The sequence below is a fragment of the Poromitra crassiceps genome, assembly GCF_964638095.1.
Source record: "Poromitra crassiceps genome assembly, chromosome: 8".
Taxonomy (NCBI): Eukaryota; Metazoa; Chordata; class Actinopteri; order Beryciformes; family Melamphaidae; genus Poromitra; species Poromitra crassiceps.
In genome coordinates, this window is record NC_139629.1 from 5,767,088 (window position 1) to 5,911,266 (window position 144,179).

The window sequence follows — 144,179 nt, forward strand, 5'->3', positions numbered from 1 at the left end:
TTGCTAGGAGCATCCCTCGCTGCCTCGCCCGCTGCACTGGCAGTGCTCATTTTTACCGTGTCACGTTGGTTTGCCCTCGAGGTCTCACGCGCTTCGTGGGCTCGCAGACGCAGCTCGGCCGCTGCACGGCCTCACCAGCATGCACCGCCGCGCCATCGGCCACCCAATTATATTAGTATGATTATTTATTTATTTTTATCAGGTTTATTTTTATCAGGTTTATCAGATTTCTCTCCAATTTTCTCCACAAGTATACTTGGCCAATTCCCCCTGCTGTTCTGGTCATTGCTCCTCCCCTCCACATGCTTCCTCCGACACATGTGAGGTCGCCAGCTTCTTCCGTTTACCTGACAGCGAGGAGTTTGACTGGCAGGACGTAGTGCGTGGAAGGATCACGCTATTCCCCCCAGTTGGGACTGACACCTTAATGTTATTTTCCTCTACACTGTAGAATACTGTAGTCTCTACAGTATTCGCACCTCTTTCTGTTGACCATCTATTATGATGAGAATTAATACTTTCCCCAGCAGATGTTCAGCCTGGTAGGAGTGAACTAAGGCCAATCCATCTCCACCCCTTTTATTTGTTTAGGCTAAATGGAAATAAGTGTGATGGTGGAATCAACACATAATTTTTTTCTTTCAAACTGACCACTGAACAGTTTGTTCCTAGTGGTAACGTCTTCATGGAGGAGAGGCCAGGAAAGCAACCTCCAGAAACCAGTTTGAATAGCCTACTCCAGTTATGAGCGAGGCAGTCTTATGGTTTTGTTTGATGAAAAAATAAACACCGAGTGTGTATTCATCGTTATTATTGGGATTAAGGACACATTTCCGACACTTTTCATAATTTCCACATTCTGCAGGAGCCCAGTGCCACTTGAGCCACACCCAGAGCATCATCTGGATGCTGAAGAAAATGGCCTCCTGTTCTCCTTGTTTTTTGGAAATGCTAAGTTTGCTGTTGAAAAATAGCTGAGAGCCCGCCGGAGTCTCATCTTTCCTACAGTACGTCGCATACCTGCTGCCAGGGTTTCATATGAAAGCTGGCAGTCATTAATGCAGGAAACAAGAATCAGGCCAGCTTTAAAAAGCATGACAGGCAACCATCTGTACTTTCATCTGCCCCAAATGAGCTCACCTAGGTGGTATGCATCAAAGAACCCCTCTGCTCTGCCACAGACGTCAGCTCTGCTGTGCGTTGTCATCAGCTGTTAAAAGCATGTGAGCGTGACATTAACAGCGGCCGACAATATAATTATTAGCCCCTTGTCACACTGGAACTGCAAAATGTTTTGATTGTGAAAGGTCTGGGCTAGCTTAGCGGCTACTCACATGGGAATATATGTAAGACATGTTTCCTAAATGACGAAGGGACATTTGGCGTCAGTGGATTTTTTCTTTCCGCTTTTTTGCTTTGACCTCTTTAACTTGGCAAATTAGATTAAAACACCACAAATTTGCGACAGAAGAAAGAAATGACCGTTAAATGTTACCGCAAAAGAGGACATTTGCTCATTCTTGGACCAGCCTGAGAGCAATTTCATCACGTTCCACTAGTGGGCTCAGTCTTTAGGATCAGGGTGCCATTCTTCTTCATATACCATTTTCATTGTTTAACGTTTTGGGCCAACCTAGCTGCTCATCAGAAATTCATGTTGTGTCAGAACATAAAACAGCTTGTAACTCAATGGGATATATGACAGCATTTCCAGGCAGTGGTTGCCTAGCAGCACCATAACAGTACAACGCATTGGAGGAAATGTTGGTGGTGTGAGTAATGACCTGCACACAGACAACACAACATGGATGCTAAAAACCCTGTTATAAATACTTGCAGCTGGAGCTTTTTGGAGGGACCTTTGCATTAGAGGTTTGTAAGAAATTTGATCTAATTGCACAGACTTTTCAGAGGGGAGTTTTCTCTCTGAAAGAGGTTGTGCTTGCCCAATACAACGAGCAAATTGACTCCTGGTAGAGCACAGCTTTCCAACTTTGATTCAAACGGATGTGATTCATTTCACAGCGTAGTGACCAGTGGGAGAAGGTCTTCACAGTGTAGTGACCAGTGGGAGAAGGTCTGCTGTAGCTCACTGACACAGTGTAGTGACCAGTGGGAGAAGGTCTTCACAGTGTAGTGACCAGTGGGAGAAGGTCTTCACAGCGTAGTGACCAGTGGGAGAAGGTCTTCACAGCGTAGTGACCAGTGGGAGAAGGTCTTCACAGCGTAGTGACCAGTGGGAGAAGGTCTTCACAGCGTAGTGACCAGTGGCAGAAGGTCTTCACAGTGTAGTGACCAGTGGGAGAAGGTCTGCTGTAGCTCACTGACACAGTGTAGTGACCAGTGGGAGAAGGTCTTCACAGCGTGGTGACCAGTGGGAGAAGGTCTGCTGTAGCTCACTGACACAGTGTAGTGACCAGTGGCAGAAGGTCTTCACAGTGTAGTGACCAGTGGGAGAAGGTCTGCTGTAGCTCACTGACACAGTGTAGTGACCAGTGGCAGAAGGTCTTCACAGCGTAGTGACCAGTGGCAGAAGGTCTTCACAGTGTAGTGACCAGTGGGAGAAGGTCTGCTGTAGCTCACTGACACAGCGTAGTGACCAGTGGGAGAAGGTCTTCACAGCGTAGTGACCAGTGGGAGAAGGTCTTCACAGCATAGTGACCAGTGGAAGAAGGTCTTCACAGTGTAGTGACCAGTGGGAGAAGGTCTTCACAATGTAGTGACCAGTGGCAGAAGGTCTTCACAGTGTAGTGACCAGTGGGAGAAGGTCTTCACAGTGTAGTGACCAGTGGGAGAAGGTCTTCACAGCGTAGTGACCAGTGGGAGAAGGTCTGCTGTAGCTCACTGACACAGTGTAGTGACCAGTGGGAGAAGGTCTTCACAGCGTAGTGACCAGTGGGAGAAGGTCTTCACAGTGTAGTGACCAGTGGGAGAAGGTCTTCACAGTGTAGTGACCAGTGGGAGAAGGTCTTCACAGCGTAGTGACCAGTGGGAGAAGGTCTTCACAGTGTAGTGACCAGTGGGAGAAGGTCTTCACAGCGTAGTGACCAGTGGGAGAAGGTCTTCACAGCGTAGTGACCAGTGGGAGAAGGTCTTCACAGCGTAGTGACCAGTGGGAGAAGGTCTTCACAGCGTAGTGACCAGTGGGAGAAGGTCTTCACAGCATAAGCCGTTTTCACACATGCGTACAAGAACATTGCCTGTAAATCAATAACGGCTATTTCCCAGAATTTCCCTTCACACCTGAGGGATCACATGTGTAAAAATAGCTGTGAAAGAAGCTGTATTTTGGGGGGCGGGGGGGGGGGCAGAACTCCAAGGGTGAAATAAGTTTGCTTGTCACACAATAAATCACACTCGTTTGACTTAAGAGGGCATGTATGTTGTATCCTTCACATTCGCTAACCAGTCTTTGAACTGAAATCTTTGAAGAAGTTGGGATCCCTGTCGGAGAGAAATAGCCTGGTTCGATGTTTATCCGTTCACCTGCGTCACGTTGAAGCACTTTTTACAGACTGGCTTTGTTTGATGTGTCCAGGGGCTTGCCTTCGCTGTCTGCAACGTAAGCAAAATACTTCCACATTTCGCTTCGTGCATCTGCTTTCTCGACAAGCGTTGGCCGGCTTGCAAGACTCTCAGAACAAGCCGCTGCCATTTTCGCTGTGTATGTCCCTGTCGGGCTGCTGAGGAGGACTGAAGGACTGGCCAGACAGTGAGCAGAGAGGGGAGGGGGGGAAATCGGCACGCCCAAACATGAAGCAGGCATACCACTCTTATCACAAGGTTAGAAGTGGTCAAATGTCCGCGATGACGGGGGCGCGCTTATACCGGAAAACAACTTTCACACATGAAGGCATTACACCGCTTTCTGGTCTTTCTGGTCTTTTCTGGTTTCCCGGTATAAAGCGCATGTGTGAAAACGGCTATAGTGACCAGTGGGAGAAGGTCTGCTGTAGCTCACTGACAGAAACATGCAGAGATGCAGCAATCCTCCTCCTCTCTGGCCTGTACTTTGACATCTTTACAGCTCAGCAGTAGTGTTGTGTCCTTGCCTGACATTAACTGTACCTTGTAGTGAACTCAAGTGTATGAATTATGGGAGTCTCTCATGAACCTTTACGACTTACAAGCTTAGGGAGGATTCGTGAGATTTTCTTTCTAAACAACTAAACAGAGCCTCTTTGGTTTGCAATAAAACTGAACTCCTAAGTGCTATTGTTATTATAGGCTACATTTGTAATGCAGCTCAAAAGCAAAATTTTATTGCATCGTTGTGGAACAAATAGTTTCCATAACCATTTTCACACTAGTATAAGTAGCACTGTAAAATATTGAAACTTGGATGAAAAAGTGAGCCATTTGTCTAAGCCTTGCTTGAAAATGAGTTGCAAAACACTTGCAAACAAACGTGACAGTGAAAACGAAGCTATTCTGAAAGGAGTTATGCAGCGTGATATGCTGAGGCTGTTAATTATGTTTATGGCAAAAGAATGTTTTTGCTTTTCTCTAGCAGCCGTATCACATTTGCAATTACTGCCAAGCCAAAGCACGGTCTCACACATTCCTTAGTGCGATGCACTATCTGCAAGTGTAGAGTGTGTTTCCTTTGGAGAGATTGCAATCCAAGATGGCCGTCCGATAAATAGATATATCGTATTCATCAGCTCTCCAGACAGTGGGATGTAACACAACATAGAATGCCATCGTTAATTGATATCTACAGGAGGAATTCTTCCTTGACGGTTAAGCAACACCAAAGAAGCGGAAAGGTGATGGAACTCAGTTATGCTACTCCAAGCAACGGTTTCTCCTTAAAAGAAAGATGAAGGATAAAAAGAAAGGAAAAAATACAATTAATATCCAGATATCCAAAATGCCAGATTACCCAACAAGGGCCCTTCAGAGATAGAGGGAGGAATGGCAAAAGGTATACAGGGAAGGGAAGGAGAAACCCCCGCTCCAGGTTTGTGACATCATCCTCCCCACTGCTCACGTCCAGACCAAACAGGGCCATGAGTCTGCTTCTCCTTTCTTCTCTCCCTCCTCTTTTTCTTTTTCCCTCTCTCCTTTAGACAAAGTGGGAGGAGGAAAGGAAAGGTGGCAGAGCTCCAGGACTTTGGAAGTCTGTCCCATCCCAGTCTTGAACTCAGAAGCACTGCTCCTCTGGTGCTAGACCGGCCGGGTGACTTGTCTCTTTCTGTCTCGGGCCGTTTCTCCCCTTCACTCAGGACCTGTTTCTCTGCACAACTCTTATCAGTTAGCCCATCACTGCCTTGCTCATCACTGCCTTCCTTTGGGAGGAGCTGCACCAGCCAGCCAGCCAGCCAGCCAGCCAGCCAGCCAGCCAGGGGACTTACCCAGCAGGATCATGACCAAAGGGCCAACGTGTATTCATTTAGCATAAGCCTTTCTTAAAAAAAAATCTCTCAAACAATACAGTGGAATACAGCTACTTAAGCTCAGGGTAAGTGGCAAAGCAGCTTTATTGCTCTCAGAAGTGGTGACTGTTGGACAGAGAGGTTGCTGCTCTGCTTTTTATAGATGTGCATGATGGCCGTTTTGTTTTGATTTCTCACTTTCGACTCCCTTCAAGATTGACCTTGAATGCACCCTTGTGTATGAGAGTGCATGACCACAGAATAGTATTTCTAGTCTCGGCATGTGGACATTTGACGGCTGCTGTAATCATAGGGCTGCAGAGACTTTTGGAGTTATGGCTCATAAATATCAGACTGCATGCCTTTAACTTATCGGTGAAACCTATACTCTGCTGGTGGAGAGAGTGAGAGGAGGGGAAGGGCTAGAGGTGAGCCACAGTTTGGAGTGAAGGAGGAGACCTCCATGAGTGCATTTTACATGCACACCAATAAACTGATGACTGAGTAATCAGTTTATGGCAATAATCTGATTTCTGCGTTTACATGCACTTTAATAATCCGACAATAGGAAAAACCCGGGTTTACATGATTCAGTCAATTAGTCGGATTTCTCTCCAGAAGGCGGCGGTAATTCAACTTCTCACATGCAACTTGTACATGCGCAGTGCATGCGCAGATGTATAAACCCACAAGAAACCTGATACGCTGTATACATGCTCTCAAAAGACGGGTTATTGGCCAAAAACCTAGGTATGTTTATCGGTTTATTCATAACCCGATAACGGCCATAAACGGATAAAGCTTATCGGTTTATGCTGTTTACATGACCATTTGAATAATCAGGTAACTCCAGAAATCCGCTAATAAACTGTTGATTGTCTGCATGTAAACGCACTCCATTATGTTATGGGGAGTAATGTAAGCGAATGGAGAGGGGTGTGTGTGCGGGCGTGCGCGTGCATGCGTGTATGTATGCGTGTGTGCGTGTGTGTGTGCGTGCATGCGTGCGTGTGTGCGCACGTGCGCGTGTCTGTGCGCGCGTGCGCGCGCGTGCTCTGTGTTTCTCTTCACTGGGTCTTAAAATTTTGCTCTTTTCTCTTTTGAGATGTTTGGTCTGTGCAACTTTGCTTTTACTGCCTGTATCAGATAATCATCTTGAGATAAATATTTCCTCAGAACCGCTGAGATAACAGATCAAAGGGCTGTGAACCTGCAAGGAGTTTCTCTCTACAAAGTGAGACAGTCATCATAATAAATAAATAAAAATCAGTCTACTTGACTTTGCAATCTACTTGCACAGTTGCTTTATAATAAAACACCACATTATATTAACTGGTTAACTGGTTTAACTCTCATATTAAAGCCCACTGACAATCAAAAAATAGTATAAAGCGTCCTCAGATCATCTTTCAATAGTTTTTGCACAGAGTATACTACTGTATATCATTCCAATTGCTATGGAACATCTAAAATAGATATTACAACGCCAGCCAGCCGATCCGAAATAGTGAATCTATTGTTAATGGCACAGTAGCATCCACATTTCAAAATCCCAAATCTCCACACACACGCAAGTGAGGCAGAGCTCTGAAGAACAGCGGTTGAATGGGCAGCGGTAGCTCAAACCACACCCTCTGAAGCCAATGCGAGAGTGGAAAGTGTGAAGAAAGTGTTTTCCACACTACTGGCCAGATGGACCAGGAGAACCAGAAGGAGTTTGGTCTCTTGGACTAGAGAGAGAGAGAGAGAGAGAGAGATAGTGTGTGTGTGTGTGTGTGTGTGCGTGTGCGTGTGCGTGTGCGTGTGCGTGCGCGTGCGCGTGCGCGTGCGCGTGTGTGTGTGTGGATGGACCAGGTGTGTGTCATTAATCTTCACCCTCTCTCCTACAAGGAAACAGAGGAATTCAGCTCTGCCTTCATTGCAGCGTTTTATTGTGTGCAGAAAATGGAGCTATTTTTACTCTTCCAAGTCTCTATAAAATGAAAATCCACTGGAAATGGTCATAAATTATTGTTCGGCGCTACTACTCCTACATAGTTTTTATAGGTGCATGTAATCATTGCTATGACGCGGAGAGGAAGAAATTGTTCATTGTTCAAAAGCAAGCAGACACCCCAGATCTGTTTCGGTGTGTTTTGAGTATTTTTCACAGAATTTATCGCCAGCAATACAATAACACAGCTCCCCTTGGAAACTCGTATGTACTGTAGACCGTTATTGGCAGAGCAGCGCTAGGAGAATTCTTAGCAAAGCTTTCTTTTATATATAAATATATAAATCAGTGTGAGTATGTTTTATAGCTCCTCCGCTCTCTCCAGCATTCTCCCTTTTTTCCATGATGCAGCGCAGATGTCTGGGAGGTTGGAACCATTTGCAGAAAGGCTGGTGTCTCAGAGAACTCTGAGAGAACTCCAACTCTCTCTCTCCTTAAAGAAAGAACCATCTAGAATTGGAAATGGGTCAAACAAATGGGGAATGATCTTTTAAGCCCTTGTGGTTGATTAGCTCAAAAGCCTCCGCCTGGCAGTACATCTCTCATGTCATCTTTCAGGAATATATCCTTTTTAGAAGTTGAAATGAAAGGAAGAGCAGCCCATTGCCTCAGATTGGTCAAAAGGTACCGGTATATTATGGGTAAAATCCTTCTTTGACCAGAAATAGCTTACACTACAAACTGATCTCACTCAGCTGTTCACAATGAGTATTCCGTTCCTCGCTAGTTTGCCATGTAAGTGTTTCTTTCATATCTTAACCAAAAGTGTCAAGTTTAATATTCAAATTCAGCCGGCCTGAAGCCTTACATTGACCGTGATGCCTGCACAGCACACACATCTGCTAGGTGTCAGACAGCCTAACGTAGAGCAGCTGGTGTGGGACCCCGCCTCCCTGTCCTCTTAACTTGATCATTGATCCGCCTCCCATCTGCGCCCCACATGTCCTGTCCTGCCCATCGGAGGGGTCAGCTCTGCTCACAGCCTTGTGAGTGATTACATGCGGGGAGGCTAACCTTTAAAAACCGCTAACTTAAAACATTGTGTGTGTGTGTGTGTGTGGGGGGGGGGGGGGGGTAACACTAGCATATCTTGCTCTCAAAATCACATACTGTGAGTGATATTTACCCACATCTTATGCCAGCGAGTGGCAGTGTGGAGCTGGTGTTTTACACCAGACATTATATGTCTCTTTCCATGTGACCTCACACCTTTGCACATCTCGTAACTCCCTCTTTGTAAACAATCTCTAAAAGACAAACTGTGTAGTAGAAGAAGAAAACGGGCCTTTAGAATGGATCTGTTTGTAAGTAGGGCTGTGACTCACTGAGGTGACATGAACCAGGTTGTGGAGTGTTTAGGCAACTGTAATGTGAAAATATGACCTATTAAGCGCATGGCTTATGTTGAGCACACAGTTAGCGTGTTAGATAGCCTACATGTGTGTGTGTGTGTGTGTGTGTGTGTGTGGGGATGCAAGGTTGGGTTGCGGTGGGGGGGAAGGTGCGGGTCGTGTATGTTGTTATCGGAGTATTGGACACATTCCAGTTACATGATGTCAACTGGGCAGCGACACAGTTTTCCTCTATTACAGGCAAGTCTCCTCCACAAGTGGAGGTCTGCTCAGTATCTGTGGGCGCTGTACACAGTGCACATGTACTGCTTACCATGGAGAGACGGAGTGTGTGACCTGTGTGCTGATGACAGCTTGATATGTGGAGTTGTACTGTACGCAGCGTGGGTTCTGTCGTTTTTCTCTCTTTTTTTTAAACCCACAGTTAACGTGTGTCGAGTTGAGTGCAATTAATAATAAGTTAGTGTGTGTCGTCGAGTACGATTAATATAGTCTAATCACTGGTTAGAGAGACATGGGACTGATGGAATCTCATGACAAAGTGTGAGCTTGCGTGTGAATGTGCATGCGTGTGTGTGTGTGTGTGTGTGTGTGTGTGCGTGTGTGTGTGCGTTCATGTGTGTGTGTGTGTGTGTGTGTGTTTGTGTGTGTGTGTGTGTGTGTGCGGTGCGGTGCGTGCGTGCGTTCGTGCGTGTGTGTGTGTGGTGCGTGCGTGCGTTCGTGTGTGTGTGTGTGTGTGTGTGTGTGTGCGGTGCGTGCGTGCGTTCGTGTGTGTGTGTGTGTGTTTGTGTGTGTGTGTGTGGTCTTGGCTTTAAATGATGAATGTGTGAGGTCCAGTTGTAAACGGTGCTTTACAGCGTTCACGGGCACATGTCAGTTTTTCGTTCTGTAGATGCAAACTGGCTCCAGTGTAAATCACCAGCCCCGCCCCGGCCCGGCCCGGCCAGAACAGAACAGAACAGAACAGAACATGCTTTCTGCACTGTTAACGCTGAGGCTTCGCAAAGCTCATAAAGGTTCTCTTTGAAGCCTATCATTTTTTGGGAGGTGACAGGATCACCCATAATGTATATAGCAGATAATGTATACAGCAGTGATGACTCAACATATCATCGGCACACACAAGTGGAGCTAAGCGGAAAAAACACCCTCATCTTCTGGTCGTCTTTTATTTGATTAGACTAGCACTAGTTTGACTTCTGCTTGACTACTGATGTAAACGCGGTCTTATAATAAATAACTTGGTAATGTACATAGCAGTCTCAGAACATGACTGGTAACATGGCTAAACAGTTAGCTGCACCCTGCAAGTACCCGGATGGCCCATGTGTATGAAAAATGATTGATGGCGGCGGTGGCGGTGTTTTGTTTGTTGTTGACACGTTGGAGTTCCCCTGGAAGTCTGGAGGCACACTGTGGAGGAGCTTTGGGAATTGAAACCGAACATGAAATACTCTCAGACACTGCAAAGGTTTTAAGGAGACGTTTATAGTGATTCTGTGTTGAGTAATGTGCCTCACATATTTGTCCAGGTACATGAAGCATAAATAAGTCTCTTTTGCCATTCATGATCGACTTGAGCACTTGACTTGTGCCAATGCCACAAATGAATAGTGTTATTTCCTGTCATGTCTGAAATCTCATGAGACATTACTGTGCATTACAATGCCATCCCTCTTCCAGTTCCATCCCTCTTCCAGTATGTTCTACATGACACAAATGTTGGGTTAGTGAATGAATCTGGATACAACATGTTTCATTTCTACTCTAAATGCATCATGCTGCCATTGTCTTGGCTGCTTCTGTGTCAGATGGAGAGCAGGACTCCAGTGAGCTACTATGTTTTCCTCTGTGGTGGTGAAGGGAAGCCATAAGTGCTGACATGTTGGCTCCTCCTGACAAACTGTGTAGAGAAGTGGCTTCATGTTGTCTCCTCCTGACAAACTGTGTAGAGAAGTGGCTTCATGTTGGCTCCGCCTGACAGAGAAGTGGCTTCATGTTGTCTCCTCCTGACAGAGAAGTGGCTTCATGTTGGCTCCGCCTGACAGAGAAGTGGCTTCATGTTGTCTCCTCCTGACAAACTGTGTAGAGAAGTGGCTTCATGTTGGCTCCGCCTGACAGAGAAGTGGCTTCATGTTGTCTCCGCCTGACAGAGAAGTGGCTTCATGTTGTCTCCTCCTGACAGAGAAGTGGCTTCATGTTGGCTCCGCCTGACAGAGAAGTGGCTTCATGTTGTCTCCTCCTGACAAACTGTGTAGAGAAGTGGCTTCATGTTGGCTCCGCCTGACAGAGAAGTGGCTTCATGTTGTCTCCTCCTGACAAACTGTGTAGAGAAGTGGCTTCATGTTGGCTCCGCCTGACAGAGAAGTGGCTTCATGTTGTCTCCTCCTGACAAACTGTGTAGAGAAGTGGCTTCATGTTGGCTCCGCCTGACAGAGAAGTGGCTTCATGTTGTCTCCTCCTGACAAACTGTGTAGAGAAGTGGCTTCATGTTGGCTCCGCCTGACAGAGAAGTGGCTTCATGTTGTCTCCTCCTGACAAACTGTGTAGAGAAGTGGCTTCATGTTGTCTCCTCCTGACAAACTGTGTAGAGAAGTGGCTTCATGTTGTCTCCTCCTGACAAACTGCAGAGAAGTGGCTTCATGTTGGCTCCGCCTGACAGAGAAGTGGCTTCATGTTGGCTCCGCCTGACAGAGAAGTGGCTTCATGTTGTCTCCTCCTGACAGAGAAGTGGCTTCATGTTGGCTCCGCCTGACAGAGAAGTGGCTTCATGTTGTCTCCTCCTGACAAACTGTGTAGAGAAGTGGCTTCATGATGTCTCCTCCTGACAAACTGTGCAGAGAAGTGGCTTCATGTTGTCTCCTCCTGACAAACTGTGTAGAGAAGTGGCTTCATGTTGTCTCCTCCTGACAAACTGTGTAGAGAAGTGGCTTCATGTTGTCTCCTCCTGACAAACTGTGTAGAGAAGTGGCTTCATGTTGTCTCCTCCTGACAAACTGTGTAGAGAAGTGGCTTCATGTTGTCTCCTCCTGACAAACTGTGTAGAGAAGTGGCTTCATGTTGTCTCCTCCTGACAAACTGTGTAGAGAAGTGGCTTCATGTTGTCTCCTCCTGACAAACTGTGTAGAGAAGTGGCTTCATGTTGTCTCCTCCTGACAAACTGCAGAGAAGTGGCTTCATGTTGTCTCCTCCTGACAAACTGTGTAGAGAAGTGGCTTCATGTTGTCTCCTCCTGACAAACTGTGTAGAGAAGTGGCTTCATGTTGTCTCCTCCTGACAAACTGTGTAGAGAAGTGGCTTCATGTTGTCTCCTCCTGACAAACTGTGCAGAGAAGTGGCTTCATGTTGTCTCCTCCTGACAAACTGTGTAGAGAAGTGGCTTCATGTTGTCTCCTCCTGACAAACTGTGTAGAGAAGTGGCTTCATGTTGTCTCCTCCTGACAAAGTGTGTAGAGAAGTGGCTTCATGTTGTCTCCTCCTGACAAACTGTGTAGAGAAGTGGCTTCATGTTGTCTCCTCCTGACAAACTGTGTAGAGAAGTGGCTTCATGTTGTCTCCTCCTGACAAACTGTGTAGAGAAGTGGCTTCATGTTGTCTCCTCCTGACAAACTGTGTAGAGAAGTGGCTTCATGTTGTCTCCTCCTGACAAACTGTGTAGAGAAGTGGCTTCATGTTGTCTCCTCCTGACAAACTGTGTAGAGAAGTGGCTTCATGTTGTCTCAGCCTGACAAAGTGTGTAGAGAAGTGGCTTCATGTTGTCTCCTCCTGACAAACTGTGTAGAGAAGTGGCTTCATGTTGTCTCCTCCTGACAAACTGTGCAGAGAAGTGGCTTCATGATGTCTCCTCCTGACAAACTGTGTAGAGAAGTGGCTTCATGTTGTCTCCTCCTGACAAACTGTGCAGAGAAGTGGCTTCATGATGTCTCCTCCTGACAAACTGTGTAGAGAAGTGGCTTCATGTTGTCTCCTCCTGACAAACTGTGTAGAGAAGTGGCTTCATGATGTCTCCTCCTGACAAACTGTGTAGAGAAGTGGCTTCATGTTGTCTCCTCCTGACAAACTGTGTAGAGAAGTGGCTTCATGTTGTCTCCTCCTGACAAACTGTGTAGAGAAGTGGCTTCATGTTGTCTCCTCCTGACAAAGTGTGTAGAGAAGTGGCTTCATGTTGTCTCCTCCTGACAAACTGTGTAGAGAAGTGGCTTCATGTTGTCTCCTCCTGACAAACTGTGTAGAGAAGTGGCTTCATGTTGTCTCCTCCTGACAAACTGTGCAGAGAAGTGGCTTCATGTTGTCTCCTCCTGACAAAGTGTGTAGAGAAGTGGCTTCATGTTGTCTCCTCCTGACAAACTGTGTAGAGAAGTGGCTTCATGTTGTCTCCTCCTGACAAACTGTGCAGAGAAGTGGCTTCATGTTGTCTCCTCCTGACAAACTGTGTAGAGAAGTGGCTTCATGTTGTCTCCTCCTGACAAACTGTGTAGAGAAGTGGCTTCATGTTGTCTCCTCCTGACAAACTGTGTAGAGAAGTGGCTTCATGTTGTCTCCTCGTGACAAACTGTGTAGAGAAGTGGCTTCATGTTGTCTCCTCCTGACAAACTGTGCAGAGAAGTGGCTTCATGTTGTCTCCTCCTGACAAACTGTGTAGAGAAGTGGCTTCATGTTGTCTCCTCCTGACAAACTGCAGAGAAGTGGCTTCATGTTGTCTCCTCCTGACAAACTGTGTAGAGAAGTGGCTTCATGTTGTCTCCTCCTGACAAACTGTGTAGAGAAGTGTCTTCATGTTGTCTCCTCCTGACAAACTGTGTAGAGAAGTGGCTTCATGTTGTCTCCTCCTGACAAACTGTGTAGAGAAGTGGCTTCATGTTGTCTCCTCCTGACAAACTGTGTAGAGAAGTGGCTTCATGTTGTCTCCTCCTGACAAACTGTGTAGAGAAGTGGCTTCATGTTGTCTCCTCCTGACAAACTGTGTAGAGAAGTGGCTTCATGTTGTCTCCTCCTGACAAACTGTGCAGAGAAGTGGCTTCATGTTGTCTCCTCCTGACAAACTGTGTAGAGAAGTGGCTTCATGTTGTCTCCTCCTGACAAACTGTGTAGAGAAGTGGCTTCATGTTGTCTCCTCCTGACAAACTGTGTAGAGAAGTGGCTTCATGTTGTCTCCTCCTGACAAACTGTGTAGAGAAGTGGCTTCATGTTGTCTCCTCCTGACAAACTGTGTAGAGAAGTGGCTTCATGTTGTCTCCTCCTGACAAACTGTGCAGAGAAGTGGCTTCATGTTGTCTCCTCCTGACAAACTGTGTAGAGAAGTGGCTTCATGTTGTCTCCTCCTGACAAACTGTGTAGAGAAGTGGCTTCATGTTGTCTCCTCCTGACAAACTGTGTAGAGAAGTGGCTTCATGTTGTCTCCTCCTGACAAACTGTGTAGAGAAGTGGCTTCATGTTGTCTCAGCCTGACAAACTGTGTAGAGAAGTGGCTTCATGTTGTCTCTGCCTGACAAACTGTGTAGAGAAGTGGCTTCATGTTGTCTCCTCCTGACAAACTGTGTAGAGAAGTGGCTTCATGTTGTCTCCTCCTGACAAACTGTGTAGAGAAGTAGCTTCATGTTGTCTCCTCCTGACAAACTGTGTAGAGAAGTGGCTTCATGTTGTCTCCTCCTGACAAACTGCAGAGAAGTGGCTTCATGTTGTCTCCTCCTGACAAACTGTGTAGAGAAGTGGCTTCATGTTGTCTCAGCCTGACAAACTGTGTAGAGAAGTGGCTTCATGTTGTCTCCTCCTGACAAACTGTGTAGAGAAGTGGCTTCATGTTGTCTCCTCCTGACAAACTGTGTAGAGAAGTGGCTTCATGTTGTCTCAGCCTGACAAACTGTGTAGAGAAGTGGCTTCATGTTGTCTCTGCCTGACAAACTGTGTAGAGAAGTGGCTTCATGTTGTCTCCTCCTGACAAACTGTGTAGAGAAGTGGCTTCATGTTGTCTCCTCCTGACAAACTGTGTAGAGAAGTGGCTTCATGTTGTCTCCTCCTGACAAACTGCAGAGAAGTGGCTTCATGTTGTCTCCTCCTGACAAACTGTGTAGAGAAGTGGCTTCATGTTGTCTCCTCCTGACAAACTGTGTAGAGAAGTGGCTTCATGTTGGCTCCTCCTGACAAACTGTGTAGAGAAGTGGCTTCATGTTGTCTCCTCCTGACAAAGTGTGTAGAGAAGTGGCTTCATGTTGTCTCCTCCTGACAAACTGTGTAGAGAAGTGGCTTCATGTTGTCTCCTCCTGACAAAGTGTGTAGAGAAGTGGCTTCATGTTGTCTCCTCCTGACAAACTGTGTAGAGAGGTGGCTTCATGTTGTCTCCTCCTGACAAACTGTGCAGAGAAGTGGCTTCATGTTGTCTCCTCCTGACAAACTGTGTAGAGAAGTGGCTTCATGTTGTCTCCTCCTGACAAACTGTGTAGAGAAGTGGCTTCATGTTGTCTCCTCCTGACAAACTGTGCAGAGAAGTGGCTTCATGTTGTCTCCTCCTGACAAACTGTGCAGAGAAGTGGCTTCATGTTGTCTCCTCCTGACAAACTGTGTAGAGAAGTGGCTTCATGTTGGCTCCTCCTGACAAACTGTGTAGAGAAGTGGCTTCATGTTGGCTCCTCCTGACAAACTGTGTAGAGAAGTGGCTTCATGTTGTCTCCTCCTGACAAACTGTGTAGAGAAGTGGCTTCATGTTGTCTCCTCCTGACAAACTGTGTAGAGAAGTGGCTTCATGTTGTCTCCTCCTGACAAACTGTGTAGAGAAGTGGCTTCATGTTGTCTCCTCCTGACAAACTGTGTAGAGAAGTGGCTTCATGTTGTCTCCTCCTGACAAACTGTGTAGAGAAGTGGCTTCATGTTGTCTCCTCCTGACAAACTGTGTAGAGAAGTGGCTTCATGTTGTCTCCTCCTGACAAACTGTGCAGAGAAGTGGCTTCATGTTGTCTCCTCCTGACAAACTGTGTAGAGAAGTGGCTTCATGTTGGCTCCTCCTGACAAACTGTGTAGAGAAGTGGCTTCATGTTGTCTCCTCCTGACAAAGTGTGTAGAGAAGTGGCTTCATGTTGTCTCCTCCTGACAAACTGTGTAGAGAAGTGGCTTCATGATGTCTCCTCCTGACAAACTGTGTAGAGAAGTGGCTTCATGTTGTCTCCTCCTGACAAACTGTGTAGAGAAGTGGCTTCATGTTGTCTCCTCCTGACAAACTGTGTAGAGAAGTGGCTTCATGTTGTCTCCTCCTGACAAACTGTGTAGAGAAGTGGCTTCATGTTGTCTCCTCCTGACAAACTGTGTAGAGAAGTGGCTTCATGTTGTCTCCTCCTGACAAACTGTGTAGAGAAGTGGCTTCATGTTGTCTCCTCCTGACAAACTGTGTAGAGAAGTGGCTTCATGTTGTCTCCTCCTGACAAACTGTGTAGAGAAGTGGCTTCATGTTGTCTCCTCCTGACAAACTGTGTAGAGAAGTGGCTTCATGTTGTCTCAGCCTGACAAACTGTGTAGAGAAGTGGCTTCATGTTGTCTCCTCCTGACAAACTGTGTAGAGAAGTGGCTTCATGTTGTCTCCTCCTGACAAACTGTGTAGAGAAGTGGCTTCATGTTGTCTCCTCCTGACAAACTGTGTAGAGAAGTGGCTTCATGTTGTCTCCTCCTGACAAACTGTGTAGAGAAGTGGCTTCATGTTGTCTCCTCCTGACAAACTGTGTAGAGAAGTGGCTTCATGTTGTCTCCTCCTGACAAACTGTGTAGAGAAGTGGCTTCATGTTGTCTCCTCCTGACAAACTGTGTAGAGAAGTGGCTTCATGTTGTCTCCTCCTGACAAACTGTGTAGAGAAGTGGCTTCATGTTGTCTCCTCCTGACAAACTGTGCAGAGAGGTGGCTTCATGTTGTCTCCTCCTGACAAACTGTGTAGAGAAGTGGCTTCATGTTGTCTCCTCCTGACAAACTGTGTAGAGAAGTGGCTTCATGATGTCTCCTCCTGACAAACTGTGTAGAGAAGTGGCTTCATGTTGTCTCCTCCTGACAAACTGTGTAGAGAAGTGGCTTCATGTTGTCTCCTCCTGACAAACTGTGTAGAGAAGTGGCTTCATGTTGTCTCCTCCTGACAAACTGTGTAGAGAAGTGGCTTCATGTTGTCTCCTCCTGACAAACTGTGTAGAGAAGTGGCTTCATGTTGTCTCCTCCTGACAAACTGTGTAGAGAAGTGGCTTCATGTTGTCTCCTCCTGACAAACTGTGTAGAGAAGTGGCTTCATGTTGTCTCCTCCTGACAAACTGTGTAGAGAAGTGGCTTCATGTTGTCTCCTCCTGACAAACTGTGTAGAGAAGTGGCTTCATGTTGTCTCCTCCTGACAAACTGTGTAGAGAAGTGGCTTCATGTTGTCTCAGCCTGACAAACTGTGTAGAGAAGTGGCTTCATGTTGTCTCCTCCTGACAAACTGTGTAGAGAAGTGGCTTCATGTTGTCTCCTCCTGACAAACTGTGTAGAGAAGTGGCTTCATGTTGTCTCCTCCTGACAAACTGTGTAGAGAAGTGGCTTCATGTTGTCTCCTCCTGACAAACTGTGTAGAGAAGTGGCTTCATGTTGTCTCCTCCTGACAAACTGTGTAGAGAAGTGGCTTCATGTTGTCTCCTCCTGACAAACTGTGTAGAGAAGTGGCTTCATGTTGTCTCCTCCTGACAAACTGTGTAGAGAAGTGGCTTCATGTTGTCTCCTCCTGACAAACTGTGTAGAGAAGTGGCTTCATGTTGTCTCCTCCTGACAAACTGTGTAGAGAAGTGGCTTCATGTTGTCTCCTCCTGACAAACTGTGTAGAGAAGTGGCTTCATGTTGTCTCCTCCTGACAAACTGTGCAGAGAAGTGGCTTCATGTTGTCTCCTCCTGACAAACTGTGTAGAGAAGTGGCTTCATGTTGTCTCCTCCTGACAAACTGTGTAGAGAAGTGGCTTCATGTTGTCTCCTCCTGACAAACTGTGTAGAGAAGTGGCTTCATGTTGTCTCCTCCTGACAAACTGTGTAGAGAGGTGGCTTCATGTTGTCTCCTCCTGACAAACTGTGTAGAGAAGTGGCTTCATGTTGTCTCCTCCTGACAAACTGTGTAGAGAAGTGGCTTCATGTTGTCTCCTCCTGACAAAGTGTGTAGAGAAGTGGCTTCATGTTGTCTCCTCCTGACAAACTGTGTAGAGAGGTGGCTTCATGTTGTCTCCTCCTGACAAACTGTGCAGAGAAGTGGCTTCATGTTGTCTCCTCCTGACAAACTGTGTAGAGAAGTGGCTTCATGTTGTCTCCTCCTGACAAACTGTGTAGAGAAGTGGCTTCATGTTGGCTCCTCCTGACAAACTGTGTAGAGAGGTGGCTTCATGTTGTCTCCTCCTGACAAACTGTGTAGAGAAGTGGCTTCATGTTGTCTCCTCCTGACAAACTGTGCAGAGAAGTGGCTTCATGTTGTCTCCTCCTGACAAACTGTGTAGAGAAGTGGCTTCATGTTGTCTCCTCCTGACAAACTGTGCAGAGAAGTGGCTTCATGTTGTCTCCTCCTGACAAACTGTGTAGAGAAGTGGCTTCATGTTGTCTCCTCCTGACAAACTGTGTAGAGAAGTGGCTTCATGTTGTCTCCTCCTGACAAACTGTGTAGAGAAGTGGCTTCATGTTGTCTCCTCCTGACAAACTGTGTAGAGAAGTGGCTTCATGTTGTCTCCTCCTGACAAACTGTGTAGAGAAGTGGCTTCATGTTGTCTCCTCCTGACAAACTGTGTAGAGAAGTGGCTTCATGTTGTCTCCTCCTGACAAACTGTGTAGAGAAGTGGCTTCATGTTGGCTCCTCCTGACAAACTGTGCAGAGAAGTGGCTTCATGTTGTCTCCTCCTGACAAACTGTGTAGAGAAGTGGCTTCATGTTGTCTCCTCCTGACAAACTGTGTAGAGAAGTGGCTTCATGTTGTCTCCTCCTGACAAACTGTGTAGAGAAGTGGCTTCATGTTGTCTCCTCCTGACAAACTGTGTAGAGAAGTGGCTTCATGTTGTCTCCTCCTGACAAACTGTGCAGAGAAGTGGCTTCATGTTGTCTCCTCCTGACAAACTGTGTAGAGAAGTAGCTTCATGTTGTCTCCTCCTGACAAACTGTGTAGAGAAGTGGCTTCATGTTGTCTCCTCCTGACAAACTGTGTAGAGAAGTGGCTTCATGATGTCTCCTCCTGACAAACTGTGCAGAGAAGTGGCTTCATGTTGTCTCCTCCTGACAAACTGTGCAGAGAAGTGGCTTCATGTTGTCTCCTCCTGACAAAGTGTGTAGAGAAGTGGCTTCATGTTGTCTCCTCCTGACAAAGTGTGTAGAGAAGTGGCTTCATGTTGTCTCCTCCTGACAAACTGTGTAGAGAAGTGGCTTCATGATGTCTCCTCCTGACAAACTGTGCAGAGAAGTGGCTTCATGTTGTCTCCTCCTGACAAAGTGTGTAGAGAAGTGGCTTCATGTTGTCTCCTCCTGACAAAGTGTGTAGAGAAGTGGCTTCATGTTGTCTCCTCCTGACAAACTGTGTAGAGAAGTGGCTTCATGATGTCTCCTCCTGACAAACTGTGCAGAGAAGTGGCTTCATGTTGTCTCCTCCTGACAAAGTGTGTAGAGAAGTGGCTTCATGTTGTCTCCTCCTGACAAAGTGTGTAGAGAAGTGGCTTCATGTTGTCTCCTCCTGACAAACTGTGTAGAGAAGTGGCTTCATGATGTCTCCTCCTGACAAACTGTGCAGAGAAGTGGCTTCATGTTGTCTCCTCCTGACAAACTGTGTAGAGAAGTGGCTTCATGTTGTCTCCTCCTGACAAACTGTGTAGAGAAGTGGCTTCATGTTGTCTCCTCCTGACAAACTGTGTAGAGAAGTGGCTTCATGTTGTCTCCTCCTGACAAACTGTGTAGAGAAGTGGCTTCATGTTGTCTCCTCCTGACAAAGTGTGTAGAGAAGTGGCTTCATGTTGTCTCCTCCTGACAAACTGTGTAGAGAAGTGGCTTCATGTTGTCTCCTCCTGACAAACTGTGCAGAGAGGTGGCTTCATGTTGTCTCCTCCTGACAAACTGTGTAGAGAAGTGGCTTCATGTTGTCTCCTCCTGACAAACTGTGTAGAGAAGTGGCTTCATGTTGTCTCCTCCTGACAAACTGTGTAGAGAAGTGGCTTCATGTTGTCTCCTCCTGACAAACTGTGTAGAGAAGTGGCTTCATGTTGTCTCCTCCTGACAAACTGTGCAGAGAAGTGGCTTCATGTTGTCTCCTCCTGACAAACTGTGCAGAGAAGTGGCTTCATGTTGTCTCCTCCTGACAAACTGTGTAGAGAAGTGGCTTCATGTTGTCTCAGCCTGACAAACTGTGTAGAGAAGTGGCTTCATGTTGTCTCCTCCTGACAAACTGTGTAGAGAAGTGGCTTCATGTTGTCTCCTCCTGACAAACTGTGTAGAGAAGTGGCTTCATGTTGTCTCCTCCTGACAAACTGTGCAGAGAAGTGGCTTCATGTTGTCTCCTCCTGACAAACTGTGTAGAGAAGTGGCTTCATGTTGTCTCCTCCTGACAAACTGTGTAGAGAAGTGGCTTCATGTTGTCTCCTCCTGACAAACTGTGTAGAGAAGTGGCTTCATGTTGTCTCCTCCTGACAAACTGTGTAGAGAAGTGGCTTCATGTTGTCTCCTCCTGACAAACTGTGTAGAGAAGTGGCTTCATGTTGTCTCCTCCTGACAAACTGTGTAGAGAAGTGGCTTCATGTTGTCTCTGCCTGACAAACTGTGTAGAGAAGTGGCTTCATGATGTCTCCTCCTGACAAACTGTGTAGAGAAGTGGCTTCATGTTGTCTCCTCCTGACAAACTGTGTAGAGAAGTGGCTTCATGTTGTCTCCTCCTGACAAACTGTGTAGAGAAGTGGCTTCATGTTGTCTCCTCCTGACAAACTGTGCAGAGAAGTGGCTTCATGTTGGCTCCTCCTGACAAACTGTGTAGAGAAGTGGCTTCATGTTGGCTCCTCCTGACAAACTGTGCAGAGAAGTGGCTTCATGTTGGCTCCTCCTGACAAACTGTGTAGAGAAGTGGCTTCATGTTGTCTCCTCCTGACAAACTGTGTAGAGAAGTGGCTTCATGTTGTCTCCTCCTGACAAACTGTGTAGAGAAGTGGCTTCATGTTGGCTCCTCCTGACAAACTGTGCAGAGAAGTGGCTTCATGTTGGCTCCTCCTGACAAACTGTGTAGAGAAGTGGCTTCATGTTGTCTCCTCCTGACAAACTGTGTAGAGAAGTGGCTTCATGTTGGCTCCTCCTGACAAACTGTGTAGAGAAGTGGCTTCATGTTGGCTCCTCCTGACAAACTGTGTAGAGAAGTGGCTTCATGTTGGCTCTGCCTGACAAACTGTGTAGAGAAGTGGCTTCATGTTGGCTCTGCCTGACAAACTGTGTAGAGAAGTGGCTTCATGTTGTCTCCTCCTGACAAACTGTGTAGAGAAGTGGCTTCATGTTGGCTCCTCCTGACAAACTGTGTAGAGAAGTGGCTTCATGTTGGCTCCTCCTGACAAACTGTGCAGAGAAGTGGCTTCATGTTGGCTCCGCCTGACAGAGAAGTGGCTTCTGAGTGACCCTAAATGACATGTGCACATGAGCAGGGAACACAAACAGCCATGCAGTATCAGAGGGAAACTCACTGTTGCTTTTCTCCTTTTTCCCTCGAAATAGAGGAACTCCCAGTGATTAAGGCCCTGCTATATCCAGATACTGGCAGCATGGAGACAGGCTTTTCTGACATATGAACCTGTCTTTACCTGGCGGAAATGTATTTCCAAATGGATTCTGCAAGCACTTGTAAAAACTGAATAGGCTATATTGAGAGCTTTAATTTGCAATCATTATCTTTTGGAAGCTCTATTTAGACTGTTATAGAACAGTGGTTCTCAAACCTTTTCAGGTCAAGGACCCCTAAACTGACACAAATTAGACCATGGACCCCCATTTGATAAGATTTTGTCCCACGGTCGCCCATCTGATACTATTTTTGCTTTGAGATGACCAAAAAAGTCATACATTTCTGTCATTTGTGTTACCTATGGATGGAATCTCACTACTGTATAATAAAAAGCACGGCGCTAGAAATGAGCGAGCAAAGTGCGCGATATTTCTAATTATAGTGAAAACTAGAGGGCACTCGGTAGTTTCATGGTGTTAACGTGAATCTGTTTGGAAGTGATTGGCCACACCCATTTCCAGGCCCCCTTTTGGCTAGTGGGTGTGGAAGGTTAATCAGTTCTATATTCTAAGTTAGTTGGCACATGACCTGCTTTTCTACCAAGTTTTGTGCAAATCGGTTCATAACTTTTTGAGATATCCTGCAGACAAACAGACAAACGGGGGCGCAAGCACCTCCAGGCCAACTCTGTTGACGGAGGTAATAAACTATTTCCCTTTTTGCTGGGGACCCCCCTGGAACCCCCTTCAAGGACCCCTGGGGGTCATCGGCCTTCTCATGTCTGGACGTCAGTAGCCTGCCCTGCACTGATCTTTAACCGGACAGGCGGACACCCAACATTCCTAAAGGTTTGTTGTCTGTGCTTGACAGTAACATGACTGATGGACCTGTCTAAAAAGTGAGGACAAATGTATGGTTGCAGATGTTTCCACCACGTTAAGACGTTCTGAGATGCATTCTCATCTGCAAAGTGCTGTCTGGATAAACAGTGGGCTAAGCAGAGTATACACAAGCTGACTCCAGCCAGCTCAACGCTCGCACTGTTGCATTTAATACGACAGGCATGTGTTTATATACTTCATTATTGCCTTGTATTGTGGATGGCTTTGGTTCAACATCGCTGATCCACACTTTTCCTGCCCTTGTGAAAGGGGCCCTTTCACCCCTGGGCCAACTTTAATTTCATTTCAACGGGATTGAAGTGCACATTTGGTCAGATCTGAGACAACCTGTAGACACCAAATTTTTCCCACAACTACTAAGAGCCAATACTATTGGTATTATGAAGCCATTGGCGTGTGTATTTGGTCAAAAATCTAGAAGCTGACATGGTACAAAATAATGAATGCCCTTTTCTGTTAAGTCTACCACAAATGCAACATGTGCCCATGTGTAAGATATGTGTAGGTCCCTTGCTGTCATGTGATTTGGTCTGAGTTTTACCTCATGTATTCTGTGTCAGAATTTCCTTCTGTGTAACTTTCTGTGTAAACGGCTGCGGTGATATGCAAAATCAACCGTTGCAAAAACCGCTTGAATACTGAACACTCTTACGCCAAAATCAATTGAGTTATATTTATATGACTAAGCATGATGTCACTGGTGCACAGTGTGAGGCTCAAATCCAACCCCATTAAAAGTAACCCCTAGGGCAAAACTAAGAAGGTTTTTAAAGAAGAAAATACAGGAAAAACATAGGGGGCACAAATCTGTCAAAAAGGACACAGTCTGTCGGTGCTTGAACACCGTTTCCACACTGTAACCTTCCACTCAAATGATTTTGTAGAGTATCTAGACTCATAAGAGAATGTTTGCTCATGTGAATAGAGAGACATTGGCACCTTCAAATAAATCTCATGAGCCTTATTTGTATTCCATCAAGTAATGGATAAGCTTAATGTGCTATAAAAGTCTGGACATCATTTGCTATTATGCAGTGTCGTATGTCTGTTTTCCACTAGAGGACATTCATCAGTAAGTGTATCTAGTTATTACTCTGTATCGTGCTCCAATAGTCACAGTACACTCATCCATCTTCACAATTAAATTATTTTATTATATTATTTTCTGGCGTTGAGGAAATGTAAAATTAATATTCTAGTGTAACTTTCCCCTTTTACTTCCTATCAAAATAGACATAAATCCCTAATTATCCACATATTAACACTTTTCTTACAGCACACATCAGAGCTGCCCTTTGGCGCCTCGCCAGTGTGCCTGCCTGTGTGAGGTCACTGCAGCTGTTAGAAAGGCTCCTCTGGGACTCGAGCATAAAGCGTTGGCTACTTTCACTCGCCATCATTATCTTAATGGTGAAAAGCTCCCTGGTCAGGGGCCACGTGTGGTCAGGGGCCACGTGTGGCAGCCCAGGCAACTTCACTTTCCACGGCCCCGCTTTTTTTCTCTTTTCTCTTTTTGCTGGGTGACAGCGTGTATTCCACACATGGGCAAAATGCAGCCCCAGAGCCGGACCCGGCAACCTGGACCATCTCAATCCGGCCCTCAACATCCTCAAAAGAAAAAACAACCACCCCCAAAAACTAAATAAAAGGCAGAATTATGTTCATCTCATCTGCTACAGCCATTGGATTTGTATCACAGTAGATATTATATTATATCAGGGGATTAACAGGAGAAATGACCAATCACAGCGGGAGAGGGGGTTAAAAATATGGAGACTCCCGCAAAAATCAGGACTGTTGGCAGGTATGATGTCCAATGTGTGGCCCTTCACTTACTTGATGTAAGTCAGTATGGCCCTCTGGAAAAATACGATGCCCACCCCTGGGAGATGATTTTCACATATAAGCGAATCATTCGCTTATATGTTAAAATCATTTACACCAGTGGTTCTCAACTGGTGGGTCGGGACCCAAAAGTGGGTCGTGGGGCCGTTTTGAGTGGGTCGCGGATGTGTGCATGGAAGAAAAAGTTCTTCTACTCCTTGAGGATGGCGGCGTTCACGGCCGACATTGCTGTCTTTCAGAGGCTGTAGCTCATCTTTAAAGCTGATATATCCTCTGAAACTAGAAGGCCTAAGGCATCCATTGGTATCACACATGTCATGCTACTGTAGCTGCGAGCATCACAAGTTTAAACTTGTTTCAAAAGCTTGTGGACCTAAAAAAATAAAATAAAAAAGGGAAGAAAAACGACATTTGGGTCACGACTTAAAGGAACACTCCGCCCATTTTTAACCAGCTTTGTATCATTAGAACATCAGTAGTATATCAGAAAACTGTTTGTGACATCACTGGTCCGCACTTACTCAAATTAATAACTCATTAACTCAAATCAACTCTCAATAACTGTCAAACTATTCATCATTCATCTAGTTTGACAGTTATTGAGAGTTGATTTGAGTTAATGAGTTATTCATTCAAGTTAAAGTGTGGACCAGTGATGTCACTGGTCCACACTTTAACACTCAATAACTGTCAAATTAAATGACAGACTTCAAAACAGTTTACAGTTTTCTGATATACTACTGATGTTCTAATGATACAAAGCTGGTTGAAAATGGGCACAGTGTTCCTTTAATGACTAAGAAAAATGTGGGTCGTGAGGCTAGACCAGTTGAGAACCACTGATTTACACCAATTACAAATCATAATTGATTTGAGTCTTAGATGGGATGATTACTAGCTGTGTTTGTAAACAGCACTTGCTTGCAGAGATCCCATGAATTCTAAAACTAATAGCAGCATTATCCAAGGTGATATTTTCCCCAAAAAGGGCTTGAAATGTAATAATTTGAAATACGTTTGTTTGTGATCAAATTTGATTTAGCCCTTCTCTCTCTTTCTCCGCTCAAAATGATATTACACCCACACAAACGCACACTCGAACACTAGTCAGTGGTGAGCCATGCGTGACCTTTCTATCATTTCCTTGGACATTAGTTAACATCACAATAGGGGAAAAACTGACTCAAAAGAAATCCCCCTGCTGTGAAACTGGACTTTCCAGTCCGGCACCCCTCTTAAATACACATTATTCTCCAAATTGGAAAATCTGTTCCTTGCCAAGCAGAGTAAATTACGAATGTGGATTGGCTGGTTGTTTTAACAGGTGGTTCTGATCATTGCCACTCCATGCCTCATGTCTGCTACCAATATCCCCCACACACGCTGCTGCTCCTACACTTACACAGATAGGTACTCATGCATGCTGCCCTCCTTCTTTTTTTAGCCTTTATTTAACCAGAGTAATCGCATTGAGATTTCCATCTCTTCTTCAAGTGGGCCCTGCTCACACACACGCTCTCTAACCTCTAGGCCAGTGGTTCCCAACCAGGGGTACGTGTACCCCTAGGGGTACTTGAGCAGCTTGGAAAGATTGGGGATCACAATTTATTTCCAAAATGATGGTTGGGGGGGAGGGTCGTGACGACTGAAACAATCGGGGAAGAGATGGACTGGATTGTGTTTATATGTGCTACGAGTGATTGAGTTGACAGATCACAGGTGTGCGTCAGTGAAGTGATAGGTTGGAGCGCAGGTGAAATAGCTTAGGGCGGCGCTGGCAATTACATGGTGTGGTCTTGTGTTCCTGAACTTCAGTTACCACACTAACTCCATTTCACTAACACAGACCACACCATGTTTAAACAAAAAGATAATTTATTGTAAGTGAGTGTTTGGATGCGTGAACGTAAGGTCAAGGTGCGGCAGCATCTCTTCGGGAGGATGGTGCGGCAGTGGCTGGAACCCGGGGGGTTGAGACTCAGGGTGGGGGTATCGTCTTTGGGTGAAGCTTGGTTCTTGAGCGAAGCTCGGCTTCACGGATGGAGTCCCGGCTCCATCAGCCCCCAAAAGAGTACTTCAACATAAGAGTGCATGGGCTCTTCGGATGTCGTCGAGGTTGTCGCGGATGTAGCTGTGGTAGGCTTGGGAAGACCAGCGGCCTAGCATTTGGACGGTGTGGTCCGGGAGACCTTGACTGGAGGCGGTTGTCGCCGCACCGATTCGGAACGAATGGCCGGAATACAGATCCGGAGAAATTCCTGATCTGAGGAGGACTTGGCGGAAGTGGTGGTGGAACCAGAAACGTGTCGCCACTTTGCCCGATTCCGTGATGAAGAGAGGATCTCGGGGAGAGGCGTGTCGCGCCAGTCTCCCGTTGACGTAGTTAAGAATGGGTTCGTAGGGGCTTAGGAATGAATTTAGCCGGAAAAGGAAGATGGGGTGAGACAGTCCGGATTGGTCTGTTTTGCTTCGTTTGAGGTTGAAGCGGAGGGTGTCTGATGTGTGGATGGAGATGTCTGAGAGACTGGCGTGTTGTGAGGGGTCGTAGGTGGAAGAATTAGTCGTGAACTCTGAGCAACGTAGGAAACCAAAGAAAGCCAGGAGGAACATGGATTCCAGGGTAGAGTTGATGATGGGAGTAGAATACCCAGTGCGGAGGGTTTGGATGCACCGGGTGAGGAGGTCGGTTGTAAGGGGAAGGCGTTGCGGCGGAAGCCGAGGTTCGTCCTTGCGAAGGCCTTTAATGAGCATGGTCACGTGGGGGTGTGAAATAGAGGGAGCCGGAGCGCCGGTGATCAGTTTGACGAAGAAGTTGATGCCGCAGAGATAGACTCGGATGGTGGATGTTCTGATCCTGAGGACTGAGTGGGCGTGAGTGATGTAGCTTGTGATGGAGATAACGTCGACCGAAGGGAATGGGAGGTGGTGTGTTGTGTGGAATGCTTTGAATGAGCACCACCCGGAGTAGTAAGATGACAGGGTTTTTGGCGCCAGGCTGTTCAGAATGGCTTGCTGTGTGGTTGCGACCAGGTGTAGGAGATGAGGGTTCAGGGGAAGATGGTGGCTGAAAACGGTGGGACCGGAGTGGGATGCTGGTTGGAGTCTGGTGCCAAAGTTCTGAATTTCTGAAAGGAGAAACGTGAGAGGGAGTCAGCTATGGAATTCTGGTATCCGGGAATGTGGGCGGCTCGGACAATCAACTGATGTTTTGCTGAAACCAGGGTGAGCCTGCGGACAAACTTCATGATGTGGAGTGAATGCGAACGACCTTTATTAATGATGTCGACTGTGGTCTGGTTGTCTGTGTGGAGGAGTATGACTTTAGTGGCCCACTCGTGCCCCCAAAGAATGGCTGCCACGATAATTGGGTACAGCTCAAAGAGTGCGGAAGATGGGTCCAGTAGCGAAATCTCCGGCGGCCAAGCGGAGGCGAACCACCGGCCGCCGTAGTACCCGCCGAAGCCGATGGAGGGGGCAGCGTCTGTGAAAAGTTGAATGTCTTCGGGGTGTGTGATGGAATCCTCGTAAAAGAAGGAAATCCCGTTCCATGAGGAAAGGAAGTCACGCCACAGTGTCAGCTCGGTCCTGCATTCGTCGTCCAGAGTGGTGTAACCGTGCAGGGAGGGAATGGCGGCGGCCAGGGACAACAAGTGGGAAATGAAGGATCGGCCCTGGGGGGTGATGCGGATGGCGTAATTTAGGTGCCCGAGCAGTGAAAGGAGCTGGCGCTTGGTGCACCGGCGGGCAAGGAGATGGTTAGAGATATAAAGTGAAATGCGATGGAGCTTCTCAGTCGGGAGGGAGGCCTGGAAGGTGACAGAATCCAGGGTGATGCCGAGAAACTCGAGGGACGTGCTGGGCCCCTCGGTCTTCTCCGGGGACAGGGGAACCCCGAGCTCTAGGAAGGCGGACTTGAGGGTGGAGAGGTCGTGTGCCGGGGGTGCCGAAGGTGGGGTTACTGTCAGGAAATCGTCCAGGAGATGGACGACGAATGGAAGTTTGTGTTTGTTCATGAGGATCCAGCAGAGGGCCTCGGAGAGGGAGTCGAAGATTTTCGGGCTGCTCTTACACCCGAATGTAAGGCGGACGGCAAAGTAATAGGAGCCCTTCCATAGCACGCCGAAGAACCTCCAGAAGTCCGGACGTATGGGCAGGACTTTGAAGGCACTTGTAATGTCGGCCTTTGCCAACCAGGCCCCACGGCCGGCAAGGCGAATGAGGTTGGTGGCGTGGGTGATGGTGGCGTACGTCATGGAAAAGTCCGGGCTGGGGATGAGACTATTTATGCTGGGTGTAGTTGAATTGTGGGGGGAGGAGAGATCAATGATGAGGCGCTTCTTGCCTGAGTATTTCCTCGTGGCGATTCCGATAGGGCTGATACGGTAGTTACGGAAGGGGGGGGCGGGGAAAGGGCCCATCATGAAACCGTCGGAGACCTCCTTGGCCAGGAGCCTATCCACGGTGTCCGGCTCGGTGAGGGCGGACCGAAGGTTGGGGCATGTGAAAGGTGAGTCGGGGCAGACCATGGTGCCAGGGTGGAAACCGTATGTAAAACCGTTGATTAAATACTGTACGAAGTCGGGGTCGGGGTGGTTTCGTAAGGCTTGACCCAGGGCGCCGATGTTAACTGGCGTCCCTAGGTAGCGGTCTAGTCAGGGCTCGGTGGGGTTATGGGGGCAGGTGGGCCTGGCGTGGGCACCGCCGCAGAAGGAGCAAGTGTGGATGAAACGGCACCCGGATAGGTTGCAACCCTTATAATTGAAATTATTGCATATCATGCGCCGACCTTGGGTGAATATAGCCCGCCCCTGCGAGTCATACTGGTTAGCTGAAGCCGGACCAGCACCCTGAAGTGGAGCAGCGACTGGCCTGGGAGTGATGGAAGACGGTGGGGCGTTGCCGAGGCGCGAGAACACGTTATGGCCGGGAGCAATTGAGGCCGTGGGGTAAGGCGATGGTTTGGGGGCGACACAGATGGTGGCTGGATGTGAAGGTGCTCTACACGAGGTGCAGTTGAGAGAGGCACGTGCCGCGAACACGCGGCAGTATATTTCTGCATCCAGGGTGCCCCAGTACGTGCCCTGGTTGAATTGCTGTATACGGCCTGCGGCCTGGGAAGCGAACAGCATGTGGTATTGATAAAAAGCCGTACCACCGAAACGCAGGGCCAGGTCCAAGATGATGGTCAGGTATGCGTCAAGTTCTGCCCTGCGCTCGGGGTAGGCTGTACAAAGCACGTCTCTGTACAATGAGAAAGCGTAAGCGTACTCAGGCACCGTGAGTTCCCTGGAGCGGGCGGGCCTGGGTGACCTGAGCTGCGCTACGCCGTAAGGTGTAATAAGCTCCCTTGGTTGGGAGTTGTCGGTGGATGGTAGGAGCAGAGAGGCTAAATCTACGTATGTACCTGACAGTATTTGCTGCCTGAGTGTAGGTTGGATGGGAGAAGGCGTCAGCTGAGGCTGGACGGAGGGAGTAGCGGTAGCCAGGGTGTATGCCGGGACGGACGGGGACGGGACGGAGCAACCACGTCGAAAACGTTGGGGTGATGGGGAAGGGTTGGGGGGGGCGAGGAGGGGTCCGAAAGGGTTCAGAGCAGGAGGAAAGGGAACGGCGCCGAGGACCGCGGAGGCCGTGGCGGGAGGTGGGGGAGGGGGAGGGGGAAAAGCCGCGGGGGCAGAAAGAAGAGGATGGGAGGGGGAGGGCGAACGGGTGGGGACATGTGCGTCAGAACCGAGTGCGGCCTGTGGAAACAAAGTTGTTAGTACAGAAGGAATATTAACATTGGGGTGATGGGGAAGGGGGGGGAGAGGGGACGGGGGTTGGGGGAGGGAGGGGGAGGGGGCCGAATGGGTTTAGAACAGATGAGAAAGCAGATGGGGGGTAAAGGGCTGCGGTGGCAGGCGGGGCTATCGGGGCCCCGGTGCCAAGGGCTGAAGGAAGGGGAGGGGGGGACGTGTGGACGCGTGTGCATGGGGGACTAGTGCGCCCTGTGCAGGTGGTGTGCACAGGGAGGACAGGAAAAAATAGAGGAGGGACGCTGCGTCGGCAACGGGAGGGGGTGGGGGCATTACTACCTGGCCCGCTACGGGGGCAGCAGCAGCCTGGACCGTGGCTGTGGGTTGGGCTGTGGGAGCCGCCAAGACGCTTGGCTGTGGCGCCGATGTGGAAGTTGAATGGAGGTGGAACAGCGTAGATTTGTTGTCCGCTCTGTTGAATCGTATGCCTCTGTCCCGGAGTGCCTGCTGCAGGTGGACGACGGTCCAGTCAGAGATGGTGGGAGCGGGAGGTTGATGCGCGGGGCGGCGGCCGGCGGTGTGCCGGGGTGACGGGTCGGCGGACGCGCGGCGGTGAGCGGGCGCACGGGGGCCCGTGCTGTGCCTGGCGTGGCGGTCCTCTCTCGCCGGGCTTCGGCGTCTGCGAGGGGAAGGCGGCGGTCTGGGGTGACGCTGAGTGGAGCGCCTGTCTGCTGGAGGGAGGCGCGATAGTGTTCGGCCCCGTGGATCCAGCGGTGGTGGAGGAGACGGGCTGGAGCTGGTTGTTGCGCTGTATGGCACGCAAACGTTGGAGCGCGGCCGGTTCTGTGCTGGCAAGAAGCCCACTGCCGACGAGGCAGCGGACCGGGGAGACTCGGGCACCGTGCCTGGGGTGCTAAACAGCTCCTCGTCCGATGCGAGGATCTGGAACTCGCTGTCTGACATTTCTTCTGTATTTCTTTTCTTTTTCTCTGTCTTTTCTGGTGACTACTAATCTATTTTTAAACTGCTAATATTTTTTCTCGTTTTTCTTTGATTCTCTTTTCTCTGTTTGGTTGTCTGTCGTGACGACTGAAACAAACGGGGAAGAGATGGACTGGATTGTGTTTATATGTGCTACGAGTGATTGAGTTGACAGATCACAGGTGTGCGTCAGTGAAGTGATAGGTTGGAGCGCAGGTGAAATAGCTTAGGGCGGCGCTGGCAATTACATGGTGTGGTCTTGTGTTCCTGAACTTCAGTTACCACACTAACTCCATTCATTCAAATTATTTTCATGTAATAATCAGTCGTGTTAGACACTAAAAGTTTTAATATGAGTTTAATAGAACAAATTTAGAGAATCATCAACACGCCTGGCCTGAGTAAGGGGGTACTATTGGCATGGCGAAACAGCTCAAGGGGTACATAAGCCAGAAAAGGTTGGGAAACACTGCTCTAGGCCACTACTGCATGCACAAGCCCTAAAAGGTTAGGAAGGCTTGTGACCGGAAAGCCGCTGGTTCGAATCCCTGGACAGTCTGGAAAAATCTGTCCAGGGAAAGTGAATGAGTCATTCTCGCCCCTCCTTCAACAGCTACTGACAACCTGACCCTGCTCGAGGCACTTAACCTGCATCTGCTTCAGTGGAGCTGATGAGTGGCCAAAACCATACAAGTGTGTGATTTGATGAAGTCGCTCCTTTGTGTGAAAGCGTGTAATGGTATGAAATTCACCCATTGATACCTGATGCAGCATTTCGGTCTTAAAGGGATACACACACAAATGAGGGATATACACGCAAATGCGAAGCAGAGAGGTGCTAAGAAGACATTCCCTGGGAAAATAAATAAAGTCAGAAGAAACAAACCAAAGAAAGACATGGCAGCCAGTGGTTGTGACAGATATTGCTAAATGCTCTCGCTGTTGTTTTGAAGCCTGAACTGGAGGTAGCCTGTGTGTGCTTGCCAGTGCTTGGTGTTAATATGATGAACAGAGAAAGGCATACGCTCATGGCTCATCCCAGTGTTAAACAGCTGCACAGGCTTGGCTAGCATGCAGTGACATTTGCTGTAGCAGGATATTGCATAATTCTTGCAAACACTGCAATAGAAGCTAGCAGGAGGCATGTTTTTACTCTACTGTGAGATTAAATATAACTCTAAACACACTCTTGGCCCACAGAGCCGGTTTACACAATGCTATGTGTGTGGTAGACAAAGAAGTTACAACAAAGACATTTCAAAAGAAAGAAAAACAGAATAGATTCCACATTGTTGGACCTTTTTCTTGTTTTACGCCTTTGTTGGTTAAGTTTTATCGTAATGGCTCATAACAGTGGGCCACTTTTCTTTTCTTTTATATGCGATTGTGTGCACCTTCAGTATACTAATGTCCCTCTAAGTCAGTGGTTCTCAACCTTTTTACACCAAGTACCACCTGAGAAATGAGTTGGCTCTCCAAGTACCACCATATGACCGACGTTAAAATAGTTCCAGTTTTCAGCCAATTTTGCAACATGCCTGCTTTCTTGTCATCAATAGCTTCTTGCTTGTAACATTAGCAGCTAATTGTGTACGCGCATTCGCGCAACAGGTAGTAGTGTCCGTCAGAAACGTCAGAAACAAACGTTTACTTTGCTCCTAAATCTAAAAACAACCAAATAAATGTAGATGTTATTTTAAACCCCATTTAAATTCTCAAGCTTATTTTCATTCATAGCAGTATTTTTGATAGTATTACTGTACAACATGTTTTAAAGTTGGTTTTATTTCACATAAGAAACATTGAGATTCCAGGGATCCCTCTAAAGCTGCGTTCACACCGACCTATTAAAGTTTGTTGTTGGCGTCGAGTTTACATACAAAGTCAATGCAAACGAGCGATTGAGCGTATATTCGCCTGGGAGAATAATCGCTGGGCGTCCGAGCGGCAGAGACAGAGCGACAGGGAGAAAATACGCTCGTCGCTCAAGATGAAATATTCCAACTCGAGCGAAAATACGCTGGCATCAGTCGCTCGCTGTTCAATGCTGATTGGCTGCCGTGTGAGAGCGAGTCAAGGATCACACTGGCTTGGAACAAACCGCTGGTTTATTGTGTGGCAACAAACCACATTGACAGGCTGACAGCTGACATGAAGTGAAGTCTGTACTACCGGTATGCAGCTCGCATTAGGAGCACGCTGATAGGCTTAGCTTGTAAACAATGATGGTGGCTCGTAGTGGACAAACAGCATGACATTGCGTAACGTTATATCCCCCACATGTCCGTCATTTCGTGTGCCTGTTGATGAGCGATTTAAACAGAGCGACAGAGCGATTCCAAAGGGTTGACTTGAGCGACAGAGCGAAAAATAAATATCTCGGTGTGAACGCCCCTTAAGTACCACCAGCAGGGGGGCGCAAGTACCACAGGTGGTACGAGTACCATAGGTTGAGAATGACTGCTCTAAGTGATTACCTGTACATGCAACTTTTATTTCACCTGCAGGAAATATTGATTCAACCCTATTCATGAAAGTCATCCAGACACAGTGAAACAATATTTTGTGTTCTGGGTTCACAGGTGTCCTTGTTGGCGGTAGAAGATGAAGAGGCATCGGCTGTTACCGCTGTGCGCTCTTCTGGGCGTCCTGTTTGCAGGAATGCTCCATAAACTTGATGCTCAGGAGGGTAAGTTACTCTCAGCTGCACACAGCAGTGTGAGCTGCACACCAGCAGTGTGAGCTGCACAAAGCAGTGTGAGCTGCACACACACAGCAGTGTGAGCTGCACACCAGCAGTGTGAGCTGCACACACACAGCAGTGTGAGCTGCACACACACAGCAGTGTGAGCTGCACACCTGCACACAGCAGTGTGAGCTGCACACAGCAGTGTGAGCTGCACACACACAGCAGTGTGAGCTGCACACAGCAGTGTGAGCTGCACACACACAGCAGTGTGAGCTGCACACAGCAGTGTGAGCTGCACACACACAGCAGTGTGAGCTGCACACACACCAGCAGTGTGAGCTGCACACACACAGCAGTGTGAGCTGCACACACACAGCAGTGTGAGCTGCACAGTTTGCAGCAATGCTCACTGGGATTAGCTGGCAGTTAAGATCTGTTGATCTCATTGCTACCATAAAGTCTATACGTACTTATGATATTTTTACCATCAAAACATGATCAATGGAAATGTAATGAATTTCTACCTTTGATGAGCATTGTTGCTAAACTGGCATTTTTTTTTATTCATGATTCAACATATTTTAATGATGGTTTCAAGGTGTGTGTCTCTGTATCTGACTTCAAAGAGTTTAGTTCATCAAAGATGAACTAGAGGTGTCAGGAGGCCTACGAGTACCAAGTCCAGTGGGATGGTTTGAATCTTTGGCTTTATTTTTGACAAACAAAGCAGACTGATAATGTCAGACATAATTACCCCCAGATTATAGTTGGATTTTGCATCATTGTTAGCATTTGGCACCAAAACAATGCTATGGCTTTATTCATCCCACTGGGTTTCACATCTGTTCTCAAAACACCAAGCTTTCTCTTTTGAAGATTGTGCACATGGGCTGGCCGCTGATGTGTAGCTTCTAGTCGATTTGTCCAAGATCATTGGAGCGACGAACTTTGAGAAAATCAGACAATTTATTTCCAGCATGTTTAAAGAACTGCACCGTGGCAGAGGGGACAGGTTTACGTTTTCCCTTGTGCGGTACACTAGCAAACCCTACACCGAGTTCCACCTCAACGCCTACCCGACAACACAGGGAGTCCTGAGACACATCGAGACTATGAGATACCTTCGGGGGCCCTGGACCACTTGTTTTGTTAGCACACGACCAGAGCTTCTGGCAGTCGGTGGCCCAATCGGTGGCCCAGGTAGTGGACGGGTGCTCCCAGGATGACGTGGCTAAGCCAGCTCAGGTGCTGCCACTGGCTGGCGTGGCTAAGCCAGCTCAGGTGCTGCCACTGGCTGGCGTGGCTAAGCCAGCTCAGGTGCTGCCACTGGCTGGCGTGGCTAAGCCAGCTCAGGTGCTGCCACTGGCTGGCGTGGACGTGTTTGCGGTGGGCGTTAAGAACGCAGTGGAGCTCAGGAAGATGGCTAGCCAGCCCCACCACGCTCATGTGTTCAATGTATCCTCTTTCCTGGCCTTGCGGAACATAATCCGAGGTTTAGCGGTGGAGATTTGCACCGCAGCGACCCAGGCAGGGGCTGCCCCTGTAGTAGTGAATGCCCCTGTGGCTGGAGCAGGGACAGGTAACAAACAAGCGTAAACGTTTAAGCCACGGCTGCTCCCACCACTCACATCCCCCTACTCACCCCTCGAATCTCGACCTTCTACCACCTTCCTATCCCTAGCTACTGTCCCTTTCTCCTCCCTCCCATATCCCCCTAGCCACCCCTCGAATCCTGACTCTCTACCACCTTCCTACGCCTAGCTACAGTACAGCCCCTTTTCTCTACCGCCCCAGTCCTTGCAACATCCCCCTAGCCACTCCCCCTGCCAACCCCTCGAATCCTGATTCTCTATGCTATGCCTTTCCTATCACGAGCTATGACTCCTCTTCCCTAGCCTCGCCCCCTTTAGAAAACTCACTAAACTGAGTGAGTGTCCTGACTTTGCCATCTTCTGACCCCAGCGGGGCCTGCTGGCCCAGCGCTGTGGGGAAAAGAGGCCAGTGCCACTGCCATACTAATGAGCCCACCTGCCCAGGAAGAAGCTGCTGTGTATATATGACCATGACTGGAATCCAGTAGGATATTTCAACCACAATAATCTTTCACCATCCACCAGCAACATTAACATCCCTTGTTTTTTTTCTTACCACATTTAATATCCCCATAACACTTGTAAAATCACAATACATTTTGCATGTGATTGACTTCTCCTACTGCATCTTACTGTAGATGCAGGTGTTTTGTTTGTAATGAGGGCTGCAGCAGGTTGGCTATGTAAAGCCAGATCAGATAAAGAGATGCTTGAGCATGGATTAAGAACAAGCTATCTAGGCGATCAGGAGAAATGTCCCAAATGCTTTTGAATACAATAATTACTTGATTACTGTTTTGGCATACAGTAATAATCCCATATAGCCACCACTTTTTTATGGCATATCACATGATAATAGTAGTTAATATTTGTGTCTGTGTCACACACAAACATACACGCACGCATGCATGCATGCACACACACGCGCGCACACACACACACACACACACACACACACACACACACACACACACACACACACACACACACACACACACACACACACAACACAGAATACTGATATATGAACAGAAATTTCTAGAACATTCTAGCAATGTTGGCTTATCCTTCAAAACAGAATGTCTCAAAATAAGTCAGTGAGCTTTTAACAATCGCTAACCACCCACCACTGCTTGTGTGTCTTGTGTTTGTATGTTTGTGTTTGTCTCACTGTGTCTAAAACTGTGTAAAATATGTTGCAATATTCTACATTTGAAACAGTGATGAACCTGCCTGGATCCATCCTTGACCTGGAGTGTTTTAAGAAATCTTTCCACATCTAAATGCTAAGTATTAGTGCAAGGTGAATAGCAAGATAGTAATGAATGGATAAGGGGGGGGGGGGGGGGGGTGCAAGTGTGTACAAATCCAAATGATTTTGAAAGATGAAAAATATTGAGCTGGATTTGATGGGATCAAACATGGCAGATGTATGTCAGAACTCTTCAGCAGCAAGGATGGACCACGGGGTCATGACTGGTCACTTTATCTGAGGTCTGTAACATGAGTCTGCATGGGGTGGCTGAACTCAATGGAGATGGTGCCAGGGACATATCCCACACATTTTAGGATGTTCAAGCTTTGTACATAGCCAGCTTATCAGCAATACTAGCTAATTTACATCAGTGGTTAATGTTCATATCAACTACTATACTGTATTTGATCAGTCATCTTCACACTACCTATATTCATACTGTAACTATTCTATGATGGGTCAAAACATTTTCACATTAGAGCTCACTATTGTATTTTGATCTCCTAAACATTTGAACCCACCCCTCTTCAGGGAAATACACATAACCTACAGATTAAATCACTTTAGAATATCTCCTTGATTCAGCCTACATGCAGTATAATGTCTTTTGCAATGTTTTGATGACAGATTGTGTTCACTGTGAATGTTACTTGCCACATGCAATGATGTGCTAGCACGTCTTTTTTGTCTCTGTCTCACTGTGTTTACGCTTTCACTTGCATTTTGTTTTTTCTCTCTCTCTCTCTCTCCCCTTAAAGTTGACGCAGCTGACGTAGTACTCTTAATTGATGGATCAAAGAACGTTGGAGCAGCAAACTTCCCCCGTGTGCGTGATTTGGCTTTGAAAATCATTGAGGGCCTCGATGTGGGCAGGGACACTATTCGGGTGGCCTTGGCTCTATACGGCGCTGACCCAGAGGTTCAGTTCTATCTAAATAGCTATGACAGCAAAGCTGCAGTCCTGGAAGCTGTGAAGCGTGTCACCATCACTGGGGATGATGAATCTAACCTGGGGGCCGCCTTGGAGGAAGTGGCCGAGAGTCTTTTGAGCCAGACAGCCGGGGGCAGGGCGGAGGAGGGTGTGCCCCAGGCTGTGGTGGTAATCAGTGCCGGCCCCTCCACTGACGATACTGGTGCGGGTGACAGGGCTCTTAAGAAGGCCAATGTTCTCACGTTTGGCGTGGCGATTGGCGGTACTGCAACAGCACATCTGGAAGCAGTTGCTACAGATAAAAGCTTCGTTCTGTCGGCCCCCGATTTCAGAGCAGCGGCAAGCATGGGTGACCAGCTGCTCCCATACATTTACGGGGTGTCCCAGCGCACCATTGTTGTTCAGAATGAGTTCACAGAAGGTATGTAACTTCTCTGTAAATGTTGGTGGGGCATCGTGGTTGTGGAAGGGGTCATAATGAAATCGAATGCCTTGCAAGAGTGATCATAAACAATGTTGTATTCTGCAAGGTACTGTAACTGTGAAGTGTTCACGATTAACATGAAATTCCTTTGTCCCCACTGCAAATAAGGCGTTTTAATAATGGTATTCAGTTAAATGATGTGGTTCTATCACTCAATAAAAATCAGTAACACTAATTCTTGTTCATGGCCTAACAAGAATTGGGAACGTGGGAGGTGAGCTTTGACTTTAAAATGATCACTTCTTTGATCTACCAAATTCCACTAGTTCCTTGTAGAGTTGATAGTGAAAATTCCATTCAAAGGGAGAGAGGGAAAATGGGCTGAGAGTGTAAAGATCTCTCACTAAGCAATAGAAATTCAGAAGAGGCTTTGTGTTCTTGGAACCTAACTGATTTAGTATTATGTATTATCATTTCAACGCTGGTGGGAGACTGAAAATTAATTTCAGTCAATCAAAATGGTCAAAACTTGGTAAAATAATTTGGATTGTTGACAGTGAAAATTATGTAATTTGGAATTATTTAATTTCAGCATCATCCATAACAAATGTAAATTATTAGATTCTTGATTCTTGATTATTAACTATTTCATTGACATATGACCCTTTTTTCCCATCTTGGTAAATTTTTGGCGAGTTATATATTTCAGCATGGGGCCTTCATCAGGGTTTGTAAAACAGTTAGCCTAAAACCTTATATAGACACTATACGCACTAATATCAACCAGAGACAATGGAAGTGAGTGTGTGTGTTTGTGTGTGTGTTTGTTTGTTTGTTTGTTGGTGCCAGGGGGGTGTTTACAACACATTACATTATACTATAGTTACCGCTTTCAATGGTAAATTCTCATTAATAACCTGTGGAAATGGCACTTTACATTGCAGCTCGGTAACATCATGGTAATCTATTATTAAATGGAGCAAGTGGGCAATGTTCTCTGTTTCAATTTTTGTCCTGGAAGTGATGTCATCAGTGATGTCATAGGCATTGTGACATCATCACTGATGTCATAAGAGGCATTGTGACATCATCAGTAATGTCAGGCATTGTGACATCAGTGATGTCATAAGAGGCATTGTGACATCAGTGATGTAATACATCATATTATGACATCATCAGTGATGCCATAAGATTTAGAGCAAGTGGGCAATGACTGATGATGTCATAGGCACTGATGATGTCATAGGCATTGTGAAAATCAGTGATGTCACTCGAGCAATTGTGGTTTTTGGTTACACTCGGGCAAATGTGACATCACTGATGATGTCATAGACATTGTTACATCATTGTGATGTCATCAGTGAGTGATGTCATCATGATGCAAAGTTGAGCAATTGTGCACTGCGCATGCCAATAGGGCAGGCGAGGCCGAGCTGCGGGCGAGTCCATGCAGCGGACGAGCTAGCGTTAAGAATCGAGTAACAAAGAAGTGATAATTTCATAATACCATGTAATTACCAAAGTAATAACCAGGTAATAGCTTGGTAATAACACTGGCAGGTCGCTATCAAGGGCGGGAGATTGCTAGCTGGGAAGTGTTTCCTAGATGTTTGGTTTACCATGGGACTACATTTGGCCATTATTACTATTTGTTTCTGGCCCTGTTATCCTGGCCCTCTTAGCCTATTGTGTACATTTCAGTCTCATTATCCAGATATACCCATTGTTAATACCAAGCTATTACCTGCTTGTTACTTTGGTAATTACATGGTATTACCTAGCTGTAATGTAGAGTGCTACCTACAGTAAATATGGCACATTATGTAAATATGGCACATTATTTCTAATGTGTAAATTTGAACACCTAATAATAAATTAAGCACTCATTGACACATAACCAATATTACATAATGATGACAAATCAATTATTATAGGATATCCTGATGTCTCTTTTACTTTTTAGTACCAATGGAGGTCACATTATATCATTGCTTTAAATCACTATAGCTCTTATTCTCACACAATCTTTTTTTTTTTCCCTCTTTCAGCCTTGGCAGTTGGAAGAAGAGACATCATTTTCCTCCTTGACAGTACAATGGGAGCCACGATGCTCAACTCGATGCGTGAGTTCATCAAGCGGTTTGTTGACACCATGCCAATCGGTCCGGACCAAGTGCAAGTGGGTGTGGCTCAGTTCAGCAATGCTGCTCGCCTGGAGATGGACCTGAACTCCTATGGATCCAGGGAGGACCTAACTGCTGCTTTGGGAAGACTCAAACCAAGACCTGGACAAACGGTGAACATCGGGGCTGCCTTGGACTTTGTACGGACCAACATGCTACGAGCTGATAAGGGCAGTCGTATTCAACAGGGGATACCCCAACTTTTACTGCTGATCACCAGTAAAAAGTCCAGTGACAGTGTGGACCAGCCTGCCGAGGCCCTGCAGCGTATGGGGGTGCTGACACTGGCTGCAGGCTCCAAGTCTGCTGATGAGCAGGAGCTGAAGAGGATTGCCTTTGATGAAAGCTTAGCCTTCATGCTGAAGGACTTACGAATGATGCTTCGCCAACCCAAGATAATTGTCTCTCCACTCTCCACTCTTACGGGAGTGGTGGTGACAGAAGGACCCACCGAATCTGGTAATGCTTCAACATCTTACTAAGTGCGTGAACATACAATTCAAGCCAAGGCATTCCATACACAAGGCAAATTCAATGTGCTTCACATCAAACACAAACAATACATAATTTGTCTAGTAAAATTACTTAAAAAAAAGATAAAAAACTAAATCCATACCTATGATTTATGGCATTCCAGCACAGGAACACTCTTGGAACCTAGTATAGAGTCTATCAGTCTGGCTACTACTGTAAATAGACTCTGGGACAGAAGGCCGATATTCCGTGGTTTCTGGTGTAGAGCGAAATACTTCCGCTTCTGTGCACTGTGGTCATTATTTACAGTCTGATTGCCGTGAGAATGGAGTTGGAGTTGATGGATTGATACATTTTGTTGGTCTTCTAGGTCCAGACGATATGTCTCTATAAACACATAACTGCGCAGGGCCCTATTCTCCCACAGGCCTTCGGCGCTAAAACGGGCCTTAAACACAAAAAAACGTGCCTTGCGCCTGTTTCGGGAAGATATCAATATGGCTTTACGCTGCCAAATGCGCTTTAGGCCGAATGGGCGTGGCGCAGTCCCAGAATGGGCGAGACTAGGCGTGTCGGCGCTAAATACCGGCCTACTGATATCTTCCGACCTGGCGTAAATTTAGCGCTTTGCGCTTTTGAAAACCAGGCCTATTCAGTGCGCCCGTTGCGAGGAGCGCTCTTCTGCCTCTCCCCTGTCACCCTTCTCTGTCTCTCTCTGAAACTAGGCCTATTCAGTGCGCCAGTTGCGAGGAGCACTCTTCTGCCTCTTCTCTGTCACCCTTCTCTCTCTCTCTCTGACTCCCTCGCTTAGACAGACACAACACACTTCCCATAGGAAAAAGAAGTTGTAAGTTCCCAGCATACATTGTGCTTCTCCATTTCGCTACTAAATAGCAACCAAATGAGCCGAAATAGATATAAAAGGTAGTTCTAAATTAATGTGTAATGGTAACACAGCCTGCAATTGTAGAACATTTCAATATTGGACCAAATAAAACATCGAAATGAAAACACCACCCTATGTGAAACATATATGTCCTCCTGGGCCTATATATACCCCTTGTCGATTTAACGTGATTTAGATAAGTGACAGCGGAACGCGCTTCTACTGGCATCTGCTATAGCTATACTGTGATGTCCGCTCCAATAACTTGGCCCTATTTCACATTTAGTTTTACAATAAAAACACATTATGCAATGACTTGACATAATGTAGGGTATATTTATGTGCATCATCCTTCCTGCAGCAGGCGAGAGAAAATGATATCTTTCTGGACAAACTTTCACCAATCTAATAGGCTATATTTTTCTAGCTGATGCATTTAGAACATTCTTTTCACTTTGATCTTGCTATAGTGTAGGGTATTTACATGCTTGCAGTATTTAAACTGCAGTTAGATTGGTTTGAGAAGCATAATAATATGGAATAATAGCCTATATATGGAGACAGACAGACTGGATGAAGGGAGGGGGGGGGGGCAGAGCGCTTGGCTTTGTCTGGTTTTACCGGATTTGTCCAGGAATTGGAGCTTAAAAGGCAAGCGTGTGACTCTTTACTGCAATTCTCCAATGAGCGGACTATGCATAATTTTACGCTTAAAAGGCGTGGTTGTAACGCTTTAGGCTGCGTGGAGCGCCAACACGAAGATATCAAGTGCGCTGGTCCACGCCCACTGATTTGCGCTGCGCCAGGCACTCGGCCTAGAAACTACGCCGATGCAACGATAGGGGCCATAATAGTGTATGAGACGTTAGGTCCAGACGACATGACATAAACACATAACTGCATAGTGTATGAGACGTTAGGTCCAGACGACATGACATAAACACATAACTGCATAGTGTATGAGACGTTTGGTCCAGACTTCATGTCTCTATAAACAGATAACTGCATAGTGTATGAGACGTTTGGTCCAGACTTCATGTCTCTATAAACAGATAACTGCATAGTGTATGAGACGTTTGGTCCAGACTTCATGTCTCTATAAACAGATAACTGCATAGTGTATGAGACGTTTGGTCCAGACGTCATGTCTCTATAAACACAACTGCATAGTGTATGAGACGTTTGGTCCAGACGTCATGTCTCTATAAACACAACTGCATAGTGTATGAGACGTTTGGGCCAGACGTCATGTCTCTATAAACACATAACTGCATAGTATATGAGACGTTTGGTCCAGACGTCATGTCTCTATAAACACATAACTGCATAGTGTATGAGACGTTTGGGCCAGACGTCATGTCTCTATAAACACATAACTGCATAGTGTATGAGATGTTTGGGCCAGACGTCATGTCTCTATAAACACATAACTGCATAGTGTATGAGACGTTTGGTCCAGACGTCATGTCTCTATAAACACATAACTGCATAGTGTATGAGACGTTTGGGCCAGACGTCATGTCTCTATAAACACATAACTGCATAGTGTATGAGACGTTTGGGCCAGACGTCATGTCTCTATAAACACATAACTGCATAGTGTATGAGACGTTTGGTCCAGACGTCATGTCTCTATAAACACATAACTGCATAGTGTATGAGACGTTTGGGCCAGACGTCATGTCTCTATAAACACAACTGCATAGTGTATGAGACGTTTGGTCCAGACGTCATGTCTCTATAAACACAACTGCATAGTGTATGAGACGTTTGGTCCAGACGTCATGTCTCTATAAACACATAACTGCATAGTGTATGAGACGTTGGAATGTAAACAACCATGGAAGCGGAAGTCTTGGTGCAGACGTCCGCTGTACATCGGAAACCCAGAAATATCATCCCGTCTGTCCCAGAGTCTTCTTAGTCGTCGGCCTGATAGGCTCTGGGTGTCCACATTGGCACTGGAATAACCCTCTATGCCTATACGACTAAAATAATCTTTTATTGTACACAGTTCACACAAATTAATCACGTCCATCCCAGTGAGAAAGAACTATATCCATTTTTTTCTTCTTCAAAAAAGGCTCTTTATTGTATTACATGTTATTACAGGGACTAATTAATTGTTATTTTGTCCTTTGTGCTTTTCTTCAGTGACGGAGACAACTACAGTGCATAGACAAAAAATTGTCAGAGACATTGTATTCCTTGTGGATGGCTCCAGTTACGTCGGCAGCGGTAACCTCCCCTACGTACGAGAGTTCATGAACAACGTGGTGAACCAGCTGGATGTGCAACCAGACAGGGTCCAGATTGGCCTCATGCAGTTTGCTGAGCGCCCAAGAATTGAGTTTTATCTGAACACCCACGGCAACAGGCAAGCTGTTCTGGACGGCATCGCTCAACTCCGGCTGACTGGAGGCTCCGTTTTGAACACAGGAGCTGCCATGGATTATGCCCTAGCCAACATGTTCCAGCCGGCAGCTGGGTCGCGGAGGAGACAGGGTGTCCAGCAGGTGTTGGTTCTGGTCACAGGTGGTCCAGCCCAGGACGAGGTTAAAGGGATAGCAGACAAAGTTGCTCTGGCTGGTGTTTTGACCTTCACAGTCAGTTCTGGACAGGCAGATGAAGGATTACTGAGCACAGTTGCATTTGTTCCAAACTTGGCTTACCATGAAGCAAGATTCTCTAACCTGCCAAATGTTGTTGAACAAATCATGACCCCATTGATAACAGTGGTTGGCGATACAGATACGATACCAACCACTGTAGAGGGTGAGTTTAATATGTTTATGTTTTGATGAAGTAATGAATGTCTTAATTTGAATCTCATTTAACCTCATTTATCAAGCCGACGTATGGCGGAAAACTGCGCGTACGATCTACCCCCGCAGCGCTCGGCATCTATTAATCTCACGTGAGCGCAGACCACGATGAAATCTCACTGCAGCTCTCACCTCGTGTGCGCAGTTAATAGAGCGAGCGTGGACATGCGGTGCAGTGTTTCTCTTGCACCTGTTCCATACACAGAAGCAATTCAAAGTGCTTTGCATAAAATAGGCTTTGAGAAGAAGAGAAACAAAGGTAAAATAAATAAAAAAGAGAAGTAAGATAATCAATTAACACATTGAGTGCCAGCGACGCCATATGGCGTCATTAGAAATTTACCGTAGAGTGCCAGCGACGCCAAATGGCGTCAATAACTCGAAATTGTTTTTTTGACGGGGGGGTGTCCATCTCAGCTTCTTACATCGCCTCTTACAATATGAGAGCTATTGAATGTGTCTAACCTATTTTACAGAACCCTTAGGTGGCGACAGCGCTCTCCAGATGAGAGAACGTGAAGTAAAACACACGGAAGAAGTCGTTGGGGAAAAGGAAATCGCATCGCATCCGTCCGTATGCAGCTGCTTCATTGAAGCATAACGTTAGCTGTGCCCCTGCAGCAGCCAATCTGCTGTCACAATTGAGCACCTCGTGTCCGCTGCAACAGCCCATTCGCATGATCAGCCGTGGATTTGTTATTATTCTCAAGTGGAAGCATGGGAGCTGGTACACGCGGCTGTAAAAAAGCTGGATCTAGCGGACTTTTCAAGTGCTGAGCACAACGCAGAGCAAACAGCCGAGCAGAGCAGAGAGACACTCCTCCCACAACGGGGGGGGGGGGGGGGGGGGTGGGGCACGCAGAGCAGCACACACTGACCCAGACAGACTCAGACAGCAGGACAGGGTTGGCAAACGCAAGCCAGAATATCCGATGCCCACCAGCAGAAGCAAGAAGCTGCAACCAGCAGCGCACGCAGGGGCCAGCGCTGCTGGTTGCAGCTAAAAATATTATTCTTCCAAACTGGCCTTCACTGTTTTATTGAAGGAAATTATTTTTGAGGTGTGACTACATCAGAAAATTAGCTTCAGAGTCAGTGATGTGCTTGAAATGTTTAATTTCACAAAAGGCTCATTATCTCAGCTCGTAGAAAAAAAGGTCTGTTTTTCGTTCAATCAAGCTATCTTCTCCGGCTCATAACTAAAGAACGGAAAATGGGATCAATAAACTTTTTTTTGCAGGTGATAGAAGAGAGTCTCATCGTTATTTGTGCGTGTTCAGTGTTTACATAGTAATTATTAAAGAAATTATATGACTGTTTTAAAATGCATTGCGGCCTATGTGGCACAGCAAGCAACCTTTTGCCCAAGGGCCGTGGCACTCAAAGTGTTAACAAATTAATAAATTAATCGATTGATTAATTAATTAATTAATTGATAAATGAGGGCCACTGTGACTGTAGTGAAAAGTCTGCAATCTGAATGAACGGTTAACTATTCATTCTTTTTTCTTTCAGTTATTACTGGAGCTGAGAGGGACGTTGCATTCCTGATTGATGGCTCAGACAATGTTCGGGCTGATTTCCCCTACATCCGGGATTTCATCATCAAAGTCATCCAACCACTTGATCTCGGAATTGACAGAGTACGGGTTTCGGTGGTTCAACATAGTGAGAGGCCGACCCCCAATTTCTACCTGAACACTTACCAAACCAAAGAGGAGGTGATACGAGCTGTCAATGGGTTAACACTGGCTGGTGGGCGTAGCCTCAACACAGGAACTGCCCTGAAATTCATGAAGGACACCATCCTGTCTGAAAAGCATGGTAGCCGGGCAGCACGACATGTCCCTCAGTTTCTGATTGTTTTGACTGGAGGCAGGTCAAGGGATAATGTGCAAGAGCCTGCCGGTGCCCTGAAGACAGACGGAGTGGTACCATTTGGTGTTGGTGTCAGGGATGCAGACCCAAAGCAGATTGAAGCCATTTCACACAACCCCTCCTTTGCCTTCAACGTGAAAGAATTCAGTGAGCTTGACACTGTGCAACAAAAGCTCAATACCTATGTGAGCCTTCCCAAGGAAGAGCTGGAAGTCGTCCTAAAGCAAGGTAAGCACCATCTATTTTCTTTATCGTTTGTCGTGTAAAACTCATTTAAGAGTAACATGCTTCAATTGATGGTCTTGGTGCTGTAACAAAATAAGTGCATCTCTTGTTGTGTCTTAGTACATGGTGATGCTGTAAAAAGAGATATTGTGTTCCTACTGGATGGCTCTGATGACACAAGCAATGGATTCCCAGAAATACAACTCTTTGTTAAGAGTATAGTGGAAAGACTCTCTGTGGATGAGAACAAAGACAGAGTATCTGTGGTTCAGTATGCTGAGAAGCCTGAAGCCAATTTTTATCTGAGTTCTCACAAAACAAAGAATGCCGTTATCAATGCGATAGATAATTTAAGGCACAAGGGTGGGAGAAACCTTAATACTGGGGCAGCTCTCCAGTTTGTGAGGCACAATATTTTCACCTCCTCTACGGGTAGCAGAAGACTAGAGGGTGTGCCCCAGATACTCATTCTTCTGAGTAGCAAACGCTCCAGAGATAATGTGGAAGGCCCAGCCTCTGCTCTTAAAGACCGTGAAATTGTGTCCGTTGGGGTTGGAGTGGGAGACGCCAGTCTCTCAGAGTTGGAAATGATTGCCTTTAAACCTGGTTTCACATACAAGGTCACTGATTTCTCAGAATTGCCTTCAATCCAGTCACAGCTTGTTGCTACATTGAGCCTATCAAAAGACACAGATGAATCCATGACTTCTGGAATTCCCGATTTAGTAGGTAAGTATTTCACACTTATATATGCCTAAAAGTGGCATACAATGTTCCGTATCTGGAATATTGATTTTTGCTCTTCAGAATATTCTTTCTCTCCAGAATATTCAGCATGAATTCTTAGTTTAAAGACTCATTAATTAATATAAGCTGCTGTTTAGGCTACATTTCAGTTGCATGAGATGGATTATGTAGCATTACCTTGACTAGAAAATCTATCATCTTTGGAAATTCTGCCACTTTGTGTTTCTCTGGCTTTCAATACTAGGACATTTCCATCATTTCCACATCTCTGTTTTTTCTTTGAAGATGAGCTGATGATTTACTATATATCATACATAACATCTTTTTGATGAAAAGATGGCTCCTACAGTCCTGCTTGAAATAATACTTTCAGAACAGTAGCTTACTGCAGTGGCAGTAACTCTGTAATTCAACGCTCGGCATTCCTTTTCATTCATGCTGATAAATAGCATGAGTGTAGTCTTTCATTTCACATTATAATGAGTTTACCTTTCTCTTTATGAAATGTATATCTTGAACGAATCCAAAAAGTCTTAAACAACCAGTCCGTGTATTCCCTGTCTATCTATCTATCACCTATAGTTGACACAGGGGGCAACAAAAGGGACGTAGTGTTTCTCCTTGATGGTTCAGACGACTCCAGAAATGGACTACCGGCTATGCGAGAGTTCATCAGAAGAATGGCAGAAGAGCTGGATATTGATGAAGACAAAGTTCGAGTGGCTGTCATTCATTATAGTGATGATAGCACCGTTTACTTCCACTTAAATACACACAAATCCAAAAGGGCTATCATCTATGCTGTGAGAAGTCTTCGCCACAAAGGAGGAAGACCTCGGAACACCGGGGCTGCTCTCCAGTTTGTTCGAGACAATGTTTTCACCGCTTCATCTGGGAGCAGACGCCTGGAAGGGGTCCCTCAGATTCTGTTTTTGCTGACTGGAGGGGTATCCAATGATGATGTCTCAGGCGCTGCATTCGACCTGAAAGAACTCGGGGTTCTGTCTTTTGCCATTGGAATGAAAAATGCCAAAGAGGAGGAGCTTCAGAAAATTGCCTTTTCCTCTAGATTTCTTTTCAACCTACCTGTCTTTGGTGAACTCTTGTCTATTCAACCGGAGATAGTTGCATTTGTCCAGTCGAAAATGGGAATTGAGCCCCCCACTATTGTAGGTAAGAAGTGTCATTGATTCGCAGTTGAGAATCACACTGACACTCCCCCCCCACACACACAACCCGTCGACCGCCATCCCTGCTTCTATTTTAGACATTGGTCTTGTATAGTTTGAATACCAATGAAACTGCATCATCTTTTGAAGAACGTCAATGCATCAGTTTCATTTTCCTCAAACTGTCTGCATTCAAAAGGCCACTTCCTGGTTATGCTGCTGTGTATTCCTCAACAAAGTGCTGGAAATGCGAGGAGGAAACGTCATTGTTTTGCTTGCATCTTAGAAAGCACTTTTGGCACAAATCCTATTTCTTCTTCTGCATTGGAGAGGCTTTTTCTTGACTGCTTCACATCAGCGAATGTTCCCTCTCTAATCTTAAGCTCTTCCTTGAGCCAATGATAATCACATCATTGACCTAAGCTCTTCCTTGAGCCAATGATAATCACATCATTGACTGAATCCTTAGAGTCGTTTTGTCATCTTTTTCATACAGACCTTTGTCCTACTTCCATTTGTGGAAGAGGAATGCACTCCTCTGTCGCTATCTAGTTACTTTCAAGTGCTCCAATCATTTCTTGATGTACAAATGTTCTTAAATGTTCTGCCATTTAAGACCACATTTACATTGTCTTTGCATTAATTAGACTTTCTACTTTTAGGGATGTTGTTGTAATAGTATGTGTTTTATTTTATGTTATAAAAAACAACATCTTGGCTCAGGTCAAGAACTGTATCCAATATTTGTAACTCACTGTATTGTCATTTTATTATATGCATCATTCTTAAACAGGCTCTCCTATTTTTCCTAGTTGAATTAGATGCCACTCAAAGAGACATAGTGTTTCTATTGGATGGGTCAGATGACACAAGGAGTGGATTCCCAGCAATGCGAAGCTTTGTCCAAAGAGTGGTAGAGACACTCAACGTTGGGGAAAGTCGAGACCGTGTTTCTGTGGTGCAGTACAGCAGAGAACCACAGACACATTTCAGTTTGAATACATACACGGAAAAACAAGATGTTCTTGATTCCATCCAGCAATTGCAGCATAAAGGGGGCAGACAACGCAACACTGGGGCATCTCTTGAGTATGTGAGGAATCATGTTTTTATTGAATCCTCCGGGAGTCGACGTCAAGAAGGTGTCCCTCAGATATTGATCCTATTGAGTGGGGGTAGATCTCAAGATGCCGTTGCAAGTGCTGCTGCAGCTCTAAAACAGTACAAATGTATTCCGTTTACGATAGGGACCAGAAATGCAGACATACTAGAGCTGCAAATGATTGCATATATCCCCTCGTATGCTTTCTCTGTCCCACGTTTTGATGATCTTGAGAGCATCCATAATCAACTTGTGTCATTTGTGAAAAGGGTGCCCCGTCAAGCAAGACTTGAACCACAGACGGCATTAGGTAAGATATATACAAGATTGTTTTATTCTTTGGTCTTTTTCATTGTTTGAATTCAAAACGTAATCTATAATTCTAATTGAGCATTATCCTTATGTCTGTTAAATCGTCCATAGATAAAACTGAATCCATTCAACGGGATATTGTATTTTTACTGGATTCCTCGGATGAAATGCAGAATGAATTTGTAGCAATGCTCGACTTTGTTGAGAGAGTGGTGGAGAAATTCAATGTGGATGAGAACAAAGATCGTGTCTCAGTGGTTCAGTACAGCAGAGATCCTTCTGCAGATTTCTTTCTGAACACATACAAAACACAGCAGAATGTTGTTGATGCTTTACGAGGTCTGAGGCATAAAGGAGGCAGACCCCTCAACACTGGAGTAGCTCTCCAGTATGTCAAGGATACTATCTTGACAGCCTCCTCTGGAAGTAGGCATCAAGAAGGTGTCCCTCAGATATTAATTCTCATGACTGGTGGGCGGTCAAGTGATGATGTCAGAAATGCTGTGGCAAACTTGAATGAAATTGGTGTGATGGCATTTGTGGTGGGACTAAAGAATGCAGATATCCTTGAGCTTCAAACTATTTCACAGGAAGCCAGCCAGGCTTACTTTGCAGCAGATTTAAATTATCTGTCAGGCATTGAAAAGCAACTATTCTCAGCCATTGAGAAGGCTGGCTCAGCCAGCAAGAAGGCTGAAGCCCCTGCTATGATGCCAGCATTATATGGTAAGATGGCAATGATCACAATTATGGGTACATTTGGAGTGGGGAAAAACACTGCTCTTAAAATTCCATCATCAGCCCATTTTGTATGACTGCTTGTGTTATTACAGATGGCAGCAGAAGAGACATTGTATTTTTACTTGATGGTTCCGATGATTCCCAGAGAGGATTCCCAGATATTCAAGACTTTGTGCAGAGAATAGTGACGAACCTAAATATTGACGGAAACAAAGATCACGTGTCTGTAGTCCAGTACAGCAACACGGCAGAGATTAATTTCGGTTTGGCAAGTTACTCAACACAAGATGAGGTGCTTGATGCGATAAGAGGTCTACGTCACAAAGGAGGAGATCCTCACAACATTGGAGCAGCTCTCCAGTATGTGAGTGACCATGTCTTTACTCCTGCCTCAGGAAGCAGGCTCATTGAGGGAGTTCCACAGATACTTATACTACTGAGTGGTGGGAGATCTGGAGATGACATAAGACTCCCTGTTAGGAAGTTGAAAGAGATTGGTGTAATTTCAATTGGCATTGGAACAACTGATGCAGACACCCTAGAACTACAGACAATCTCTCATGAACCTAATTATGGCCTGTCTATCACTGATTATGAGGACCTACCTACTGCTCAGCAGCACGTGTTGTCATTGTTAAAAGAAGCTTCCCACCATATAGTGCCAGCTGTTCCCACAAAGGATTTTGGTAAGATATATTTTGTAAAGGGTGTGAGAGAATGTGTTCAAAAATGAATTGAGATGTTATCCATGCGTATGACTGAATAATATTTCACTTGTGTCGTGTACTTGTAAGTGAGCAATGAACTCAGGAGGACTGTCACTGTAGCTGCTTTTCTGTTACAATCAGAAAAATCACATTTTCTTTGCTTCTACAACTCTTTTTTTGTCTTCATTTCAGATTCTGAGAAAAATGATGTAGTATTTCTTATTGATGGATCATATGACTCAAGAAATGGCTTTGAGGGGATACGTGGCTTTGTTGAAAAAATAGTTGAGCGTTTGAATCTAGAGGACAAAGACCAGGTGGCCGTTGTGCAATACAGCCGTGATGCCACAGCCAATTTCTATTTGAATTCATATTCATCCAAGACTGATGTGCTCAATTCCATAAGAACAATGAGACACAAGTTGGGAAGACCCCTCAACACTGGCACAGCACTGGAGTTTGTCAGAGACAGTGTCTTTGCTGCTTCAGTTGGGGGCAGACGTGCAGAAGGTGTCCCTCAATATCTCTTTTTATTCAGTGGTGGCAGATCAGGTGATGATGTTAGAGGCCCGGCACAGTCACTCAAAGAAAATGGAATAAGGAGCTTTTGTATTGGAACAAAGAATGCTGATACTTTGGAGATGCAAACCATCTCTTTTACACCAGCACATTATTTTACCGTCGCCAACTTGAACTCCCTTAACAGCATACATTTGTCTGTGGAAGCCATAATGAGTGGTGCTCAAGAATCAACGGAATATCCACCTACTATTGGTAAGAAGTAGAAATATTTTTTGCACATTGCATTTCAATATTGTATAGACAATATATAGGCCTACATCTCTTGAGATCTGAATATGTGGTTGTACATAAAGGTAGTATAGTTGTATACCACTAGGTGTAGCAAACTATCTCAGGGATTGTTTACAGCAAAGATGTGGTCTTTGTAAAACATTTGTGTATCCATTTCAGACACACCAACAGTCTTGAAATTAGAACTCCAGAGTGCTGATATTGTTTTTCTCCTTGATGGATCTGATGATATGCAAACAAATGCAAGACAAATTTTGGATTTTGTCAAACAGTTTCTTGAGCAAATAGAAATTGGGCCAAGCAAAGTGCAAATTGCTTTGAATCAATACAGTGACAAGCCAACCACAGAGTTTCTCCTGAACACATACTCATTAAAGAGGCATATGTTGAGACATATAAACAACATAAAACTTAAAGGAGGGACAACCATTAATACTGGAGAAGCCCTTGATTATGTGAGAAAGAACATGTTTATTGCCTCGTCTGGAAGTAGAGCTCAAGAAGGGGTCCCACAGATACTAATTCTCTTAAGTGGGAGAAAGTCAGAAGACGATGCCCTAGTTCCATCGAACAGATTGAAAGATGCTGGAATTGTGCTTTACAGTATTAGTAGTAGTTAATAATGCAGATAGGTTGGAGATGGAGCGCTTAGCACACAGTCCCACAGAGACATACTTTATCAAGATTTCAGATTTTAATCTTGTGAGACAACAGTTGCTGTCAACAGTTGCATCTCATAAAGGTACAATCATCTCTGGTGTAGGTGAGTGAACTTGAGTAGAATAATAACCAGCTTTGTTTAATTTTACTGAGTGAAGGGATCTCTTTCGAGTAAAAGCCACTTTGGACTATCTATCTATCTACTGTATATATCTTTTCAGAGCATGTAAATTGCATACATATCAAATATATGTTACATTTATATGGTTTAAATTTCATGATTGTGGACTATTTTAGGTTCAAGGCCCAGTGTGAAAAGAGACATTGTCTTCCTTCTTGATGGTTCTGATGATGCCAGGAGCAGATTCACTTCTATACGTGAATTTGTTGCAAAAGTGGTGGGCAGCTTTGACTTGGACCAAGAAGAAGACAAAGTTGCTGTTGTGCAGTATAGCAACAGTGCTGAAGCTAATTTTAATCTGAATACTTATAAGACAAGAGATGATGTCCTTAGGCATATTGCAAACCTAAAGCCAAAAGGTGGAAGGCCACAGTATATTGGAGGAGCCCTACAGTTTGTGAGGGACAATATCTTTGTTTTAAATGCTGGAAGTCGACGTGATGAGGGTGCCAAGCAGATACTTATCTTGCTGGCTGGTGGCAGATCTAGAGATTCACCTCGGGGCCCAGCAAATACTCTCAAGACTGAAGGAGTTGTCACATTTGCAATTGGAACAAGAATGGCAAATACAGTTGAGATGCAAGCCATTTCCTCAGACCCAAGTTATACATATTCAGTCCCTGATTTTGCAAATATCTCTGATATTCAACAAAGTTTGGTTTCTCATCTTACTCAAATGAAGCCACAAGAGGGAATTACAGATGGTAAGACATTTTTATTATTTTAATAAAACTTTACTTCTATCAGTTCATTATCCCGCCACACACATTAGCAACATGCACCCTAAAATGTGTGTAATTTTAATGTTCCCTAGTTGAGCACCAGCCCTCCGGAAGGGATGTTGTGTTCTTGCTGGATGGATCTGATGGCACTAGAACTGGATTCCCAGCAATGCGTGACTTTGTCCAAAGAGTGGTAGAGACACTCAGTGTGGATGACAACAAAGATCGTGTCTCAGTGGTTCAGTACAGCAGAGATCCAGCTGTCCAATTCTATCTGAACACATACACGACAAAGGGCGAGATCCTTGACACTGTCAGAGGTTTGAGGCACAAAGGCGGAAGACCCCTAAACACGGGAGCAGCTCTTCAGCACTTGAGGGATAATGTCTTCACCCCCTCTGCTGGAAGCAGACGCCTTGAAGGAGTTCCACAGCTCCTAATAGTGCTAAGTGGTGGAAGGTCTTTTGACAGTGTTGATACACCAGCCTCTGCTCTGAAAGAGCTGGGCGTATTGATCTTTGCGATCGGAACCAGGAGCTCTGATAGCAGAGAACTGCAGAAGATATCCCATGACCCCAGTTATGCTATCTCTGTGTCTGAATTCACTGACCTCCCCAATGTCCAAGAGCAACTTAAGTCCACCATGAAGTCAGCAGTTATTGAGGTCACCCGAGAATCGCCGACCGTATTTGGTATGTTAACAAGCATGGCTTTTGCTGTTGCGACGATTGATTTGTTTCATGTACATTCAGGAAAAACGAATAATAGTTTAGCCGTATGTGTGCTGCTAAAGAGAGGTGGTCCTATGCTTGCAAAGTGTTGAAATCTAAGCAGCCAATGCTAGCTACTTTTGGAGAAGTCTCCACCATAGATGATTAGTCCACATCCACACTTTTTGCCTAGTGTTTTTTATGCTTTGTCTTGATCTGTTTTCTCAGTTGATCCTGACACCCCCAGAAGGGATGTAGTATTCCTTCTGGATGGTTCTGATACCACAAGGAATGGCTTCCCTGCCATGCTTGATTTTGTTCAGAGGGTGGTGGAAAAACTCAATATTGGAGAAAAGAAAGACCGTGTCTGTGTGGCACAGTACAGCAGAGATACAGAGGTCCATTTCTATCTGAACACATATACCACAAGAGAGGATATTGTTGACACGGTCAGAGGGCTGAGACACAGAGGGGGCAGACCCCTCAACACCGGGGCAGCCCTCCAATACGTCAGGGACAACGTATTTACTAACTCCTCTGGAAGTAGACGCCAACAAGGTGTTCCGCAAATGTTGATCCTGCTAAATGGTGGAAGGTCCTTTGACAACGTAGATACCCCAGCCTCTGCTCTCAAACAGCTGGGCGTCTCTGTGATTGGCATTGGAACAAGGAACTCTGACAGTGGAGAACTGCAGAAGATATCATATGACCCTAGTTATGCTCTATCTGTGTCTGAGTTCACTGACCTACCCAATGTCCAAGAACAGCTCTCCGCTTTAATGGGAAAAGTCAGAGTGAGAGCCACACCCATGACACCAACAGTAACTGGTAAGAAACTGACCAATTCTAACTGTTCAACCTTGTAGGAAAAGGCAAAATGATTTATATTTTAGGATTTAACATTAAGTTCTTGGCAACCACTGTCACTTTGATAAAATAGTAATGGCAGGTGAAACCGTGTGAATTTTGAATGGTGCATTTAGCTCCTATCAGTTCATTATCCCACCACACACATTAGCAACATGTAGCCTAAAATGTGTCTATTGTTAATGTTCCCTAGTTGAGCGCCAGCCCTCCGGAAGGGATGTTGTGTTCTTGCTGGATGGATCTGATGGCACTAGAACTGGATTCCCAGCAATGCGTGACTTTGTCCAAAGAGTGGTAGAGACACTCAGTGTGGATGACAACAAAGATCGTGTCTCAGTGGTTCAGTACAGCAGAGATCCAGCTGTCCAATTCTATCTGAACACATACACGACAAAGGGCGAGATCCTTGACACTGTCAGAGGTTTGAGGCACAAAGGCGGAAGACCCCTAAACACGGGAGCAGCTCTTCAGCACTTGAGGGATAATGTCTTCACCCCCTCTGCTGGAAGCAGACGCCTTGAAGGAGTTCCACAGCTCCTAATAGTGCTAAGTGGTGGAAGGTCTTTTGACAGTGTTGATACACCAGCCTCTGCTCTGAAAGAGCTGGGGGTCTTGATCTTTGCGATCGGAACCAGGAGCTCTGATAGCAGAGAACTGCAGAAGATATCCCATGACCCCAGTTATGCTATCTCTGTGTCTGAATTCACTGACCTCCCCAATGTGCAAGAACAGCTCTCCTCTGTAATGAGCACAGTCATAGTGAAGGCCACACCCATGACACCAACAGTAACTGGTAAGAAACAGACTCCTTATAACTCTCCAAGATTGTAGTAAAGGTCAAATTGATTTCTATTCCAGGATTTAACATTAGGTTCTTAGCAGCTACTGTCACTTTGATAAAATAGGAATGGCAGGTGCAACAGTGTGAATTTGGAATGCTGCAGTTTGCTGCTATCAGTTCATTATCCCGCCACACACATTAGCAACATTCAGCCTAAAATGGGTGTAATTTTAATGTTCCCTAGTTGAGCACCAGCCCTCCGGAAGGGATGTTGTGTTCTTGCTGGATGGATCTGATGGCACTAGAACTGGATTCCCAGCAATGCGTGACTTTGTCCAAAGAGTGGTAGAGACACTCAGTGTGGATGACAACAAAGATCGTGTCTCAGTGGTTCAGTACAGCAGAGATCCAGCTGTCCAATTCTATCTGAACACATACACGACAAAGGGCGAGATCCTTGACACTGTCAGAGGTTTGACGCACAAAGGCGGAAGACCCCTAAACACGGGAGCAGCTCTTCAGCACTCAAGGGATAATGTCTTCACCCCCTCTGCTGGAAGCAGACGCCTTGAAGGAGTTCCACAGCTCCTAATAGTGCTAAGTGGTGGAAGGTCTTTTGACAGTGTTGATACACCAGCCTCTGCTCTGAAAGAGCTGGGCGTCTTGATCTTTGCGATCGGAACCAGGAGCTCTGATAGCAGAGAACTGCAGAAGATATCCCATGACCCCAGTTATGCTATCTCTGTGTCTGAATTCACTGACCTCCCCAATGTCCAAGAGCAACTTAAGTCCGCCATGAAGTCAGCAGTTATTGAGGTCACCCCAGAATCGCCGACCGTATTTGGTATGTTAACAAGCATGGCTTTTGCTGTTGCGATGATTGATTTGTTTCATGTACATTCAGGAAAAACGAATAATAGTTTAGCCGTATGTGTGCTGCTAAAGAGAGGTGGTCCTATGCTTGCAAAGTGTTGAAATCTAAGCAGCCAATGCTAGCTACTTTTGGAGAAGTCTCCACCATAGATGATTAGTCCACATCCACACTTTTTGCCTAGTGTTTTTTATGCTTTGTCTTGATCTGTTTTCTCAGTTGATCCTGACACCCCCAGAAGGGATGTAGTATTCCTTCTGGATGGTTCTGATACCACAAGGAATGGCTTCCCTGCCATGCTTGATTTTGTTCAGAGGGTGGTGGAAAAACTCAATATTGGAGAAAAGAAAGACCGTGTCTGTGTGGCACAGTACAGCAGAGATACAGAGGTCCATTTCTATCTGAACACATATACCACAAGAGAGGATATTGTTGACACGGTCAGAGGGCTGAGACACAGAGGGGGCAGACCCCTCAACACCGGGGCAGCCCTCCAATACGTCAGGGACAACGTATTTACTAACTCCTCTGGAAGTAGACGCCAACAAGGTGTTCCGCAAATGTTGATCCTGCTAAATGGTGGAAGGTCCTTTGACAACGTAGATACCCCAGCCTCTGCTCTCAAACAGCTGGGCGTCTCTGTGATTGGCATTGGAACAAGGAACTCTGACAGTGGAGAACTGCAGAAGATATCATATGACCCTAGTTATGCTCTATCTGTGTCTGAGTTCACTGACCTACCCAATGTCCAAGAACAGCTCTCCGCTGTAATGGGAAAAGTCAGAGTGAGAGCCACACCCATGACACCAACAGTAACTGGTAAGAAACTGACCAATTCTAACTGTTCAACCTTGTAGGAAAAGGCAAAATGATTTATATTTTAGGATTTAACATTAAGTTCTTGGCAACCACTGTCACTTTGATAAAATAGTAATGGCAGGTGAAACCGTGTGAATTTTGAATGGTGCATTTAGCTCCTATCAGTTCATTATCCCACCACACACATTAGCAACATGTAGCCTAAAATGTGTCTAATGTTAATGTTCCCTAGTTGAGCGCCAGCCCTCCGGAAGGGATGTTGTGTTCTTGCTGGATGGATCTGATGGCACTAGAACTGGATTCCCAGCAATGCGTGACTTTGTCCAAAGAGTGGTAGAGACACTCAGTGTGGATGACAACAAAGATCGTGTCTCAGTGGTTCAGTACAGCAGAGATCCAGCTGTCCAATTCTATCTGAACACATACACGACAAAGGGCGAGATCCTTGACACTGTCAGAGGTTTGAGGCACAAAGGCGGAAGACCCCTAAACACGGGAGCAGCTCTTCAGCACTTGAGGGATAATGTCTTCACCCCCTCTGCTGGAAGCAGACGCCTTGAAGGAGTTCCACAGCTCCTAATAGTGCTAAGTGGTGGAAGGTCTTTTGACAGTGTTGATACACCAGCCTCTGCTCTGAAAGAGCTGGGCGTCTTGATCTTTGCGATCGGAACCAGGAGCTCTGATAGCAGAGAACTGCAGAAGATATCCCATGACCCCAGTTATGCTATCTCTGTGTCTGAATTCACTGACCTCCCCAATGTGCAAGAACAGCTCTCCTCTGTAATGAGCACAGTCATAGTGAAGAACACACCCATGACACCAACAGTAACTGGTAAGAAACAGACTCCTTATAACTCTCCAAGATTGTAGTAAAGGTCAAATTGATTTCTATTCCAGGATTTAACATTAGGTTCTTAGCAGCTACTGTCACTTTGATAAAATAGGAATGGCAGGTGCAACAGTGTGAATTTTGAATGGTGCAGTTTGCTGCTATCAGTTCATTATCCCGCCACACACATTAGCAACATTCAGCCTAAAATGGGTGTAATTTTAATGTTCCCTAGTTGAGCACCAGCCCTCCGGAAGGGATGTTGTGTTCTTGCTGGATGGATCTGATGGCACTAGAACTGGATTCCCAGCAATGCGTGACTTTGTCCAAAGAGTGGTAGAGACACTCAGTGTGGATGAGAACAAAGATCGTGTCTCAGTGGTTCAGTACAGCAGAGATCCAGCTGTCCAATTCTATCTGAACACATACACGACAAAGGGCGAGATCCTTGACACTGTCAGAGGTTTGAGGCACAAAGGCGGAAGACCCCTAAACACGGGAGCAGCTCTTCAGCACTCGAGGGATAATGTCTTCACCCCCTCTGCTGGAAGCAGACGCCTTGAAGGAGTTCCACAGCTCCTAATAGTGCTAAGTGGTGGAAGGTCTTTTGACAGTGTTGATACACCAGCCTCTGCTCTGAAAGAGCTGGGGGTCTTGATCTTTGCGATCGGAACCAGGAGCTCTGATAGCAGAGAACTGCAGAAGATATCCCATGACCCCAGTTATGCTATCTCTGTGTCTGAATTCACTGACCTCCCCAATGTCCAAGAGCAACTTAAGTCCACCATGAAGTCAGCAGTTATTGAGGTCACCCGAGAATCGCCGACCGTATTTGGTATGTTAACAAGCATGGCTTTTGCTGTTGCGACGATTGATTTGTTTCATGTACATTCAGGAAAAACGAATAATAGTTTAGCCGTATGTGTGCTGCTAAAGAGAGGTGGTCCTATGCTTGTAAAGTGTTGAAATCTAAGCAGCCAATGCTAGCTACTTTTGGAGAAGTCTCCACCATAGATGATTAGTCCACATCCACACTTTTTGCCTAGTGTTTTTTATGCTTTGTCTTGATCTGTTTTCTCAGTTGATCCTGACACCCCCAGAAGGGATGTAGTATTCCTTCTGGATGGTTCTGATACCACAAGGAATGGCTTCCCTGCCATGCTTGATTTTGTTCAGAGGGTGGTGGAAAAACTCAATATTGGAGAAAAGAAAGACCGTGTCTGTGTGGCACAGTACAGCAGAGATACAGAGGTCCATTTCTATCTGAACACATATACCACAAGAGAGGATATTGTTGACACGGTCAGAGGGCTGAGACACAGAGGGGGCAGACCCCTCAACACCGGGGCAGCCCTCCAATACGTCAGGGACAACGTATTTACTAACTCCTCTGGAAGTAGACGCCAACAAGGTGTTCCGCAAATGTTGATCCTGCTAAATGGTGGAAGGTCCTTTGACAACGTAGATACCCCAGCCTCTGCTCTCAAACAGCTGGGCGTCTCTGTGATTGGCATTGGAACAAGGAACTCTGACAGTGGAGAACTGCAGAAGATATCATATGACCCTAGTTATGCTCTATCTGTGTCTGAGTTCACTGACCTACCCAATGTCCAAGAACAGCTCTCCGCTGTAATGGGAAAAGTCAGAGTGAGAGCCACACCCATGACACCAACAGTAACTGGTAAGAAACTGACCAATTCTAACTGTTCAACCTTGTAGGAAAAGGCAAAATGATTTATATTTTAGGATTTAACATTAAGTTCTTGGCAACCACTGTCACTTTGATAAAATAGTAATGGCAGGTGAAACCGTGTGAATTTTGAATGGTGCATTTAGCTCCTATCAGTTCATTATCCCACCACACACATTAGCAACATGTAGCCTAAAATGTGTCTAATGTTAATGTTCCCTAGTTGAGCGCCAGCCCTCCGGAAGGGATGTTGTGTTCTTGCTGGATGGATCTGATGGCACTAGAACTGGATTCCCAGCAATGCGTGACTTTGTCCAAAGAGTGGTAGAGACACTCAGTGTGGATGACAACAAAGATCGTGTCTCAGTGGTTCAGTACAGCAGAGATCCAGCTGTCCAATTCTATCTGAACACATACACGACAAAGGGCGAGATCCTTGACACTGTCAGAGGTTTGAGGCACAAAGGCGGAAGACCCCTAAACACGGGAGCAGCTCTTCAGCACTTGAGGGATAATGTCTTCACCCCCTCTGCTGGAAGCAGACGCCTTGAAGGAGTTCCACAGCTCCTACTAGTGCTAAGTGGTGGAAGGTCTTCTGACAGTGTTGATACACCAGCCTCTGCTCTGAAAGAGCTGGGGGTCTTGATCTTTGCGATCGGAACCAGGAGCTCTGATAGCAGAGAACTGCAGAAGATATCCCATGACCCCAGTTATGCTATCTCTGTGTCTGAATTCACTGACCTACCCAATGTGCAAGAACAGCTCTCCTCTGTAATGAGCACAGTCATAGTGAAGGCCACACCCATGACACCAACAGTAACTGGTAAGAAACAGACTCCTTATAACTCTCCAAGATTGTAGTAAAGGTCAAATTGATTTCTATTCCAGGATTTAACATTAGCTTCTTAGCAGCTACTGTCACTTTGATAAAATAGGAATGGCAGGTGCAACAGTGTGAATTTTGAATGGTGCAGTTTGCTGCTATCAGTTCATTATCCCGCCACACACATTAGCAACATTCAGCCTAAAATGGGTGTCATTTTAATGTTCCCTAGTTGAGCACCAGCCCTCCGGAAGGGATGTTGTATTCTTGCTGGATGGATCTGATGGCACTAGAACTGGATTCCCAGCAATGCGCGACTTTGTCCAAAGAGTGGTAGAGACACTCAGTGTGGATGACAACAAAGATCGTGTCTCAGTGGTTCAGTACAGCAGAGATCCAGCTGTCCAATTCTATCTGAACACATACACGACAAAGGGCGAGATCCTTGACACTGTCAGAGGTTTGAGGCACAAAGGCGGAAGACCCCTAAACACGGGAGCAGCTCTTCAGCACTTGAGGGATAATGTCTTCACCCCCTCTGCTGGAAGCAGACGCCTTGAAGGAGTTCCACAGCTCCTAATAGTGCTAAGTGGTGGAAGGTCTTTTGACAGTGTTGATACACCAGCCTCTGCTCTGAAAGAGCTGGGCGTCTTGATCTTTGCGATCGGAACCAGGAGCTCTGATAGCAGAGAACTGCAGAAGATATCCCATGACCCCAGTTATGCTATCTCTGTGTCTGAATTCACTGACCTCCCCAATGTCCAAGAGCAACTTGAGTCCACCATGAAGTCAGCAGTTATTGAGGTCACCCGAGAATCGCCGACCGTATTTGGTATGTTAACAAGCATGGCTTTTGCTGTTGCGACGATTGATTTGTTTCATGTACATTCAGGAAAAACAAATAATAGTTTAGCCGTATGTGTGCTGCTAAAGAGAGGTGGTCCTATGCTTGCAAAGTGTTGAAATCTAAGCAGCCAATGCTAGCTACTTTTGGAGAAGTCTCCACCATAGATGATTAGTCCACATCCACACTTTTTGCCTAGTGTTTTTTATGCTTTGTCTTGATCTGTTTTCTCAGTTGATCCTGACACCCCCAGAAGGGATGTAGTATTCCTTCTGGATGGTTCTGATACCACAAGGAATGGCTTCCCTGCCATGCTTGATTTTGTTCAGAGGGTGGTGGAAAAACTCAATATTGGAGAAAAGAAAGACCGTGTCTGTGTGGCACAGTACAGCAGAGATACAGAGGTCCATTTCTATCTGAACACATATACCACAAGAGAGGATATTGTTGACACGGTCAGAGGGCTGAGACACAGAGGGGGCAGACCCCTCAACACCGGGGCAGCCCTCCAATACGTCAGGGACAACGTATTTACTAACTCCTCTGGAAGTAGACGCCAACAAGGTGTTCCGCAAATGTTGATCCTGCTAAATGGTGGAAGGTCCTTTGACAATGTAGATACCCCAGCCTCTGCTCTCAAACAGCTGGGCGTCTCTGTGATTGGCATTGGAACAAGGAACTCTGACAGTGGAGAACTGCAGAAGATATCATATGACCCTAGTTATGCTCTATCTGTGTCTGAGTTCACTGACCTACCCAATGTCCAAGAACAGCTCTCCGCTGTAATGGGAAAAGTCAGAGTGAGAGCCACACCCATGACACCAACAGTAACTGGTAAGAAACTGACCAATTCTAACTGTTCAACCTTGTAGGAAAAGGCAAAATGATTTATATTTTAGGATTTAACATTAAGTTCTTGGCAACCACTGTCACTTTGATAAAATAGTAATGGCAGGTGAAACCGTGTGAATTTTGAATGGTGCATTTAGCTCCTATCAGTTCATTATCCCACCACACACATTAGCAACATGTAGCCTAAAATGTGTCTAATGTTAATGTTCCCTAGTTGAGCGCCAGCCCTCCGGAAGGGATGTTGTGTTCTTGCTGGATGGATCTGATGGCACTAGAACTGGATTCCCAGCAATGCGTGACTTTGTCCAAAGAGTGGTAGAGACACTCAGTGTGGATGACAACAAAGATTGTGTCTCAGTGGTTCAGTACAGCAGAGATCCAGCTGTCCAATTCTATCTGAACACATACACGACAAAGGGCGAGATCCTTGACACTGTCAGAGGTTTGAGGCACAAAGGCGGAAGACCCCTAAACACGGGAGCAGCTCTTCAGCACTTGAGGGATAATGTCTTCACCCCCTCTGCTGGAAGCAGACGCCTTGAAGGAGTTCCACAGCTCCTAATAGTGCTAAGTGGTGGAAGGTCTTTTGACAGTGTTGATACACCAGCCTCTGCTCTGAAAGAGCTGGGCGTCTTGATCTTTGCGATCGGAACCAGGAGCTCTGATAGCAGAGAACTGCAGAAGATATCCCATGACCCCAGTTATGCTATCTCTGTGTCTGAATTCACTGACCTCCCCAATGTGCAAGAACAGCTCTCCTCTGTAATGAGCACAGTCATAGTGAAGGCCACACCCATGACACCAACAGTAATTGGTAAGAAACAGACTCCTTATAACTCTCCAAGATTGTAGTAAAGGTCAAATTGATTTCTAATCCAGGATTTAACATTAGGTTCTTAGCAGCTACTGTCACTTTGATAAAATAGGAATGGCAGGTGCAACAGTGTGAATTTTGAATGGTGCAGTTTGCTGCTATCAGTTCATTATCCCGCCACACACATTAGCAACATTCAGCCTAAAATGGGTGTAATTTTAATGTTCCCTAGTTGAGCACCAGCCCTCCGGAAGGGATGTTGTGTTCTTGCTGGATGGATCTGATGGCACTAGAACTGGATTCCCAGCAATGCGCGACTTTGTCCAAAGAGTGGTAGAGACACTCAGTGTGGATGACAACAAAGATCGTGTCTCAGTGGTTCAGTACAGCAGAGATCCAGCTGTCCAATTCTATCTGAACACATACACGACAAAGGGCGAGATCCTTGACACTGTCAGAGGTTTGAGGCACAAAGGCGGAAGACCCCTAAACACGGGAGCAGCTCTTCAGCACTTGAGGGATAATGTCTTCACCCCCTCTGCTGGAAGCAGACGCCTTGAAGGAGTTCCACAGCTCCTAATAGTGCTAAGTGGTGGAAGGTCTTTTGACAGTGTTGATACACCAGCCTCTGCTCTGAAAGAGCTGGGCGTCTTGATCTTTGCGATCGGAACCAGGAGCTCTGATAGCAGAGAACTGCAGAAGATATCCCATGACCCCAGTTATGCTATCTCTGTGTCTGAATTCACTGACCTCCCCAATGTCCAAGAGCAACTTGAGTCCACCATGAAGTCAGCAGTTATTGAGGTCACCCGAGAATCGCCGACCGTATTTGGTATGTTAACAAGCATGGCTTTTGCTGTTGCGACGATTGATTTGTTTCATGTACATTCAGGAAAAACAAATAATAGTTTAGCCGTATGTGTGCTGCTAAAGAGAGGTGGTCCTATGCTTGCAAAGTGTTGAAATCTAAGCAGCCAATGCTAGCTACTTTTGGAGAAGTCTCCACCATAGATGATTAGTCCACATCCACACTTTTTGCCTAGTGTTTTTTATGCTTTGTCTTGATCTGTTTTCTCAGTTGATCCTGACACCCCCAGAAGGGATGTAGTATTCCTTCTGGATGGTTCTGATACCACAAGGAATGGCTTCCCTGCCATGCTTGATTTTGTTCAGAGGGTGGTGGAAAAACTCAATATTGGAGAAAAGAAAGACCGTGTCTGTGTGGCACAGTACAGCAGAGATACAGAGGTCCATTTCTATCTGAACACATATACCACAAGAGAGGATATTGTTGACACGGTCAGAGGGCTGAGACACAGAGGGGGCAGACCCCTCAACACCGGGGCAGCCCTCCAATACGTCAGGGACAACGTATTTACTAACTCCTCTGGAAGTAGACGCCAACAAGGTGTTCCGCAAATGTTGATCCTGCTAAATGGTGGAAGGTCCTTTGACAATGTAGATACCCCAGCCTCTGCTCTCAAACAGCTGGGCGTCTCTGTGATTGGCATTGGAACAAGGAACTCTGACAGTGGAGAACTGCAGAAGATATCATATGACCCTAGTTATGCTCTATCTGTGTCTGAGTTCACTGACCTACCCAATGTCCAAGAACAGCTCTCCGCTGTAATGGGAAAAGTCAGAGTGAGAGCCACACCCATGACACCAACAGTAACTGGTAAGAAACTGACCAATTCTAACTGTTCAACCTTGTAGGAAAAGGCAAAATGATTTATATTTTAGGATTTAACATTAAGTTCTTGGCAACCACTGTCACTTTGATAAAATAGTAATGGCAGGTGAAACCGTGTGAATTTTGAATGGTGCATTTAGCTCCTATCAGTTCATTATCCCACCACACACATTAGCAACATGTAGCCTAAAATGTGTCTAATGTTAATGTTCCCTAGTTGAGCGCCAGCCCTCCGGAAGGGATGTTGTGTTCTTGCTGGATGGATCTGATGGCACTAGAACTGGATTCCCAGCAATGCGTGACTTTGTCCAAAGAGTGGTAGAGACACTCAGTGTGGATGACAACAAAGATTGTGTCTCAGTGGTTCAGTACAGCAGAGATCCAGCTGTCCAATTCTATCTGAACACATACACGACAAAGGGCGAGATCCTTGACACTGTCAGAGGTTTGAGGCACAAAGGCGGAAGACCCCTAAACACGGGAGCAGCTCTTCAGCACTTGAGGGATAATGTCTTCACCCCCTCTGCTGGAAGCAGACGCCTTGAAGGAGTTCCACAGCTCCTAATAGTGCTAAGTGGTGGAAGGTCTTTTGACAGTGTTGATACACCAGCCTCTGCTCTGAAAGAGCTGGGCGTCTTGATCTTTGCGATCGGAACCAGGAGCTCTGATAGCAGAGAACTGCAGAAGATATCCCATGACCCCAGTTATGCTATCTCTGTGTCTGAATTCACTGACCTCCCCAATGTGCAAGAACAGCTCTCCTCTGTAATGAGCACAGTCATAGTGAAGGCCACACCCATGACACCAACAGTAATTGGTAAGAAACAGACTCCTTATAACTCTCCAAGATTGTAGTAAAGGTCAAATTGATTTCTAATCCAGGATTTAACATTAGGTTCTTAGCAGCTACTGTCACTTTGATAAAATAGGAATGGCAGGTGCAACAGTGTGAATTTTGAATGGTGCAGTTTGCTGCTATCAGTTCATTATCCCGCCACACACATTAGCAACATTCAGCCTAAAATGGGTGTAATTTTAATGTTCCCTAGTTGAGCACCAGCCCTCCGGAAGGGATGTTGTGTTCTTGCTGGATGGATCTGATGGCACTAGAACTGGATTCCCAGCAATGCGCGACTTTGTCCAAAGAGTGGTAGAGACACTCAGTGTGGATGACAACAAAGATCGTGTCTCAGTGGTTCAGTACAGCAGAGATCCAGCTGTCCAATTCTATCTGAACACATACACGACAAAGGGCGAGATCCTTGACACTGTCAGAGGTTTGAGGCACAAAGGCGGAAGACCCCTAAACACGGGAGCAGCTCTTCAGCACTTGAGGGATAATGTCTTCACCCCCTCTGCTGGAAGCAGACGCCTTGAAGGAGTTCCACAGCTCCTAATAGTGCTAAGTGGTGGAAGGTCTTTTGACAGTGTTGATACACCAGCCTCTGCTCTGAAAGAGCTGGGCGTCTTGATCTTTGCGATCGGAACCAGGAGCTCTGATAGCAGAGAACTGCAGAAGATATCCCATGACCCCAGTTATGCTATCTCTGTGTCTGAATTCACTGACCTCCCCAATGTCCAAGAGCAACTTAAGTCCACCATGAAGTCAGCAGTTATTGAGGTCACCCGAGAATCGCCGACCGTATTTGGTATGTTAACAAGCATGGCTTTTGCTGTTGTGACGATTGATTTGTTTCATGTACATTCAGGAAAAACGAATAATAGTTTAGCCGTATGTGTGCTGCTAAAGAGAGGTGGTCCTATGCTTGCAAAGTGTTGAAATCTAAGCAGCCAATGCTAGCTACTTTTGGAGAAGTCTCCACCATAGATGATTAGTCCACATCCACACTTTTTTCCTAGTGTTTTTTATGCTTTGTCTTGATCTGTTTTCTCAGTTGATCCTGACACCCCCAGAAGGGATGTAGTATTCCTTCTGGATGGTTCTGATACCACAAGGAATGGCTTCCCTGCCATGCTTGATTTTGTTCAGAGGGTGGTGGAAAAACTCAATATTGGAGAAAAGAAAGACCGTGTCTGTGTGGCACAGTACAGCAGAGATACAGAGGTCCATTTCTATCTGAACACATATACCACAAGAGAGGATATTGTTGACACGGTCAGAGGGCTGAGACACAGAGGGGGCAGACCCCTCAACACCGGGGCAGCCCTCCAATACGTCAGGGACAACGTATTTACTAACTCCTCTGGAAGTAGACGCCAACAAGGTGTTCCGCAAATGTTGATCCTGCTAAATGGTGGAAGGTCCTTTGACAACGTAGATACCCCAGCCTCTGCTCTCAAACAGCTGGGCGTCTCTGTGATTGGCATTGGAACAAGGAACTCTGACAGTGGAGAACTGCAGAAGATATCATATGACCCTAGTTATGCTCTATCTGTGTCTGAGTTCACTGACCTACCCAATGTCCAAGAACAGCTCTCCGCTGTAATGGGAAAAGTCAGAGTGAGAGCCACACCCATGACACCAACAGTAACTGGTAAGAAACTGACCAATTCTAACTGTTCAACCTTGTAGGAAAAGGCAAAATGATTTATATTTTAGGATTTAACATTAAGTTCTTGGCAACCACTGTCACTTTGATAAAATAGTAATGGCAGGTGAAACCGTGTGAATTTTGAATGGTGCATTTAGCTCCTATCAGTTCATTATCCCACCACACACATTAGCAACATGTAGCCTAAAATGTGTCTAATGTTAATGTTCCCTAGTTGAGCGCCAGCCCTCCGGAAGGGATGTTGTGTTCTTGCTGGATGGATCTGATGGCACTAGAACTGGATTCCCAGCAATGCGTGACTTTGTCCAAAGAGTGGTAGAGACACTCAGTGTGGATGACAACAAAGATCGTGTCTCAGTGGTTCAGTACAGCAGAGATCCAGCTGTCCAATTCTATCTGAACACATACACGACAAAGGGCGAGATCCTTGACACTGTCAGAGGTTTGAGGCACAAAGGCGGAAGACCCCTAAACACGGGAGCAGCTCTTCAGCACTTGAGGGATAATGTCTTCACCCCCTCTGCTGGAAGCAGACGCCTTGAAGGAGTTCCACAGCTCCTACTAGTGCTAAGTGGTGGAAGGTCTTCTGACAGTGTTGATACACCAGCCTCTGCTCTGAAAGAGCTGGGGGTCTTGATCTTTGCGATCGGAACCAGGAGCTCTGATAGCAGAGAACTGCAGAAGATATCCCATGACCCCAGTTATGCTATCTCTGTGTCTGAATTCACTGACCTCCCCAATGTGCAAGAACAGCTCTCCTCTGTAATGAGCACAGTCATAGTGAAGGCCACACCCATGACACCAACAGTAACTGGTAAGAAACAGACTCCTTATAACTCTCCAAGATTGTAGTAAAGGTCAAATTGATTTCTATTCCAGGATTTAACATTAGCTTCTTAGCAGCTACTGTCACTTTGATAAAATAGGAATGGCAGGTGCAACAGTGTGAATTTTGAATGGTGCAGTTTGCTGCTATCAGTTCATTATCCCGCCACACACATTAGCAACATTCAGCCTAAAATGGGTGTCATTTTAATGTTCCCTAGTTGAGCACCAGCCCTCCGGAAGGGATGTTGTATTCTTGCTGGATGGATCTGATGGCACTAGAACTGGATTCCCAGCAATGCGCGACTTTGTCCAAAGAGTGGTAGAGACACTCAGTGTGGATGACAACAAAGATCGTGTCTCAGTGGTTCAGTACAGCAGAGATCCAGCTGTCCAATTCTATCTGAACACATACACGACAAAGGGCGAGATCCTTGACACTGTCAGAGGTTTGAGGCACAAAGGCGGAAGACCCCTAAACACGGGAGCAGCTCTTCAGCACTTGAGGGATAATGTCTTCACCCCCTCTGCTGGAAGCAGACGCCTTGAAGGAGTTCCACAGCTCCTAATAGTGCTAAGTGGTGGAAGGTCTTTTGACAGTGTTGATACACCAGCCTCTGCTCTGAAAGAGCTGGGCATCTTGATCTTTGCGATCGGAACCAGGAGCTCTGATAGCAGAGAACTGCAGAAGATATCCCATGACCCCAGTTATGCTATCTCTGTGTCTGAATTCACTGACCTCCCTAATGTCCAAGAGCAACTTAAGTCCACCATGAAGTCAGCAGTTATTGAGGTCACCCGAGAATCGCAGACCGTATTTGGTATGTTAACAAGCATGGCTTTTGCTGTTGCGACGATTGATTTGTTTCATGTACATTCAGGAAAAACGAATAATAGTTTAGCCGTATGTGTGCTGCTAAAGAGAGGTGGTCCTATGCTTGCAAAGTGTTGAAATCTAAGCAGCCAATGCTAGCTACTTTTGGAGAAGTCTCCACCATAGATGATTAGTCCACATCCACACTTTTTGCCTAGTGTTTTTTATGCTTTGTCTTGATCTGTTTTCTCAGTTGATCCTGACACCCCCAGAAGGGATGTAGTATTCCTTCTGGATGGTTCTGATACCACAAGGAATGGCTTCCCTGCCATGCTTGATTTTGTTCAGAGGGTGGTGGAAAAACTCAATATTGGAGAAAAGAAAGACCGTGTCTGTGTGGCACAGTACAGCAGAGATACAGAGGTCCATTTCTATCTGAACACATATACCACAAGAGAGGATATTGTTGACACGGTCAGAGGGCTGAGACACAGAGGGGGCAGACCCCTCAACACCGGGGCAGCCCTCCAATACGTCAGGGACAACGTATTTACTAACTCCTCTGGAAGTAGACGCCAACAAGGTGTTCCGCAAATGTTGATCCTGCTAAATGGTGGAAGGTCCTTTGACAACGTAGATACCCCAGCCTCTGCTCTCAAACAGCTGGGCGTCTCTGTGATTGGCATTGGAACAAGGAACTCTGACAGTGGAGAACTGCAGAAGATATCATATGACCCTAGTTATGCTCTATCTGTGTCTGAGTTCACTGACCTACCCAATGTCCAAGAACAGCTCTCCGCTGTAATGGGAAAAGTCAGAGTGAGAGCCACACCCATGACACCAACACTAACTGGTAAGAAACTGACCAATTCTAACTGTTCAACCTTGTAGGAAAAGGCAAAATGTTTTTATATTTTAGGATTTAACATTAAGTTCTTGGCAACCACTGTCACTTTGATAAAATAGTAATGGCAGGTGAAACCGTGTGAATTTTGAATGGTGCATTTAGCTCCTATCAGTTCATTATCCCACCACACACATTAGCAACATGTAGCCTAAAATGTGTCTAATGTTAATGTTCCCTAGTTGAGCGCCAGCCCTCCGGAAGGGATGTTGTGTTCTTGCTGGATGGATCTGATGGCACTAGAACTGGATTCCCAGCAATGCGTGACTTTGTCCAAAGAGTGGTAGAGACACTCAGTGTGGATGACAACAAAGATCGTGTCTCAGTGGTTCAGTACAGCAGAGATCCAGCTGTCCAATTCTATCTGAACACATACACGACAAAGGGCGAGATCCTTGACACTGTCAGAGGTTTGAGGCACAAAGGCGGAAGACCCCTAAACACGGGAGCAGCTCTTCAGCACTTGAGGGATAATGTCTTCACCCCCTCTGCTGGAAGCAGACGCCTTGAAGGAGTTCCACAGCTCCTACTAGTGCTAAGTGGTGGAAGGTCTTCTGACAGTGTTGATACACCAGCCTCTGCTCTGAAAGAGCTGGGGGTCTTGATCTTTGCGATCGGAACCAGGAGCTCTGATAGCAGAGAACTGCAGAAGATATCCCATGACCCCAGTTATGCTATCTCTGTGTCTGAATTCACTGACCTCCCCAATGTGCAAGAACAGCTCTCCTCTGTAATGAGCACAGTCATAGTGAAGGCCACACCCATGACACCAACAGTAACTGGTAAGAAACAGACTCCTTATAACTCTCCAAGATTGTAGTAAAGGTCAAATTGATTTCTATTCCAGGATTTAACATTAGGTTCTTAGCAGCTACTGTCACTTTGATAAAATAGGAATGGCAAGTGCAACCGTGTAAATTTTGAATGGTGCAGTTTGCTGCTATCAGTTCATTATCCCGCCACACACATTAGCAACATTCAGCCTAAAATGGGTGTAATTTTAATGTTCCCTAGTTGAGCACCAGCCCTCCGGAAGGGATGTTGTGTTCTTGCTGGATGGATCTGATGGCACTAGAACTGGATTCCCAGCAATGCGCGACTTTGTCCAAAGAGTGGTAGAGACACTCAGTGTGGATGACAACAAAGATCATGTCTCAGTGGTTCAGTACAGCAGAGATCCAGCTGTCCAATTCTATCTGAACACATACACGACAAAGGGCGAGATCCTTGACACTGTCAGAGGTTTGAGGCACAAAGGCGGAAAACCCCTAAACACGGGAGCAGCTCTTCAGCACTTGAGGGATAATGTCTTCACCCCCTCTGCTGGAAGCAGACGCCTTGAAGGAGTTCCACAGCTCCTAATAGTGCTAAGTGGTGGAAGGTCTTTTGACAGTGTTGATACACCAGCCTCTGCTCTGAAAGAGCTGGGCGTCTTGATCTTTGCGATCGGAACCAGGAGCTCTGATAGCAGAGAACTGCAGAAGATATCCCATGACCCCAGTTATGCTCTCTCTGTGTCTGAATTCACTGACCTCCCCAATTGGCAAGTACAGCTCTCCTCTGTAATGAGCACAGTCATAGTGAAGGCCACACGCATGACACCAACAGTAACTGGTAAGAAACAGACTCCTTATAACTCTCCAAGATTGTAGTAAAGGTCAAATTGATTTCTATTCCAGGATTTAACATTAGGTTCTTAGCAGCTACTGTCACTTTGATAAAATAGGAATGGCAGGTGCAACAGTGTGAATTTTGAATGGTGCAGTTTGCTGCTATCAGTTCATTATCCCTCCACACACATTAGCAACATTCAGCCTAAAATGGGTGTAATTTTAATGTTCCCTAGTTGAGCACCAGCCCTCCGGAAGGGATGTTGTGTTCTTGCTGGATGGATCTGATGGCACTAGAACTGGATTCCCAGCAATGCGTGACTTTGTCCAAAGAGTGGTAGAGACACTCAGTGTGGATGACAACAAAGATCGTGTCTCAGTGGTTCAGTACAGCAGAGATCCAGCTGTCCAATTCTATCTGAACACATACACGACAAAGGGCGAGATCCTTGACACTGTCAGAGGTTTGAGGCACAAAGGCGGAAGACCCCTAAACACGGGAGCAGCTCTTCAGCACTTGAGGGATAATGTCTTCACCCCCTCTGCTGGAAGCAGACGCCTTGAAGGAGTTCCACAGCGCCTAATAGTGCTAAGTGGTGGAAGGTCTTCTGACAGTGTTGATACACCAGCCTCTGCTCTGAAAGAGCTGGGGGTCTTGATCTTTGCGATCGGAACCAGGAGCTCTGATAGCAGAGAACTGCAGAAGATATCCCATGACCCCAGTTATGCTCTCTCTGTGTCTGAATTCACTGACCTCCCCAATTGGCAAGAACAGCTCTCCTCTGTAATGAGCACAGTCATAGTGAAGGCCACACCCATGACACCAACAGTAACTGGTAAGAAACAGACTCCTTATAACTCCCCAAGATTGTAGTAAAGGTCAAATTGATTTCTATTCCAGGATTTAACATTAGGTTCTTAGCAGCTACTGTCACTTTGATAAAATAGGAATGGCAGGTGCAACAGTGTGAATTTTGAATGGTGCAGTTTGCTGCTATCAGTTCATTATCCCTCCACACACATTAGCAACATTCAGCCTAAAATGGGTGTAATTTTAATGTTCCCTAGTTGAGCACCAGCCCTCCGGAAGGGATGTTGTGTTCTTGCTGGATGGATCTGATGGCACTAGAACTGGATTCCCAGCAATGCGCGACTTTGTCCAAAGAGTGGTAGAGACACTCAGTGTGGATGACAACAAAGATCGTGTCTCAGTGGTTCAGTACAGCAGAGATCCAGCTGTCCAATTCTATCTGAACACATACACGACAAAGGGCGAGATCCTTGACACTGTCAGAGGTTTGAGGCACAAAGGCGGAAGACCCCTAAACACGGGAGCAGCTCTTCAGCACTTGAGGGATAATGTCTTCACCCCCTCTGCTGGAAGCAGACGCCTTGAAGGAGTTCCACAGCTCCTAATAGTGCTAAGTGGTGGAAGGTCTTTTGACAGTGTTGATACACCAGCCTCTGCTCTGAAAGAGCTGGGCGTCTTGATCTTTGCGATCGGAACCAGGAGCTCTGATAGCAGAGAACGGCAGAAGATATCCCATGACCCCAGTTATGCTATCTCTGTGTCTGAATTCACTGACCTCCCCAATGTCCAAGAGCAACTTAAGTCCACCATGAAGTCAGCAGTTATTGAGGTCACCCGAGAATTGCCGACCGTATTTGGTATGTTAACAAGCATGGCTTTTGCTGTTGCGACGATTGATTTGTTTCATGTACATTCAGGAAAAACGAATAATACTTTAGCCGTATGTGTGCTGCTAAAGAGAGGTGGTCCTATGCTTGCAAAGTGTTGAAATCTAAGCAGCCAATGCTAGCTACTTTTGGAGAAGTCTCCACCATAGATGATTAGTCCACATCCACACTTTTTGCCTAGTGTTTTTTATGCTTTGTCTTGATCTGTTTTCTCAGTTGATCCTGACACCCCCAGAAGGGATGTAGTATTCCTTCTGGATGGTTCTGATACCACAAGGAATGGCTTCCCTGCCATGCTTGATTTTGTTCAGAGGGTGGTGGAAAAACTCAATATTGGAGAAAAGAAAGAACGTGTCTGTGTGGCACAGTACAGCAGAGATACAGAGGTCCATTTCTATCTGAACACATATACCACAAGAGAGGATATTGTTGACACGGTCAGAGGGCTGAGACACAGAGGGGGCAGACCCCTCAACACCGGGGCAGCCCTCCAATACGTCAGGGACAACGTATTTACTAACTCCTCTGGAAGTAGACGCCAACAAGGTGTTCCGCAAATGTTGATCCTGCTAAATGGTGGAAGGTCCTTTGACAACGTAGATACCCCAGCCTCTGCTCTCAAACAGCTGGGCGTCTCTGTGATTGGCATTGGAACAAGGAACTCTGACAGTGGAGAACTGCAGAAGATATCATATGACCCTAGTTATGCTCTATCTGTGTCTGAGTTCACTGACCTACCCAATGTCCAAGAACAGCTCTCCGCTGTAATGGGAAAAGTCAGAGTGAGAGCCACACCCATGACACCAACAGTAACTGGTAAGAAACTGACCAATTCTAACTGTTCAACCTTGTAGGAAAAGGCAAAATGATTTATATTTTAGGATTTAACATTAAGTTCTTGGCAACCACTGTCACTTTGATAAAATAGTAATGGCAGGTGAAACCGTGTGAATTTTGAATGGTGCATTTAGCTCCTATCAGTTCATTATCCCACCACACACATTAGCAACATGTAGCCTAAAATGTGTCTAATGTTAATGTTCCCTAGTTGAGCGCCAGCCCTCCGGAAGGGATGTTGTGTTCTTGCTGGATGGATCTGATGGCACTAGAACTGGATTCCCAGCAATGCGTGACTTTGTCCAAAGAGTGGTAGAGACACTCAGTGTGGATGACAACAAAGATCGTGTCTCGGTGGTTCAGTACAGCAGAGATCCAGCTGTCCAATTCTATCTGAACACATACACGACAAAGGGCGAGATCCTTGACACTGTCAGAGGTTTGAGGCACAAAGGCGGAAGACCCCTAAACACGGGAGCAGCTCTTCAGCACTTGAGGGATAATGTCTTCACCCCCTCTGCTGGAAGCAGACGCCTTGAAGGAGTTCCACAGCTCCTACTAGTGCTAAGTGGTGGAAGGTCTTCTGACAGTGTTGATACACCAGCCTCTGCTCTGAAAGAGCTGGGGGTCTTGATCTTTGCGATCGGAACCAGGAGCTCTGATAGCAGAGAACTGCAGAAGATATCCCATGACCCCAGTTATGCTATCTCTGTGTCTGAATTCACTGACCTCCCCAATGTGCAAGAACAGCTCTCCTCTGTAATGAGCACAGTCATAGTGAAGGCCACACCCATGACACCAACAGTAACTGGTAAGAAACAGACTCCTTATAACTCTCCAAGATTGTAGTAAAGGTCAAATTGATTTCTATTCCAGGATTTAACATTAGGTTCTTAGCAGCTACTGTCACTTTGATAAAATAGGAATGGCAGGTGCAACAGTGTGAATTTTGAATGGTGCAGTTTGCTGCTATCAGTTCATTATCCCGCCACACACATTAGCAACATTCAGCCTAAAATGGGTGTAATTTTAATGTTCCCTAGTTGAGCACCAGCCCTCCGGAAGGGATGTTGTGTTCTTGCTGGATGGATCTGATGGCACTAGAACTGGATTCCCAGCAATGCGCGACTTTGTCCAAAGAGTGGTAGAGACACTCAGTGTGGATGACAACAGAGATCGTGTCTCAGTGGTTCAGTACAGCAGAGATCCAGCTGTCCAATTCTATCTGAACACATACACGACAAAGGGCGAGATCCTTGACACTGTCAGAGGTTTGAGGCACAAAGGCGGAAGACCCCTAAACACGGGAGCAGCTCTTCAGCACTTGAGGGATAATGTCTTCACCCCCTCTGCTGGAAGCAGACGCCTTGAAGGAGTTCCACAGCTCCTAATAGTGCTAAGTGGTGGAAGGTCTTTTGACAGTGTTGATACACCAGCCTCTGCTCTGAAAGAGCTGGGCGTCTTGATCTTTGCGATCGGAACCAGGAGCTCTGATAGCAGAGAACGGCAGAAGATATCCCATGACCCCAGTTATGCTATCTCTGTGTCTGAATTCACTGACCTCCCCAATGTCCAAGAGCAACTTAAGTCCACCATGAAGTCAGCAGTTATTGAGGTCACCCGAGAATCGCCGACCGTATTTGGTATGTTAACAAGCATGGCTTTTGCTGTTGCGACGATTGATTTGTTTCATGTACATTCAGGAAAAACGAATAATAGTTTAGCCGTATGTGTGCTGCTAAAGAGAGGTGGTCCTATGCTTGCAAAGTGTTGAAATCTAAGCAGCCAATGCTAGCTACTTTTGGAGAAGTCTCCACCATAGATGATTAGTCCACATCCACACTTTTTGCCTAGTGTTTTTTATGCTTTGTCTTGATCTGTTTTCTTAGTTGATCCTGACACCCCCAGAAGGGATGTAGTATTCCTTCTGGATGGTTCTGATACCACAAGGAATGGCTTCCCTGCCATGCTTGATTTTGTTCAGAGGGTGGTGGAAAAACTCAATATTGGAGAAAAGAAAGACCGTGTCTGTGTGGCACAGTACAGCAGAGATACAGAGGTCCATTTCTATCTGAACACATATACCACAAGAGAGGATATTGTTGACACGGTCAGAGGGCTGAGACACAGAGGGGGCAGACCCCTCAACACCGGGGCAGCCCTCCAATACGTCAGGGACAACGTATTTACTAACTCCTCTGGAAGTAGACGCCAACAAGGTGTTCCGCAAATGTTGATCCTGCTAAATGGTGGAAGGTCCTTTGACAACGTAGATACCCCAGCCTCTGCTCTCAAACAGCTGGGCGTCTCTGTGATTGGCATTGGAACAAGGAACTCTGACAGTGGAGAACTGCAGAAGATATCATATGACCCTAGTTATGCTCTATCTGTGTCTGAGTTCACTGACCTACCCAATGTCCAAGAACAGCTCTCCGCTGTAATGGGAAAAGTCAGAGTGAGAGCCACACCCATGACACCAACAGTAACTGGTAAGAAACTGACCAATTCTAACTGTTCAACCTTGTAGGAAAAGGCAAAATGATTTATATTTTAGGATTTAACATTAAGTTCTTGGCAACCACTGTCACTTTGATAAAATAGTAATGGCAGGTGAAACCGTGTGAATTTTGAATGGTGCATTTAGCTCCTATCAGTTCATTATCCCACCACACACATTAGCAACATGTAGCCTAAAATGTGTCTAATGTTAATGTTCCCTAGTTGAGCGCCAGCCCTCCGGAAGGGATGTTGTGTTCTTGCTGGATGGATCTGATGGCACTAGAACTGGATTCCCAGCAATGCGCGACTTTGTCCAAAGAGTGGTAGAGACACTCAGTGTGGATGACAACAAAGATCATGTCTCAGTGGTTCAGTACAGCAGAGATCCAGCTGTCCAATTCTATCTGAACACATACACGACAAAGGGCGAGATCCTTGACACTGTCAGAGGTTTGAGGCACAAAGGCGGAAGACCCCTAAACACGGGAGCAGCTCTTCAGCACTTGAGGGATAATGTCTTCACCCCCTCTGCTGGAAGCAGACGCCTTGAAGGAGTTCCACAGCTCTTACTAGTGCTAAGTGGTGGAAGGTCTTCTGACAGTGTTGATACACCAGCCTCTGCTCTGAAAGAGCTGGGGGTCTTGATCTTTGCGATCGGAACCAGGAGCTCTGATAGCAGAGAACTGCAGAAGATATCCCATGACCCCAGTTATGCTATCTCTGTGTCTGAATTCACTGACCTCCCCAATGTGCAAGAACAGCTCTCCTCTGTAATGAGCACAGTCATAGTGAAGGCCACACCCATGACACCAACAGTAACTGGTAAGAAACAGACTCCTTATAACTCTCCAAGATTGTTGTAAAGGTCAAATTGATTTCTATTCCAGGATTTAACATTAGGTTCTTAGCAGCTACTGTCACTTTGATAAAATAGGAATGGCAGGTGCAACAGTGTGAATTTTGAATGGTGCAGTTTGCTGCTATCAGTTCATTATCCCGCCACACACATTAGCAACATTCAGCCTAAAATGGGTGTAATTTTAATGTTCCCTAGTTGAGCACCAGCCCTCCGGAAGGGATGTTGTGTTCTTGCTGGATGGATCTGATGGCACTAGAACTGGATTCCCAGCAATGCGCGACTTTGTCCAAAGAGTGGTAGAGACACTCAGTGTGGATGACAACAAAGATCGTGTCTCAGTGGTTCAGTACAGCAGAGATCCAGCTGTCCAATTCTATCTGAACACATACACGACAAAGGGCGAGATCCTTGACACTGTCAGAGGTTTGAGGCACAAAGGCGGAAGACCCCTAAACACGGGAGCAGCTCTTCAGCACTTGAGGGATAATGTCTTCACCCCCTCTGCTGGAAGCAGACGCCTTGAAGGAGTTCCACAGCTCCTAATAGTGCTAAGTGGTGGAAGGTCTCTTGACAGTGTTGATACACCAGCCTCTGCTCTGAAAGAGCTGGGCGTCTTGATCTTTGCGATCGGAACCAGGAGCTCTGATAGCAGAGAACTGCAGAAGATATCCCATGACCCTAGTTATGCTATCTCTGTGTCTGAATTCACTGACCTCCCCAATGTCCAAGAGCAACTTAAGTCCACCATGAAGTCCGCAGTTATTGAGGTCACCCGAGAATCGCCGACCGTATTTGGTATGTTAACAAGCATGGCTTTTGCTGTTGCGACGATTGATTTGTTTCATGTACATTCAGGAAAAACGAATAATAGTTTAGCCGTATGTGTGCTGCTAAAGAGAGGTGGTCCTATGCTTGCAAAGTGTTGAAATCTAAGCAGCCAATGCTAGCTACTTTTGGAGAAGTCTCCACCATAGATGATTAGTCCACATCCACACTTTTTGCCTAGTGTTTTTTATGCTTTGTCTTGATCTGTTTTCTCAGTTGATCCTGACACCCCCAGAAGGGATGTAGTATTCCTTCTGGATGGTTCTGATACCACAAGGAATGGCTTCCCTGCCATGCTTGATTTTGTTCAGAGGGTGGTGGAAAAACTCAATATTGGAGAAAAGAAAGACCGTGTCTGTGTGGCACAGTACAGCAGAGATACAGAGGTCCATTTCTATCTGAACACATATACCACAAGAGAGGATATTGTTGACACGGTCAGAGGGCTGAGACACAGAGGGGGCAGACCCCTCAACACCGGGGCAGCCCTCCAATACGTCAGGGACAACGTATTTACTAACTCCTCTGGAAGTAGACGCCAACAAGGTGTTCCGCAAATGTTGATCCTGCTAAATGGTGGAAGGTCCTTTGACAACGTAGATACCCCAGCCTCTGCTCTCAAACAGCTGGGCGTCTCTGTGATTGGCATTGGAACAAGGAACTCTGACAGTGGAGAACTGCAGAAGATATCATATGACCCTAGTTATGCTCTATCTGTGTCTGAGTTCACTGACCTACCCAATGTCCAAGAACAGCTCTCCGCTGTAATGGGAAAAGTCAGAGTGAGAGCCACACCCATGACACCAACAGTAACTGGTAAGAAACTGACCAATTCTAACTGTTCAACCTTGTAGGAAAAGGCAAAATGATTTATATTTTAGGATTTAACATTAAGTTCTTGGCAACCACTGTCACTTTGATAAAATAGTAATGGCAGGTGAAACCGTGTGAATTTTGAATGGTGCATTTAGCTCCTATCAGTTCATTATCCCACCACACACATTAGCAACATGTAGCCTAAAATGTGTCTAATGTTAATGTTCCCTAGTTGAGCGCCAGCCCTCCGGAAGGGATGTTGTGTTCTTGCTGGATGGATCTGATGGCACTAGAACTGGATTCCCAGCAATGCGTGACTTTGTCCAAAGAGTGGTAGAGACACTCAGTGTGGATGACAACAAAGATCGTGTCTCAGTGGTTCAGTACAGCAGAGATCCAGCTGTCCAATTCTATCTGAACACATACACGACAAAGGGCGAGATCCTTGACACTGTCAGAGGTTTGAGGCACAAAGGCGGAAGACCCCTAAACACGGGAGCAGCTCTTCAGCACTTGAGGGATAATGTCTTCACCCCCTCTGCTGGAAGCAGACGCCTTGAAGGAGTTCCACAGCTCCTACTAGTGCTAAGTGGTGGAAGGTCTTCTGACAGTGTTGATACACCAGCCTCTGCTCTGAAAGAGCTGGGGGTCTTGATCTTTGCGATCGGAACCAGGAGCTCTGATAGCAGAGAACTGCAGAAGATATCCCATGACCCCAGTTATGCTATCTCTGTGTCTGAATTCACTGACCTCCCCAATGTGCAAGAACAGCTCTCCTCTGTAATGAGCACAGTCATAGTGAAGGCCACACCCATGACACCAACAGTAACTGGTAAGAAACAGACTCCTTATAACTCTCCAAGATTGTAGTAAAGGTCAAATTGATTTCTATTCCAGGATTTAACATTAGGTTCTTAGCAGCTACTGTCACTTTGATAAAATAGGAATGGCAGGTGCAACAGTGTGAATTTGGAATGCTGCAGTTTGCTGCTATCAGTTCATTATCCCGCCACACACATTAGCAACATTCAGCCTAAAATGGGTGTAATTTTAATGTTCCCTAGTTGAGCACCAGCCCTCCGGAAGGGATGTTGTGTTCTTGCTGGATGGATCTGATGGCACTAGAACTGGATTCCCAGCAATGCGTGACTTTGTCCAAAGAGTGGTAGAGACACTCAGTGTGGATGACAACAAAGATCGTGTCTCAGTGGTTCAGTACAGCAGAGATCCAGCTGTCCAATTCTATCTGAACACATACACGACAAAGGGCGAGATCCTTGACACTGTCAGAGGTTTGAGGCACAAAGGCGGAAGACCCCTAAACACGGGAGCAGCTCTTCAGCACTTGAGGGATAATGTCTTCACCCCCTCTGCTGGAAGCAGACGCCTTGAAGGAGTTCCACAGCTCCTAATAGTGCTAAGTGGTGGAAGGTCTTTTGACAGTGTTGATACACCAGCCTCTGCTCTGAAAGAGCTGGGCGTCTTGATCTTTGCGATCGGAACCAGGAGCTCTGATAGCAGAGAACTGCAGAAGATATCCCATGACCCCAGTTATGCTATCTCTGTGTCTGAATTCACTGACCTCCCCAATGTCCAAGAGCAACTTAAGTCCACCATGAAGTCAGCAGTTATTGAGGTCACCCGAGAATCGCCGACCGTATTTGGTATGTTAACAAGCATGGCTTTTGCTGTTGCGACGATTGATTTGTTTCATGTACATTCAGGAAAAACGAATAATAGTTTAGCCGTATGTGTGCTGCTAAAGAGAGGTGGTCCTATGCTTGCAAAGTGTTGAAATCTAAGCAGCCAATGCTAGCTACTTTTGGAGAAGTCTCCACCATACATGATTAGTCCACATCCACACTTTTTGCCTAGTGTTTTTTATGCTTTGTCTTGATCTGTTTTCTCAGTTGATCCTGACACCCCCAGAAGGGATGTAGTATTCCTTCTGGATGGTTCTGATACCACAAGGAATGGCTTCCCTGCCATGCTTGATTTTGTTCAGAGGGTGGTGGAAAAACTCAATATTGGAGAAAAGAAAGACCGTGTCTGTGTGGCACAGTACAGCAGAGATACAGAGGTCCATTTCTATCTGAACACATATACCACAAGAGAGGATATTGTTGACACGGTCAGAGGGCTGAGACACAGAGGGGGCAGACCCCTCAACACCGGGGCAGCCCTCCAATACGTCAGGGACAACGTCTTTACTAACTCCTCTGGAAGTAGACGCCACCAAGGTGTTCCGCAAATGTTGATCCTGCTAAATGGTGGAAGGTCCTTTGACAACGTAGATACCCCAGCCTCTGCTCTCAAACAGCTGGGCGTCTCTGTGATTGGCATTGGAACAAGGAACTCTGACAGTGGAGAACTGCAGAAGATATCATATGACCCTAGTTATGCTCTATCTGTGTCTGAGTTCACTGACCTACCCAATGTCCAAGAACAGCTCTCCGCTGTAATGGGAAAAGTCAGAGTGAGAGCCACACCCATGACACCAACAGTAACTGGTAAGAAACTGACCAATTCTAACTGTTCAACCTTGTAGGAAAAGGCAAAATTATTTATATTTTAGGAATTAACATTAAGTTCTTGGCAACCACTGTCACTTTGATAAAATAGTAATGGCAGGTGAAACCGTGTGAATTTTGAATGGTGCATTTAGCTCCTATCAGTTCATTATCCCACCACACACATTAGCAACATGTAGCCTAAAATGTGTCTAATGTTAATGTTCCCTAGTTGAGCGCCAGCCCTCCGGAAGGGATGTTGTGTTCTTGCTGGATGGATCTGATGGCACTAGAACTGGATTCCCAGCAATGCGTGACTTTGTCCAAAGAGTGGTAGAGACACTCAGTGTGGATGACAACAAAGATCGTGTCTCAGTGGTTCAGTACAGCAGAGATCCAGCTGTCCAATTCTATCTGAACACATACACGACAAAGGGCGAGATCCTTGACACTGTCAGAGGTTTGAGGCACAAAGGCGGAAGACCCCTAAACACGGGAGCAGCTCTTCAGCACTTGAGGGATAATGTCTTCACCCCCTCTGCTGGAAGCAGACGCCTTGAAGGAGTTCCACAGCTCCTACTAGTGCTAAGTGGTGGAAGGTCTTCTGACAGTGTTGATACACCAGCCTCTGCTCTGAAAGAGCTGGGGGTCTTGATCTTTGCGATCGGAACCAGGAGCTCTGATAGCAGAGAACTGCAGAAGATATCCCATGACCCCAGTTATGCTATCTCTGTGTCTGAATTCACTGACCTCCCCAATGTGCAAGAACAGCTCTCCTCTGTAATGAGCACAGTCATAGTGAAGGCCACACCCATGACACCAACAGTAACTGGTAAGAAACAGACTCCTTATAACTCTCCAAGATTGTAGTAAAGGTCAAATTGATTTCTATTCCAGGATTTAACATTAGGTTCTTAGCAGCTACTGTCACTTTGATAAAATAGGAATGGCAGGTGCAACAGTGTGAATTTTGAATGGTGCAGTTTGCTGCTATCAGTTCATTATCCCGCCACACACATTAGCAACATTCAGCCTAAAATGGGTGTAATTTGAATGTTCCCTAGTTGAGCACCAGCCCTCCGGAAGGGATGTTGTGTTCTTGCTGGATGGATCTGATGGCACTAGAACTGGATTCCCAGCAATGCGCGACTTTGTCCAAAGAGTGGTAGAGACACTCAGTGTGGATGACAACAAAGATCGTGTCTCAGTGGTTCAGTACAGCAGAGATCCAGCTGTCCAATTCTATCTGAACACATACACGACAAAGGGCGAGATCCTTGACACTGTCAGAGGTTTGAGGCACAAAGGCGGAAGACCCCTAAACACGGGAGCAGCTCTTCAGCACTTGAGGGATAATGTCTTCACCCCCTCTGCTGGAAGCAGACGCCTTGAAGGAGTTCCACAGCTCCTAATAGTGCTAAGTGGTGGAAGGTCTTTTGACAGTGTTGATACACCAGCCTCTGCTCTGAAAGAGCTGGGCGTCTTGATCTTTGCGATCGGAACCAGGAGCTCTGATAGCAGAGAACTGCAGAAGATATCCCATGACCCCAGTTATGCTATCTCTGTGTCTGAATTCACTGACCTCCCCAATGTCCAAGAGCAACTTAAGTCCACCATGAAGTCAGCAGTTATTGAGGTCACCCGAGAATCGCCGACCGTATTTGGTATGTTAACAAGCATGGCTTTTGCTGTTGCGACGATTGATTTGTTTCATGTACATTCAGGAAAAATGAATAATAGTTTAGCCGTATGTGTGCTGCTAAAGAGAGGTGGTCCTATGCTTGCAAAGTGTTGAAATCTAAGCAGCCAATGCTAGCTACTTTTGGAGAAGTCTCCACCATAGATGATTAGTCCACATCCACACTTTTTGCCTAGTGTTTTTTATGCTTTGTCTTGATCTGTTTTCTCAGTTGATCCTGACACCCCCAGAAGGGATGTAGTATTCCTTCTGGATGGTTCTGATACCACAAGGAATGGCTTCCCTGCCATGCTTGATTTTGTTCAGAGGGTGGTGGAAAAACTCAATATTGGAGAAAAGAAAGACCGTGTCTGTGTGGCACAGTACAGCAGAGATACAGAGGTCCATTTCTATCTGAACACATATACCACAAGAGAGGATATTGTTAAAGCAGTCAGAGGGCTGAGACACAGAGGAGGCAGACCCCTCAACACCGGGGCAGCCCTACGATATGTCAAGGACAACGTCTTTACTAACTCCTCTGGAAGTAGGATGCAACAGGGCATTCCTCAGATCATCATTTTGTTGACTCGTGGGCGGTCAAGTGATGCTGTTAGCCAAGTTTCTTCTGATTTGAAAAGTCTGGGAGTCCAGAGTATTGGCATTGTCATTAGTCAGGTAGACACCAGAGACATGCAAACAATTACATCCAATCCACAATTCATTTTCAAGGCAAGGGACTTTTCAGAGCTGCCAAGTGTGCTGTCGGACCTACTTACATCCATTTCTGAAGTCTCACGCGTTGGTTTGACAGGTAATATGTTCTCATTTGAATTGTTTTTTTTAAGTTAATATGGTACATTTTTCACTTGGTACCTACACATTTAGAATGTTATATTTATAAATGTATACATTTTATCTTTTTTTTTTATATTATTCCATTTTAAATCCATCAAAAATCAAAATCCACATATTTTCATGGTGTTGTTCACCATTAAACTTTGCATTAACTGCTGTTGTTAACCATCACAACAATCTCACTTGCAAACCAGATTTTATAATAAATATCTAACAGTGTGGAAGAAGAACTTTGGAAGCATTCTCTAATTAATTTAAATAGAAAAATAAAAATGATTCAGTATAAAATATTGAATTACAAAGACAAAAATAAATGTAGATACATAGGGCCCTATCGTTTGCGCACCTCTTATGCCATCTTCCCTGTGTCTTATGCTATCATCTGCCTCCACCATCCAGTTTTGCGCTGGGATCTAAGCACAGACAGGTGTAGGCGTGGCCCAAGCATGTCCACGCAAAATACTGGCCTTTGCACACCTCTTATGCTATCATCTCCCTCCCGCAAGTGTCATTTTGCACTCTGGCGAAGATACTATCACCAGGTTCCGAGCGTAAACACAGGTTTGGGCGTCGCCCATGCCAAACCAGGCGTGTCTGCACAAAATGCTGGCCGCAAAGTCCTTGTGTGCACGCAATTTTAAGACCACCTAATAGAAGGTCTTAAACAGCTCTTAGCCCTAAAAAAACCCCAATGCGCCTGTGAGCGCATCAGTATTCTGCATGCAGTGCAGGAAATCCTGGCTTGGATACATTACACACGGCATGCATGTCGCTCTCTCTCCAAAACCTTGTGCGCGCACACACTCTCCCCCCTCTTCAGAATGCCACGTTGATTTTCAACTATAGCCTACATTGCAGAAAAAACACACACCTTGATTTAAAAATGAGAATTTGTTTGTCATAGTTTTATTAGGCTACATAATTCCCGGCCATACAGGTCTGTCGTGTTAGGTGTATAACAGTAGATTACTTTTGAGAAAGTTGTGCCGGCCAGTATACAGTAACCTCTTTCCCTGCAATTGCACGCAAGACCACGCTTCTCCACAGCGCAGATGGCGTGGCCGCAGTCAATAGCTTAACCCGAGAGGACAATTCTGATATAGGCTATTGAAATAGACTAGAATTAAATTATCACACATCCCTACCCTATTAACTCATTGATTGCCAATGACGTCGATCGGCGTCAAAGTAAATAGTAACGTTCAGTGCCCATGACGTTGATCGGCGTCAAATGCGTTTTTGACGGTGGGACGTGGATCAAAGCCTCAGGCATCTCCTGTACAAATATTGTAGCTATTGAAGGTGTATAACCTATTTTACGGACTCATTAGGTGGCGACAGTGCTCTCCAGATTAGAAAAAGGTCAGGAAAACAGCAGGAAAAAGCCCTGTGATGAAAGAGAAACCGCTCATGCTGCAGCCAGAGCCATATAGATTGCTCTGGCTGGAGCTGACGTTGGCTGCGAACAGCAGTCAATCCGCGCCCACAACTCAGCCCCTCTGTCTCTGCTGTATAGTTTCTCCACACGATTAGCCGCCAGAAAAGCAGCACCCGACGCCGAAGCGCCAAACCATTCTCAGCAGTCCGGTTTGGCTTTTCCGTGTCACGCTGGGAGCCGGCGCACAAAAACGGAGCACTCCGAAAATAGACGCTGGGTGCGTGAGGCTGTGTGTTAGTGTGGGGAGGAGTTTGCAGCTGAGGGGGGAGAGGGGGGTGGGGCACGCAGGGCACCACACAACTACACCACGTCACTACATCAGAAAATATTAGCTTCAGACTCAGTGAATGTGCTTGAAATGCTTCATTTCACAAAAGGCTGAATAACTCGGCTTCTAATTTGAAACGCCTGTTTTTGCTGAAAACAACCTATCTTCTCCGGCTCATAACTAAAGAACGGAAAATGGTATCAATAAACTTTTTTTTGCTGATGATACAATAGAGTCTCCTCGTTCTTTGTGCGTGTTCGGTGTTTACATAGTAATATCACACAATATTCTGTGGGCCTCGAGAAATCACTGAAAACGCTCTGAAACTCTGGCACTGGGAGCGTCCGTTCTCCAAAAGTGGCTGGCACTCAATGAGTTAAAGAAACAAATATTTTTACATGTGTATGTTATAGCCTATATGAACAAAATGTCTAATTACAGTAAGCACACGCTTTGGGACATATAACACCATGGGGATATCCACTGCGTAACTGCGCGACAGCCCTTTGATGCATTTCAAATGGAATATCGTTCCAACTCGATGTTGATCTATCTGAAATTATATGGGACAGGAGTTTGTCTATAGTTCAACTCTGCTCAATTAACAGCAGACACCAGCGGATTAAATTTAAAGTTTATCACCGTCTTCATTACTCCAAGCACAGGTTGCACAAGATGTGTCTCACCACTATGTGATAGGTGTCAGGTCTCAGAGGGCACACTGTCTCATGCTTTTTGGTTCTGCGCCTCACTATCCGTATTCTGGGCCAAAATATTTGACTGGTACTCCAAGTCCTTTAAAATAACCCTACAGCCGAATTCGCCATCTTTGGCTGCTCGGCGTCCTCTGAACTTCCCTACAGCTGTGCAACAATCTCTGACACTGGGGACAACTGTTGCCAAAAGACTTATTCTGAAGGAATGGAAGTCCTCCTCTTCACCTTCTTTTCAGGTGTGGCTGATGGACATGATTTCTATAATGGAGAAACTCAGGTCCCTGAGAACCAACTCATTCAAAAGGTTCTCAACTGTCTGGGACCCGTTTTTGGCATACTTTGATGAGGTTAAGAATGATAAGTGACTGAATATCGTTCCATCAGCACCAATTTTCGTTATCACCATTTTTATTTGTATCTAATGGTTTATCTATATTGAATCCGAACTTGTTCATCCTCCAATTCTCTCCCTCTCTCTCTCCCCTCTCTCTCTCTCACTGTCCCTCTGCTTGCCCACTCAGCGAGGAGGAAGCTGCTGTGGCTTTTAAAGGGGGGTGGACATGATCACACTTGTGAATAATTTTGGGCTTATAACATGCCTATATATACGCAGAGTGCAGCTGGGCAACACGGCATGTTGTGATTTATAGATGAGAACATAGCTCACACAGACATTTTTTAATCTGTTATGGGTATTGAGTACAACAAAGGCAGATATTTCAGCTTTGGAGTGACTCTTAATATAACATAAACAACTTACTCAGTATTTTATATCTTACTCAGTAGTTGCTTTCTTCGTCAGCTATTTTGATCTTGTTTCAGTGGAGATTGATTTTCAACTCTTTCAATTCTTTTGTTACAGTATATATCGTGGAATTGTCCTTTGAATTTGTTGGCATTGTTTTCTCATAACAATGAGCTCTCACTTGGCACCCGCTGGTCATTTTTGTTTATATCTTTCATTGACTCCTCAATTTTCCATTAGAAGATGCCACATTGATCTTTATATTCTTGCATTGTTTCTGCTAGCATGAGATGATCATTTTAAGGAAGGCTTTCTACTTTCAAGCAGTATTTTTCACTAAAATACTGGATCATTTTTCCTCTACTACTTTGAATACTTCTCATTAATTCCATGCGGCGAATGATCTTTTCTTGTTTACTTGCAGCCAGACTTTCGGTTACTGCTGTATATTATCTTATTTCCATCTTTCCCCATTCATGTTTCTGCCAAATGTCTTGTTTCACCTACATGATGCACTCTTCTCTGCAGAATTGCGTATCGGAAGATGTGACGTTGTTTTCCTCATCGATGGCTCGGATGGTAGCCGAAGTGGATTTCCTGCTATGCGTGACTTCTTGCGAAGAGCCATTGAAAACCTTGATGTGGCTAGGGACAGAATAGCAGTAGTCCAATACAGTGGAGATACAAAAGTGCACTTCTCCTTGAAGTCCCATTCAAGTAAAGACACGGTCATCAGCATCATTCGAAAATTGAGACACAAGGGAGGAAGACCACGGAATACGGGAACAGCTGTACAGTATATTTTGGACAATGTATTCACACCCCTTGCTGGTAGTCAGTATGATGGAGTTAAGCAGGTGTTGATAGTGCTCTCAGGAGGACCCTCTAGTGATAGTGTTGAACAACAGGCTGCATCCCTTCATGGTCGAAATATTCTGACCTTCATCATTGGTATCGACAATCTCAGTCTTTCAACCGTTGCGTTGAATACCACTTTTGTGTTCCCAATCAGAGACTTTGGAGAGCTCCCAGACATCTTATTAGATGTACTCTTGACTTTAAATCACATTGGTGTGACAGGTAAGTTGCCACAGTCTAAATTGATAAGTTGTGAGTAAATATTCTAAAAAAAACAAAAGGAAAAAAGTTCATTGTCATTTTTGCTACAACTTGATACTTTAAAAGTCATCTTGAATTTACTTAGGCTACATGTATATTTTTGATGGATGGATCTGATGTCAGAAATGAGTTCCCACTTTTAGGTGGCTGTGAAGACAGTCCAGCACAGCAGAGATCCATTATAAATAATATATATAAACTCTTACACAATCAAATCAGTATTGTGGATGTAATTATACATGGCATAAAAAAGAGGTTAATTGCTAAATACTCATGCTTTCCCCTAGTATGTCAGAGACAATGATTTAACCCTCTCTTCAGGGATACCTGGGTTATCAGGTGCATGGAGTGTTTTCCAGAAATGTTATTTTAACTATAAATGTTTAAAAGTGTAGGTTTATTAGACCGTATACCATTATACTAAACAAAACAGACACTACTTTTCAGGTTAGACTGACATTTGCTGCATGCTGCAATTACAATCTGCTATTGGGTGATCCATGATAAAACAGGTAACAACATCACATCAGACGATAGCAGATTGCAGTTACAATAGCATGCATCCACAATCAATAAAACCTTCAGACTGGGCTTTCCCCCATGTTATTAACTTACCCTGACACAATCTCTCAATCAGATTTTTCCATTGAGTAGTCGTATTTCAGGTATCCAATCATAGTTAGTTGAATTGATATTGAACACTGCTGTGTAAATGCTCTTTTGATTTCATTTAACCCTTTGTCACATATTTTAATTGTGTACCGGAAGATAATAATAATAAAAATCTCCTCCTTTTTCAGCTGAGTCGTATGGTCCCAAGAAGGATGTGGTCTTCCTTGTCGATGGTTCTGATGGTGTTGGACGGGAATTCCCTATTATCCAGGAGTTTATGCGCAGGATCGTGGACAATCTTAATGTTGGCGAGAATAAGATCCGGATTGGTGTGGTCCAGTATGGTGACTCTCCAAATGCTGATATGTATTTGAACACACATACATCCAAAGAGGGTGTTTTGAATGCCATCAGGGAAATAAGGCAACGTGGAGGAACGCAACGTAACCTGGGCCAGGCCTTGGAGTTTGTCAGTCGGGATGTCCTGACAGGAGCGCGTGGGAGCAGGAAGCAGGAGGGTGTACCGCAATTTCTAATTGTCGTCTCCAGTGGAGGTTCTACAGATGACGTTAGTCGTGCAGCATCATCACTCAAACGATCTAGGGTTCTGCCCTTCAGCATCGGGACCAGGGATGTTAACCCTACCGAGCTCCAGGTGGTCTCATATGTTCCTAACTATGCCTACACTGTAGATGACCTCCCTGGCCTGTACACAGTCCAGGACAACATAATCACAACTCTGAATGAGTTGTCGGATGCTGACATTGCCATTTTAAATCCAGTTTTCCCACACTATGAAGGTAATTTTCCCCAGTTAAAGGAACACGCCAACATTTTGGGAGATTCATCTATTTGACATCTTCCCAATCGTAAGACAAGAAAATAGAGTACCTCAGGCCCATATCTAGGGTGAGGTTACTGGGTGGGCAATTGAAAATTTGGGGGGGGCAATGAAAATAGTCATACCAAAAAAAAACTCTGTTGCATTATATTCTAACACTAAACTGTTCCACTAGGTGTCCACATTGTGCTGTGGGTAACCTAAGTATGAACTTTCACTCAGGGGACAGGCCAATGTTTACAAAACTCCTATTATTAAAACTATTTGCAAACTAACTATGTACATACCAAACTAACTAACAAACTAACTATTTACACAACTGTTATTATATTCACAAGACTTTTAGTCTTAAAAGTGAAAAGAAAACAACTTTGAAAGCAGATTGATTTACCATAAAACTTAAAAACATCCTTCATCCATAATTTCAATAATCAACTCCATAACAGTTATTTTCATTGGATGACCTTATTTCTCAAATTAAAGACTAGTGCAGTGAGACTTAACCATAGCTAAAAACTATTTGCCATTTAGCCTTCAAACCTATATTTACAAGACTTTTAGTCTTATTCAAACTCAAACTGAAATTAAAACTTTGAAAGCAGATTGACTTTGTTACCCTAACAAATAAATAACAATCCTTCATCCATAGTTTAAAATAATCAACTCCATAATATTCTTTGTATTGGATGAGCTTATTTCTCAAATCAAATTAAAGCTATAACTACTGTTAGGTGCCCTAAACTAACTAACCCAGTGGTCTCCAACCTTCGGGTCGCGACCCTAAGTGCGGTCGCCTGGAATTCAAAAAGGGCGATTAAAAATAATAATAATAATAATTGGGGTGGGCAAGATTAATTTTTGGGTGGGCATAGCCCACCCCTGCCCCCCCCTAGAATCGGCCCTGGAGTACCTTCTCTTCTCTGTGCATGTACTAGAAAAATAGCGAGCGCTACTTACAGTAGCTTAGCACAATGAATGGTAGTCAATGGTACGGCTGGCCTACCCCCGTTAGCATGAGCAAATATGTTTTTTTTTTTTAAATAAACAAAATGCTTCCATACTGCTCGCCTGGCGTAATCCAAGTCTCCACAAGGCCCTGATATGCCAAGTTGACTTGAAAAAACATCATTTACACAATTTCTAGCTGAAATATTGTTATGTACAGCTGGAACCCAGCGCCTGGCTACAGTGCAGATTTCAGCTAAGAACAGGGTGTAAATTATGTATTTTTAAGTTAACTTGACATCTCAGGGCTTGTGGAGACTTGGATTACGCCAGGTGAGCAGTATGGAAGCATTTTATGTTTTTTACCATTTACCATTTACCATTCATTGTGCTAAGCTAACTAGCGCTCACTATTTTTGTATTCCACGCACAGAGAAGAGAAGGGACTCTATTTTCTTGTCTTACTATTGGGAAGATGTCTAGGCGAATCTACCAAAATGTTGGCGAGTTCCTTTACGTTATCTCTGACCAATAATGTTTAATGAGTTTGACATAACACAGTTCAAAAAGGGGTGCCTGGGTAGTGTAGAGGTAAAAGCCCTTGCCTAGAGGTTCAATTCCTGGTAGCGGCACCTCCAGCTTGGTCAGGCGTTCCTACAGACACAATTGGCCGTGTCTGCGGGTGTGAAGCCGGTAAGATATGTGCCCTGGTCGCTGCACTCGGCTCGGGCGCCTTTTCAGGGGGAGGGGTACTGGGGAGAATAGAGTGTGTCCTCGCCGTCAGGTGAAACGACATTCACATGTATCGGAGGAAACATGTGCTAGTCTACAACTCTCCCCAGATCAGCAGAGGCGGTGGAGAAATGAGCGGGACAGCAGGGGGGAGAAAACGGGCGAAAATCCAGGGGGAAAAGCACACTTTAAAAATACAAACATCTATTGTTTAAAAAGATTCCTTAGGTCAGATTCACCTACAGAAAGTTTATTTTAGAGGATAGATATATATATATATCCTGATGAAGCTATGCACGGTTGTCACATAATTGAATTCAGTTGTAACTGTAGCTAACAAACAATATTGTTTGCTGTCTTTCGCAGTTCCCACAATAGCCCCTGGAGGAGACAAGAGGGATGTTGTGTTTCTAATTGATGGCACAACAGCGATGCGTAGTGAGTTCCCCTCCATCCGTGAAATGATCAAGAGAGTAGTGGAGAAGCTGGATGTAGGGTTGGATAAAGTCAGAATTTCAGTGGTGCAGTACAGTGATGATGCCAAGGCAGACTTTTTGCTGAATGCATACTCCACCAAAGATGAGGTGCGACATGCTGTGACAAGGCTTCGGAGTAAAGGTGGGAACCTCCTGAACACAGGTCGGGCTCTCGAGTGGGTCTCCAGAGAAATCTACAAGAGGACAGCTGGAAGCCGTATTGAGGAAGGTGTGCCTCAGTTCCTCATTCTAGTCACAGGTGGTAAGTCTGCAGATGATGTAACCGCTCCAGCTAACCAACTTAAGAGTAACCTGGTAGCTCCTCTTGCCGTTGGCTCAAGGAATGCAGACCCTGATGAACTGAAACAGATTTCCTTGAAGCCTGAGTTTGCCTATACAGTTGACAGTTTCCAACAGCTTCCAAACGTGGAGCAGCACCTTCTTGCTTCAGTCAACACAATGACCACTGATATCATCAGAGAGAGTTATAGTCCTCCTACTATCATACCAGGTATGAAATACTATATTGTCAAACATCAACGTGTTTTTCATATAATTGCAGTGAACTAAATTGAATTGAATTCATCAAGTGGGAATCATAAAATTAACCATACAAATTTCACGAAATAAATTGGAGAAACCCTTTGTCTCTTTATTGTCCTTTCCTACTCAGGATTCCCCCTTCTTGACCTTGGGAAAAAGGACATCATTTTCCTCATCGATGGCTCAGACAACACAGGTTCTGTTGGCATTGCTCATATCCGTGATTTCATCCTCAACATTGTCCAACAGCTTGATGTGCAGCTTGACGGGGTGCGTGTGGCTGTTGTCCAGTATGCAGACAGAGTGAAGACCGAGTTCTCTCTGAACTCACATAACAACAAACCAGCTGTTCTCTCTGCCATCAAAAGGCTACGTCAGATGAGTGGACGGTCTTCAGACCTGGCAGAGGCCATTGAGTACGTCATAACGAACGAGCTCAAAGCCTCTGCTGGTGTGCGTCTGGCCGACGCCTCCCAGCATCTTGTGGTTCTCACAGGTGGACGTTCCCCCACTGATGTGTCTCTCTACGGGCCTCGGCTTAAAAACGCCCGGGTCAACTGCATTGGTATCGGAGCTGAATCTGCTGACACAAGACAGTTAAACCAAATTGCCACCTCACCAGCTGATGTCCTTCAAGTTCTGAGATTCCCTAGCTTGCCAGCCATCCAGACCTCCGTTATTGAGAGGTTGAGTAGAACCATGACTGACCCGGAACCTACTATTGATCCATGTAAGTAGTGCAAAAAGATGCTAGCTACTGCAATCATACAATTAAGCTCATATTAACGAGATAGCATCATATTTATATTGAGTCAGTTTTCTCTTCTCCTATTGTCCCCCTTCTTTCTCCTTGCAATATCTCAACTTTCATCTCACAGCACTGCCGAAAGCTAAAGTGGCTGATATTGTGTTTTTGGTGGACGGCTCCATTAACTTGGGCAAGGACAACTTCAAGGAGGTGATGATGTTCATCTACAACCTAATCGATCTGTTCTACAACACAAGGGACAACCTGCGGATTGGCCTGGCACACTATGCCACAGATGTGACTGATGTATTTTACCTCAACACATACACTGACAAGGAGGCCATTCTCGATGCCATCCTTGCAGCAGAGTACAAAGGCGGACGAAGAATCCACACTGGTGCAGCCATTCGCCACGCTGAGGCGAATCAATTTTCCAAAGCCAGAGGCAGCAGGAAGGATGAGGGGGTCCCTCAGATCCTGATGGTTGTCACTGGAGGACGATCAGCTGATGACAGTAAAACAGCAGCCCTTGGTCTGAAGAACAGCGGCGTGAGAATCTATGCCGTGGGAGTGGGCGACATCGAAGATGAGTTAGAAAACCTGGGAAGCGAGTCCACCACTGTAGCTCGTGCAAGCACCTACCAGGAGCTTTCAGAGCTCAATGAGCAGATCCTGGAGACGTTGGATGATGAGGTGAAGGGTGTCAGTCTTTGCACTGGTGTGCAACCAGCTACTAAAAGTGAGAATCACAGAGATGTATTTTTTACTTGCCAATAGACTTTTTAGTTATATAGTGTGTATGTATGTATGTATGTATGTATGTATGTATGTATGTGTATATATACAGTATACAGTGTATATATATACACATACATATACTGTGTGTGTGTATAATTGCAAAATTATTCTATTTAGAAAATGTCCGATTCTGTTATTAATTAAGTGTGCTATGGGAATATAAGAATATGTATTGGTAATCAATATTATTGACTTCCAAATGTTGCCTGTGGTTCACAAAGTAAGGCATTATGTCTAACCATGTTCTCTCTCACAGCCTGCAGCGTGGAGGTGTTGGTAGGCTTTGATGTTTCCTCCCAGAACATCTTCACTGCTCAGACCAACCTCCAGAGCAAGATGGGTGCCATTCTGCAGAGGATCTCCAAAATGGGAAGCATCAGTTGCTCGTCAGGGCAGATTCCCTCTGTGCAGGTGGGCATATTGGCCATGGACTCTGCTTCTGAGCCTGTCCACCTGGACTTCACAGACAACGTTGACCAGCTCTTTGCAGACTTCAGGGCTCTACACAGCCGTGGCCCCTATCTCCTCAATGGCAGGACCATCTCAGCTTACACTGATAGGTTCAAGAGCAGACAGGACAATGTTGTCAAGGTGGGTTAGCGAATCTTACCTCTATCAATGTATAGATTCACCAAAAATGGGAGCAAATGTGACACTGAATGGTGTTTCCCCCCCTGAAGGTTGTCATCCATCTGACTGATGGTCTTGATGCCCCATATGCTGAAATGAAAAGGAGGGTTGAGGAGCTTCACCTGTCAGGTAACAAAGATGGAGGATATAAACTGCCCTCAAATGATATGTATCCTGAACCACAGATATATGAACTAATAGTAATATTATACTCTAGTAACAAGTCAGGATTTCTCGTCCCATCCACTCTTGTACATACGGTATGTGCCAAACAGGTGTGCACAGTCTCATCATGGTTGGCCTGGAGCGGGTGCCCAAATTTGAGGAAGCGGTGCTGCTGGAGTTTGGTCGAGGGTTCAGGTACACCAGGCCCCTACGCGTCAACATCATGGACCTGGACTATGAACTGATGGAGGAACTGGTGAGTTGTCATGTTTTTTCTTGTCTTTTTCTTTTAATAGTTGTTTGTTTCCTCCCTTCAATCACTTACACTTTTCTTTCTTTTTTTTTGCACAGGACAATATTGCAGAGAGGGAATGCTGTGCAGTACCATGCAAGTGTACTGGTACCAGGGGAGACAGAGGAGCAGTTGGACTTCCAGGGCCTAAGGTATCTATTTTATGATGTACTTTTCTGGGCATTTCTAGAAAGACATACAAGACCAAACATTTCTTAACTATAGCAGAGATGGATTGTTCACTGGACTTTGCTGTGCTGTCTTTCAGGGTGGTCCAGGAGGAGTGGGAAGCCAAGGACATCCTGGAGATGAGGGTGGACCTGTAAGTTTGATTTCCCTGCTCATTTGCATGAGGGCTTCTATTACAGCAGTGTTTCCCAAAAGGGTCCCGGACCCATGGAGGGGGGGGGAAGGGGGTTGGGGTGTCGGCAACCGGTCGTCATGGCAACTCATTACCGTATGTTTTTTGTGAGTTTGGGTCCCAGGGAGACACAAAATGTATCTTTTGGTCCTACGATGAAAAAGATTGGGAACCTCTGTATTACAGTATACTGCTTTTCGGATTTGTTAGGAGTTAATATGTGCCTTCAGATGTAATCTTCCTAATAATGTTTGTATTTTGTGTCTACATATTTTGCATAACATCTTTGGTGTTTAATGACAGGGAGAGAGAGGTCCTCCTGGTGTCAACGGAACCCAAGGTTTCCAGGGATGTCCCGGACAGAGAGGTGTCAAGGTAAAGGATTTTCACCTTAACCTTAATGCCTACCCCACACTACAGGATAATTTGCAAGATTATGGCCAAGATTCCCCCCTCCCGATTTTCTCGGGGGTGCTCCCGATTTGAAGCGCGTCGGGCAGATAATCTTCCCAAATGATCCTGTAGTGTGTGGGGTTCAAAGATTCACAATCGGGAAGACTGCCTCTTCCCGATTGTGAATCGGCCATATCTAACATGTTAGATATTTACAACCCGACAGGAGATTGCATCTTGAGCAGAGAGCCAGTAGTAGCTGCGTTTCCATTAGTTTTTCGCAAAATAAACTGGTCCGCGTCCACCCGCAGCCCCGCACAGAAACAAAGAACGAGGAAATTGTCATCGAGGTGAAATACCCGTGCGTCTTTGAACGGGACGGAAAACTAATGCTATACTGCAAAGCATGTAGCCTACAACAAGCGCTTAGGTCTCAGCTTCCCGCATCGCGAGTGTCCGCACGGAAAAGTGAGTCAAATCAGCAGACGCGCCCCTCCACAAGACACCTGTGCAGACGGTTTTCGCCTGGCCGTGCACAGTAGGCCTACACCCCGAATGGACGCGGCTGTCCGCGCAAATATTAGTTAAACAAATCCTTTCAGTGCAAATGCATTATAAAAAAATAAAAAAATAAAAAATAATCGAAAACGAAATGACACTACTACACCCGGTGCGCACACTGAATAGGCATTTTAAAAGTTAACGTCGAGCCCTGCTTCAAGGTGAATCTTCGGCATAATCTTCTAGTGTGTGGGGTTGCGTTTGAACAGACGCGATTGTGTGTGTGTCCCAAGATTGAAATGTTAAAAAATCGGCTCTCTCTGTCCTGTAGTGTGTGGGCTCTCAAGATTTTTATAATCTTCAAGGATTTGAAAATCCTGTAGTGTGGGGTAGGCATAAGGCTTAAATTGTCGATTCTGTGATCTCTCCTCATGTGTAACCCTGTTTTTTCTTTTCTTCAGGGTTCTCGTGGGTACTCTGGAGAAAAGGTGAGTGTTTTTCCTCTTTTACTATCATTATCATTATCAAACAAATACTGTAAGAAAAAATGGGCTATTACAGTGATGACTTAACCAACCACACCATGTTGCAGGGTGAATTTGGAGAACTTGGCCTGGATGGCATCAATGGAGAAGATGTAAGTCTGTCATATTTGCATTTTTCGTCCGTGTGTTCTTCAATCAAATTATATTCCCACCAGACATTCGCTTGTGGTAAAGAGACACATGCGGCTGATTTTGGTTTTGTGTGAAAGTGGGTTTTAATTGACTATGTGTTCTGTCAGGGCAAAAGTGGAGTGGCTGGACCCCCGGGAGAGAGAGGAAACCCTGGAAGAAGAGTGAGTGACTGGATACCATTTCAACTTTATATCTTTCTCTACATGCAAGCATCACATTATGGTTATTGCTCATGTACATTTCCTTAACTTTCCTTTAGGGACCTAAAGGTGCCAAAGGACAGGGAGGAGGCAGAGGAGACAAGGGTATCAGTGGTGACCCGGTGAGTACACTGCATGCTGATAATATTACAAAGCTGGTTATGGTGGAATTTTATGTCCAAATGAACAACTTTACTATATTGGACACGAATGGTTGAACTGGTCTAGGCAGGAGTAACATCTAAAATGTAGAGCATGTTTGTGAAAGTATGAAGGCTAGAGAAGTGGGCTTGTTATCGGCCCTTAGTATGAATTTGCAGACCGGCTTGGACAGTCTTTGTGAGAGTGCCTTCAGCACTTCAGAGGAAGTGAATGAGCCCTTGAGCAAGGCATTCAACAGTGGTCAACAGTATAAAACTGTGGCAGCTCTGGTCAGCTCAAATATGTGAATGTGTGTAAACCTCCTTCCGCTTGCCATTGCTCTCCCAGGCAGTTATAATGTTGTCTTGGTGAACTTTCTGAGGCAAATCGGGGTTCAGAAGGTGTAACTGCCATAAAGGCAATCAACTCTAGTTGAGTTTGACAATGTAATTTCTGTCTACTAGGGTGCACCTGGAGGGGATAACAGACAAGCAGGATCTAAAGGAGACGCCGGTGATGTTGGACCAGTGGTAAAGTCCCCCTGCACATCTTAATGCTCTAGTCTAAATAACATTGTATTTTCAAAAGTAAACATCTAAACAAGCTAACAGTAGTTGGGTTTCCATCCATCTGTTTTTATGTGGAAATTCAATTTGCGCATAGAAAACCTGAGTGAAAATGCTACAAAACATTTTTTAATCCAAATATCGCAAAAACGTTTTCACGCTTGAGGGAGGTGGAAAAGTCGGGTGTATCGATAAAAGGAAGATGCGATAAGTGCAGTGGAAACTAGGGGTGTCACAATATATCGTCCCACGAAATTTCGCGATAGTAAAACGTCACGATATGTATCGTTGAGATGAAATCTCATATCGCAAAAAAAAAAAAATTTTTTTTTTTTAATAGACTAAGAAACGTCTTTGTTTGTTGAAGTTCAATGTGTGGAAAGTAGTTCAGTTGAACAAGTCTCTGAAGAGACACATGAGAAGTTATACAGGAGAGAAACCATTCAATTGAGTTTCTGGCAAAACTGTTTACTTAGATTAAGAAAAGTCTTGTTGTTTGAGTTTGAAGAAAAACTGAAGATGCATAATGAGAATTTATACTGCTGAGAAACCTTTTAGTTCAAAGTAAATCTAAGTGACGGTGTAACTCATTCTATTTCAAGTTAAGCCTTATCTCCAATCTCATGTTTTTTCTAGTTGTTATTGTAATAACAATTTCCCACAACAGCATGTTTTGTATTTGAGCATTTCAAATAAAATACTACTTTTCCAGTCATATATTGTCATTATTCAAGTTTAAAAAATATTGTTAAAATCGTATCGTATCGTTATCGTGAACCCAGTATCGTGATACGTATCGTATCGTGAACTGAGTGTATCGTGACACCCCTAGTGGAAACAGATGAAGTGATATTCCATTGTGTCTCCATTCAAAAACCACGCAGTTTGCCTTGATCACTGTAAAACATGACATGCCGTGTAGCCTACACACAATAGGGCTACACACTTGTAAAGGTAAATAATGGTAAATAAACCGCACAATTTAGACTGCCCGCCATGTTAAACAGAAGAAGACTGGGATATTAACTTTAAGGCGACTCACTTCTAGAATTGAATGAAATTGTATTCACTTACTAACTCTGCTCCGTGGATTATAACGTTATGCTTGCTGAGTTGAAGAGTGGCACCTGGTAGCCTAATCCAGAAATTGCATTTTATGGTACAGTACCTTTGTATTTTTAGATCATCAAGAAACTTTAAATTAACAAGGGGAGATGTGTTTAATAGAGCTGTATCGGGTCTAGCAGCTGATCAGCAGCGCAGACAGCTTCAAAGACCAGGTGATTGACAGCTCTATAATTTCTGAAAATCCGATTAAGATTTGTGATACCTTTGGATGGAAACCCAAATATTATATGATTGTTTGTGTTTGCATGGGTTAACTTAACAAGATATCTGTTCTGAAATGATAGGGAGAGCCTGGTCAGGATGGAACTCAGGGAGGCCCTGGTGGACCTGGCAGGAGGGTATGACAACTCCTATCTGTCCTATAGTCAGTTATATCTCTAAACCAAATACATACAACTGTGTTTTGATTCTGAACCTATTTCTACTGCTTTCTTAGGGATCTGATGGCAGAAGAGGCCCACCTGGACAGGCTGTAAGTTTCCCTCTCAGTGATAACAGCCAGCGCTTAGTGCCTAATACTTACATTCCATGGGGCGTCTGGGTGGTGTAGACTATAGAGGTAAAAGCACTCGCCTACCACCTCAGAGACCCGGGTTCAGTTCCCGATAGCAGTACCTCCGGCTTGGTCAGACGATCATAGAGACACAATTGACCGCGTCTGCGGGTGGGAAGCCGTTGAGGTATGAGTCCTGGTTGTTGCACTAGCGCCTCCTCTGGTTGGTCGGGGGGCACCTGTTTGGGGGGAGGGGAACTGGCGGGAATAGCGTGATCCTCCCACGCGCCACGTCCTGCCGGTGAAGCTCCTGGCTGTCAGGTAAAAAGAAGCGGCTGGCGATTGCACATGTCTCGGAGGAAGCATGTGCTCGTCTACAACTCTCCCCAGATCAGTAGAGGGGGTGGAGCAACGACCGGGACAACAGGGGGAATTGACCAAGTGCAATTAGGGAGACAATGTGAGAAAGATCTGGAAAAAAAGGGGCGGGGGGGAACGTAAAATAAAGTAGAAAAATACACTTAACATTTCCAGCAATTCTAACCATTTCATGTTCTCATGTCATTTAGGGAGGTCCTGGAAGGCCCGGAGATGATGGTGTGCGGGGAGAGCCTGGTATTGGAGGATCTAGAGTGAGTGCATCTTCATTTTCTATGCAGTCTTTGGCAAATGACTCGGGCTGTCAATGCTGTTGCCAACACATCATTCATTGTCACTACTTTTCATAGGATGTCACTGTTAATCTCTTGGCTGCATTAGGTACATGACCAATTGTTTTGACTGGCCCATGGCGGCTGAAATACTCATATGTCCACAAATTTGTGTTAATGTTTTACTTATTGGAATAACTTATTGGATTGGCAGCCCAGCTGTAGTATAACAAATTGTGAAAACATAGATGGGTCTGGTCTGTCTTTTTCAAGGGTCCACCTGGGCCAAAAAGTGTACCTGGAGTCAGAGGAGAAGATGGGAACCCTGGACCCAGGGTGAGTGAACCTGTCAGGACCATTTTATATGTGACACTTTTTTTTAATGACCATAACATATTTAAATCAAGTCAAGGTGAGTCAAGTATATTAATAAAGCATGTTTAAAATAACCATCATGGACCAAGGCGGTGTATAAATATAAAAACAACAAAGTACTGTAATGCAAATGAGGAGCGCAGAGAAGAAAGAGTACAACTTTGAAACAAGCTGATGTCAGGTTCAGCCTGCACCTGCTTTGTCCTACAGAGACAACAGAGACTGGTCTTCAAAACATAGGCCCACTGATAAAGGAACTCTCTGGATCTTTTATCCCTCTTTGATTGAAGAAAATCCGCTGTTTGCTAATTTAACATGAATGCGTTTGGCTGTAAGATGTCATCTACACACACAAGCAATGTGCTGTCAGAAGAACACATGGCCTGGAGGAAAATGGAAAAAACACATGCCTGCTGCAGTTGTGTCTTCCACACACAGCAACCATGCTGGCACATTGGTGACACACACATTCTTTGCCTTCAATAACAGTATCGTTGTTGATTATTAGAATTTTTCTTCTTACTTTTACTTCTTTTGTGCCTAAAAATACATTTCCTAACCTCACATTTTCTTTTCTAGGGTCCTGGAGGACTCCCGGGACCCGCTGGAGAGAGGGGCAGAAGAGGAACTCTTGGTCGCAAGGTACCAAATGGACATAATCAGCGTGGCTTAAGTTCTTCCATAACAGCCTTGTTTCAGTTATAAACACATTGGCCTAAGCCCGGCATGCTCACATTACTGGACACACATGTGCAGTCTATTTGAACAAACATAAAAGTACCCTAAGAAAACATCCATGGCCCGTTTCACATCATACAATAGTTCAAATAAAGCATATGAGCTCAATTAAATCTAAGGAAATTCACTTGATAGAAATATTATTTTTTCTTCTGTAGACAATCAGTTTCACACAAATCTGTGACTCTTTCTGTCTCTCTTTTGCCTACTTCTTATTCTCTATCTCTGTCTATCCTATCGTAGGGAGAGCCAGGAGATCCGGGACCCCACGGTGTTATTGGACCACTTGGCCCCCGTGGAGAGCCTGTAAGAATGAACTCACATCCTCCTCCTCCACAATATAAAAGTGATGGAAAATTAACAAAATAAAAATAATTTTCACTCATCAAAAAAACAAACAAAACAGAAATGTGTGATTAATCATAATTGGCATTGAAACATATTCCTCTATACTATTAAATAGATGTATTTATTAGACAACTGTAGTTACAGTGGTTCTTATGAAAGTGAATGCTCTCGGCAGGGGAACCTTTGATCTGCTTCAGCCTGCCGTCTGATAATCTATTCTGTATGTTAGAGCCATGACCGCTTTGAAGCAAGATTTATGTTGCCCTATCTGAGAATATAAATCATGTGGTGTGTTTTCAATCAGGGAAATGATGTTTGCTGAAGATTTCCTCATGCCAAATATTCTATTTTGAATCAGTGCCTTTTGATACACTATATCGCTGCAAAACACTGTTATGAAAGGATATGGGGGGTTGCTGTATTCCTCTCCAATACATTTTATGTGAAATGTATATTCCATATTCAATAAGCTTCCATAACCACCAAGACCATGTGCAGCTGAATTATTATTTTAGGACATTGTTTTATTTAATTTTTTTAACCAACCTTTTCTTATAGGGTGAAGATGGTAGAGATGGATTGGGCAGCGCAGGGCCCAAAGGAGGGAGTGTAAGTGACCCATAACAAAATATAAGATCACCAGTTTCCATTGTGCATTCCCTTGTACGTTTAGTCTCCATGTTACCCCATTGAGGCTTAAAATCGTTCCTAAATCAACAATGATACATCAAGTGTGTATGCATTGTCATTGCAGGGTGATGGAGGCTTCCCAGGATTCCCAGGACCAAAGGTAATGTTTGCAGAAAACATTAAGCCTTCAATTGAAATTCAATAGCTGCAGTGTTTCACTGAACAGAGAGCTCAAGTTGGCAAGTCGGCCTCTTTTCATGTTGATCATTGGACGTAATCTTGAAAGCGGCTCATTCTCTGTTCTTGGCTCCTTCATTTCAGGGAGCAGCTGGTGATGCCGGCACAAACGGGGGGCCAGGAGGCAGAGGAAATCGTGGGCAGAGGGTGAGTGTTGAAACACCAGTCAGATTAGGTTTGCCTCTCCTAGTCATTAGGGTAGAGAACAATATTCAAAATGCTACATTCTGTATGGTATCATCACACAACGAATCCACTGCCTTTTTCCTGCCTGGTAAAACACCCTAACACAAATCGCCCTCAGCAGTGCGTTAAATGAGCGAGCACATTCAAGTTTATGTTGAATAAGTGTAAAAAAATTAAACCTACGGTTAATTCCTTCCAGGGCGTTGCAGGGAATATTGGTACAACCGGACAGACGGGAGAGGTTGGATACCCTGGGCCTTATGTAAGTAACATTCCTGCATCTGTATACATAGCATCTAATGTGCTGGGTGTTTATCATTTATAATATAGGATCTTGACTGTGCTATTTTTGCCTTCTCTATGGCACATAGGGTTTCTGTAAAACTGCATATTGTTCAGTTGTTTAAATGATTTGACACAAATAATGCAAGAACTTCATCATCCACGGGTCTTTGTCCAGCTGTTAACACAAGTGTTTCTGTTCCCATAGGGTCAGAAAGGACCGAGAGGACCAGGCGTTGTGGTATGTACTCCATATATCAAACTCAGAAAAGTTGTTTTTAAATGAAGACAGCAAAACTAATGTCTGGTATCTTTCTTGTTTCACACATCTGTTTCCAATTGCCTCTTTGTCCCCAGCAATGTGACCTGGTCAAGAAGATCAGAGATAACTGTCGTAAGTATAATGTGAACGCTATCAACAATGCAATACACCATTTTTTAATCCATAAGTAAAGAGAATGTCTAATCCCTTTTTGTTTCCTTTTCTTTACCAGCTTGCTGTTATGGTAAGTCATTTTTTTTCTGCAGAATAAAACTATGCACATCAGTCTTTAGCATTAGTAAAATGATTATTTGAAATGTTTCTCAAAATGTTTAAGGTAGCTTCCAGACAACATTCTCTGACTGGATGAATTTGGCACGGTGCTAAATATCAATACAAGTGACAAACTCCACTCATCTGGTGCTTTAAGCAGAGTTAAACAATCGCTGTAAAATAAGAAAAAGCATTTGCCAATACTATTCGACCCAGGTCTGTTTAGCACTAATACATACTATACAGAGTTGACAATCCTCCATGTGTGCACCACCAGGTCAGCTGGAATGCCCTCTCTACCCCACGGAGCTGGCCTTTGCCCTGGACGCCTCTGACGGCGTCAACCGCGCCGCCTTCAACAACATGCGCGACACCGTCCTCCACCTGGTCAACGACATCACCATCACTGAGAGTAACTGCCCAAGAGGAGCGCGTGTTGCTCTGACCCTGTACAACAACGAGGTGACCACCGAGGTGCGCTTTTCTGACGCGCTGAAGAAACGCACCCTGGTGCAGCGCCTCGAGGGACTGCAGACCCTGCAGACCCGCAAGCAGCGCAGTTTGGAGACGGTCATGAACTTTGTGGCCCAGAACACCTTCAAGAGGGTGCGCAGTGGCTTCCTCATGAGGAAAGTGGCCATCTTCTTCGTCAATGGAGCAGTGCCCAGGGAGACGCAGCCTATCAGTGCCGCGGCCCTCCGCCTCTACGATGCTGGAATCGCCTCGGTGTTCCTGGTCAGCCGTGAAGACAGAGCGCTCGCTAGAGCACTGCAGGTAGAAAAACAACGACTCACCTATAGAGTACAGGCAGCAGGTTCATATAACAATAAGATATATAAATATTCACAGCATCTTTCTTCACGATGTACTGTACACTATTTTCTACCTCCTCTTTATACATCAGCTCAACAACACAGCACTGGCCCAAGTCATTGTCCTGCCTACTCTTGGAAGTGCACAGTACAACTCAGTCATCGAAAAGGTTAAGAACTGCCATGTGTGCCTGGGTAAGAGCTTGACTTAAGTGCACTAAAAATGACATCATACTAATGCTGCATATCTCTTTTTTAATCTGGTGTTACCAAAACTATACTCCCAGGAGTATAATAGCTCATTGACTCGAGAAACACTGAACCATCATAATACTTCCATTGTTACCTAATTGGAAACACATGCCTCCTTATTGCAGTGAAAGTTGCATGCAAACCGAAAGCAGCTTCCCAAATAAATATGTAATATAAATCATAGCGAGACAAAATCTCAATCTCTGTATGTTCCTCCATAGATGTCTGCGCTCCGGCCCAAATGTGCGACTACGTGCCCCCATCAGCCAACAGAGACAGGAGGTCTTCCACCACCGATGTGGACATCGACATGGCCTTCGTCATGGACAGCTCTGAGTCCACCTACCCCACCTTCTTCACTGAGATCAAACGCTACATTGCACACATTGTGGAGCAGCTACACGTGTCCTCCGACCCCACGCTGTCTGTTCACCACGCCAGAGTGGCCGTGGTCCAGCATGCACCGTACGAGTTCCTCCGCAACAACAGCGGCTCTCCCATCCAGGTGGATATCGGCCTGACCGAGCACAGCTCGGCTCAGGATATCGTCAACTTCCTCCTGGAGAAGACGCCGCAGCTAGAGGGCGGTCGGGCGCTGGCGGCGGCCATCGAGCAGACGGTGGAGCAGGTGTTCGAGAGGTCGCCGCTCCAACGTGACCGCAAGGTGCTGATGCTGTTTGTGAGCGGAGGCGTGGAGGAAGATGAGGAGCAGCTGCTGCGTGTGGCCACTGAGGTCAAGTGCAAGGGCTACTTCCTGGTCATCGTGGGTGTGGGCGGGAAGCTGAGCGCCGGAGACGCCCGTGTCTTGTCACGCATGGCCAGCGAGCCATCGGATGTCTTCTTCAAGAGGCTGGACAGCATCTCACACTTCTATGACAAACACATCCAGACCTTTGGCCAGCTGTTGCCAAAGTATATCAGCAGTAAGTTTCTCATACATCTGTCAGTGTGCTTTTACAAATGCCGTGCATGCGCCGCATGTATTTACCATTGTGTTTGGGTTTTCAAAGTGTGGGAGAGTGGGCTTCCCCTTGGAGAACATACAGCTGAAGGACTTTTAACACCTCTTCATTATAACTAGTGGGATACCCGCCTCCGTGCAGTGTATCTAGTGTAGATGTTGTGTTCTCTGCATGTTCAACCTCTATGGACTGTGTCTGTAGCCAGGCTGGCCAGCGCGGACAGACAGTTCCCCACCCCCATAAATCTCGTAAAATTAATCAGAAATAGCTCCCCAACAGATACAAAAACATGAGCATTATGTGTTGTATGTGCATACAAAGAATTGCCGTGATCGGATTTGTGAAACACGCATTTCTTTTTAAAAATCTTCTTTTCGTTCTCCCTGGTTTCTCCTCGGACAGCCTGAGCTCGCCTCAACAGTGAAGGCTGCGCAGCCATTGTGCAGCCAGCATGGTCAAGTTGGCTGCGCATTTTCTCCTTCTCTGATTTCCCGCCATCATGTCGCGCCTGCCCTGAAGTTGTCTTGCGCCCCCCAGAGGACGCGTGCCTCACACTTTGAAAACCGCTGCTTTATGCTATTATGACCATCAGTCTGTCCATGTGTGAAAATGTTTTTCTAAATGACTTGTTTTTCAGTTGAAAATGCTTTCTACATGTCCCCTGAAGTCGTCAAAAACTGCGAGTGGTTCCAGAGTGATCAGCCATTAAAAAACCCATTTAAGTCTCCACACGTCCAGGAGTAAGTGTTTTGATCATTTTTACCACGTGTCATCAATCCCTGTATAGTGAGGTTGCAATTAACTCATTATTTGTATATTCATAGGAAACATCAAAAACACCAGGAAAATAACCAAGCAGTACATCAAAGTAAGCACAAAGGTAATATCATAAACTTACTCAATTCAACTTTCATGCATCACAGCAGCAAATGTCAATTTAAAGTGTTTTACTTGGCTACATTTCCATTTCCTTCAGTGTCACTGATGTATGGTCAACCTTGAATAGTAGCTGCCCCATAAATCAGCACCACTGTTCACATTTCATTTGTTGTTATTGTGTAAATATGAAAAGGCAAATGAGAAACAACATTATCTTACATTGCTACATACATATACTATGGATTGTGTGTGTTGTCTTTTTGCCGTGAGGGTGATGGATAGGATATCCAATACCGGTGCTTCATTGTTCATGAATTTGTATCAGTGCCGCAAAGAAAATGTTCAACTAAGGCCATGTGTCAATATATTGTAGCTTCTTTTTCTGACCGTTAAACGCTGGAAGTAGCACAATATGCAATCAAGCAGATTGAAAATAACGTTAGGAAGCTATAGCTACTGTAACAAGCTAACAACACACTGTTGTGCACGTTTCATGAAAAGCGGGCCAGTAGTTTTTCCGTAATCCTGCTGAAAAACCAATGGACAAACAGCACAGAAAACATGTTCCTCCTTGGTGGAGGGCTTGACTGACCTGGTTTCCGGTGCTTTCTATGCTCATCTTGTCTATTTGTGTGCTTTCTTACCTCAACACCACGATCTTAGAATCAGAGGAGCTACACACCACTAACGTCACCTCCAGCAGCTTGAGATTGCGTTGGTCCAGCCCAGATCCCAAGGTCTTGGTCTACTTCGAGGTGGTGGTGACTCGGTTGCGTGACCATGCGCTGGTGCTGAAGACCAACGTGTCAGGGACAGAGCTCGCTGTGGACAACCTGGAGAGCGCCCAGTCGTATCACGCTGTGGTCACGGCCCACTCAGGCCAAGGTCACATTGTCTCCACCCACAAGGGCATCATCACTACCAGTAAGTCCATAAACGCACCTGTACCATTAGTTTGTATGCTTCATTTTTTCCCCATAGAGACACTGCGGAGTGCATCATCATTCAGAAACCACCCCCAAAACGGGGGGAAACAACCCCCCCCCCCCCCCCCCCCCCCACCCAATCCTGGCGTTCTCCTATGTCGCGTGCATGGTCGTGTGTTGCACACAAAGATCATATATAAGGAACATGAACACTCCAACTTACTTCACTGACAGCTACATCCACATTTTTCTTCTCGCCAATTCTCAATGGCTTCCTTGTGTTGCTCGGGAGTACAAAAAAACTTTAATTGGCGATTTTTTACATTTTTTGTCTGCGCAGCCCACCACACAACAGCTTTTAGCTATGTTTAATTCAAGGAAAATTACGCTGGTGTGCGGAAGTGAACGGAGAGCCTGTGATGGGCGTGGCCTATTTCATGCATTTCTATGCATAATTTTTTTCCCTTGTTCTCAAGGCAAGCAGTATTAGTATTTTTGGATTACCTCTTCACTAGATGAGCTATTCTCATCTCTATTGATAAAATATCACTTCATTGTTCGTGTCAATTATAGGCTAGCATCACTCAAGAGCCCCTTGAGGGGGTGAGAGCAAGGGTTGTTCTGTGAAACGCTCAAAGTCTTCAATATTTCTCGACATCAATCTGCACCGAAACAGACGCCCCGTGCCTTTATTGTTTTTGGCAAAATTAAAATCACTCTGATTCTGACAAATACCACAACCACATATTGAACTCTGACATTACTGTGCCAGCTCCATGACTGCTTGTTCCACTCTAACAGAAGCAGCAGTGCACATGCCGGCCAGCCAAGCCACTGCTATTGTAAACACCACACCCCTGGACACACCAGAGACTGGTGAGTGACTCAGAGAGTGACTGAGTGTTTGCGTGTACGTGTGTGTGTGTGTGTGTGTGTGTGTGTGTGTGTGTGTGTGTGTGTGTGCGCGTGCGTGCGTGTGTGTGTGTGCGTGCGCGCGTGCACATGTGTATGTACAGTTTGTGTGTATGTGATGCTTTTGCCTGCATTTATCTGCATTCAATGATTATGAATTGACATAACCCGTTTGGTTGATTAACATTTTTTCATTAACTGACAGAAGGCAACATCTACATGTGTGTAAAATAATCCTTATATCCGTTGGTTGCTGTTATTTGGACAGTGGGGTGGGGAATGTTAATTTGGACATCTCTGTCATTTATCATTTCTCTACTATTTCAGCTATGTAAAATTTACGGTGTGCTGCTCATAGCATCCCATTCAGTTTGAGTCACTTGAATATTATACAGACATCTTCATCAGTCTGAAGTGATATCTCATCAGTGTAGTCTTAGATTTGTGTGTTGTTTGCCGGGAAAAAGTTCCCATATTCTTTAAAAATTAACTGCAGTATCAGAAGTGTAGCTATATATATATATATATATATTGTTTTATATCCTCTGATCTGACCTCATCAGAATATTACCTTAAAATTAATTGAACCCTGTCCTAAATCCTAATAATAATAAAACACTGTGAAGGGAAATGGACAATGGGTGAAGTGAAATGAACACCCCAAAAAGGATTAAATCGTTTTTTTTCTGTTAACTTTTGTGCAGTAGGCCATTCGATATTCTCTCCACATTTTCCTGGTCCTTTTTCTGCTAATGATCTCAATAGAGTTGTGTTTGGCCGGTTGTCATAGGCAGTAAATATGTTACCCAAATAAAACCTGATAATAACTGCACAGCTCAGTAATGCAGCCATATTTCACCGTAACTACTACACAAATGTGTTCTTAATCAACTCACTAGTGCTTGCCAAGAACACAGGGCTTTTGGGGAAACTTGCTCAACTGACTCGTCAGCCTCATGGATCCGATTCACTTATCAACTGCTGTTATTGCTCCTGTTGGGGGCGGGAGGGAACTGGTGGGAATAGCGTGATCCTCCAACGTGCTACATCCTGCCGGTGAAGCTCCCCGCTGTCAGGTGAAAAGAAGCAACTGCGCATGTGGAAGCATGGTGCTAGGCTACCGCTCTCCCCAGATCGGCAGAGGGTGGAGCAGTGACCGGGGCAGCAGGGGGAAATTGGCCAAGTACAATTGGGGAGAAAATGGGGGGTGGGGGGTGAGAAAATAATAATAATAATAATAAAACTACTGTTATTGCTCCTGGGGATTTTTTACCAAGAGATTACAACTTTTCTTTAAAGTGTGACAGGCAAGACGGCTAAGCTTGCAATTCTGTGTGTCACTTGGGGGAGAAAAAAAGGCTGTTAAAGGGATAGGTCACGTTTTTTAAAGTCTAGCCCTATTTGCTACTTACCAATGATGATGTTGATTTATAGAGTTATTTCTCAGCACCATCCATGCTGTTGCTCATAGTAGCTCTGGAAAGTTGGGCAAAAACATATGCAAGGTCAATGGGGTCACACTTCTGTATGTACAAGCTGACTGAGGCTCACTAAAAATCCATCCACACACACACACACACACACACACACACACACACACACACACACACACACACACACACACAGTGCACACACACACACACACACACACACACACACACACACACACACACACACACACACACACACACACACACACACACACACACAGTCACACCAAGTACATTTCAGTGAGCTTCAGTCAGCTTGTACCTACAGGAGCGTGACCCCAGTGACCCTGCATTCGTTTTTGCCCAACTTTCCAGAGCTACTATGGGGAACAGCATGGATTGTGCTGAGAAAGAACTCTGGCAATCCACATCATCATTGGAAAGTAGCAAATAGGGCTAGACTTTAAAAAATGTGAACTATCCCTTTAATGCAGATTTCTGCACACGTTGGCCTTTGGAGTTTGGAGTTAGGCTGCTTCTCCCTTATAGTAGAAACACAAGATGCAGCATAACTAAGACATGAGAACATCTCCTTCACTGGCAGTAGCCTAACGTTCCATAATCTGCTCTGATCTCGTTCAAATGTGATTGTAAGAATAGCTTTGAGTAGTGACCTCAAAGCGAACAGGAACATGTTCTTACTAGCACTAGGGAATTTAGACTGGACTGTTCCACAAGGGAATTGAAGGACCACGTGGTTGAATGGTCTTGAGGGCTGTAAATGTAGCCAAGACTGGGATGGATTTCATGAGCTTTCTCAGAATTAGCAGTGAGGTCATTCTGGGGTTTGGCTCTGAGGGATTAGCTATTTAGCTAAAGACAGTGGTTTTTGCACCATAGCCCAGAGACCACACAGCCATTGCAGATCCTAGATGACTAAAATGAACTAACACTAACCAGTAATGTAGTAATAACTAACATTTACAACTGCAATTCACCTGTACGTTACTTCTTTCTTTCCACTGACTACTACTAGCGTCCAAATGCTAATAATGCAAGTAGCCTGTACCATCTTTTAGAATGTTATGCCATGTTGAATGCCATTTTCTTTGCACTTGTGAGTGAACTATATTAGCACTGAGTGTTGTTTGAACCCCCCCGACACCCTTTTAGTCATAAATTCACAACTTTTTAATGGCACACAATAACAATGCTTCATGTACAGCAGTTCTACATTTAATCTTCATACAAACAAACTCACCCTCTCTTTCTCTCCCTGTTTGTCTTCGATTGCTGACGTTGTTGTTTTTTGCATGTTCTAGTTAACGATCTTGCAGACCCATGCTCTCTTGACTATGACCCTGGAATGCCGTGCAAAGACTATCAGGCTAAGTGGTTCTTTGACAGAATGAACGAGCTCTGTACGCAGTTCTGGTACGGAGGTTGTGGCGGCAATGACAATAGGTTCGAGACCGAGGCCCTCTGCTTGAAACACTGCGTGAGGTGGTCAGGTAAGTGGTTGTCGCTGCCAGGCTCTCTGAGGAAATGTGCCACTTGCCTGGTGTGATGGTGCAATCTGATGCAGCATTATTATGCTATGACGTAACGTTAAGCTGTTGCATAAGCTGTTTTAATAAGGCTTGTTACCAGTAGAATTGATCATCCATCATGGAAGGTCAAGGGATTTCACTGATACTGTCTTTTACATGATTAAGATCATGTACATATAGAATTAGGGGAAAGTAAAAGCTTGTCGTGTTACTGATCTTCTTAAATTAATCCAGAAATGAATCGAGGTATTGATTACCATCACTACATTTCTACTGTCTATAGAAATGTGGATTGCAGCTGCATACACAAGAGTGTTCAGTTCAGTTCAGTTATGTATATTACCCAGTGGCCAACCCCCCCGATGTGATTTCTAACCCCACATAGGATAAGCAATAACCACGCCCTGTGGCGCCGGGATTGGCCAGGAGCATTGAAGCTTGGGACTAAAGCACCTGGGGTTTTTCATCTTTTAAAATAAAGATGTTTAAAAAACTATTGCTTGTTACATTTTCAGTGCTGTACCTTTTCTCTGGGTAAGAATTGAGCTTGAAATTAACGATATGATACATTATATTATAAGCTATGAACGTGAACACAACACCGTTTATATTATTGCATGTTTTTGTAGATTGTGTACATTGTGTAGATTACAATTATTATGCTTATTATTATTATTACTATGCTAAGGTGACCATAATTCATTTCAATGTCCGCTCTCAATGTCCGCTCTCGAAATCGCTGTCCGTTCTCAAGAGTTATTCAGTTGGTTCATGAAATCGCTGGGCTGCGTGCCCTCCAGTGTTGCTCCTGGCCAATCCCGGCGCCACAGGGCGTGGTTATTGCTTATCCTATGTGGGGTTAGAAATCACGCACCCCCCCGGCTTTCCTCTGAAAATGCGGAAGTGGAGTGAAAAGCTGTAGTTCCGCAAATGGCCACTTTGGGGTGGGGGGCAGTGGGCATTCCCACCCATGTTAAAATGCCTGACTTTGTAACAGGATTAAACATCTTTCAAGTCGGGGGCAAAACACAGTTTTGGTCTATATAGCTAATTTCACCTTTTCATAACAACTGTAGGGGGGGGGGGGTAATTTTTTCTATAACTCGCCCGTTTGGAGTAAAATAGATGATAGAAAAGGGGGTGATTGACAGATCGCCTGTCCAGTGATTGCACAGCTTGCTGATCACGGACCAATAGCAGGCGGAGCTGCAGCTCTGGGAAACCCCCATCTCACGTGAGGTGCGGAAGGACTCAACCCATTCCCTCCCACTCTGCTGACGAAAAATCAAGATGGCGACGGCCAACGAATCAACTCCAAACGGGTGGCCAAAATCAATGGGATAGCTCTGTCCATATTTTTAGGTCAGTGATATTACCACAAGCAGTCTCAAAGGGCTTTACATAGCATCATCACAGTCGTATATGCCATAATAGGTTACATACTACACATTTTATTTTATTACATTATGATACTACACAAACACAGCATAGACTGTGGGAGGAAACCCACGCACACATAGGGAGAACATGCAAACTCGACACAGAAAGCCAGGATGGAGATTCAAACCCACAACGTTCTTGCTGTGAGGCAACAGTGCTAACCACTGAGCCACCATGCTAGTGCTAGGTGCGCAAGAGGGACTCTGCAAAGTCTGCATCTCTGAAAAGTAGAATCAGAAAAATAATCAGTCAGTCATGAAGATTTGTGACAGAGCATAAAGATAGAACACAGACTTCGAGCGTAGTGGCGTGCACGATGTGCGTAGGGGGGGAAAGAGAAAAAAGTAGCATCTGAGTGGATACGTGTCCATTTATGTCCATGTTCCACTTGACCTCCTGTTGACAATGGACCTGATAAGTGCTCACTAGCTGATGAAAATCTGCTCCTTGAAGAGGAAAAACAATATGTTTTAATGTTTCCACAGAGCCAGAGCCACAGCAGAAAGTGCAGCAGGTTGAACAGGTTGAGATCCTCCCAGATCCTGGTGAGTACGGAACTGCTGATGGAATAATCTGCCTTGAGATGTTTTTGTTTTTGTTGGCCTATTATGTTACTGTGCCTTCCCTTCCAACTACCTCTGCTGAACATATGACTGACTTTGACCTGTGTGCATATGTATGTAATGCAAATGCCAGCCAACATGAAAGCAGTAATCATTTCCTCCTTTGTCTAGTTTTCAAACAAGCGAGTCTACCTCCTCAAACATGATCTGAATCAGACCTCTCACCCAGATCTTAGGGATATATCTGGACATTAAATAACCAATTTTGAAAGTTATGTCACGATTGCATAATTCAATTTCCTCAAACTGTGCTCATTTTACAAAACAAAAGGTCCCTTGTATTTCAACCACAAACCCCCACCTCCTCAACCCCCTTCATTTACTCCAAAAGACTGACGGAACAACTCAAAAGCCAAGCACGGAAAATGGGAAAGTTTTACTTTTGTCATTCGCAGGAGCGAGCCAAGTCATAAGCATGGATAAAATGAATGGAAAGCCTTGTTCACTGGTTCATTGTTTTTTTGGCAGCAGTCTCCTTACAAACCAAGTTCAATTTGTCAGTATGTTGTCAGTGTCAATTGGCAGCAGGTAGTTTATACAATATATACTCTAAGCCTTAATGTGCCACTATGAAGATAGCAGAGTAAAAGTCTGCTGTGGTTGGAAGTGCTTTCGTTTGTTCGTTTTTTTTTTTTTTTTACTTTCATGTGTTATTATACCAATCTCCATTCCATAGAACAACTTCAGTGACAAGTCATTGGCAAATACCATGTGACCTTGACCACTAGTCATCATGCATACAGTATTAGTAATGACACATTGAATTTTGATTGCACCATTGAAGTGAGGCTCCTATTTAACATCCATTTTAATTCAGCTTATTTTGTATCAGTACAATGAACACTGTTCTATGGCCATGTTCACATTACAGGCAAATTCGATTGGCTGATAAAGTCATTAATCATCATTATCTTGATTGGTTTCCCAAATCTGATTTGGGAGTGTGTCCGCACTGCCACAAATATGATTTTCATGTCGGATCTGTGTGTCCAGACCTAAACAGCCTATCTGCATGGCTTGCTATGGTAACGACATGGGCGTCAGTAAATACGTACGTTGGTGACGTGGTTTTCCTGCGCAGAGGCATTTGATGACGAGTTACAAGTGACGTTCAAATCAGATTTGGTGGATCTGCGCGTCCACACTGAAGTCACATCAGTCGAAAGCAGATTGGAAACTACCTCCATATGTGGTTTGAGACAAGTGACACAAATCAGACTTGGAGCGTCCAGACTCATAAAACCAATCTGGATAAAGTCATTAATAGGTCACTAAAGTTCACAAATCAGATTTGGCCTCCTAGTCTGAACATGGCCATGTGCTCTTCTACTTTAACTAATTGTCATTCTTTGTCACCACCTTTGTCACCTTACAGCGGCCCTTACAATGGCCTCGACAGCAGGAGACATCTGCCAGCTTCCCAAAGAGGAGGGCACCTGTGCCAAATTTGTCCTCAAGTGGCACTACGACGCCGTCAGCAAGAGCTGCACACGTTTCTGGTATGGAGGCTGTGGCGGGAACCAGAATCGCTTTGAGACGTATGAAGAGTGTCAGAAGGCCTGTGGAAGAGCAGGTAAATGTCTTCTTCATCATCATCTCCTAGCCTCGCTCATCAGCTACTGTCAGTGTCCGAGTAACTACAAAGAAGAGGTGACGCAATTTGAAAGCAGTGCTGCAGGGTGGCACCCCTGGCATAATGGCAGAGATGCTCACAAGTGATGTTGTGCAAGTCCAAATCAAGCCTCAAGTCTTTGAGCTCCAGTCCAAGGGCCCTATCTTCATACACGCGCTAATTAGCGGCTGTGTGGTGTCGCAGTGCAATTAGCGCTGGTCGTTAGCGCCACTTACTGTATAGGCGTGTCCATGCTGATGTGGCATCGTCGGCAGCGGGCACCTGCCCATTTGCGCCCGCGCAACGTATGCATGATTAACTCGGGAAATTATGCAGAGGCATGGTGAGGGCGTTACATCCACACAACCAATCAGTGTCGCTTCTTTCATTTCCGTCAATTAATTTGCGCAAATGCCATATGAGAGCTGGTTGTCCGTGCGCATTAGCCATATCCAAAACGCAGCAGTCATTATAGATAGGCATCTACCAAGTTGAGTTGTTAATGGTTAGGTTAGGTTAGGTTACGTTTATTTGATATGGACATCACAGAGCATTGGAGATGTAACATACATGTATGCACAGTAACCAGATACACGGTGTTAAGTGTTTATAGCAGAACGCTAATTTTCAACACCTGTCCACAGGCGACTCCTACACCAAAACACAACCCAAAAGGACATGCCCAAAAAGAAGCAAAATCAAATATAAAAAACCACAAGAGTAAAGCTGTACATACAAATGCACTGACTAGAAAGTCACTCAAATACACCCCAGAGGACATACCGGAAAAGAAACATAATCAAATATAAAACCACATGAGCAAAGCTATACATACAAATATTCAAGGATGTACATACAATACAGTACGCACAATGTACACATGATGTACACACAATACAGACATAATACACATAATACACATTTGTCCTTTGATGATGAGTGAAAGTGAATAGAGTTAAGTATTCTATCCTGATGGAGTTTGGCTTATACGTAGTCACTGTCAATCTTGAATATGATTTTAAACCATGACACATGATGGAATGTCATAGCAGAATAGTAGAGTTCCAGTCCATTGCACATGCTCTGTGGCTTGTACACTCTTCTGGTGTTAACTTTAGCTTGGTTATCTGTCTGCCTATGAATTAATACTTAGTTAACATGAACACCATTAATAAATGATTACTAGACACATTACCGTAGTTAACTCTTAATTAAGGGTTACTTAAAGTCGAGCTGAACCCAAAAATGACTTTTCTTTTCTTTTAGTTCAAATACCTGGGTATGCAGTGCACCTATTTAATAATGTATGCCAAAAGAATCACAAAAGACTAATTTCTTTAGTTTTTCACACTTTTTCACATCAAAAGTGATTTTTTTTTTTTCAAGATTTCATTGTTAACAGTAATGTACAGTTTGCTGACGTCACCTAGTACTATAAAGTTTCTACCCCATTTCAACCAATCATATCGCGACATGCAGCTGTCAATCAAATCTTCATTTCAGGATAATTTTCTCTTCCAAATGAAGTAGAAAACGGCGCCTAGTGCCTGTCATCTGGCAGAATTCCTATCCCATAAACTAACTACCGGTACTAACTTGGCCAATTGTTAGAAACATGAACAAAAAACAAAAACTATAATCTCTAAGAATGCAAAGAAATGTAACTGGCTCGTTAAAACGCGCATTCCAGGGATATCGTATTTGCAGAAATAGCGTAAAAGGCGCGCGCTTGAGAGCATGGTTGTCAGGGGTTCGCCCCGTGGAGATTCCAGGCAGGCGGGAAGCACCCATGCATCGGATTGTCCGCTCGCTCTGCACGAAGCAGCTGGCTGCCTGGTACTCCGCGGATCCCACTCGCGTAGCACGGCAACACGCTGAGTCCCACTCGATTTGGGGGTGGAACACGCCATGATTGACCAATGCCAAAGCCAGTCGACAGAATTCTCAAATCAAATCATCGACATGATACTATGACCCGCCTCTCAACTTGTCATCTCAGACAAATTATGTGCGACGCACGTGACGAACGGGTTCAGTTCGACTTTAATGCTTATTAAACATTATCACCGCTGTTGGTTGCCCATAAGCAATCATATTTGGAGAAGTCTACACTGTATCGCTTAGCCTAATTTCTGAAGAGCATGTAGTCAAAAAGAGTCACTTCAATTAACAGTTATCCTTTGGTACATACTGTACACAGTATTAGTCTACAGTAGCTAACAAGAACAAACAGTGTAGTAGGATATCACCGAAGAGAGCACTATTAAACATAATTACAAAATCATATGCACAGAGGCTAATGATGCTTTTCTTTGTCTTTTATCACCAGCACCTGTCAAACGAGGAGTCATTGCTGCAATAAGAACATAGGAGGACACTGACAAAATGGCCATAGGGATGCAATACCAAAGCAATGGTGGCTGCACTGGATTCCAAAAAAAGGATTTCATCCCCCAAATTCTTGAAGTTTAGTCTTTTTCACATTGAGATGGAAAGCAACACAATTGGCTGCATGATTTGTTGTACTGGTGCTACATAGTTTTTGTTGTGCAGATTGATATGATTTTTCATATTCTTTTAAATGCCGTTTCAGAATTCATCAATAAATATATATGAATATCTTGGACAAAGATTAGCAATACATCAGTATTTGCAGGAATGGCATTATTCAATGCAGTAACTTCTTTCTTACATTCCACATTTCACATAGCAACAATGACTGTCATTATTCATTTATATTGATTGCAAACTCACTTGATCGATCCGTGGACTCCTACAGTTACAGAATCCACTGCAATGGTCACACAAGTCTAGTATGGCAGTGTGTGTATTTAAATGACCGTGACCATTGCTCGGATGAAGAAAAACAAAATGTAACGTGAATGCACTTCTGGAACCACTGCCTCAAACAAACAAGTTCCAGTTTATGAAAAATGGAATGTACTTGTCAAGCTGTTTTATTGTTATGTTCTATTTTTTGATTCATTATGTTTTACTGAAATTTGTGTTCATCTGGGTGCAGGGGAAATAAAATGAATTAGACTTTATAATAAACTTGAGCAACTGATTGTTTTCTTTCTTGTTTTGAATCACATGCTGATGCACCAAAAAGAGTTTCACACAACACTAAATGCACTTGATATCCATTCAAAGGTAGAGTTCAAAAAGTGGAGCTGAAGATTGCACAAAACCAGAAGCTAACAGTAATATCCTCTCTGTGTTCAAATATGCTTTTATTGTTATTTTCTCACACACACACACACACACACAGGTATATACACACACACACACAGGGCGCTGGAGTTGTGACCCCCCCATATCTTCAGTGCCTACTGCCCAGGTGGGCTATCTCGTCGAAAGGGCCTTTCTGTGTGGAGTTTGCATGTTCTCCCCGTACCCTCCAGGGGGTTCCTCCGTACATAACTCCCCACTAAAAACATGCAGAAGATCGTCATCCGACCAGTGACGACAACATCTGAAGTTGGTCCAATGATGGTCCCCGGGCGCTGGAAAGAAATAGCGACCACTGTTCCTGGCCTGCCCCCTGGAGGAAAGGACAAGCCTGGATGGGTCAAATGCAGAGGACATATTTCACCGGCCACCGTCAGCATGAGTGTGTTGTAGTGTGTTCGTGTGACAATAAAGACTGACTGCCGTCTGAAATCGTGTTTACACACACACACAGACACACACATAATCCTTCGGCCACGTGAGTGGGTGGGATTCCCTGTGCAACTTGCTTCCATAAGGCACAGTTCTGCATCGCATACACAAACACATACACACACACAGACACGTAGACACCTACATAATGTACAGTATTTATCAATATGTGATGTCAATATCCCTTGTGCCATAATGCTGAAATGGTGAACATTTTAATTGTTTTCCCCCGTAGTTTAAATTGCTATGAAACATTGAATGTTTGTACATCATGTTTAATGTCATGTGATGAGATGTTTGTTGTGGCGTCTGTAACTTTGTGCTGCTTTTCTTGGCCAGGTCCCTCTGAAAAAGAGATTCATCTCAATGAGGCTATCCTGGATAAATAAAGGTTAAATAAATCAAATAAAACAAACATTCATAGAAGCCCAATTCAGAGGGGAATGAGAATCAGAAGGATACACTACCATACAAATGAGTACCATATGTAACCGAATGAATGTTGAGTCCTCGTGAGTGGTAGCACTGAGTAAGTTGGTTAAACTCACTCCCCCAGTATAAAAGGCACGTTAATCAGCTCTGCCAGGGGAGCTGGCTCTCTTGGTGCAGTGGTTAGCGTGTCCGCCCTGTAAGCCGAAGGTCGGCAGTTCGAATCCAGTGGACCAGTTGCTGCAATTAACATCAAACACAACGCCGTTATACATTGAAAACATCAGGCGTCACCATCACAAATCTACTGCGCCATAAAGCCAAGTTCAAACTATATGATAGGAGCCCTGATTTTCCACTGCCGACGGAGAGAGTGTGTGTTTAGAAATAAAGTTGGTTAAATCAAGCAGAGCTGTGTGTGTGTGTGTTTGTGTTTTCGTCCTTCTCTTGTGCTGAGCACTTCTCTCGTGTGTGTTTTGGTGACAAAACGTATCTTGGAGACCAGACAGACTTGTTGGGTTTTCTCCTGGTTCAATATCTCGTAATGTGTGACCCAGCTGTCGACAGTCATAGTGTGGAACCCACGCCTTCAAGACTCCAGATTACACGGCAGCAAGTTGTGTCGTATGAACAGAAGAACGCCGATCTGACGACTCGTCATCGGGGTAATGAAGTGGCACCATCCTTCAGCCATGTTTTGTTTGAATTGGGCCCACTGCACCTCAGGAAGGCTCAACGGTGTATTCCAGCTTCCCAGACTCGGCAGACCCCGAGTCCCCTACAGTCGCTGTCACCTGCACCAATTGTCATCAACACTACTTTATACCACACACTACCAATGACTCTATCCATTCAGAAAACTAAGTTACAGGCTACATCTAAAACCCACCAAGTCACACATACTATGATGTTTACATCCCACACTGCCCAAACGGAGATCAGATACCCGAGCAACTCAGCAGTCCACACACCCACATACTGTACAGTATCTGTTTAGTACAGCCAAAGCTAAGTCTGATTGGCCCTGCTGGCTTGTCTGGCAGCGCTTCTCATTGGATGCCATCATGGCCCGCTCAGCTCTCTAACCCCCCTCAATAGAGTGCTGTAGGAATGAATCCTAAAACCCGGAAGTCTGATTTGCCTGGTTCCCTCGTCTTGAGGTCAATGGGTTTTTTGAATGGGATTTTGGTTAAATGCCTGAAATATCTGTGGTTAACAAAAGTTTATGAAACAAATGTTTTTTTTAAATGAAGATAATCTCGACAAATGATTTTTATTTTTTATTTTTGAAGCGTTTTCTGGTGATCGCAAATTTTTGGCGATTGCGTTTACGCTTAAAACATTTCATAAAAGTGGTATTCATTTTTGCCATACTTTGAAATTGGAGGAGATTTCTCTTCTGGATCACCTCTGAAATGTAGGTATCTGGCCCAGATAAGAACTGACAGCTGGGAAACCACATGTGACGTGGTAATGGCAATCATGCGACAAGATTGTTTGGTTGCCCAAACGTCACCCCAATGCATGTCGGTTCATGAGATCAATATTTTTTGTTTTGAAGTGACAGTCTAAACGTTACTTTGGAGGAACGTGGAGAGAACGTCAGACTTTCTGGGTAGATGCCAAACCACAATTCTATCGTCTGGTGACGTCGCGGTCAAGACGATGTTTGCTGGGTAGCCACACCTCAGCCTGACCAGGCTATTACAGACTTGGGCCACATTTGGGCTTGAACAAGGTTTGGAGAATCCATACTCGAACTTGTTCGAACTTATTCGATTGACGTCACTCACGTACGGGCACGCCCACCGCCACCATATTGTCGACATAGTGCTGCAGCTCTCAAGTGACAGCCTATGTGGAGCAGCGTTTATAGGAAGCTAGCCGCTGTTAGCGTTACCTGTATCGTTCCAATTGTGTTCGGATGGTGACCTGCGTTACACGTGGCTGTAGTAATGACAGCAATAAAGTCCCCGTGGTTTGTTTCTATCTCTACCATCCACAGACGTGAAGGGAGCGAGACTGGGGATACGTCAGCACAGGAGATGTGTGGATAGTTGGGAGAGACAGGTGAAACTTTCTGACAGCTCCTCACAGCAAAGTCTGTTCACCTCGTTTTTTCTTTTGTTTATTTATTACAGGCATTAACGGCAGCATACAAACAACAACTGTGGGTTTTTTATTGCTGTCATTACCATCGCTATTTTGTAATGGAACACAAACGACACTAAGGCTGTTACTAGTTGTCAGCTGCAGCGCTGTGTGCGCGCAGGACGGTATGTCAACAATATGGTGCCGTCCAGGTTTTTTTTTGGGTTTTTTTACCTTTTATTTATACAGGGTTAGCGAAGAAAATATTCAATTGGGTGAATTGAATAGACCTGGGGATGTGACCCACTTATCCAGCCCAGCAAATCATCCAGATGTCATTTCTCTTGAGGTGTTTTGATAATTGCGGAGTTATTTGGATATAGCAGTGAATACTGCCAACTTCCCACACTTATTTTCATAGCCATTGTCATAGTAACTTCTGTCAACATGTGACACAGTCCTGAATTTCTGATGAGTTCATCGAAACATGTCTTGTTGGAAGCCCACATAGCTGTCTTATACCACACCATGTTTGATCATGCTTTTTCTAATATATCTAATATAATGTTTGAAATATCTATACAGTTAAACTGTGGAAACATTTGATATCAGACATTACAAGGCACTGTATTCCAATGGTTTACATTGGAGTTACATATGCTTCGCCAGTCAGTAAAGTATATATCTGATAATGACGACACGTCACATGGTAACACTTTATATTAAGGTTCTATTAATAAGCGTTCATTATAAACATATTTATTGGTAGCTTATAAGACATTTATAAGCACTTTATAACCACCTTTACTAGCTGGTTTTGTTACTTCATTAAGCTTAATAAATAGTTTGTTATTACCTTATTAGCAGTTAACTATGCACTTATTAACAGGTAACTATGCTTTTTGCAGGTACCTCATGAACTGTACACAAAGGTCCATATTCACGAGGGGTGTGTTGCCAGGGCAATTTTCAAGATTTTTTTGTAATGCATTTTCATGTTGATTCAACATCTCAAAGTAGAGAGACAAGAAAGATTGGGAGAGAGAGAGAGAGAGAGAGAGAGAGAGAGAGAGAGAGAGAGGAATGACATGCATCAAAAGTATTTTATTGGATTCAAACCCAAGACGACATGTTTACATGGTATGCACCTTAGACCTTAGTCACAGGATGCCCCAAGTTGTACCCCCCCCCCCCGTTCTCCCCCCCCCCCCCCCCCCCAATGACAACAGCCAGTATGTGATTGGCCAAACTTCTTTGTACAGCTGCCATCTATTAAAGGATCTGTGCTACAATAATTGGGTTAGTTCTTGATTCACACGGTCACTCTTGACTACAACCCTTACAGTATGCATGACAATGACAGAAGCTGTTTTGATTGTGTTACTAAACTTCGACATTCACTGTGCACGGTTAGTGAGTTGTGATTTGATCATTGGTGTGACAGCGTGAACCCTTCCCTGCTCAAACCTTTAGTGAATCTGGGCCTCCGTTTTCTGAGATCCCACATCACATATTTAGCAGATAAAGTTCCCAGGTCCTACATAACTCTTATCGCTAGAAGACGTCAATCAATAGTCCTAACTAACTCACTACAAGGCTGCTGACAGTGATGAGACGTGACATTTTCACCAATGTTTTCTCTCACTCTCTCAAACACAGGGTGGGAATTTGTACTTTTATGCAGATGTGTGAAAGATCCAAACAGCTGCAGCTTTCCAATGAGTAACGTCTTGCATCCCCATGTATGCACATGCCTTGCCCAGCACACACTGATACACACACACATGGTGTACAAACCCTCCAGTCGGGGTTGATCATTGACATGTATCCTGTTTGTAAATCCATCACAATGCAACAATCACTGGTTTCATTACGATTCATTACGGATGTGCGGTCTAAATTGAGTAAATGTAGCGATGATACCGTAAATTGCCAACACATGCTCACTCTCCGATTCAGAGATGTGGGCCCCCTCTAATAAGCTTTTAGTAGCTTCCTTGGGGTACCCTTTCGTACACACTGATCATTGTTGTATATGAAGCTTGTTGTATATGAAGCTATTTGTATTGTGAAATTTTTTGTGTGTATGAATAAACAAACAAAATCAAATCAAATCAAATCAGATGTACTACATCCCTGTTTATTGTGTTGAACATTCACCATTTTCCCATTTTCTTTTCAGATGCTTTTCTGGCTCAGCGCAGGCCTCGTCCACAGCTCGGCTGCTGCGCGGCCTCGCCTGCCCCCAGAAGTAAAAGAAAAGTAGGGGATCTGAAAACTCTCTATGTACAACAAAAAACGGAGGCCACGGCGACGGGCAACTGTGTGTCAGAATTTCCGCTATAGGCAAAGAAAGTGACTAAGTGCAGTACAGTGTGGTACTGAGGCATTCAGCACATGCCAAAGCAAACCACCGTCTCTCTCTCCCACCACACAACCGCCCAACAGAATATCAAACAACACAAAGTCAGCCCCATTAAATAGTGCAAATCATTACATTGGTTTCCGTTGTGTGTTTTAGGGTCAACAAGGAAAGTACATCTGACATTGCGGTACTATAATCCTGCCCTCCTCCCTTCCTATCCCCCCGAAATCGTGCTCCTGGCTTACCTACTTTCTTCCTCTATTTGCACCTGAAATTGATCCTGTTTTGTTAGAAATTAACCTTTTCTGCCTGGCTACTTATTCCACATTTTGCTATTCCACATTCGATGGATGGGTGGATGCATACATACATACAGTACATACATACATACATACATACATACATACATACATACATACATACATACATACATACATACATACATACATACATACATTAATACATACATACATACATACATACATACATACATACATACATACATACATACCGTACATACATACATTCACGTGACAAGCTACCACACAGGGTGCAGGCGCAACCATTGGGAGCAATTTGACGTTATCTTGGCCAAGGACACTTCAACTTGTGGACTGGAGGAGCCGGGGATCGAAGCACCGACCTCTTTTATCCAAAGTGATGAGTGGACAACCCGCTCTACCTCCTGAGACACAGCTGGCCTAGCTTGCTATCAGGGAGGGAGGCCAGATGTGTCTTACTCTGCACTGACTGGCTGGCTTGGCTGCTTCATCACAAAATAACTTGTGGAATGTACTGGACATCACTGATTGATTGATTGATTGATTGATTGATTGATTGATTGATTGATTGATTGATTGATATAAACAGTGTAAGAGTGGGTGGATCTTAAGCAGGTGTTCTGATTGACCTTGACTGACACGAGATGACGTTGAGAGCCATACCATTTCATTCTGCATTAAACTAATTCCAATTGAAGATTCCCAAACTGTTACCTCAAAATAAAAGGATCACATGAACAATCATTTACCTAATAATACTGACGGTTTATTCTGATTGAGATGGTTTATTCTTATTGAGATGGTTTCCTGCGGCATCTTTATTCTGATTGGGCTACTATTCTGAATATTAGTGGAATAAAAGGCTCCATGTAAACGCTCACATTCTAGATACACTCACAGTATCTAGAATGTGCGCAACACACACACACACACACACACACACACACACACACACACACACACGCACACACAGGAAAAAACATAGCCCAACCCGCACATCTCTGCAAAGATCAAAGATTTAAAAAAAAAACATGGTCCGTGAAAGGAAGAGAGAGGTGGGGAAGACAGAGGAAGAGAGAGAGAGGGGGGGGGGGGGGAGATACAGAGAGAGGCGGAGGGAAAGAGGGCCACAATACACTGCACATGACATCACTTCCACCCCGCACAGTAATACAAACATGATCCCATAACCCTGCACATAGCCATACATCCCAACAACATGATGGAGCAAACTTTACTTTTACTTTATTTGTTTATTTGGTCAGGACAGTACACATTAATGAACAGTTACCTATACAGAGTCATCTATAATAACAGTAAATATGTCGGATTTTGCTAAAAGCTAATTTGCATCCGTAGTCCTCAAGACATAAAAACATATAAGATAAAAGACAACATCAAAACAGAAAACAGTAGAAAAAATGCCACTAGAAACAACAACAATGTGGCAAAATGGACATCATAATGGTGCGTTAGAAACTAAAGTGCGCGGGATAAAAGTGCGAAATTACAAAAGAATAAAGTGCATGGGTAGAGACATACGAAGGCTAAATAGTTATGGTTGGTTATGGTTGCAGTGTTGATTTATTTTCAGGTTGGATATGTGGGGCATTCCCTTATTGCAACCAGGGCCGTAACCAGGGTTCCGAAATAGGGGAGGTCCAGCAAGGGGAGGCGGATTCGGCGGCGCCCGTCAGGGCGCCGCCGAAAAAAATTTGAGTTTTTTCCCCACCCTTTTTAGCCATATTTAGAGTAATATATCATTTTAAATCAACATTAGGATTATACTGTTGTGATGTCATTATTCAGTATATTCTCTTTCATGTCACCACCTGCTCAGCTCTCCTGTCAACATAATTGTAACTAACAAACACAAACTGTTTTAGCCAAATTCATATCAAAATGACACCTACAAACACAGGTACACAACCCAAGCCGTACACAACACACAAAGTCATCATCGATAATAAAAAAAACATACAGAGGGACATTTATTTATTCCTGATAGGAACGATTGAAAAATAAAATAAAATATATTATGTTGTTTTTAACTTTACACCACCTCTTTTTGTTACTTATTGGGTCATGAAACTGAAACCATGCATATAGCCACCTGCATACCTGACTTCGGGAGCTTGGCAATTGGCATCATGCATGATTACAATGAGATGCACCCACTTTAAACCTGAATAAAGTAATAAACCACTAGTAAACCAGTAGGCGGCGCCTGGCCTGCTGTTCAGTGAGTGGCCTGGCCTGGCCTGCAAAAAAAAAAAAAAAAAAAAAAAATTTTTTTTTTTTTTTTGCAGGCTGAAATATTAGGGGAGGTCCGGACCTCCCCGTCCTCATAGCTAGTTACGGCCATGATTGCAACTGGGATGCTGTTCCAGATTTTCCCACCAGTGGTAGATAGGACATTGTTACTGAAGGCGGTGCGTCTGCGGGGAATATTGCAGTCTCCTCTCTGGCAAGCCCTGGTGGTCATGCCTTCTACGGTTCTCTGTACAATCTCTGTACAAACAACAGTACAATCCCACACAGAGCAAACATCTTTATAGAACCTATAAGCCACTTCTTAACATGCAGTGGAATCCGTATAATAACCTGCTCCTAGCCGGTTGGCCTGCATGTTAAACAACAATTAGCCGGCCTACGCGCACTCCCGCGAGTCCGTATCTTATCTACCTCAACCGCCGGTATAAGATCCGCTTCCACGCAATCGCAGCTCATGTTAAACAGTGGCAGGTCATTATCCGCAGATCTGTCTGAGTGGGTGGGTGTGGCTCTTCGTGACTCACTTCACGTTCACTAGTTTATTAATTAATGAATCGTTCGGGCAATCGCTTATATCAACGAGCAAACTCACGGTTTCCTCAAGTGCTGCAAAAACAGCTTGAATTGTTTGGCCGTGTGGTCCCAACGCGCTTCAGCTGCAGGCAGCCAGGTCCAGTGCATCAGGAGGGACGCTTACTGCTGCGCTGCTTGCTTGCTCCCATGTCAGAAAAAGCCTAACTTGAATTGTTTGGCCGTGTGATCCCAACGCGCTTCAGCTGCAGCCAGGCAGCCAGGTCCAGTGCATCGGGAGGGACGCTTACTGCTGCGCTGCTTGCTTGCTCCCATGTCAGAAAAAGCCTAACTTTTGTGGGGAGACAGTCCGACCACTATTTTGACTGGGCGGCTTTATGTAGCCTAACGGCGGGTTCACACACACGCCTAGAGCGACGCTTAAAGCAACGCCTAAGCAACGCCTAAAATGTAGGCGTCCTTGTTAACAGATGAGAGCGTTCACACATACCGCTGCCACGCTGTGCTGAAGCCACGCTCGCGCTGTGCCTACGCTGCGCTGCATTTATCGTTTAGGCGTCTGTTCTATTTTTCAGCTCTAGGCGCGCTGAACTGTCAAGCTGGCTGTTGTTTCTGGTGGACTTGGGCCATATTTTCTACCGAGTTTGCCCAAAAGGGAGGGTGGAGCGCGAATTAACGAGTGCATAGTAGGAAAGCTGTCCTTCATGTGTTCCTCTATTAACGTCTTTTCTATCAGATGTATATATACCCCCCCTGTCTCAATGCATATATCACTCATGGTGTTGATGACTCATAGTCACATGATTACCCGAGGGAAGGGCCAAGAAATAGACAGACATCCTCACTTGCACATTACAATAAAAAAGAGGACTCACCCATGCTATAAATCAGATCTGAAAAGTGTAAAAAAACCGCTGCTCATGTGTTCACCGTAGCGCAGAGCGTGGCGTCCTGTGTGAACGAAAATAGGCGCCAGGCGTGCATGAAGCAATGCCTATATGCGTAGGCATAGGCATAGGCGTAGGCATAGGCGTAGGCGTGTGTGTGAACCGGCCGTAACAAAGGCGAAGCGCTCATTTTTGGCACATTGCCACCCCTCGTTGGAATGGACTCCGTTAAAACGGCATGGTTTTTGAAGTCTCCAGTCTCCAGATTTGTCGCTAACGTGATGCAGCCAATTCTATTGTGTGAGGCAGCCATTTGAGGCAGGCAGTGTTGTGTGACATTGTGCGTCCACACTGCGGAGAGAGGAGCTGACTAACTGATAGGCTATCAAACTTTTGTGGGGAGAAATACATTTAAAACTAGTCAGATATGACTTGAATGCCACTTGTTAAAACGGCATGTTTTTGAATGGAGTTTGGTTCCGCCCGCCCACTGGCAGAAAAAACGGCTCATATCCAGTTGTTTCTTAACAAAGACCCCTCGTGTTTGGAAAGTCAAAACCTGAAAATATCCTGCTCTCTCTAGCCTGACATGATCCAGATTCTATGTTTAAAAGGCACTTTACAAAGTTTACAGTCAGAATGATACAAACAGCTCTCCCATCATGAACAGAGAGAGAGAGAGAGAGAGAGAGAGAGAGAGAGAGAGAGAGAGAGAGAGAGAGAGAGAGAGAGAGAGAGAGAGAGAGAGAGAGAGAGAGAGAGAGAGCTGGTGTGTATAACTCCAAACAGTCTTTAATTCCCTGGTTGTAAAATTCAGACTGCCTCTACTGGAAAGCCATTCTGTTTCCATGCCATTAAAAACCTTTGCATTCAGTTGCTTTAGCAACGACGTTCAGATCATGTGTCATGTATTGCACGTCTAGTGGACGTCCAATACGGGTTCAATATTTGGCCATCTGGGCAGGACACTTTTTTGGACATCTGCTAGACGTGCAATATAGGTTCAACTTTTGAACGTCAGGTTGAGACCCCGGTTCGACGTCGGTAGACATTCAAAACGGGTTCAGTATCTGAACGTTAGGTCGGGACCACGATTGTACGTCTGTGGATGTCCAAAACAGGTTCAATATCTGAACGTCTAGCTACAACGGTGCCAGACCTCCTCCAGCTCTACGGCCAGGGGACACAGTCTTCACCAAGCTGGACCACGAAAAGGCCTGGACGACACCAGCTGTGATTTCGAGGGAGTGTGTGACTCCAAGGTCATACCTCATCAACACACACCAAGGAGCAGTGCTGAGACGAAACCGCAGACACCTCCGGGCAGAACCCACTCCACAACCTGCCCGAGCCGTTCCGCTTGCACCCACTGTGAGTACTGGAGTGACTCCTCAGCCTGCAAGTGTTACGGGTCCAGAGACTGTTTCTTCCAGTCCAGGTGAGGTTGCAACATCCACACACACACCGGGACAGTTTCTGACCAGGTCCGGGCGTGCCAGCAAGCCGGCGGTTAGGTTGGACTTGTAAAGAAACGGGGGAGGGGAATAAACAGACACACAGAAAAAAGAAAAAAGAAAAAAAGAATTGTGTTTTTCCTCCCTGATGGACTCCCTGATGGACTCTGGGGGGTAATAATACGGGTTATGTTGGTTTGGAATTTTGAAGAAAAAAAAGAGAATACATGCTGCAATGTAACGGGATTTGCACTTTGAGTTTATTATGGTTGTGTTCGATGAATGTGTTTACAAAATAAATAACCTATAATGGATCATTAATGGAGCACATGTTTAAGTTTACACAGAAGGCATAATGGAGGTTTGTGTCATCGTGATTGAAATGTTGTTATAGTATTGCAGGGTGATGTTTAAGTACAACTTTACTTTTCTGTCATTGGAGTAACATAAAAGAAAGGGGGAGATGTCATATACTGGTATATAGACTGTAGTCGGATGTTGTGTTACGACAGTTGTTACGACAGTTACCATGCGTACGGCAGTACGCTGTTTACAGCAGAACAACTCATGCTTTTCACTGAGCCGGGTCGCTATATTTACCTGTACTACTAAGCTGCAAATAAACCTGAGTTATAGACCCCTTATACGACTATGTCACACTGACATCACGCAGCGTCAATGCGCATGACAGAGGCAGAAAGACAGAGTCCGCGCAGCCCTGACAAGTACCGGTAGTTTTCCAGTGGCTGGAAAACTAGACGAGCTAGACATGTCTTTGTGTTGTGCAGTGGGATAACAGAACACCTGCACAGAGGCATTCCACAAGATCATCAACTGTAGCAATACAGTTGCAAACAAATCAAGAAACATGTCCTGAGTGGAAAAAATCCCCTAGCACAGGTGGCCAGGCGATTGTCTGAGATTGAATATGCAAACGCCAACAAGAGCAAAACACGGCTTTGAATGTTTGTTAACTCAAAGGAAAAAGACAGTCGTTTTCCCTTGCGAGAGGAACAATTTGCTTTCGTCAGAGAAAGAGGGGAAGACGGCACTGTGCTATGTGATGTCCTGCAGCAGCGTTACACATCAGCACTGTTTGAAAGGCCATGCAGCTCCAAACTCCTGAATATAGTGTACACAAGAAATCAACAGGAAAGGATGAAAAGACGACAGCTGCTCGAAACTGATCTGTTCCGTAAGGTGGCCTGCCTCCCTCATGAAAACGCTGCTTTTGTCCTCATCCCTCTCCTCCATGGTATAGAACACGGAATTTGAAGGCTGGCTATTCAGCTCAGTTAACATCCATGAAGAGGTGCTACTGATACAGATTTCCAAGCCAGGGAAGATATCGATGAATAAGAAGATTTGACCCAGATTATGACGTGACTGTTGACACGCCAAGGCTTATTGGGTGAGTGACTGCAAAATAAGGATCGCTAAACATTACTGTTGCTGCAGTAATTGTCAACCTTAACCAAAACCTATTTTCTCAGCCCATGTAGTAGCTAGAAACATGAAATGAAAAGCATTTGAGACCAAAAACCCTTGGCTTTTCATTTGGAATGGTTACATTTGCCCTAATGATCATTAATGTTCCATAAAATCAGTTTATTTTTAATATTTTGTGTGTGTGTGTGTGTGTGTGTGTGTGTGTGTGTGTGGGGGGGGGGGGGGGGGGGGGGGGGGTTAAAGATGCACAAAGAGCTTAAAGCCAAAGGATTAAGCTCTCAAATGCTTTATTTTATGATTCTAGGTGCTACAGAGCCTGAGAAATCAAGGTTTTAGTGAACGCCGACCGCTCTGTCAACTTGTCCACAAAACCTCATGTTTAGAGCAGTGGTCCTCGAAGTGGGGTCCGGGGACCCCCAGGGGTCCTTGAGGGGGTTCCAGGGGGTCCCCAACAAAAAGGGGAATCATTTATTTTCACTATAATTCCATCCAACACAATGACAGAATGTATGAGTATTTTGGTAATGGGTTTCAAACACTTTCCTGTACGTCCCCTGCTGCGACGACAGGCCGACCAGCCGCCGCACATTCGGCGAGGGGTTTGACGAGGAACCATGTAAACGTTAAAGCCCATGAGGTTGCCATTGTAGAGCATGTGCTTAGGTAGGCACTTAGTCAATGGGTTAAATAGCATGTGTGGCGTAAGCCGGTTCAAGGTTTTACGACTGTAAGGAAGTTTGTTGAGTTTCGCTGGATCCTAGGTAAGAGCTCGCAACGAGTGATTGGTTAGAACCACAGAGATGTCTTTCAGCCTTTTAATTGGGATATCAGGCAGAAGTATCAGGCAGATCGCAAGGCAAGCAACATACAGAGTAGTAGAGATAGGTAGCTAGATAGCAGAGAGAGAGATAGATAGCTAGCATAGTAGAACATCGCTTTTATACCTCACCGCATTCGCGGTATGACATCATTGGTGATGTCACAAGGTCACGTGAGGTATGACATCATTGATGACCTCACAAGGTCACGTCTGACATCACACAGGCTAGAGACAGCCTAGACCAGGGGCACTCAATTAAAATTCAAAGAGGTCCAGATAGAGAAAATTTCCTCAAGCGAAGGTCCGGAACATTGAGCTTGCGTTATGATTCAGTGCAATTGAACTTAGGCAACTTCAATGATTGCAGTAGCCTAATGGTACAATGTCTGCATGTAGTCAATGACTGACTGTTAAATCAAAATAAAAATCAACAATGTTTATTTACAGTTTTCATATTTAACTGGATTAATTATAAATAACTAGCCTACACTAATAATAAATACGTTCTTTTCTCATTTCAAGTAAAATAATGGCTGCATTTAGAAATAACACAACAGAGTGCTTTGGAAAAATGTGCATCTTAAAATAAAGTGCTTTCATTTTAGAAAAATAAGTTCCCCCTTTTCTTCCTTTTCTTAACTCCATTTCACATTTTATCAGTCAGATAGTGTTGGCACTGTTTGATGAACATTTCGTGCCAAAGCGTAACGTGATATTCGAGCGAGCACGTTTCCACTCCCGAACACAAGAGACGGGAGAGTCTGTCGAACAATACATAAGGCACCTGTACGACCTGGCAGCGTACTGCGACTTCTCAGAAAAGGAGGAGGAGATACGTGACAGACTTGTGATTGGAATCCGGCACAAGGATCTTTCACTGAAACTACAGATGACCAGTGACCTAACTCTGAAGGAAGCAGCCGACAAAAGTAAGTGGAGAAATAACACAGGAGCGGCAGGAGGAAGTAAACAAAGCGAGCGGAGGGATTGTGGCAGCCGCAGATGTGGTCGCATGCATATCAGAGAGGATATGTGCCCAGCTAAGGATAAAGAGTGTAATAAGTGCCACAAAATTGGCCATTTTGCAAAAAAATGCAAAACCAGGCAAGTACAAGAAGTGACTGAGAAAGTAGATGACTTGTTCCTTGGCTCAATAAATGAAACGGCTAGAGAGAATAATACAACAGTGGATGAAGTCATCAGTGATGCAGAGCCACCATGGAGCACCACACTAGTGATATGCAGGACTGCAGTCAACTTCAAAATAGATTATGGGGCAGAGACAACTATAATATATGAAGCCACATACAATCGCCTCCATGTTAAACCAAAACTAACACCAGTAACGACGAAGCTGGATAGCCCGGGAGGAAAAGTAAGTCATAAAGGACAGTTCCTAGACAAAATCCAAGTCACAAAAGGAAGGAAAAATAAGGACTGTTACTTCAGAGTAATAGTAGCCATGTCAACAAGTGTGTATGGAGAGATAGGACTGCTGAAAGGAGACCCAGTAAAAATAGTCCTCAAAGAAGGCGCCGAGCCACACAGCGTAGCAGCGCCTCGCAGCGTACCCATTCCACTCTTGCCAAAGGTCGAAGAGGAGTTAAAGAGAATGGAGGAAAACGGCATAATAGAGCGTATAACAGAGCCCACTGAATGGGTAGCGCCAGGGGCGGACTGGGATTCTAATTCAGGCCGGGCATTAGGTACCAAGCAGGCCAGGCCGATATGGGCCAACGCGCGTGCCGGCATCCGAAGGGCGGCGGCGAAAAATTTGGGCCGTTTGAAGCCCAATTTGGGCCGTTTGAAGCCAGATTTGGGCCGTTTGAAGCCCAATTTGGGCCGAGTCCAATTTTACAATGAGATGCACCCACTTTAACCCTGAATAAAGTAATAAAACCACTAGTAAACCAGTAGGCGGCGCCTGGCCTGCTGTTCAGTGAGTGGCCTGACTGGGGGCACCAAAAAAAAAAAAAAAAATTGCAGGCCAGGCCACCGGGCATTTGCCCGACGTGCCCGATTATGCAGTCCGCGCCTGGGTAGCGCCTATGGTGCCGGCTATCAAACCGAGTGGAAAAGTAAGGATCTGTGTAGGTCTTACTAAACTAAACGAAAACGTAAAAAGAGAGAAATTTACAATGACATTAGAGATGCGCGGATGAGCTTTTATGCCATCCTAATCCGCGTGTATGCATGAACCGTTCTGAATGAACCGTCTATCTTAGCTGCTCATTAATAAGGTTAATTGATTGAGGGACAAACGAGTTTTTATAACGATTGTGTTTGCACAAAGGGACCCTGTACCTCCTTCCTGACTGTAAGAGCTCAAACTGGGAGTGCAATACATGCAAGGGGTCATCTAGGATGTTGTTGGCCTGCCGAGTAGCAGACTGGACATATATGTCCTGGAGACCAGGGGGTGGGGGCTGCCCCATTACCTTCCCTGCTGTCTTGACCAGGTTAGATATTTGAGCTTTTGTCTTAACCGTTAGGTTTCCGAACCAGCTAGTTATTCCATAGCGCAGCACCGACTCAATGGTCGCTCTATAGAAAATCAACATAATATTTCTACTTACACCAAAGACTCTCAGACGCCGCAGAAAATGAAGGCGCTGATGAATCCTAGAGCAGATATTTGATACGTGCGTCTGCCAGTTAAGCATATTATCGATGTACACCCCTAGATATTTATAGGAGGAGACCTGGTTGATGTTCTGGCCATTGATGGAAAGAGGGCTGTGGTCTCCGATTGATCTAGGGTCAAACACAATTTCTTCAGTTTTGCGCGTATTGATGATCAGATGGTGCTCATCACACCAATCTGCAAAAGTGTTCACTCCAGCAGCATGGCTGCTCATGTCAGAGTCGCTGGTGAGCAAACTAACAATGGCCGTGTCGTCTGAGAATTTAACTACAGACTGATTAGGTTGAGAGCTAACACAATCGTTTGTGTAAAGAGTGAAGAGAAAGGATGAGCTCACGCACCCCTGGGGGGCCCCCGTGCTGCTTATAGCTACATCAGAGAGTGCAGAGTTAAACCTCACTAACTGTGGCCTACTGGATAGGAAGGAGTGGTACCACTTAACAAAGAACGGGTTAACTTTAAGCTGAACTAGCTTCTTTAGTAGGATATGTGGACGGATTGAATTAAAGGCGGAGCTAAAGTCCACAAAGAGCAGTCTGGCGTATGCCACTGTACTTTCAAGATGCCTCAATATAAAGTGCAGGATGGTGTTAATGGCATCACTTGTGCTACGATTCTTAGTGTAAGCAAATTGATATTGATCAATCGATGGTTCCACTTCCTTACGTAGTTTATCTACAATGATCTTCTCCAATCCCTTCATTACATTAGAGGTTAGGGCCACTGGCCTATAGTCATTGTCCTCCTTGGGACACGGTTTTTTCGGGACCGGAATTATAATAGATTTTTTCCAGAGCTCTGGCACTTCAGTGTCTATTGAGAGCTGAAAGAGTGGGTGCCAGGCTGGTGTTAGTTCCTCAGCAAAGGTTTTTAGTAAGAAAGTAGACATATTGTCTGGTCCGGTAGCTTTGTTGACACACATTGACTTGAAAACCCGGGTCATGCACCATCATGCATAAGCTAGCTGGAAGCTCAGTATACTCAACGCTGGATGCGGCAAGCGGATTTTGGCAGATAGCCTTGGATGAAGAAAGCTCAAAGCAACCTTCATAACTCCAAAAGGACGCTACTGTTTCAAAAGACTTCCGTTTGGAATCACGTCCGCACCAGAAATATTTCAAAGAAAGATGGAGGAGCTGTTAGAGGACCATGAGGGCACCGCCGTCTACATGGACGATATTTTGGTGTTTGGCACCACTATGGAAGAACATGACCGACGTCTAGAAAAAGTAATGCATACCATCCAGAAATCTGGCCTGAAGCTAAACTGCCAAAAGTGTAAGATAAGACAAAGCTCTCTCCACTTTTTAGGCCAGGTTATCAGCAAGGAGGGCGTAGCACCAAGCCCACAGAGGGTGTCGGAGAACGCCCACAAATGTGTCGGAGTTGAAAAGTGTGCTTGGTCTAGTGAATTATGTGAAAAATTCTACACCCTCTTAATGAGCTGTTAAAGACAAGTGTAGCATGGATGTGGGGGCCGCAACAGGAGGAAACCTTCGAGAAGGTAAAGACACTAATATCCTCAGATTCAGTTCTCCAGTATTACGACCCAAAGCTACCTACTGTAGTAGGTGCAGATGCATCCAGTTACGGCCTAGGAGGAGTACTACTGCAAGACCATGGAGGCAAACTCAAACCAGTTGCGTATTGCTCTCGTACACTTAACGATGCGGAAAAGAAATACGCTCAAATAGAAAAAGAGTGTCTTGCCAGTGTCTGGGCTTCAGAGAAGTTCTATCTGTATCTGTGTGGTCTGGAGAGCTACAGACTACAAACTGACCACAAACCACTGGTGACGCTCATCAACCACAGAGACTTCTGGAGGTGGCTGGATTCCTCCACCCGTTCGCACTGGGCCTGTGGGCGCGACCAGTATCCAGAGGTCTTCTCTGGGTGAAGGTCGCGCTTGGAGACCAGGTGTGGATGAAAGGTGATTAGGGTAATGAGTGCTGCAGGTCCCCCCCCCCTCCCCCCCGTCCCTATATTTACTTTGGTGTGTGTGTGTGTGTGTGTGTGTGTGTGTGTGTGTGTGTGTGTGTGTGTGTGTGTGTGTGTGTGTGTGTGTGTGTGCGTGTGTGTGTGTGTTGGTAATTAAATGTTTATTTATTTTATATTATTTTCCTCCTTTTTTATTTTATTTTTTATTTTATACTTTCTCTTTCTTTCTTCACATTTTTGGTGATGTACACAAAATATATACAAATTATAAATGTCGCAGGATGAATGGAACAATGAAAACATGTTGAATGTCAATGATATACCTGCAATAAAGTATTAAAAAAAAAAACACAGAGACTTAGACAAGACCCCGCTGAGATGCCAGCGACTACTATTTTGTCTCATGAAGTTCAACCCCCGTTGCTAAATACATCCCAGGTAAAAACCTGATAGTGCCGGACGTGCTATCAAGGCACCCAGAGTCCAAAGAGGACGATACCGGACTGAGTGAGGACGTCCAAGCATATATAGACGCCATCGAAGAGCACGAGAAACAGAACACAGTGCTGGAAAGGATAAAAGGCGGAGACAGAAAAGGACGACTCCCTGCATTGGGTCAGACGCTACATAAGCTCGGGTTGGCCACAATATGTAAGAAAAGTCGCAAGGCCAGCCATGGACTATTTCATGGAGAGAAGTAGTCTGACAGAACACTGTTAAAAAGAGCAAATCAGATTGTGATTCCACAAAGCTTGAGGGCAGAGATGATAGAGAGGATCAAGGCTTAAACAAATGTAGAGAAAGATACAAAGATGCCATCTGGTGGCCAAAAATAAGGCAACCAGTAAAGGAAAAAGTGTCATCGTGCTCACACTGCAACGAGCACAAACCTAGCAAGCACCGGGAGCCACTCATCACAACACTAATGCCGGAGCTCCCTTGGCAGAAACTCGCTGCTGATTTGTGTCAATTCAAAGGAAAGAATTTCCTAGTAGTTGCAGACTATTATTCAAGATGGCTGGAAATACTAAGTCTAACCAAGACCACGAGTGAAGCCGTGATACGCAAGCTGCTGAGCATATTTGCAAGGTTTGGGATACCTGAAGAGCTAATAATCGGCCCGCAATTCACCTCACAGCAATTCAAGGACTTCACGTCTATGTATGACATCCAGCATACTAACATACATCAAGCCCGTACTATCCCCAAGCAAACGGGATGGCCGAGCGAGCCGTCAGGACGGCTAAAAGCATCCTGAGACAACCAAACCCTCAGCTAGCTCTCCTGAGCTGTAGAGATACAGCAACAGAGCCCACTAAGGAGAGCCCAGCCACTGGCAGCCAGACTCCTTATGGGAAGGAGACTACGAACCACAGTACCAAAGCTCAACCACCAGCTGAAACCAGCCTGGCCCGATCTGTCTAAAGTGAGGCAGAATGATGTAAAGGCTAAGCAGGCATACGAAAGCACTTTACAACAGGAGATATTCTGCAAAACCACTCCCTGCCTTGGGTGTGGGTGACAGAGTACGACTCAAGATAGACACTGAGAAGGACTGGAGAGGGACTGGGGTCATACAGGCTGCCAGTTCCACACCATGGTCGTTTGTTGTGAAAACGCCACAAGGAGACATCACCAGACGAAACCGCAGACATCTGCAGAGGGATCATGTCTATGTTCCCCGGGTTCTATGTTCCCCGGGTTCTATATTCCCCGTTTTTCACTAACCTCTCCCAGCCCCCACGCCAAACCTAACCTCCCCCCATGCCTAAACCTAACCTCCCCCAGACCCTAACCCAAAACCTAATCTCTCCCACCCCCACGCCTAAACCTAGGTCGGCATTGCGGGTGGTCGGCATAGCGGGTGGACACCATTTGGGAAAAACGGGGAACATAGGACCCGGGGAACATAGGGATGACCCCTCTGCAGATCGTCAACCAGGAAAAAAATGACACTCAAACAGAGACAATCTACACACAGCCAGACAGCGGCGTCATCGCTCAGTGGTCCACTAGTCCTGCACGAGTTGAAAAAGGGACTGGTGCTTTTGTTTTGTTGTTTAGAGGGATTGCCGTTAGAAAAAAGAAAGAAAAAAAGGGGGAAATGAATGATGAATAAGTGAATGTTGAAACTGAAAAAAAATAAGTCATAATGTTGTTCTGATGGTTCATGAAGAAATGTGTTTAACTACTGTAATGTTCAGAAATAATACAGTAAGTAAAACCCCAAACTTAAAGGGGGAGATGTGGCGTAAGCCGGTTCAAGGTTTTACGACAGTGACGCAAAGGCGGCACATCGCACTTTACGTGGAACATGTGCAGAGTAAACGGACCTGTCATGCTGAAAATAAACAAGCACAATGCTAAGTGGAACAGTCGCCTCTCGCCTCTAATTATCAGTGTTTAGACAAAGAACAACACTTCACAGCATGGAAACTTGGTTAAACTTCACGGATGTGCTTATACTTTTCAGATCATGGCATATACAAAGGCCGTCTGGCTTGAAAAAGACCCTGCGGGTGAGGACGTCCAAGTGGAGGGACTCATCCCGACTTTATGGATACTAGACTCTGAAGATGGCCACCAAGGAAATGGTCAGCTAAAAAAACTCTTTCAGCTTTGCAAGAAAAAGCTCTTCCAGCAGAGGACTGGAGAACTTTCCCGTTGGTGAAACAGAAAATGAGCTCTGGTAAGTTTTTATTAATGTTCTGATCTCTGACTCTTTCTCAAAAATATATTTTTTAATGCAGCCAAATGAGACATCTAAATGCATTCTTTTTATTGTCATTGTGCTGTCTGCTATTTTAACCATGCAGATGATGACAAAGAATGTGAGGCGTACAGTGAGATGACGCAAGCGGAGGAAGAGGAGGAAGTCCGAAGGAAGCGAAAGCCGCTACGTCACGCACATTTTGATTCTGATTTAGGTGAGAATTGTTGAATCTTGACTATCAAAGTCTATTCACTAAAGGGGGGCAAAAGGTTCCCCCTTTTTTAAACTGGTTAATTATGCAGGGTCTGAGGAGTCGGAGGCCATGTTTGGTGTCTCAAGCGTTTAAATACTTGCAATGTGACGATTCATTGTAGTGCTAATTATTGTAATGACTGATGCTTCATTGATTTTATGTACTGCATCTGTTTAGGTGCTATTGGCAAGGCATCCTGTTCAAGCACAGGACTAACCAAACCACCAGAAAAACATCAAAAGTCCTTCCAAAAGGGGTCTGCTGCATCTAGTAGTAAGTAAACATCACTTGTTGTTGAGGTGAGGCAGGAACGATGAGACTGACAACTTCTCTCTTTGACTACTAACTATAATTTATTTGCACAACAGCCCTGTACTGCGGTAGCTAGCTTTGCCAGACAATGTGCTACTCTGCCAAATGACGTAATGTAATCTTCAGACTCTAGTCTAGACAATCAACTCCAGCCAGGCGACAATCAACCCACCAGACGGTTTACTCACTGCCTGTTTACTGTTTACTCACTGCCTGGGGACAGGTCCCCAGGCAGTGAGTAAACATCTCATTCAACCATGGTGTGTGGGGATAATAATTAATTATTCATGTTTGGGGTCCTCAAACGTTTTCATCTTGGGACCCAAAAGATAAATGGTGTGTCTCCCTGGGACCCAAACTCACAAAAACAAGATGCTGTAATGAGTTCCCATGACGACCCACCCCCCACGGGTCCGCGCCCCAAATTGTGTCCCCACCCATAGTTTAACCTATTGACACCTGATGCAGCATTTGTGTGTATATCCCTCATTTGTGTGTGTGTATCCCTTTAAGACTGCGAACCGCGTTAACGCGGTTCGCGGTCTTAAAGGGATACACACACAAATGCTGCATCAGGTATCAATGGGTTAAGAAAGACTAAGAAATAACGTTCACAAGCAGGCACGCGCTCAATAATGTTACTTGAAAACTAGTTTGGTGGTGGCCTGACAGTTCCATAAACTCGTGAGGGAGGCAGGCAGACTAGCCGCTTGGTTAATGGAGGAATAGGCTGCATCATGCCTACATCATGTCATGGGCAAGTTGGGCAACTGCAACAGACCAAGCCCGGGCCAGGCAAAATGCAGGTTGTGTTGCCCGCAAAACATTCAATATTTTCAACATGAGAGAGGCGGCGGCATTAACGAGCCACGCGCAAATGATGCAAACATCAAAGCACTCCTGCAGCAGGCACTAAGCGGCCATTTTATCCAATGATAGCCTAATATTGAGCAGCCGAGGGGACTATTTTGTCTCGCCGGTTCTCAACTCATATTCAAGGTTATGAAAACTACATTTTGATTGCAAAATGCATGGAAATATAAATGAATGGTCTTGTTTTGTTTCTTTGGCAAGTGACCATGGTATAAGCAGGTTAATGCACTTCGAGGTGTCCATTATCACTTTTTAAGGGACTTCGCGGAAGCAACGGTCCTCGGCTGGCGCCTCGGACCGGTTCACGCCTCTCGCGTCGTCCCTTAAAAAGTGATAATGGACACCTCGTCGTGCATTAACCCTTACATATATACAGCATACCGGTATATACATACAGTATCTATATACTGTGTGTGTGTGTGTGTGTATGTCTATATATATATATATATATATATATATATATATATATATATATATATATATACACAGGCTATATGCAACGCTGCTGCATGCACACTGTGCAGATTTTTTATCTGAATAACTGAATATAGCCGTTGTGGGAGCGGCATATTTCGACGTTGTGGGGAAGTAGACGAATTACGTCGCTACGATTTCCATTCCGGATATATAATTAGACCCTGACTAGATGTAGCGGTTTGACGTGCAGCAGACGGTCTTTATACGTGAAAATGTTTGCTATTATCAGGAGCCGTACGGACAAGAGGGGCTCATCTCATCGGTTCCATTCCACTAAACAGGCTGCTTTGGCTCTACCATGCGGTGGCTTTACCAAACCAGTGGTCTGACTGTTCATTTCCACTCGCTGATGAGTCATACAAGGACATGGGATTGCCAGTGTAAACATTAGAAAGACTGTTACCGAGTTCCATGCCCAAAGCTTACAGTTTTCAAAGACATTACAGAAAAAAAGTTTTTTTTCAGCCAGTGTAGTCAGTGGAGAAAGTCATAAACCCAAAAGGCAGTGCTTTCATCTGCATGATGTTTCTTTGAAGACTAGTGAACCAATGATTGGGGGATTGAAGCAGTGTTTTGCTCTAAAGTAGCCTATTCGAAGCAAAAAATGCATTTAATAAGACCCTGAAGCAGACATGATCCTCCTGCTAAATGATCGTGTACTAAGACCCTGAAGCAGACATGATCCTCCTGCTAAATGATCGTGTACTAAGACCCTGAAGCAGACATGACCCTCCTGCTAAATGATCATGTACTAAGACCCTGAAGCAGACATGACCCTCCTGCTAAATGATCGTGTACTAAGACCCTGAAGCAGACATGACCCTCCTGCTAAATGATCGTGTACTAAGACCCTGAAGCAGACATGACCCTCCTGCTAAATGATCGTGTACTAAGACCCTGAAGCAGACATGACCCTCCTGCTAAATGATCGTGTACTAAGACCCTGAAGCAGACATGACCCTCCTGCTAAATGATCGTGTACTAAAGACCCTGAAGCAGACATGACCCTCCTGCTAAATGATCGTGTAATAAGACCCTGAAGCAGACATGACCCTCCTGCTAAATGATCGTGTAATAAGACCCTGAAGCAGACATGACCCTCCTGCTAAATGATCGTGTACTAAGACCCTGAAGCAGACATGACCCTCCTGCTAAATGATCGTGTACTAAAGACCCTGAAGCAGACATGACCCTCCTGCTAAATGATCGTGTACTAAGACCCTGAAGCAGACATGACCCTCCTGCTAAATGATCATGTACTAAGACCCTGAAGCAGACATGATCCTCCTGCTAAATGATCGTGTACTAAGACCCTGAAGCAGACATGACCCTCCTGCTAAATGATCGTGTACTAAGACCCTGAAGCAGACATGACCCTCCTGCTAAATGATCGTGTACTAAAGACCCTGAAGCAGACATGACCCTCCTGCTAAATGATCGTGTAATAAGACCCTGAAGCAGACATGACCCTCCTGCTAAATGATCGTGTAATAAGACCCTGAAGCAGACATGACCCTCCTGCTAAATGATCGTGTACTAAGACCCTGAAGCAGACATGACCCTCCTGCTAAATGATCGTGTACTAAAGACCCTGAAGCAGACATGACCCTCCTGCTAAATGATCGTGTACTAAGACCCTGAAGCAGACATGACCCTCCTGCTAAATGATCATGTACTAAGACCCTGAAGCAGACATGATCCTCCTGCTAAATGATCGTGTACTAAGACCCTGAAGCAGACATGACCCTCCTGCTAAATGATCATGTACTAAGACCCTGAAGCAGACATGACCCTCCTGCTAAATGATCGTGTACTAAGACCCTGAAGCAGACATGACCCTCCTGCTAAATGATCGTGTACTAAGACCCTGAAGCAGACATGACCCTCCTGCTAAATGATCGTGTACTAAGACCCTGAAGCAGACATGACCCTCCTGCTAAATGATCGTGTACTAAGACCCTGAAGCAGACATGACCCTCCTGCTAAATGATCATGTACTAAGACCCTGAAGCAGACATGACCCTCCTGCTAAATGATCGTGTACTAAGACCCTGAAGCAGACATGACCCTCCTGCTAAATGATCGTGTACTAAGACCCTGAAGCAGACATGACCCTCCTGCTAAATGATCGTGTAATAAGACCCTGAAGCAGACATGACCCTCCTGCTAAATGATCGTGTACTAAGACCCTGAAGCAGACATGACCCTCCTGCTAAATGATCGTGTACTAAGACCCTGCAGCAGACATGACCCTCCTGCTAAATCATCGTGTACTTGCGGTTTGTCGGAGCACTTTCCAGTTGATGAACTTGGCAGGGTTAAACAAAGAGCGTGGGAGCGCTGTTCTGTCCCCGGTGGCCGTGTATGTGGTCGGCAGGAGGAGGGGATGAGGGGGAGAGAAGTGTGGATTCTTCACCACTGTAGCAGCACACATGCACAAATCCCATTGATGATGAGTCACGGCGCTGGCTCTGCATCTCTCCACAGCAGCCATAAAACTCCAGGGCCTGTAATGACTTTCACATTGAGCTGCAAATACACTCCCACTTATCTGCAGCTCCTGAGTCACTATGGGAAAGGCCTCGAGACTGCTCTCTTCCAGTGTCTCCTTGGCCTCCTTTGGACCAAAACTGGCATTTTGTGGCACCATGGGCATGCTTGTCAGCCATTGTCCATTGATGGGCGGGCGAAATGCTGAACGCGCAGTCTGCAAATTCCCTCAGACTGGTGAATGTTGCATCCTAGCTGCCGAGAATAGAAGGACTGATTTTCCCCCGCGTGCAGCACCATGTAAGTTTGTGATGACAAACTTACAATAGAAGGGCCAATAGACTCGCTGTAGTTCTCATGGACTGTCATAAAACCAAAGAGGTAATAAAAGTGACTGGATGATCTCTAAGTCACAATTTGACATTTATGGATGAATCAGATTCAGATAAGAATTAAAACACAGAAAATTAACTGGGCTTGCTGTTTGAATTACATCAGGAAATTTAAATGAGCACAAAGAGAAAAAGGCTGGATTGTGGTCTGATGCCATCAGGAAAACAGTCAACAAAATCACTTCTCAAGGGCTTGTGTTCATGTGAGTTGGAAATCTGGCGTCAAATATTGTCAAGCCAAAAAGTTCAACTGATATAGAAAGATAGCCTACTAGAGGGAAGGTTCCAGTCTTTTCTTTCTATGCCAATGTCTCTTTGTTACAAATAATGTTTCCACATATACAAATAATCAATGACGAACAGAAATAAGGCAACATTGCCCTCTCATTTGTGTAGTCACTAGATTTGGCACAAGCATGACATCTGATTATGCATAATAACTCTGCTCTAGGCTACAAATTAAATGCATTTAATTTTTAATCTAATACAGTCAAAGTCAAACCTATTGATATAGCTGCGGCTTGCTTTTTCAGTCTTATCCACAATTCCCCACACAGTATTCATAAAAAGATAAGATAAAGATTGATCTGTTTTTACCTCCTCTTTTTACCCGGGTGACTTAGGATCGAAAGAATGTTTTCCTTTCAGACATGCACTTTGGAGAAGAAACACTGAAATCTGATGTGGGTTG

General features: G+C 45.0%; 3 protein-coding genes across 3 annotated transcripts; all 3 read left to right on the plus strand.

The window, feature by feature from the left end:
* Positions 1-33,494: 33,494 nt before the first annotated feature.
* On the plus strand, positions 33,495-118,219 carry LOC310781501 (collagen alpha-3(VI) chain-like; the record flags this gene model as incomplete). Its single annotated transcript, XM_083642141.1, has 44 exons — positions 33,495-33,579; positions 37,185-37,778; positions 39,830-40,423; positions 43,479-44,099; positions 45,665-46,255; positions 89,332-89,943; positions 92,028-92,648; positions 92,811-93,410; positions 93,559-94,167; positions 94,483-94,817; positions 94,907-94,985; positions 95,132-95,277; positions 95,373-95,465; positions 95,582-95,635; positions 95,978-96,049; positions 97,030-97,056; positions 97,161-97,205; positions 97,353-97,406; positions 97,505-97,567; positions 98,051-98,116; positions 99,565-99,618; positions 99,717-99,752; positions 100,343-100,405; positions 100,697-100,759; positions 101,378-101,440; positions 101,780-101,842; positions 102,443-102,493; positions 102,639-102,674; positions 102,836-102,898; positions 103,137-103,199; positions 103,428-103,460; positions 103,577-103,613; positions 103,714-103,725; positions 104,032-104,528; positions 104,659-104,761; positions 105,040-105,741; positions 106,418-106,520; positions 106,605-106,660; positions 107,323-107,583; positions 108,387-108,461; positions 111,250-111,438; positions 113,403-113,462; positions 114,916-115,113; positions 117,482-118,219. The coding sequence occupies 44 exons, from the start codon at positions 33,495-33,497 to the stop codon at positions 117,520-117,522; spliced, it is 8,883 nt and encodes a 2,960-aa protein (XP_083498267.1). The 3' UTR covers positions 117,523-118,219.
* On the plus strand, positions 49,771-58,324 carry LOC310781532 (collagen alpha-3(VI) chain-like; the record flags this gene model as incomplete). The annotated part of the gene is made up of 7 exons (XM_083642178.1): positions 49,771-50,008; positions 53,499-54,098; positions 54,345-54,944; positions 55,177-55,776; positions 56,009-56,608; positions 56,855-57,454; positions 57,687-58,324. The coding sequence occupies 7 exons, from the start codon at positions 49,771-49,773 to the stop codon at positions 58,322-58,324; spliced, it is 3,876 nt and encodes a 1,291-aa protein (XP_083498304.1).
* LOC310781533 (collagen alpha-3(VI) chain-like) lies at positions 77,831-83,623 on the plus strand (the record flags this gene model as incomplete). Its single annotated transcript, XM_083642179.1, has 8 exons — positions 77,831-78,353; positions 78,600-79,199; positions 79,432-80,031; positions 80,264-80,863; positions 81,110-81,709; positions 81,942-82,541; positions 82,774-83,329; positions 83,620-83,623. The coding sequence occupies 8 exons, from the start codon at positions 77,831-77,833 to the stop codon at positions 83,621-83,623; spliced, it is 4,083 nt and encodes a 1,360-aa protein (XP_083498305.1).
* Positions 118,220-144,179: the final 25,960 nt, after the last annotated feature.